Below are 109,781 nucleotides of genomic sequence, written 5' to 3'. Positions count from 1 at the left end.
TGTCCACCCCACTTTGGGGCCTCTGCAACAGTGACCCTAGCCACTTTAGGCCACTTCTACCAGAATCCTGAAGCTGTGGCCTAGTGAGCAGTGTCTCCCCTAGGCCGAGAGCAGAAGAGGAGAGGCAGGACACCAGCCCCAGGAGGGATGACAGCACACAGAGGAGGAAATTGACACACACCAACAGCTGACCAGCAGCCAGGTCACTTTTCATTCGTTTCTTTATGAAATTAAATGTGGCTTTTGGATTAGAGAAGATGCAGCGCAAGAGTGACTCCATGCTTCCAAGTCCTGTGGGCTCTGCACCACGCAGGCCCGGCCATGTGCCCCACAGGGAGGCCGTCCACTCTGGGCCACAGAGTTCAGTCCTTATGGCTTCTCACACTTACTAGGGTAAGGCAATCTTTCTGTGTCATCAACAGTTCTCCAGTATTGGAGAAACAACACGGCCAAGGTCATAACGAACAGGGAGTGGGTGTGTGTGCGCGCACAGCCACCCAGCTACGGGGAACTGTCACTAGCCCGGAACCAGGTACACAGGTGACTGTACGGTTTTGTTCTCAACACACGTCACAAGTAAAGAGGATGTCGGGCAGCCAGCAGTGCCTAGAGGGACCAGGAGGCAGGACATCTATGGGTGGAGATAGCTGCAAGTGCGCTGGGGGCCTGAACAGAAAAATAAGGAGCAGAGGGGCACACACCTGCTTTGGCAGGTGGCTCATGGGCACAGGTTTTGGTCTCCTACCCAGAGGAAACAGGAGTGGAGATGAGATTCCCAAAGACTGTCCAGAGCAGATGAGCCATGTGCACAGCCCGGCCACAGGCTCTGAGCTGCGTCGTGCAGGCTTACCATTGACGGAGGCTCTGCACAGGCCCAGAGTATAGGCAGAGGCTGGTACCCGCACACTAGCCGTGGGAAGGGGCCGGAGGCAGGGCCCAGACTTCATAGCAGCTTGCCGCTGTGCCTGTTCACTTCCAGTTTGTAAAACAGGCAGAGGGCCTGATGGTGTAGGCCTCAGAGAGGAAAGGGAGGGTCCACAAAGTGCTGTCAGGTTGTCTGACGGGTACTGGCTCACTTGCGGAAGGGCGCCAGTCGGCTGATGCTGTGCCAGAAGTTAGACGGCTTCCGCCTGGGCTCTGCTAGCACCAACACCTGCTGCTGGGGCCGGCTGGCAGGCAATGATGGATGCTTGTGGCGGGTCAGGTATCCTGGCCTGCCGACAGCTAGACAGGGAGAGAGACCAGGGGTCATGGGTAGAAGAAGATGAAGGGGCCCGTTTGTGGGTTCAGCTGTAGAGCCTCCATTGGAGTAGTTTGCCACACAGGACTGGTTTCCCAAGGGGCTAACCACAGCACACAGGATCCCAAGTTATCAATAGTTTTTGGCCTGAGGGCTGGCGAGGGCCACTGTCGAAGGCAGGGAATATCTGCCTCTATCTGTGGAGTTGGAGAGATGGCTGGCTCACAGGCAGCTATGACACCTATCAGCAGCCTGGGGAGGTGAGCTCTGTAACTCCTGGAGGTCAGAGAAGTCAAGAACTCACCTATGGCCCTTACCACCTCTGGAAACACAGACCTGTAAAGGGCAGAGTGGACATCTCCAAGGATGCGGGTGGCTAGCTGCCATTGCTTTTGAAGTTAGAGAGGAAAACAGTCAAGGCTGGAACTGCCCAGGGGTTAGGATGGTTGGTTCCCCATTTACCTTTAGGCTTCCCTGTGGCTTGCTGCTTGCTGGCATTCAGCATGGCCTGCTTCCTCTGCAGCTCAGTGATGGAGAAGCCTGGAGGGAGGGTGGATGTGAGACCCTGTCTTGCCTTCTTCAGTGCTCATGTGCCTGCCTCCCTAGTGCTATCCTCCTGGTGTTCCATCCCTGTCACCCTGAGACAGCCTGGCATGACAGAGACTTCCCTCGCCTGCTCAGCCATTCTGTCCTGCCAGCCAAGAGAGAGAACGACGATCTCTAGGCCACTGTTTCATTTCTTATCTTGACCCTGTAACTCCTTTTCCCACTTCTCTAATATCTAGCTTCTTTCTTTCACTCCTTCGGAGGCTCCCAAACCAAAGCATGAAGCTGGTGACCAAGGAATGGGAAAGGCTTCTGTAGTCCCCACCCCATGTTCTCTAGGGCTCCGTGGGAAGGGGCTCCCCAGGTCTCAGCAGATAGGCACATAGGGTGAGGTACTCCCATCACACTCAATGGGGTTGACCACAGAAATGGCCACTTCTACCAGAGGGGTGTGCCAAGAGGTTTGGGCAGCCTCACTTAGCCCTAGGGTGTTGGGTCATTCTCAAGTTGGCCCTGACAACCTGGTATGTGGGCCCCAGTGGCTAGGCAAGGCCCAGGAGGATCTCCCACCTGTCTCCTGGTCCAGCCGCACCTGCTCCCTCTCTCTGGCAAAGGCCTTCAGCCAGCGCTGCTTCTGTTCCGGTTTCCTGGCACATAGTAAGTGGCTGTCTCCCGTGGTGCCACAGTACAGACGGAAGGCATTCTTGACGCTCACATGGAGGTCTCGGTCCTTCCCATCTTCCACATCTACCACCTCCAGGTCATCCATGTCCAGCCGGCCCTTGTAGTACAGCACATCCCGGCGGAGCAGATCCTGCCAGATGCTGCCCTGATCAGCCAGGGAACTGATCCATGCCCAACTCCCATCCCTAAACCACTGACAGGACATGTCTTTGGGGGTACACATGGTATGGTGGGCAGAAAGTCACAGAAACTCCCATGTGGTGTGGGAGAGAGCAGAAAGAACAAGGTTTTGTGTATGGGGCCATTGCACCATGATTTGAAAGAAGCAGAAGCTAGCAGTAGGGAGGCCAGAGAAATCATGAGACACAGAAGCAGAGGCTTGCAGAGGGAGACATAATCTGAGGAGCAGGCAGGGACCAGGTCAGGAAGGGGGGTGTTCTCAACAGCACACTGTTCAAACAGCTAAGGGCCTGACTGGGGCTCCTGGAGGCACCGAATGGCCAAGGTGGAATCTGACAGGCTTTTGGCCTCTAGACAAGAGCCCCACCGCCCTACTCCATGGGACTGGTCTGGCAAGGCAGGGTGGTTTGGATACCTTTTTACAGTAGATGAGCTGGCGGTCAAAGAGAAAGAACATTCTCTGCTGACTCCTGGCTTGAGGCTGTGTAACACGGGTCAGTTCCCCCGAGTGGATGAGTTCCGAGCTCCTGACCAGGAGATCTTCCCCCTGAGTGAACCCCAAGGAGAGCCGTGAGGTAAGTGCAACAAACCAGAGGCTCCACTTCCCGCCTCCGTTGGCGAGTGGGCGCCTTCCTGCTGTCTCCTGAACTGAGTGAGGTAGGTAGGACACGGTAAGAGGAACACTCTTTAAGCCCAAAGGCAGCCTTGCGAGTGCGGAAGTGGGAGGAGAGAGAGGTAGGGTTGACCCACCCTTGTTGAGGACTTCATTGTAGCCACTGGCCTTCTGTGGCTGCCAAGCCCTGGGGATTTGATGTCACCGTGAAGTAAGTACAATGATTTCATAGAGTATGAAACAGTGTTGAATATGCTTGTTGGTTACATTGGAAATATTGTGATCTATTGCATTAAATAAAATACTAAAGTTCATTTTAACTTTTTCATTTTGTGTGGTGTGTTGTGTATCCACGTGTTTACATCTGTGCTTATATGTAGGAGCCTGGTGGGGGAACAAGTCAACATCAGATGTCTTAATGACTTCCCACCTTTAAAAAAAAACACTTTTATTATGTATTTATTGTGGGGAGGGGTGAATGAATGCACACACAGCACAGAGGACCCCTTTCCACCAAATGGGCCCTGGAGACTGGCATGAGTTTGGGCAGCTTTGGCGGCAGGTACCTTTACCGGTGCTAAGCCATCTCACCAAGCCATCTCTACTTTATTTGTCGAGACAAGGGCTTTTCACTGAACTCGTAAAATCAGTTAGGCTGTGTGGCCTGGAAGTCTCAGCAATCCTCTTGTCTCTACCATCTAAGACCAAGAGACAAGTGTATCACCTCACCACATCCAGATATCTCTCTCTCTCTCTCTCTCTCTCTCTATATATATATATATATATATATATATATATATATATATATATATATATATATGTGGGTGCTGGGAATCTAAATTCAGGTCTTCTTGTTTGCATGCAGAGCAAGAAGGCATTTTACTACCTAGAACCCAAACCCACTCTTTTCCTTTTGGAAAATGGCTACTGGAAGTACAGACTTCTGGGCATGGCCCACACTGTCTTTTAAATGCTTTAGAGAAAAATTAGGCTCGGCAGGAGCTGCGGGCAGCCATCCATCTGGGGATAACTGCTTTCCAGTCCTTGGCCAGGCATAGACTCAGATCCAGGCTGCTGCAGTGCTCAGTTCCCCCTACCCAAGGGTTAGGACTCAGTGCGAGCACAGGGCCTAGGATTCTGCTTCATTCCTTCCCTGTGCCTTATTCTGGTTTCCCTTCCGTTCTCATCCCGACAGCTGGCACGGCACAGAACAGCTCCATCTGGGAAGTGAGTAGAGGTGGCAAGGCCTGAGTCCTCCCAGCCCGTGCCTTTAAGGAGCAGGCAAATATAGTTACCAGTTTCACTTGTTGCCTTAGAAGGCAAGTCTCGCAGACATGGGGGTGAGCAACCCAGAAAAAGTGAGCAGCATTCAGTTCTAGTCCCACCATGGGCTCTAAACTCAACTGTTGAAAGGTCTAAAAGTCATCTAAAACTTAGCCGTCCATTCTGTCCTGGGGCAGAGGAACAGGCCAATGTGGCTTAGAAACACAGTTCCTTGGGTTAGGGCTGTCCCTAGGCTGACGGTGGCTGGAAGGCATGTGGTAGTGCACACAGGAAGGATACCATTAGGTGCCAAAGCGGAGGTGCCACAGATGCCCAGTGCAAGAGCACCTGTCTTCCAACAGCTCTAGGGAGTGCAGTAGGTCCCTGCTTCTCTCCCCTTCTGAGCAAGGACAGTTTTCAAGCAGAGACCCCACGGGGGTTTCTCTGGGCACCGGGGCCCTCACCTCCCAGTCCTCGATGGAACTCTGCCACTGAGCAATCTTGTCGATGTTTTCAAGTCTCCGTTTCCGTTCGTTGATGAGCTGGGCCACATTCTTCATGGCGTGCAAGGCAGCCTCGACATTCTTAAAGTCCCTGGGGTAGAACAGAAAGAAGAAGGGTGCAGCAAGCTGGGGAGCAGTGTAGAGTCCCCAGAGGCTGTTGCATGCGTAATCACCCTTAGCGACAGCCCTTACCACTCAAGTACAATAGCCCTACTTTCCTACATAACTTCTTGTATATACTATATATACTTTTATATATATTAATATATATACTACATATATTACTTCCTAATATACTACTGATGTATATACCCTTTCCTATTCCAGTATAGATCAAGGTCTTGCTTTACCTACCCTAAGCTATTTCCAGTGCCTACAGCAGTACCCAGCATTCTGCAAATGGCACCTACACTACACATACTCCGTTTGCTGGCTGAGGGCATTCAGTCTCAGGCAGCTCCCCGTCCCCGCCTTGTGCCCTCTACCTGTGCTGGGGGTGTGTATACTTGAGCAGCTCGGCCAACTGGAGGGGATACTTGCAGATCTTCTGCACTGGGGTCAGCAGGAAGCCATCCAGCGAGATGTCAATCATTCTTTGCAGCAGCCGGCAGGCCTCAAAGAAGTACACGTACTTGCTGAGCTTGGTGAGCCGGGAGAGCTCCACGCAGGCATTGGGGTGGTTGTTGCAGTACTCCGAATAGATCTGGAAGTCTGCTTGCTGGGGGCACAGCTGGAGGTCAGGATGGCTGTCTCCTGTTTCCCCAGGCAACAGGCCACAGCCATAAGGTGAGCGGGTCAGGAGCCTCCGCATCTTATACGGGGGTTTTATCTACTTTGCTGGGTACAAGCTGTATGTAGCCATTCCAGGGATGGGAGAAAAAAAAAAATCTGTGATATGTCTGCCTATCCTTGGAGCCACACTCGGCCTTCTTGGTAGGGCTTTACGAGATGGTCTGATTGTGCCTCTGTTTCTATTTTATTATCTTTTAATGAAATCAGTGGTGCTGATCAGGAAAGAGTATCAAGGCTAAACAGGTGAAGCCTTGGAAATTGGAGAGACTCCCTTAATTTGCTTCAGTAGAGGACAGACAGTCTGCCCAGGAAGGCTAGTAGCTTTTTTATCTGTGAACCTGGTGTGGAAAGTTCTGGGGAAAGAGCAAGTGGCCTGGGATACAGCAAAGGTGCCAAGCACAGAGAAGTAGAGGTGGGATAGGATAGGGGGAGGCCAGGCACTGCAGCCTGTTAAAGCTTAGGGATCCTGTGCAGGATGGGTCCAGGCGCACTCACATGTTCCAGAAAGCAGGCACCTAGCTCGCTCAGGTGTGGCCGCTCTGTGTTGAATTTCTGCTCCAAAGCCTTCACAAACGCCTTTTGGCATCGATAGATGTCCTCGATGTTCCCAAAGATAGTGCGCAGTTGCTCCTCACTGAACATATCCTCCCGCTTGCGGCACTGGCGGACGTAGCCCTAGGGGTGGGGCGGAGCCAAGCTCTCTGGGGACCCACCTGTGTACCCCCACCACAAGCCACGCCCTCTGCACCAGTTCACCACGCCCTATGACCTCGCCCATCCCATTCTAACCTATAGCTCTGCCTCCACTCCTCACCTCGCAGATGTCGCGAAGGTGCTTGATGTAGTCCCGCTCAGTACTGAGGATCTCATTGATGACATTTGTGCGCATCTGGTCCTTGCAGCTCTGGGCCTCTGGGCCGCTGTCATCGGCCTCTCCAGCCCCGGCCCGCGGGGCCTCGTAGTCGTCCGCGGGCTCATCCTGGTTCACGCGCAGCTTTGGACAACAAGGCAAGGCAAATTAGCGCCTGCCATCTTCTGGTCAGTCCCTGAATTCCACTCCAGGTCATCAGACGCTAAGGCCAGTAGCTGCCACAGGACACACAGGTCCAAGGGCATGGCCACAATTTCCCTGCGGCTGCCTCTTAGACACAAGGCCAGGGCAGGAGAGGGTGAGTTTGATGACAGCAGCTACTGTCAAATTCACTCAGTACACTTTGTTCTCAACAGGGGTTGGAGCAAAACACTGGGAATTTCTGAACCAGACCTATTCATCCTAGGGCATCTAGGTATAGGAATTCATGTGCCTAGGTAGAGACCTTGCTATATGGCTAGCCTAGCAATTTATGAAAGGGTAGGGGGTCGGGGCTCTGCACACGAGTGCCTGAGAACCAGGGGGAATTCTCTCCCTCTGCCTGGCCTTTGGGAGTCTGAATCAAGAGTTCTTCTCTGGTGACCAGATGCAGCCTAAGATTGGAACTGGGGTCATTTGTCCTCTCGGGTATGATCTCGATGTCTATGCCTCCTCCCAGGTTTCTACCCCTCAGGGCTGTGTGTATGTTTCACGGTCCCCACACACTCCAACCGACACCATGGTGCTTAGTGACGGATAGGAGGCATTAAAGTGGTGGTATTCTGAAGCATCTCGTTCTTACAACCTTAACCTGCTCTTCTCTTTGGCAAGCAGGGGCTTGGGAGCAGGGGACTGAATGTCTGTGTCACAGTCCCAATCCCCTACCCATCCAGTCTGAGGCACCAAGTAATAGCAAACACGGAGAGGGTGCAGTCCACGTCCCATGCCTGGAGCCATACATACCCGTACAAAGCTGGCAGGGAACCATCCCTCTCCATCTACAACTCGGCCCCACCACCATTCTCTGTTGGTGGCATCCATCACTTCGATGACATCCCCAGCTTTGAAACCCAGCTCCTGGTCATCCATGGTGACATGGTCCCACAGGGCTTCAGCACACACCGCACTGCCATCACTGATGAGCTGGAGAGAGAGACAAGGCCCGTAGGTCCGTGAGGCAGGGCTGCCCTTTCCTCAGTGGCCCCGGAAGGGATCCTGGCCTGCTCTACAGAGAAACGAATTAAGTTTCCCTCTAGGCCAGCAGCTCTTCTGGAGGCAGGGCTGTGCCTAGCACATGCCTAGATTGTCAAAGCTCAGTGAGGGAGTACAATGGCAATGACTGTCGTGTCCCCTTCCCTCCTCCTTCAGCTCGGTTGAGTCTGTGGCTTCAGCTCCGAAGCCCTACGCCAAGATGTTGGGCTAGGGATGGGACATGACAATTGGCAGTGGCTGCTACCTGCTCTCCTAGGCGGCCATTGAAGAGAGGGACTCACTCCGTGTGCAGGTTCTTGTGGGTTTACATGGCCTGTGAAGTCATCCAGCTAACAGTGCTGTATTACCAACGACAAGTGCCCACCATGGCAGCTGGGCCACATGGGTGTGCTTCTTTAACCCTTGCAGAAGGAGCCATACAACACCATCACTTCGTATTGCAGCCCAGGCACTAGCTCCTCAGACCTGAGACCTGGAGGGCCGCTTTAATCATTCCATCTGCCTTCCTTTCCTTCCTAGGTTGGAGATTAAATGGGCGAATCTTGTAGCTACTGCCGAATCAATCACTACATCTGTCTGACAGCTCTATGTACTGGGCTCTTTCTGCCCAGAGGACTGGTGAGGGTCCTCTCCTCACTGTATAGCCTGCCCTTGACCTTCCAGGTGGTCCTCATGGTTGGAACTCTGTCCCCCATCCATTGGCTCCCGTTTTTCTGTTCTGTTTCTGCTTTAAGAATAAATGGCTCTGGTGCCTTAAGGTGTGTGGGATGCATGTGGCCTCCTTCCTGGACAGCCTAAGAACTAGACTGCATATCCCCCAAACAGATCCCCCCACGAGCCAGCCCTTCCCCTAAGCTGTTCTACACCCTGTTCGCTCCCCTATTGGCCTCTCTGGGTGCTTCCATATTGGAATCCTGGAATCAGCCCCAGAAGGTATATTTCCCAGGAAAATGGGTAGCACCTCTACCCCAGAGCCAGACCCTGTCTTAGAGGTCTCTATGCCCAACGCCCACAAAGCTCTGAGTTGCTCCTAAGGACAGTGGACCTCCTCCAACCTCGGACTCGTTCCCTCTGTAGCAATGACTTTCTGCAGATGACTCTGGCTGCCACACACGTGGGATAAGACAGGCGGCCTCAGCAAGGCCACAGGAGGAGCCAGTCTGCTGCAGGCCGGGAGCCAACGCACCTTCTGCGGTAGACTATCATGTGAAGCCTTGAAGGATGTAGGGAAAGAAGAAGTAGAAGCCCGTGAAGAGGGGCCATGGTCCTGACCTGGGCTCGGGAATTTAGGCTACAGTTTAGGGGAGGCAACCTAGATACTCTATATGGCCCAGCTTCCTGCTTAGTATGAACTGGGTGAGGTGTCTCCCTCTGTCCCTGGATTCCCTCAAACAAGCGCTGAGAGGAAGGAAGGAAGGAAGGAAGGAAGGAAGGAAGGAAGGAAGGAAGGAAGGAAGGAAGGAAGGAAGGCAGGCAGGCAGTCAGTCATAGCCTCGCCTTCCTCTCATTCTCCAGTGCTTGTAGACATGTATGGATCCTGTTCTGCTAAGGCAGAGACCAGGGTCCTGGGTGGCATTAGAGCCAAGTCCCACAGTGGCCCTGCCCAGTCATGTGGAAGCCTGTAGGTGTAGGAAAGGTGTTGATCCTCAATTTGTTTCCAAGCACAGAAAGCCCCAGATAGACACACTGATGTGTCTGAGCACATCCTCCAAACTCTTGTGTCTCCCATCAGGATCCCAGTAAACAGAGTCTCCCCGCTTCATGGGCATCACACATGGAAGGCTCTACCAAGCTCAAGCTCCAAAATGAACCATTTCCGTGCCACTGGCAACCCAAAATGTGGCTCCAAGAGGCCAGAAACACTTATAGGGTATCAGAAGTAAATCCCGGCTACAGCTAAGTTCATTTCTCTGCAGAGCGCCCTCCCTGGGCCCCACCAGGTGCACCTGCTCCTTAGTCTGGTATCTGCCTGGCAGTAGGAGGCAGAGGCTGGATGGATCCTTGCCTCTGTGGTGGAAGGATATCCGAAGGCAGGCGGAGCTTGTTCCACTGCCCAGGTTAGCTCAAGACTAAGATAAGCCAAGGGCAGGGGCAGAATTCCTTCCTATTCCTTGAGGGACTGGCCCTAAGGGAGGGTAAAGCCTCCAGGCTGTACCTCAAACTGACCCTTCCATCACATCCTGTAGCACATCACCCTACTACCCTCCTACGTCCTGTATGACTCTCGAGTGGAGTGGTGGTGCCTTCTCACGAAGCTGTCCCTGAGCACCGGAAGTGGTGGGAGGGTGTGTTCAGAGTGGCTGCTGCAAGTCAGCCGGCAGCAGCTCTGCCCTAGGAGACTGACTGGCACTTTTTAAGGCCTAAAATAGCAAAAATGCAGGTATCACGTGCAGAGGAGTCCAGATACCCTCTACCAGCCTCTTGCAGAACCCACACAATACATGCCCTGTTCTCCCATGCACACCCTTTCCAGACATCCTCTGCCAGCAGGATCTTCTGCATCTTCAGTTAGAGAGAGACCCGCCATGTTGTCCCACCCCCACCTTCCCAGCCTCTAGGACAGATGAAAGGCCTTTTGGGCATGTGTGCCACCACGCCCCTCAGCCACCTTCAAGGTGGCATCCTCAGGGAGGAGTGGGAAGGGGGGGGGCATCTCCAGACCGGCCTTGACTGTGAGCACATGAAGCTAATGGGAGTCGTCGTCTCCCCCTCCCCCACGTTCCTGCGGTGACAGCAGCTGGAAGGTGCCACTCACCCTGCGTGGTCCCCCGCGGTGCCGGGTGCGCACAGCTCAGCGGAAGGCCAGTAGGAATATCAGCACGGCATTGATGAGGACCAGCAGCGCCAGCACAGCGGAGACCACCACGCGCTGGGCGCCCGGGGGCAGGTTGCAGCGCAGCAGGGCGCGCAAGGCGCCACCGGGCGTCGTGGGGCCACGCCGGGGCTGCGGGGGCCTGGCCATCACGCCCGGCCAACCTCCGGGCTCCTACCGGCGGGAGATCCCAGCTCAAGGCTGGAGCCCGAGGCGCTGGAAAGGAGGCGGAGCTGCCTGCGCTCACCCTCCTGGCTCCTCCTTCCCACACTGCTCGCTGAATGAGCAGGCAACCCGGGCTCTAGGGGAAGCAGCGCGAAGGTGCGGCAGAGGGGGTGGGCGGGAAGGGGCTTGTTAAAGTCACCTGATTGCTGATTGCTGAGGCTCTGGGTACATTGTGATCTGCCCAGGGCACTTCCCTGAAAGGGATCAAAGACTGATGTCCTACACAACGTTTCTTCCTGGTTTTGGTCCGACCAGGTACACAGATGACCATGGGAATCCTGGAGGGGATGAAACTGGTACTTAAGCTCAGGCAGTCTCTGGCGAGCCAGAATGTGTGGCCAGATCGCTGTGGGGCGGGGTGGGCCTATATGTTTTATCATATAGTCCAGACTAGCTTAAAATTCACTTATATAGATGACTTTGAACTGATCTCCCTACCTCTGCCTCCTCAGAGCTAGGATTGCGTGTATGTACCGCCCATGCTGGGTTTATGTGGTTCTGGGGATTGAACTCAGGTCTTCACGATTGCTAGGCAATCCCTGAGGCAAATCCCCAGAGGGCCAAGGTTTCTTAATACTAATAACATTCACTTCACAGATGAGTAAGTGTGCCTCTGAAACATCAGACAATTGTTACACATTTCACCCAGCAAAACAGGGTGCCAAGAAAGGATTTGAATAGGGTTCTGATCAATCAACCTCAACTACCAGAGCAGGACTGTTCACTTTTAGACATGCAGCTGTCTTCTTCACTGGCAACACTAAACAGAACCCACAACCTCAAATGGGCAGAGGTCTCAGAGTTACCAGCATGTCCCTCTGAAACTGACTGTAGTGTAGACGTATGAACATACAGCAAAGGAAGCATGGTGTTCGTGTGTAGGTGACTATATATTCAGATACCCTAGTACCTGTGACCATCCTACTGAAAGAGCCCAGGGGTGTGTGCAATGTGCATATTTGTGTATCTGTAAGGAGAGACATTTCTGTAGGCATGTGTGTATGTGTGGGTATGTCTGTGGATCTGAAGACACTGTTTTCTGCATGGGAGGTATAGCCTGGACCATCTATTTGGGGGGGGGGTTCTGCCATTTTGAAGAAAGTCTTGTATACCAGGTTTGTTTCCCATTCCTAAAGGGGTTTAGGGAACGTGGTGATTTGAATAAGATGTCTCCAGTAGTCTTGGGACCTGTGAATACTTGATTTCCATTTGATGTCCCTGTTCAGGGAAGCTTAGAAGATGTGGATTTGTTAGGGGAAGTATGTCCCTCAAGGTAGGCTTTGAGAGAGTTTCCTGTCTACAGTTTGAGATGAGAGCTCCTAGCTGTTCTTGCTACCATGTCTGTCACCTACTGCCATGATGGACTCAGCCTCTGGAACCATAAGTCCAAACAGACTTCTATAAGTTGCCTTAGTCATAGTGTTCTATCACAGCAATGGAAAACTAATACAGGGGGACATTAGACATTAGAAGACATCTAAATACCACTGGCACTTCATCCCGAACTTTCCTCTAAGAATGGGGATCTGCTCTCTAATGAAGTAAGGCTGGAAATCTATGACTCATGTTTTATGGTGTGCTGTGGTTTCCACAGTGACTAGTCACCCAGGAGTGAAGGTACCCTCTGCATCCTCAGGCCCCTGAGCACAGCCAGCTGAAGCACCAATGGGGTCTGTGTCACTGAAATAAAACATTCCATTCTTGAAGGAAGTTCTTTGAGATCAGAAAATAAACAAAACTTAGAAGACTCAGTAAGTGCACAACTCACAGTTCTCAAAAAGTTCCTGAAACATACAGGATTCACAAGGCTCCTCCCCAGGGTTATATAAGGAATAACAATTACTGAGAAGAGGACTCTAACTAGTTGGGCTGCCAAAAGTCCTGCAGAGAGCTTGAGGGATGCATCCGGGGAGTCATCACACATGTTGTGCCTTTTAGTCATGGGCAGTCTTTTGAGCCAACTATGCTCCTATGTGTAACCCCAGTAAACTCACTGATCACTATGCTAGACTAGGGCTTCATTGTTTTGTTCTCAGTACTTCATTTGAGGGGAATATATGTTTGGTTGCCTCAGATCCAGGGTAAGGTCACATAGCCACACTCTGCTCACTGGTATGCCAGACCCAGAGAGGCCCAGCTGTGGGCATAAGCTTCACCTCATGATAGGAACAGATTCATCAGGAGCACGAAATAGGACAAAAGGACCTTGCCTTTGGGCCAGGTTGAAAATACCACCCTGCCCAGGGACTCCTAGCTCTTTGAACCCCAAGAGCTCAGTGTATGACTGGGACAACAGCAACAGCTCTTCTCTGTGGGTTGCATGAACCCAAACAATGAAAAAACAAAAAAAGCTTGACTGTAAAGGCTCAGGCCCTCCAAAGGAGTGGTCTCTAGAGTGGTGTGTCAAGGTGGCAAGACTGACAGGAAAGCCAAAGGGAGACTCGGATGTCTGAGGTGGGTGAGGCTGGGTCCCAAGTTCTGTAGTTTACTAGAAATGAGAGGAGCTGCTTTACAAGTATGGCCATCATCTGGAACCAGAGGACAGCTGACTCCATAGTGGGCTAGCCTTGGGTCCTGCAGTACCCTCACATGTCCCACAAAGTGCCAGGGGGAGAGGTGTGGAGCACCTTGGGAGACCCAGTATTCTGGGACAACTCCATGTCCCACTGCTGTGCAGATCTTATCATTGACAGCCCTCTTGTTTACATTTTGAGTTCCGAGGACCATGCCCATGGCTTTCCTCAAGTGTCGGTCTTCTGCCCTCTTGGCTTGGGCGTTGGACAACAGGACCCAGAAGCTGTGTGTACTCATCATCCACTCTAGAGTTTAAGGATCCCAGCAGTTGTGTGTGCTTGTCACAAAGGGAAACTTGGCACCCCAATATTCTCATCTGTGTGGGGAGCAGCAGGAACCCAGGAGGAATCTTCAGCCATGGCCTGCCTGGCCCAGAGGATATGGTGGCCGTGGCCAGGTGAAAAGGTGTTTGCACCTTAGGTCTCCCACCTACCTCTCCCTAGATCCTTGCACATACCAACAGAACTGAAGCCTAGGAGATACGGCCAGGCTGGGTGATAAGGGAGGGATATTTAAAGACTCACAGACAAACACCTTTTACTTTTGCCAGTCAAGGAAAAAATTCCCATTCTGAGGATGGACTCTGGCCAGGTAGCAGGCATTACAGCCAATGGCTGGGCAGGGTAGGAAGCACAAGCATGCCCAGGTCTAAGCCATGGGCATCTGGAGAAGGCTCTAAGCAGGACAATGCTGTAGGAGAGAGATGCTTGCAGGAACCGAGGACAATTAACTGCCTCATTTGCTGATTCATCCTGCAGCAGTTGGGCAGTCCCAAGGCACTGGGAACAAGTATGTGCAAGGAATACAGAAAGAACAAGACCCTATGCCACACCTCCTCATGGTCCTCAGGGTGCCCAGAAAGACAGGCATCACACACCCAGCCCACTCTTGCACAGTCAGCTCTCTGCAGGAAGGACTGTGCCTTCCACACATCTACATGCTACGGTGGGCACAATGCCTGACATACAGCAAGTGCACAGACCATGTGTGACACATATATTCAACATACACGGACCTTTACTATACCAGCAATGCACACATGTGTGAGTACACTCAGCAGCCACTCCTCCAGGACCCCACAATGCAGACTGCTCCTCTGGTCCATATTATCTATTACTCTCATGACTGGAGGGTTCAGATTCCCCTTCTGCTAAAATCTGGAGAAGCCCGGGGGCTGTAGACATGGCTCAGTAGTTATATATGCTTCCTGACCAAGGACCAAGTTAGGTTGCTAACATCTGCCTTTAGTGCCTTATAACCACCTCTAGCTGCCATTCCAGGAGCTCTGATGTTGTCATCAGGCCTTTGCGGGCACCTGCCCTCATGTGTATGCACCCTCACACAGACATGAACACATCGTTAAAATTCCTCTTTAAAGTCTTAAAAGCAGAGGCTGGAGAGATGGCTTAGTGGTTGAGAGCACTGACTGCTCTTCCAGAGGTTCTGAGTTCAATTCCCAGCAACCACATGGTGGCTCACAACCCTCTGTAATGGGATCCGATGCCCTCTTCTGGTGTGTCTAAAGACAGTGTACAGTGGACTCACATACATAGAATGAATACATCTTAACAAAAAGAAGTCGGCAAGTCCTTTTCCTCCCTTTGTGGTGGCTTGAATGTGAATCTAGAACGTTTACAACCTAGAACAAGACACAAGTGAATGAGTGACGGTCGGGTAGTCTAAGCGTCACTGAGAATGACACCTCCTGCTCCAATAATCTCCAGGGATAAAGTTCATGTGACTTCCCAGCAGAGCTTCCTACTGAGCCAGTACAGGCAGACAGTGCCCAGTGGGTGGGAAGAGGCTCCTGAGGAAGGCGAAATAGTTAGCCTATTGTCAGCAATCACCTATGTGCTTAATGAACTTCTGACAAGAGTCTACTTGAGTGATGCCTTCTGCAAGGCCAGAAAGCACTCAATCTTTCCTGACTCTCCAGTTAAAGTCAGAGCCCAGAGAAGCCACCCAGACCCACTATCAGATAGGCTGACTAGCCTCAACTCTGTCCCAGGAATCTAGGAGACACGCTTCATGCCTGGCCTGCCCTTCCTCCTGTCCCATTTAGAGAGCCACTTTTTACCTCTGTATGTTAAGATCTAGAGGTACCGTTGACTCCACTGAGGCCAGCCCAGTGGAGGGTGGACATGGATGAGGAGGCTTCCTCTTCCCTGCACAGCCCATAGAATCACGAGAAAGAGGATCCTCTCATGATGGCTGTCCCCAGAAAGACCCTGAGCCAACAAAGACGTCACTGAGGACCACAATCGGTGCTCACAGAACTCCTCAGGATGCTGCGTGTACTATCCTCAAAGGTCTTTTGCCTGTGGATGCCATCTAGGCTGGCTCGGAGGGCCCTCTGCACGTGCATGACGCCTACACTGCCTCGCTGGATGTGTCTCTCGGGAACTTCCTGCTTCTCGCCTGGCAGCCCTGGCTCTGGGGTTTCCTTAGCCACAGGATCTGTGCACGAAGTCCTTGCCTAGAACTGCAGGAATCAACACCCTCAAGATGTGCCCTGGGAAGGAAATGGGTAGCTACAGGACACAAGAATTCTAGCCATGCAGCATGTTGGCACAGTCAAGGAGCCTCCCCACGGAGGCCCCTGAGACATGGCCTTGTCTGGGTCTTTCACTATGGCCTTAATTATTGCGGTTTACTCAGAACTGGCTACAGCAGGTTATGGCTATGTTTCCGGTCTATCCTCATGCAGTTTCCTGGTCATCCTGCATATCCGAGTGAAGGAAATCAGTGTTCAGTTGTTCACGCCATGCTCTCCGTCCTGACTCTGAGCCCAAGGTGAGGAAGACTGTCTAGTTCTCTGAAGGGAAGCGTGACCATCATATCTCTGGATTCTGCTCACGAAGATGCGAATGTCCCATCAGAAGAGTTCACGAGGGTCCGTTAGAAAGACTGGGGGGATGGGGCTGGAGAGATGGCTCAGTGGTTAAGAGCACTGACTGCTCTTCCAGAGGTCCTGAGTTCAAATCCCAGCAACCACATGGTGGCTCACAACCATCTGTAATGGGATCTGATGCCCTCTTCTGGTGTGTCTGAAGACAGCTACATGTATATAACAAATAAATAAATCTAAAAAAAAAAAAAAAGAAAGACTGGGGGCTGGGAAGAGGCTTTTATGGCATTGCCTGTGCTTAGCATTCCCAAGGCCATGCATTTTATCCCCCTAGATCCCTTCCCCACACATAAACACAGACTTACTTCTTTAATTAGAAATTTTAAGTCATTTGCATGCCCTTTTTCTGCATCTCACAGATTTTTGCATTAGGTGTTGTTGCAGTAAAATTATAATAAAACTTTCTTTTACCCTGCACTAGGTCCAGCACTGTGGTGCCCCATGACATCTGGTAGACATCTTCATCTCAGTCAGCAAAGCCTCTCACCCACATTGCTCCATCCCATATCACACTGCCAATGGCTACTCTCTGAGCCTGGCAGCAATCTCTCTACCCATCCAGTTCCCAAGGCAGGTTCCCACCATGCCAGACACACACATCCCAATTTCATGGAAGGCCCAGTGTATCCAGCCACCACACACTCTCTTGAACTCAATGAAATCGCCACATGAAAGAACACACAACACAATAACCTCTGATCTGATTGATAAGATCTAATTGCCCACCTAGACATACAAAGCCCTGTCCACATCCATCCCTAAGAACACTCATAACAACCTGTAAATGTGCAGAGAGGAATCTTAACATCCGCCTTCATATTCTCTCGGCTGCTCTTCTCTCCCTGCTCCAGTCTTACTAAAACTTCTCCTGCCCATCCTGCCTTCTCGTCCAATGACAGGCCTTGTTCTATCTTGTACCTACCTTCACCTGCATAATGACATTATCCTACAAGGCATAATTCGTGTGTGTGTGTGTGTGTGTGTGTGTGTGTGTGTGTGTGTACAGGTTAGAGGACAATGTCCCATGTGTTTAAGAGCTATCCTTTTTTTTTTTTTTTTAAATAAAGGCTCTCACTGGCCTGGAGCTTGCCTAGTAGGCTAGGCTGAGTAGCCAGTGAGTCTCAGGTAGGTTCCTGTCTCTACGGCCCCAGCACTGAGCTCTGACTGCTCTGCCCAGGCCTTTCACAAGGGTTCCATGTATCAAACGCAGGGCCTCGTGTTTGTAGGAGAAACACGTGACCAACTGGATCATCTCTTGGGCTCTGCATCGAGCGTTGGTGAATGGCTTTTTCAAATCATTATTAGAGAACCCGGGTACGGCTGCATGGTATAGGGGTGCCTCATGTGGGCAAGACCAGGGAGGGCTTCAAACAAAAAAAAATAATATAGGATTAAAAGCTGAAGTGGTTTAAATGTGAAATCCACCCCCATCCCCAATAAGCTTGTATCCTTGGCCGCTGACAATTATTTAGGAAGGTTTTAGGAGCCTCAGGGTGAGAGACATGGTTTTCAGAGGTCGGTAATTAGGGGTGGACTTTCAAGAGATTAGCCAGGCCCTGTGTCCAACCCAGGCCTGTTTTCCCTGGTTGGTGTCATGAGGGAAGCTGCTACTCTGTCAGGATGAGCTCCCTCCAGCCGCCATACTGCACACCCCACCGTGGACTTTATCTTCTGACTCCACAGCACGAATAAGCCCTTCCTCTGTTCAAGGCCACGACAATGAAAGAGTATTACAGAAAATAAATTACTCTCTAGATCTGGGCCTCTGAGAAGAGTCCCACCTGCCAGGAGCCGCACGCACTACTTAGTTTTAGGTATAAAGAAGGCACCACACTCAACACTGCTATCAGAGAGGTCTAAGCCAGGAGAGGAAGATGGAGAGGGTTAGGGGATGTGAGAAAAGAGGTGGACCCCTTTCCCAGGAATCTGCTTGAAAAGTCCCATCAGCAGGGAAGCAACATGCCCATCACAATTAACCACCAACTGCAGCCTGGCTCCCTTCTCAGCTGCAATTTTCCAGGAATCTCACCAGACGCTGCATTTACAGAGAAAGGACGTGTTCGTTCCTAATGCCATGTGCAACCCTAGCGGCTCCTGATTTCACTTTATCGGGGTTATAATTCCATCAGCAGATCTCCAGAGCTACTAAACCCACTTATCAAAAAAGGGAGAAAGGGAAGAGGCAAAAAGGTTTCTTAAGAGATAATTCAAGGGCTGGAGACATGGCTCAGAGGTTAAGAGCACTGACTGCTCTTCCAGAGGTCTTGAGTTCAATTCCCAGCAACCAGATGGTGACTCACAACCATCTTTAATGAGATCTGATGCCCCCTTCTGGGCATCTTTTCTTCATTGGAGCCAGTTGGGCCTGAGTCAAGGTCCCTAAAATGATTAGAGGAACCCCTCAGGCTGCTGAGGATAACAGTGGAACTGTGTCTTTGTCCCCTTCCCATTGACAGGGCTGCTTGTCATCCCCTCACAGATACCACAGCCAATAGAGCATCATCTCCTGTTGAAAACTCTTCAGTCCCATAGCAAGACCTTTGTTCCGTTGCAGCAGGAACGAGGACACAGACTCTCGCACTGACCCAGGACAAGCTTACTATTACGTTCCACCATCTCCCCAGTGAGAAACAGGAGTACATGTGACAGAGTTAAAGCTTCACAGATTCTGTCTTAAGAAACGCTAGTTAGTTGCTGGCTACAGGGGGAGGGAGAGCAGGATAGGAAGAATAATAGCCTCTAGATCATTGTAGCACAGTGGGATGGCCCTGGTGCATTCAATTAAGAATTGCTCAAAAGGCCCGACTAGACAGTGCAGTGCAAACATGAGGACCTGAGTTCGAAACCCCAGCGCCCATGTAAAAAGCCAGACATGGTGCCCCGTGGTGGTGGCACATGACTTTAATCTCAGTCTTCAGGAGACAGAGGCAGGAGAATCTGAGTTTGAGAAGCCAGCCTGGCCTACAGAGTGAGTTCCAGAACAGCCAGGGCCACACAGAGAAATTCTATCTTGAAAAACCAATAAGGAAGGAAGGAAAGAAGGAAGGAGGGAGGGAGAGAGGGAGGGAGGGAGGGAGGGAGGAGGGAGGGAGGAGGAGGGAAGGACAGACGGAAGAAATGCAAACCAGCCAGCCGTGGTGGTCTGTACATATAATCCCAGCACTGGCAGAGACAGATCCCTGGGGATAGCTGTCCAGTCAGCCTAGCCTTCTTGAATACCTCCAGGCCACTGAGAAACCTTGTCTCAAAAAACCAACGGACACACAGTGACTGAGGAACAACGGCTGAGGCTACAATCTGGCCTCCACACGCATGAGCACATATGGTCCTCTGTACAATATGGGTGAGGTTCTGAATGTTTCCAACATAAAAAAGTCATAAATTTCTGAGGTAATGGGTATGGCCATTACCACGATCTGATCATTACATACTGTATAAATTTAGTGAAATGTCATATAGTAAATAAAGTATACACATCATGTGTCAATTAAAAATTATAAGAGGCTGTAACGGAAATCGGTTCTGCCCAGATGGAGTCTCTCCCTAATTTTGTCTGCTTAGCCAGGAAATAGCAAAACCTATAAGTGGCCCACGGTTGCCAGGGCAACGGCAACTACTCTGAGAGAATGTCCACAGAAGAGAAAACAGCTCATCCATTTTCCCTTGCTTCGTGCAGTCTACCCAGAATTTGTCACTTGAAATGAAGTAACAGGCGAGCCCTGGTCTCCTCAGCCAAGCATCTCTCTTCATTAGGACCACAGCCTGGCACTGCCCCTGCTCCTGGACCCACCCAGGAAAGTTCTGCCTTAAACACACGGTGCTATATAAATGCCTTGCTATGGGGTAACAGCCACAGGATGAAGGGTCCTGTGAGCAGCCCAGCTACGCCATGTGCTTTGAACACGACTGCACCTCTGGTTCGTGTGAGCCTGCCGTGCACTCGTGGCCCTCCCTCCACTGGCTGAGCCTCCTCCACACTACCTCATTGATGGCCAGTTGCTCTCCACCTCCTCTAGGGTGGCTGTAGTGGTGGCCTGAGTTGTGAAGGTCTTCATAGAGGTCCTCCTCACTGCCTGTTTCCTCTGCACACACAGCGTCCAGGGTTCCATCGGGCATCCCTGGAAGGAGACAGAGCAGCAGGCACAGAAGGTCAGCTTGGAAGGGGGAGGCGGAGCTGGGCGTGAGGCAAAGGAACTGGGCGATTATAGAAGCAGCATGACTTTCGGGAGAGGAGGAGGAGGTCAGGGGCTATTTAGTCAAGCCATCCTTGCCTAGTGGATGGGACGCTCCAGTCACTGACCTCACTATTGCAAGTCACCCAGCCGGGGGCCAAAACAACCTAACAAACAAGGAGACCCCAGGGCTGGCTGGGGCATATCATCTGAGAAGTCTCTAGCCAAGCTCAGCTAAAAGCCATTTCCCGATGTGTATAAAGGGTTGGAAAAGACCTAAGAAGAAAGGTTAATCTTCGGGCGAGCCTTTGAAATAGCTTATCCGGTTAAGGTGCTTGCTACCCGTCCTGATAACTCAAGTTCAATCCCCGGGATGCATATGGTAAAAGAAGAAAATAAATCCTCTGACCTCTACAGGTATGCCATGGGTAATGAACCTGTGTGTGTGTGTGTGTGTGTGTGTGTGTGTGTGTACGCGCGTGTGCGTGCACATACACAGTATATGACTTTTGAGATTATAATTTAATTACATTGCTCTCTTCCTTTGTCTCTCTCCAACATCTCCCATATATCCTCCCTGCTTTCCTTCAAATTCATGACTCTTTTTACTAATTGTTATTGCATACACAGATTACATATATTTATATCTATCTATCTGTCTACCTATCTATCTATTAATCACTAAGTAAAACCTGTGGAGTTCAGATGAGGTTACTTGTGTGTATGTCTGCAGAGCTGACTGGAACTGGACAACCAGTCTGTATTCTTTTCCCTGGGGAAGATCACCTCGCCCACTCCCCGCTTTCCTCGGTTGGTTGCCTGCCATTTGTTTTAAGGTTGAGGCTCACAGTTCTCTCTGTGCAGTTTGTGTGTCTATTGGTGCCGTCCTCGTCGTCTAGTTCATGCTTAGGCAGCCATGTTGGTGAGACTTTATGGGTGTAGCTTCTGATGTTACTAGGAAACACAGTCTCACAGCAAATTCCCCGATCCTCTGCCCCTTAGAGTCTTTCTGTCCCCTCTTTTGCAATGTTCCCTCCGCCTTGGGTGCAGGAGCAATTGGGACTCTGTATTTTCATTGCTTGTGATTCTACCTATTGATTTCTATTCTGCGCATTTGCTGGACTTGGTTAAGAGCTCGCACTTGGTTCCCAGCATCCATGCTTAGCAGCTCACAATGACCTGGACAAATACCAGTTTGAGGAGGCTCTACCGCCCTCTTCTGGCCTCCGTGGACACTGCACTGAAGTTCACATACAATTAAAGTCCCCACAATTTAAAAGAAATAAAGGATCTAAAACATCACTGATCGTCAGAGAGATGTGTGTCGAATCACAACGATCTCTCCCACATCTCGTCCTTAGAGGGTTGTTCTAAAAGCAACAGTGACAATAAGAGAGTGAAAACCGGTTGAGTATGATGTGGAACCGGAATGGTTCAGTGCTTTAGAAAATAATACACAGGTGCCAAGGAGATAATATCGGGAACTAGGGTGCCTCCTGTTCACGTGGACCCAAGTTCGAACCTTAGGAAAATAAAGGAAACCAGGTATGGAAGCACAGGCTTGGAGAATTAACAGCTGTGGGAAAACCCAAGACAAGTGTGGGAGGAGTCTAAAGGGGCGTGGCCGAAGAGTTTTCAGTATTTGTTTTCTTCCACTGTCCTTGCCTGTGGCAGAGGAGTTAATTATCCTGTTGCAGCCGCTGATGACTCCTTTGCTGATTCAGAACCAGCTTTGCCTGTGCCTCTCCAAGAACCCTCCAGGTTTCTGTGCCAGACTGAAACTGTTGGAAGCACTTCCCCTCCGGGGCCGAGAAACTACCGGGTCCTTCAACTCTCCAATGTGAGACAGCTGTGTCGCTAAACTGGCCATACTGTACACGCTGATTGAATGGATTCTTTATGGTCATCCTCTCCATTCTGTTTCTCTAGAAAACGCCGACTTACACACCTCCTAGGTATATGCCCTCAAGACATGGAATCAGGCTCTGATGGACACTTGTATACCAAAGCCTATGACAGCATTATTCCCGATAACCCTAAAGGGGAAATGACTCAGCTTCACACTGCAGCGGGCTAGGCACATACACAGTGCAGTTCTGTGCAGCCTGAAGAAGAAACGAACTTTCAGACACTGCGGTGAGTGAGATCAGTAACGCACAAAGGAACCCATACTGGATGATTTCACTTCACGTGGTATCTAGATGGGCAAACTCTTCACAGCTCAAAACAAAGAGGAGGCTACCAGGGAGTCAGGGATGGGAAAATAGGGAAGTGTTGCTTAGTGACCACTGAGAGAGGGGCGTGCGTGCGTGCGTGCGTGCGTGCGTGCGTGCGTGCGTGCGTGCGTGCGTGCGTGCTGGAGTCCTCAGAGCCCAGGAGCATCAGATCCTCCAGAGCTGGAGCTACAGGTGGCTGTGAACTGCTCGATGGAATTCAGCTCCTCTGCGTGAGTAGCAAGCGCTCTTAACTCTGGCGGCGTCTCTGGGGCTCCGGCTTCACTTCTGAAGAGATGAGAATGTTTTGGAGATATAGAATAGCGGGTTCTGAAACCCTGAAAATCATCACACTGAACTGAACTGAACACAGTCAAATGCCACCTTGCCTCAACTACACTACCCACGACCTCTGTTCCTGTTGAACCTGCCTGCTTGGTGCCACAATGCCATGTGTGAAGAACCTGGGGAACTGAGTCTCAGCCTTGTAACCTGGGGCTGTAATGTCCCAACTACTTCATAAAGTGACTCCAAGGACTGGAGCAACCACCTGGTTGGTGAGATTCCTACTACACACGCATGAGACCCCAAGTTTGATTCCCAGCACCCTCATGAAAAGCTAGGCAAGAAAAAAAATCAAAGCAGCAAGGGGAGGAGGGAGCCAAAGGAGGGAAGGAAAGAAGGAGGGAGGGAGGGAAGGAAGGAAGCAAGACTTTTGATACCTGGGAATCTTGGGTTAAACAGATTCGGCATGCCAAGCATTAGAAAAAGTTTTGCTCTCTGCTGCAGACTTTGTTGTGACTATGATTTCCCCGCCCTGAATGGCAAGTGCCAGCCTGCAGCATAGTATACCAGAGCCCATGCTTGTGACCCACAGTGAAGTCCGTAGCCTCCCAAATTACAGGCTTTAGCAAACAATATGGTTCTCGGTGACAGCAAACCAGGCCCTGAGACGACATGATGAACATTTCCATTAGTTCAGCCCCATGGCCTGCAGTGTCTCAAAGCACCTTAATTATTTGAATGATAGAGTTTTATGCGTGTGTGTGTGTGTGTGTGTGTGTGTGTGTGTGTGTGTGTGGTGTGCCTGAGGAGAACTTTGGCTGTCATCTTCAGGAATGCTGTCCATTTCCTTTCAAGACAGTCTCACACGGGCCTGAAGCTAAGTATGCTAGGCTAGCTGGCCAGTGGGCCCCTGGGATCGCGACCATCTCTACCTCCTCAGTACCACACACAGCCTTGTTAATGTGGGTGCTGGAGATCTTCATGCTTGCTCTCTCGCCTGCTTCTGTTTGATTTTTCCTAAACTCCATAGATACTTTGGTCCTGTTACCCCTTCACAGGGTACCCACAGTCAAACATGTGTGCACATTCTGTCTCTCAGCCTGCTTCTCTCCTTTCGTATCTCTTCTTTTTCCTGAGGTTCCAATGTAAAACTTGCCTGTCCGAGTCTGGATTACTTCCTGTCATAATGCTCTACAGTTCTACTTATTTTTATGTAAATGCCATGATTTCATTGTCCTTAACAGCTGGGTCTCCCTAAATGGGCCACACTGGCCTTGAACTCCCAACTGCTCCCTTAGCCTTCTTAGTCCCAGCACTACAGGGGCTGGGAGTTTGGCCACCTCTGGACCCTCTTGGGCAGAGTCATACAATCAGGAAACTTCCTAACAGCTCCCTACTGTCCTCTTTCTTTTCCTTCCTTTATACCTTTGCTTTTGCTTCCTTCCCTCCCTCCCTCCCTCCCTCCCTCCTCTTTCCTTCCCTCCTTCCTCCCTCCCCCATTGCTGCTTTAAAAGTGTCTTCCCTCCCTCTCCCTCTCCCCCACTCTTACATAAGAGAGAAACACGCCATCTTTGTCGAGTTCCAGGAGTTACCCTTGACTCCCTTTATCCTCTCAGAGTTCACATCCGCACCAATGAGCAAGTCTGTCAGCCCTCCCTTTAGTTTATTACCCAGAACCTACCTTGTTTTCTCCTCCTCCTGCCACCCTCTAAAGTAGGCCATGCCCCTGTCTAATGCAAAACTGAAAGCCTTCTAGTGGATGTCCTCATTGCACTTCTGTTCCCCTCTGCACACAGGCAGAATGTCTGTAATACGCAACTGGACCATGCCGTCTGAAGGGTCCGTTCATTTGAGAGGTCAAGCGTCTCCCAGGGCAGCCTGTGTTGGTAGGACGAGAGCCCAATGCACCCTCTTCGCCCACTGCATCTGTTTCCCCACCTCTGACTCCAGAGCTTCTGACCATGCTGAGTTAATTAATGTTGACAGAAGCCACAGCAACGGTGACTGTGCATACTATGCTTGCAATGGGGCTGGAGATACCACAGTTGTTAAGGGTGCTTGGGTAGCATACATGAAGCCTTGGGTTTGGTGTCTAGCATCGCATAACCTGGGCATAGTGGCACATGCCTGCGACTCCAGCACTCAGGAAGCAGAGGCAAGGAAGGTCAGAAGTTCAAAGTCATCCTTGGTCCTACAGTGAGTTTGGGCCAGCTTACTCTATTCCTGTTTCAGGAACAACAACAACAACAACAACACCCAGTATCTAATGTTCTCCCAAGGACGGTATTGAGGAATGTGCTTGTGGTTGGGATTCAGGGAATGCAAGCTCTGAGATATTGCCAGAAACATCCATGGTTTCCATAAACTGCATCCTTCTCTGCTGCCTCCCCCCTCACCCAACCCCTTTCCTTATTGGGTTTGACGTTGTCTCTTCAGTGGCCACATCGTCCAAGACAAATAAAGCGATTTGCTCATGGCCATTTTTGCCTCCTTGTCAAAACCGTTCTCATCAGTTTCCTGGACATGGCGTTAACAGTGATGAGACTCAGACACTTCTCCTGCCCAAACTGGGCTTGGCCAGCATGGCGGGCCAGCAAGCTTCAGAGTGTGGAAGTACCAAGACTATCTTCTCCACACTTAGGGGAAAAAACTGAAGGAACGTTTTCATGGACTCCTCTGCCATGAGATTTTTGTTTGACTTCATTTTAGATAAAGAAATTCTGGAGCTGGAATTCCTTCACTGGACCATAGGGGAAGGAGCAGGAGATTGCTACACACCTGGGTCCTAGCTTCAGGTCCATGTGTATCCAACACGCACAAACATCTATTATTCTACAAGTCTCTCCATATCTTGTGTGACTGTGTGCGTGTGCAGAGTATGTACAACTTCATGTGTGCACACACATGCACGTGGAAGCCAGAGGACAGACATTGCTGGGTATCTTCCCAATCATTCTCCATCTCATCTTTGAGGCAGAGTCTCCCACCAACCCTGGAGTAAAGAGAAGTGGCCAACAAGTCCCAGGGATGCCCTAGTTTCTTATGCCCCAGTGGCTTTTGGTTCTGGGAACTGGATTAAGGTCCTCTACCATTTCAAAAATAAATAAGTATCTTAAAGAAACGTAACAGAATCCAGATGTTTTAATGTCTATCATTCAGTGAGTAAGACATAGTCCCAATGTACTGGCCACAGGAAGAACAGGAAAAGAAGATGGTTAGGAAGAAGACCAATTATCAGAGCAGCACTTGAGGAGTGCAGACGTCAGAAACAGAATTGCTGAGCATGGTGGTGCACACCTGTAATACCAACATCGGGGAAGCTGTGGGCAGCCTTAGGCTACGTGGTGAAATAGTGTTTTGTCCCAACTAAGCAGAAACAAAGGGCTGGGGAGATGGCTCATCTGTAAAATGCTTGCTGTTCAATAACGAAGATCCAAGTTTGGATTCCTAGCACCCATGCACAAAGGCAGAAATGTCAGGATATGCCTGAAATCCCAGTCCTGTGGAGGGAGAAACAAGTGGGTCCTCAGAGCCTTCTGGCCAGCAGGACTAGTCACAGCAGTCAGCTCTGGGTTTGACTGGTAGATCCTGCCTCAGAGAATGATAGGGGAGTTATAAGTATGATTCCTGACTCCAACCCTGGGCTTCCACATGCATGTGTGCACAGGCCCATATATACCCATGTATATTCCTGAATTAGGTCAACATGCATACACACACATGTACATGGCACCCACATGAACATGGAAAAAGAAAAATGAGATGGAGAGAAGCAGAGGAAGACATCCATTGTCGATTTCTGGCGTTCATACATGTACACACATGCACTCGTAGGTACACATGAACACACGCATACATGTACATCATACACAAACTACCACACACACACACACACACATACACACATACCTGCATCCCCTCACACATACACACAAAACAAAACCCAGCAGTGCTCAAAAGAAAAAAAAAAAAGCAACCTTCCGGAACACAAAGGAAGAAGAAATGGCAAGGAAACGAAAATCCCAGAGCAGGGAAATCCAGTTTCTGTAATAAAAAGGCTCACAGTATGAGCTCAACAGCAGAGAAATAAGATGAGAAGGAATCAGAGGTGGCCTGGCCCTGAGTGTGTGTGCTAACTCTGTAGGATAACAGTCCCTTGCTCCCATGGCTCTGACGAGGATCTATGTTTGGTCATTGGAAACTGGGGGGGGGGTGTTAAAGGCCAATTTCAGTAAAAATTGCTTGTGAGGGCCTCCTGGACAAACTTGCCAAACACCACTGCCCAGCCCCCGTTCTGTTCTCCCTCACTAAGCCCATTAATTGCATGGCTGCCTGCTTCTAAGAGACTGATGTGAAAGTCATCGGCTGTTGGACATACAACTGTGCTCTGTACTGCATGTGCAGGCTGGGCTGTCATAGAAGGCCTGCCCACCAATGTTTCTACCTTAGCATTGATGTAGCACCTGCTGTTACACAGCAGCTAAGTCCAGGCAGACTGCTCAGAGGTCAGAGGAGGTGATCCTAGTGATCTTAACGCTGGTGTCTCTGGAGAGACAGTGCCAGTGTGACCTCAGAGGCTGATGGGTCAGTGTTCTTTCTACCCAGCCAATGATTCTGACAGTCACTGCTAGACGGTTTTATCCTCCTGCCCTGCAGCAATTCAGCCGAATGCCAAGTCCCATCAATGAGTGTGCATTGAGCATCCTGGCCAGGACTCTGCTTAGCGCTGCAGAAATGATGAGAGGTGGCTGGGGAGAGGGTTCAGTCAGCAAAGAGGCTGCTGTGTAAGCAGGAGGAGCTGATTCTGGGTTCCAGCATCAACCCAAAAGTTAGGCACCCATCCGTAACCCCAGGTGCTGGAGAAGTAGAGACAGGAGGATCCCCAGCTCTTGCTAGTTGGCTAATCTTGCAAAATGGTGGACTCCAGGTTCAGTGAGAAGCATCGCTTCAAAAATAAGTATAAAATAAGTCACAAGCAAGGGCTCCCAGACTCAAGAGCAAAGAGAAGCCAGTATTCAGAGATCGCAATGGGCCAGGAATTTCCCTGTGTGTCACTTGCTATAAAACTGAGGACCAGAATACACACATGAGACAGTATGACCTTGACCTTTGGGTACACGGTGCTGAGTCTGACCGTCCATCACTCCTTGCCCTCCTTGTCATCTGCAGCTGATGCTCGAGGTGGTACCAAATGCTCATTGGCAAGGCTTCACTCATCAGCACCGTTCACTAGAACCCCTGCGTCACTGTGATGCTGCAGGATGGCTGAAAGGAAGGATATTGGCTTGCTGCAACTTGGGTCCCCGGTCCCTAGACTAATGTCTTACACAGAAGCAGGGTGTAAAACTATCTATTTAGCAAACGTAGTAATTAATTAGACGCCCTGTTTATCCATTTAGAGTTCCACAGAGCAGGGGATGGTAGTATACACATATTACTCCGGGGGCCCAGCCTGGATGACACAGGAAGATTATATTAACAAAATCAACAAACAGAATTCCCCAGTGCATCGCGGCAAAGGCCAACACCATGGAGAGCTCCCACAGCCTAAGTGACAAAAATCCAGGAGTGAGGAGGTGCAAACAAGATGACTTTACTGGTGTAACCTGAGCTTTACACGCAGTGCAGTGCCCCAAAGTCTTTTTTTTTTTTTTTTTTTTCCGGAGCTGGGGGCCGAACCCAGGGCCTTGCGCTTCCTAGGCAAGCGCTCTACCACTGAGCTAAATCCCCCACCCCCCCCTTTTTTTTTTTTTTTTTAACGTACTTTAACCATTCACGTTTTTTTTTTAGACAATGAAGCCTTTTGTGTGTTTGGTATGTAGCTCGCCCACTACTGCATTCCAGCCGTCCAGAAGAGACCCTGACTGATAACAGACACTGAACTGAGTCAACAGAGACTAAGCAGAGAAGTGCAGGAGGAACCACACTCCTATGGAGCCATGGTAGAGACTGGAACAGTAAGCATTCCACTGTCCTGTTTTAGGAGAATAAAATGAACGGAACCCTCCAGTCTTCTAACTTTTGAAAGCTAGTATAAAGCTCTTTGTGGCAGATTAATTCAATACTGCTTCCCAGTCTATAAGAAGGGTATATTACTAAGGGAATCTTTTGAAAAGCAAGCTTACACTGCGGTGTTTTCAAATTAGAGCATTTGCCTTTGTATCAGTCCTTCCTTTGTGTGATTTATAGATCCTAAGGTCTAAGGTATTTCCCTTGAGAGTCACCTGGAATTTCAGCAAATTCAATTCTAAACACAAAAAAGCCTACTCAAAGCGAATTGATGCCCTAAAAGGTGCATTAAACAGCACAGTTCCCAGAAGAGAAAATGTAAACAAATCAAAAATGAAAATGGTGGTTAAAAAAAAAACAACAATCTCCTTAAGGTCTGGGGAGACATCTCGGTGAGTAAGGAGCTTGCTGTGCAGGCATGAGGACCTGAATTTGACCTCCAGCCGTGTCAAGGGTGACAAGGTAGCCCACATCTACAATCCCAGCATTTCTATACAAGATGGGAGGTGGGGAAGGGAAGGTGTGGGCCAGCTAGCCTGCTGAATGCAGTGACCAGTAATAAGGGACCGTATTTCAAACAAGGTAGAAGGTGAGAACCCCCAAGGTTGTTCTCTAACTTCCACACACGCATGTATTTACACACGCACAGGCACACGCACACAAGCACATGCGTGCACACACACACATCTGCACAGACACACATGCATACATACATATATGTATATACTGAGCCAAGAAATTCCAGTTGTCTTTTATACTTTTATCTCCTCCCCCCTCTCATAAACACACACACACACACACACACACACACACACACACACACACACACAATCAAAGCAGACAGTATTAGAAATTCCAAAACCATCTAAATAACAATAGAATTCTTATAAATTGGCCAGAACCAACTAGCAGAAATCTAGGCATTTAGTGCTGGATAAAAGGGCAAAACATGATAGGTGCCCACCATAAGCAGGGCTGCACTGTGCAAGGCGGCGGAAGCAGAGACGAGAACATGACACCTTCCTGCCTGTAATAACAGCAGCCTATAATTTAAGTGCTCACTTCTGGAGGCTTGACACAGTGGAGCATGACCTTAGACTTTGGTAGCTCGTGGCCAGCCTGATGAATTATAGAGCAAGTTCTAGGCCAGGCAGGCTTGCGTATCGAGAACCCATCTTTAAAAACCAAAACAAAAAAACCTGCTTATGAAGAACAGCAAGAAAAAAAGCTGACATCAAACACGTGCTTGAGGGGCTGGAGAGAAGGCTCTGGTTAAGAGCACTGACTGCTCCTCCAGAGATCCAGAGTTCAATTCCTACAGCTACCTGGTGGCTCACAGTGATCTAATGCCCTCTCTTCTGCTGTGCCTGAAGGCAGAGGCAGTGTACCCACATATATAAAACAAATAAATCACATTTATAATGTACATTTAAAATATGTGCTCGAGGGCTGTTGACATAGCTCAGTTGGTAGGATGCATGAAGCCCTAGGCTCCATCCCCAACGCTGGGTAACCTGGGTCAGTGGCATGCTCCAGTGATACCAGAACCCAGAGGTAGGGGAAGGAGCATTTGAAGCTCAAGGTCATCCTTCACAAAATGCAATTTTGAGACCAGCCTGGGATACAAGAGACTTTGTCTCAAAATATGCATCTGTGTGCCTGACGTGATGAGGAAGCCATGGAGATTAACAGAACATCAGGGGACAGACTCGGGCAGGGAAGCCAAGTCTGTGTGGCTGGAGTGATAACAATTTTATGAAAATCTTTCTTTACACCAAAGGCTGAACTTATGCTGGGCCTTATAGCTGAGTTATCAATAACACCTCGAGATAATTTAAGACGATGCCTTTAACTTGCTATCTTACTGTTTAAGCTCACCATGCCCTTAAGAGAACAATTTAATGTCTTGGATTTCCCATGCATCCAGCTTTTAGAACCTACATCAGTGCATCACCTTAATCTTAGACTGTGTGTTATTCCACGCCCCGACACAGAGTGCGTGTGCGTTCTGAGAGTCACGTGCTGAAAACAGCTAACAGGCTGGAATCAGTCTCATATGGGTATCACTTGAGAGCATCCGTTTGCAGCACCGTTTGCTTGTCTGAGTGCACAGCTGAGGTCTGTGAAATGGCTTCATGTCTTGTGAAAGCTCTCTTAAGGATTTCTGTAAAGCAGATCTTAGCCCATCTCCCCCATACCATGCTTTCTGTGCAAGTCGATAAAGCAAAGCCCTTTGATAGGGACGGACATAGGGACGGGCAGGTACAGAAACATACAGCAGACATGCTACAGATAGACCAGTAATCACAACATTCAGATCGAAGTCACTGTTAGAGAATTGGAGACATCAAATCTGGGCTGTCTTGGTCACATTGCTCCAAGAGGACGTCCCTGTTTTCATTCCTTAGTGTGTCACTGATGCATCTTAGCATTCTCTGAGGTTATTTCTTAATGTGCTAACCAATGCACATGGCTGCCCCTCCCCAGGAACAGAGAGTGCGGATTGCTGATTATAAACCAGAGGTATGGCAGAGGGGCTGGCCAGACTTGTATCAACAACTCAGCAAGGAGGTTGTAAGGAAAGGAGCTTGATACAAGAGTGCCCCTACTCCGCCCAGGGACAAGCATGGAGCATTTGGCTTTGTTTTGGACTGAAGGATGATCAGTGGGGAGTTTGGTTAATGAAGGACCTGCTTAGCTCTGAGTCCTGGGACACAGAACTAGAGGTACCCTAACCACCAGGTCCCAAGGCTACTTAGCAAAAGCAAATATTATCCAAAGCCAAAGTTACTTTCATAAAGTATTCTGCAATCACTTTGCTCATCCTTTAGTACAGAATGAACAGGGGCATGTGGAGGAAAGGAACCATGACAAAATGAGCAGCTCTGGGATTTACAGGTCCAACAGAGTCCAGGCAACAGAGCGACTAAGTCCTGGCCACAGCAATGGGTTTCATACAAGTACTCTGACCATCTCTCTTCTATAAATCCCTAAGAACAGTTTGCTCCCTCCCTGCTATATCTCCCATTCATCATCTCTGTTCCCATAGACTTTTTTTCTATTTTCATGTCCCATACACATATATGATTTTATATATCTATATGAAGTCCAGGACCCATAAGTGAGAGAATGTATGGTATTTATTTTGTCTGAGTCTGTCTTAATTCACTTAATAGGACAATCTCGTGTTGTACTTATTTTCTTACAATGTAAATCTCATTCTTTACAGCTAAATGAAATTTTATATAAAATATGTCTTTATCCCTCCATTAAAGAATGCCTGTGTGTTCCTAACATAACTAGTGCAATAAAAATGGATGTGCAATGCAAGTATCTTACTGATACACTAGCTGTAAGCCCCTTCAAAACATAGCCAGGCGTGGTATAGCTGGGTTGTGTGAACAAGGATTCCTGGAGAGAAGCTGTGTATGCAAGGCCTGATCAGAACACCAGTGACCTGAAGGGGTTAGAATGTTGCAGGTCCAGAGCCTAATTACAATGTATCTTAGGCCATCTTAAACTAAGTAGCCATTTTTTGCTTACCTTGTATCTAACTCAACACCTTGTGACAAATAAAACCCCTTTGGAATGTATTAACAAAACCCTAGTTTCTACCAATCAGGCGCTAAGAGTGCTGTCTGACAGAATCCAAGGCCTACAGCAGAGCTCTCCCCATCCTGCTATAACCCACCTACCTGGTGTGCCCATTAATGTATATTGAGCAGGGTCATGATTTATGGCTTTCCTTCTTCTGTTACTACAAAAGGCTCATGTAATTGCTACCTTGTTGGAAAACAGTATTTGGGGAACCCTAGAAGCCTATTTCCAGGCCATGTTCGCTCATATTTGTTTCCAGAATAAATCAGATCTTATATTCCTCTGAAGCAAGAGCTATTTCTTTCATCCACATATGGTGGGTCTTATTTTTAGTTTTCTGAGAAAGCTCCATATTGATTGCCATAGTGAACTAAGTCGCTACTCCCAACAGCAACAGTGAGTAACCATGAGCATCTGTTATTACCTGTTTTCCTAACGACTGCCATTCTGATTGGGATGAGTAGGAATTTCAGGGTTTTTTTTCTTCAGATATTATTATTATTATTTTTTTTACGTTCTACCCTGTTTTTTGTTTTTTTTGTTTTGTTTTGTTTTTGTTTTTTGTTTTTTTTTTGGTTTGACTGTTTGTTTTTTGTCTGAGACAGGGTTTCTCTGTGTAGCCCTGGCTACCCTGGAACTCATTCTGTAGACCAGGCTGGCCTCACACTCAGAGATCCACCTGTTGCAGCCTCTCAAGTGTTGGGATTAAAGGCGTGCACCATCCCCACCCAGCTATGTTCTGGCTTTAACATATATTTCCCTGATGAGTAGTGATTCTAGCTTCGAGAGACTTCAAAGCAAGACATATTTTTGTAGAGAATTGAGTCAGCCAGACTGCTCAGTGGTGCAGGGACTTGCCATCAGAACCCGCATGGTAGAAAAAGAAAACACATTCCCAGAAGTTGTCCTCTGGCCCCTGCATGTGTGTTGTGGCATGTGTGTGTCCCCACATAAGTACACAAAATAAATAAACGTTGACTTTCAAAAATTCAGTAAACCAAACCAAGAACTCAATGAATGGTCTTTTTATATTTTTGGTTGTGAGCCTAGCCTTTAACGGCTGAGCCATCTCTCCAGCCCATGAATGGTCTTTTTAAATCACAGGCTTTCACTCTGTAGTCTAGGCTGGCCTCATACTTGCATTGATCCCCTGTCTCAGCCTCTGGATAATGGGATTACAGGTATGAGCTAGCATGCTTAGTAGTCAGTAAATATGTTGATCCACAAAGTGGACCATTTAATAGAGAGGTCAAGTAGGAATATTCAGTGGGAAACAGATAAAGGATGCCAACTACAAAAGAGATGCAACGCTGAGGCCTCTCTGGTTTACTCAGAAGGTGTGACGTTAGTTAAATTGTCAACTGGGCTCAACCTAGAATCTCCTGCGAAGAGAATCACAATAAGGGATTATCTACATTGGGCTGGCTTGAGAGCCTGTCTCAATTGATGTGCGATGACCCAGCCCACAGTGGGCAGCACCATTCCTTAGACAGGACATCCTGAATCATGTAAGAGCATAAAAGAGTATAAAGTATAAAAGAGCAAGTAAGTGAACGTATATGTATTCATTTCTCTCTGTCTTGACTTAGATGAAATGTGACCAAGTATTTTTAAATCCTGCCTTGATTTCCCCATGAAACTGGATTGTTAGCTGAAAATATAAGTTGAAGAAAAAAAAAAACAAAACCCTTATCTCCTTAGCTGCTTTTTTTTTTGTCACAATATTTTACCATACCAGTGATATGAGAACCCAAGATCTACAAGAATTTTAGTCCCAAAAGAGTGGAGGGGACCATGCCAGAAGCAGTGGCTGGGAATTTTCTAATGCCAGTAACATACCAAGCCAGTAACTGGGGAATCCCTACAACTATAAAAAGATAAATTACAACCCACATCTGAGCACGTGATTAACACTAATGAAAATTAAGCAAGACAACATACAACAAGGAGTGTGAAGAGACAGCTTGACTTCCAAAGTTCAGAAATTGAAACAGTAGCTGATTTTTTTAACAGAAACAATGGCAACTTGGAAACAATGTAGCAATATTGCTACAGTCTGGCTCTTGAATGTTCCCCACAGGCCAAGTTTTTAAAAGGGTTGATTCTCAGCCTGTAGTGCTACCAGGATATTGGACTAAGTTGGGGGAAGTTAGGCAACTACGGACATGCCTTGAAGGGGATGTTGGAATCATGGCCTCCCCCCTCTTTCTGGCATCTGTGCCCTGTACTCTTACTCTGACACATATGTTCCAATCAAGATGAGCTGCACTGCCATAAGTTCAAATAAGCAGAGTGCAAGTATAAACCTAACTGGACTAAAAGGACCTTTCTGCTCCTTTAGGTTGTTTACCTCAGATATTTTGTCACAGTAACAGAAAGCTGACCAACACATATTTTATGAAAGTCAACAGGTAAGCTGAGAAAATGAAGGCATTTAGGGAAAAAAATCATTTTCAGGAAAAGACTTGGCGACCTTAGCATGGTCGGATAAACCTTAAAGGAAAACCTTAAAGAAAAAGGCATGTTTATTCTGACTAACTGACAAGGATTACAGATAGGAAGGGCAAGATGGAGGGTGAAACAAAGACCAAGAAAACTACAACTATATGGGGGGAATATAAAGAAACACTGACTTTACAAAGCAATGATATTTTGTTGCATTAAAATACACAGAGGGGTCTGGAGAGATGGCTCAGTACTGAGGACCACCGATTGCCTTTCTGGAGGACTTGGGTTTCATTCCCAACACCCACATGGCAGCCCGCAACTGTTTGTAACTCCAGCTCTAGGGAATTCAATGCCCTCTTCTGGCTTCCTCGAGTACCAGGCACACAAGCGTTGCACATACACCCATGCAGGCAAAACACCTATACACATAAAAAAAAATAGAAATACACAATCAAAATCTGTAACATCAATGGTCTGTGAGTTGGAGGAGAGAGTGTACGCACCGTCTAGGGATGTATTAAAAGTACTTTCTCATATTAGACTTTTATAAAATAGTGCAGGCTTTATGGTTTAATTGGAGTAAAAAATAAATAAATTTCAAAATAAGGTAGAATTTGTGGTGACAGGGTGGTTCCCAGGGCCTTACATGCACTGAGTACATACCTACGACTGAGGTACACCACTGCTCCAGTAAGACAATGTTCTGAATGATCGTTTTAAAGCCTTAAGAATGCCGGCGTGTAGGCTCTAGCGTTTGTTGGAAATGAAGAACAACAGTAAGTTTAGCTGTGCTCGCTAATGTCAGCTTGTTGGAATAAAGAATTCTCAGCACCCTATTATTCCATTATCTTCCAGATCCCAGTCGTCTGGCTAATAAGTACGTTTCGGTGTAATTAGCTCATCATGTCTCTCTCTCTGCTTTCCCTTCTGTCTGCTTTTACTGTCTCCCGAGCAGGCCCTGTAACTGGTGAGGAGAAGATTTGTATTATCTGGCAATTTGTGAAAAAGACATGAATATTCATTATCAGTGTCTCCTTGGTGCAGCCTCATCTCCAACATCAACTAGAATATAATAGTTCTCACCAGCTCTGGGTCATTGCTAAATAAGGTATGTTTCTTGGGTTAATTCCTAGTTTATAGTCTGAGTAGATGTAAGTCTAGACCCAAGGTAAGGCATGGACCCTGACTTCAAACCCTCAGCAGGACGGCAGAGCCCTTGTAGGTTATGAGGAGTCAGGTACCAACATCTTCACCCATAGCACAGCCTTTAGAGGGCTCTAGTCTTTTTGTTTTTAAGATGTATTTATTTATTTTATGTATGTGAGTATACTGTAGCTGTCTTCAGACACACCAGAAGAGGGCATCAGATCCCATTACAGATGGTTGTGAGCCACCATGTGGTTGCTGAGAAATGAACTCAGGACCTATAGAAGTCAGTGCTCTTAACCACTGCGACATCTCTCCAGCCTAAGGGTTCTAGTCTTGAGTAAAGTCTTTAGTTCTGTCTTCAACCTTGAGGTCCCAAATAGAGGACAAAGCTCCAGCTGCCTCTTCCCTATCTGAGATCTGCCTCTCTGGGGCCCTCCGACTATGAATGAAACTGATTTTAGAGAAAAAGAAAAGCAATGTTTCCACCTGTGTTGAACTTGACTCATGTCTTGTCTTGTTTTTATTTCATTTAAGAAATATTCATGATAGCAAATGTGGGAAGGAGTTCTTTAGGATGGGAGGAGGGACATAAATACTGAAGGAGATAGTAAAGTAAAATAATAAGGGTAACTGAAAATCCATAAGGAATTAAACTATTAACTACTTGAAAAACCCACAATATACATAATTCTGTGTATATGTATACATATACATATATAGTGTCAGTGAACTTTTCTCATCTGGGCCGATAACGATCCCTCTAAGAACTAAAGACCTCCTAACAAAAACCTCAGCACCAGACACAAGCAGCCCCCTAAGTTGTCGGCTAAGGCTGTCCAAGAGACCTCCGAAACACACCACCCATCACTATTGCCCTTGGTTGCCCTCCCAAGGTGGAAGGTAAATCCCCATTGTTGAAGACACCAGAAACAGCTCAGAGACTCCTGAGCTGGAACTGGCCTGAAGTGTCCTCCCTAAAGACTAGGTTTCATGGTACCAGCATGCAGGTGAGCTTTCCAAGGAGGGAGGCAGCCAACGGTTCTGCTCGTCTATGATGCCTGTGGACCACATCAGTGACCCACATGGCAGATAGCCCTAAGGACGTGGTAGTGGCACACGTACCTTGGTGGTAACCATCAACTCTCTAGTTGACTTAAGACCCACTCAGGGAAACCATACTTGGTACTGAAAAGCTAACTGTTCAGTGCTAGTAAAAAGTATGGTTACTGGAGGAGAATCTACAACCATTGATTTACTAAACCAGCGTACTCCCTCCCTCCCATCTACCGCCTTTTCCCTATGCTGACAGATAAATGTGGTCTTCAACCCCTCGCCAAGGAAACTTCTCCTTACCACAGAGACCACAACAGAACCGCAGTCAATCGAAATGCAGAGTGGTGGAGTCCAGCCCCAGTACATGCAGGAAACATCCCAGTACCTAAGGCTCAGGATCACTGTGGAAGAGGGGCGGGAAAGACTAGGGAGTTTCCTCGGAGATTGTCTCTTACATCAGAAGCTACATCCACAAAGTCTCGCCAACATGACTGTCCAAATGTGAGCTGAACATGGACAAGAACAGCAGACATGCCAAAATCGGAGAGAAAAGGGCCTTAATTCTACACAAAGAACTAGAGGCGGCTAAGGAGGAGACTGGGAAAAATGGTCTTTCCCAGGGAAGAGCTCAACAATTAGGAAGTCAAAGCAAATGGTTAGCCTTGAAAATATATAAACGAGTAACATTATGGCGACTAAGCAGGTTATATTTAGGGACACGCACACACACACACCCCACACATACACAACACACACACAGTAATCACACCACACACATACACATCACACACACACATCACACACAAGCTACACTATACACCACACATACACACACACCACACATCACACACAGAAACCATACACCCCCCTACCCCCTACATATCACATACATATCACATCACACACAGAAACCACACCATACACACACATATCACAAACACACCACACAGAAACCACATACTGCACACACACCACACACACACCACACACCACACACCGCACACACAGACACATGCACACACAACATACACATACACAACATACACACACACACCACACACAACATACACACACACACACCACACACAACACACACACACATCACACACACACACTACACACACACATCACACACATACATACCAATGCAATAACAATAGGAAAAGACCATGACTTTGAAAGAGCAAAGAGAGTTATATGAAAAGCTTTGGGAGGAGAAAAGGGAATGGAAAAAATGAAATTATAATAGAAAAAACCCCACATTGAATAGCTAACAAAAAGAACTATTGATAGACCATGAAACCATATGAGACGTTGTAAGTAATCTGACATGATTTAAAGTAAAGGATAAATATTGTTCTCTATGCAAACACACCATTTGTTCTAAGGGACTTGAGCACTAATAATCTTGGTGATCTATGGGGCTTTGAGTGTCAGCTCTGTCTTCAGAGTCCCCTCGTACCCTCCCCTCTCCCTCTAACCCATTACTCCTACCTGTGCTGAGAAGGTGTCTCTTGTGGTACATTTTACAGCACATGAGAGTGACCCAGTGGCGGGTGTTAAATGATCTCAGCTCACTGTCCTCCAAAACTGAAAGTTATAATCAATCTCATTATTACCAACAGACAGAACAGTTTAACTGCAGATCCTGGGTGGTAACGAAAATGATTTAACCATCCACTTCAACAAACCAGCCATAGGCTCTTTCTCCATTAAGTCAGACTGAACAGGGACCCCTTTGCATTAACCACCACCCACTACAAGAAGCTTCTCTGACCAAGGGTGAAAGCAGCACACGTTGACAACCATAAACATGCAGAAGGCAGTCTGACTATATGACCTTTAGGGAAACAACATCAATAGGTACCCACCTTGGGCTTATTCTCCAGCCTTGGGTTTTGAGCGTGTTTCAGTACCAGGCAGATTGCTTTTGTTGTTATTCTTTTTTTAAAATGGCTTTATAAACATTTCATTGTTTTTAATGGGAAGGGAGTAAACGTGGGTGTGCATATGCCACAGGATCAGTGTGGAGGTCAGAGGACAGTCTATGGGGATGAGCTTCTTCTTCTATCATGTGGGGCCCAAGGGTCAACCTCAAGTCATCAGGCTTCACGGCAAGATGAGCCCTCCCCTCGTCTCAGCCGGCAGAGGGCTGAAATTACAGGTTTGTGCACTGCACCTCCCAGTTCTTTCTGCCCACACCCAAAAAAGCCTCTCTTTACATACTGCAGGTATCTTTAAATGGCTCGGAAGAAACGCTTTCTTCTTAGCCACAGATTTAAGGAACAGAGAGAGATCGGTGCTGAGCAAAAAGTATTATACATTTTGGATCTAGTCCATTTTCATTAAAGGGAAAAAAACAGGTAATAAAACAAAAGCGCTACGAAGCTTTGTTCAAAGCCTCCACTTCAATTACTGGCATCGGGGATGCGGATCCAAAAGGTTTAAGGTGAAAATATTGATTGGCCATCATAAGTGGATGGCGAGATCCTAGCGTTGAAGGCAACACAAACTTGGCTGCAGGACATAGGGAGCCTGACCTTAAATGAGCAGGGAAACTTCTTCCCTGATGGCCGGCTCCCACAGTGATGGAAGGTGCTATGCAGGCTGCTGGGGGAGAAAGACATTCGTACCCAGTGTTGGATCCTATATGTTACAATCATGACCTATCAGGGCGTGTGTGCCCACTGGTGTAATGGTGGCCAAGACTGTTCATGGTGCTAACCAACTGCTCTCTTGACTGGATCTAAGATTTCCTCCAAAGCAGGAAATTCATGCCTGGTATTGAAAACATAGTCGAACCTAAGGTTGGAGAAGTCTTAGAACCAAGATGAATATCTATGGATGTTATTTTCCTAATTGGTCACGTAGCCCAACTGCTTTCTGGATATTTATATTTATTTATATTCTTAGATTTGTGCTGCTCTCAACCTTGGTCAGAGACGCATTCTGTTATAGTGGGCAGTGGTTAATGAAGAGGTGTTCCTATTCAAGAGGCTGAGAGAAGGAACTACATCGACCTTTCCTCAAAAACTCAGGGGAGATCAAGAGGGCAGAGAGACATGCTGGGAAATGCTGTCCTACAGACACAACATGGCCGCTGCATGGGGTTGCCCACCTAAGAAGAAAGGTTTGTACAAGGCCAAGCCAATTGAGAAGTCCTGAAGGGTCTCCTGAGCTCCCCTCTTAACAGAGGAACTACAGGTTATTGTCACTTGTCAGGGGAGAAGAGTCACTTTTCTTTGGGAGTGGCTAACTTGTAGCCTACTCGTAGGCTGCCTATGCCATGCCCCAGTAGATGACCCTATATATCCATGCACATCTGGACGGCGCTAATGGGATGCAGTGGGTTATAACACACAGAAATAAGTAGACAGGAAATTGAAAGGATCATCCCCTCCAACATGGAATTGGAGGGAGGAAATAGGGGAGTAGATATTATCATGATATATACACATATGCAAATTTCAAAGAGTATTTTATATACATGTATGCGATTTTCAAAGAATATTTTTAAAATGAAAGATATAACCCTTACAAAGCACTTCTCGGAGAATCTGAAATACTCCTACCTCAATTTACCTGGGCTGTATCCAAAGGATACCAGATGCATAAAAATCTTCTCAACTCTATCAAACTCTCGGAGTTCACGGGAAACCCCCACACTCTAGAGCCTGACCTTAGTAACTCGGGGCTGCAGGGTGAGCAAGTTGATAGGGCTTCAGGACTGTCTGAGGACCATAGGGGGCCTCAGAACTGTCTGAGGACCACAGGGACTGCAGAGAGTTTACAGAGAAAGTGGGGCTATTGTGGACCAGCTGACTGCAGGTGATGATTACTGACCCAGCTAACCCCAAAAGATGCTTTTTCCTTTACTTTTCGGAGTCTTCAGTGTTCTCAGAGAGTTTATAAGGAGCACATGCATGGTGTCTACACTTTTGCAATAACAGTGCTGTACGGTGTGGGGGCAGGAAGAAGGACAAATGTGTCTATCACTGCTAAACTGCAGAGATGAGCCCTGGCACACTACAGGACTCAGGCTGCACACCAGTACAACTCCAGAATGAAGGCGCCTTTAAGAGAGCAGGGAGAAGAATCTGGCAGGCTGTACAGTAGGCTTATGCTCATGCAGTTATCCAAGGGCAGCTTTGCCTGAGAGCACTATCTGCAGAGGCTCCTCAGGGTGATCAACAAGGGGGCTCCACAGGAAAAATCAGGGGTTCCTGGTGGCTACTGACCATCAGGGTCCCCTGTCCATAATAAACAGATAGTTCTGCTGTGTCTTTCTATGGAACATTCTTCCACTCATTCCATGAGATTATCACCTGCTATCTATATGCCAGGCATGAAATGGGATACATTATACACAATCACAAGCCTGTGATATCATGTTATAATGCCAATTTCATAGATGAGATGCCCGAGTGCAGAAAATGAGGCCACTGGTCAGATTGTCCCAGTAACGGACATGTCTGGGATCCAAGCCCAGTGTCTCTGTAGTTCCCACGTTCAACCTCTTTCCCACATTGTTCCCTGAGCAAACAAGCTGATTGGCTACAGCAAGACTGGTTCAGCTAGAATGAACCAATACCAAGGCTACATGCAACAGATATGCCACAAGTCACCTACCAGAGGTACAACAAAGGAAAGAGACATAGGTAGAAAAGGAGAGGGAGAGATGGCGCAGTGGTTAAGAGAGCTAGCTGCAAAAAGCATGAGGACCCGAGTTAGCATCCCAGCACCCCTAGGGAATTGTGGACATGGTTACACTTGTGCCTGTAGGGCCAGGGCTGTAGAGGGTGGAGACTGGGGGACTGCTGGAACTTGCTGGCTGCCAGCCTAAGTTCAGCAAGAGAACTTGCCTTAAGGGAACTGGGTAAGAAGTAGTATGACGTAACACCAGACATCCTTCTCTGGTCTCTGTACACATAAGTACACACATCCATATGTATATCACATACCTCTCTCTCTCTCTCTCTCTCTCTCTCTCTCTCTCTCTCTCTCTCTCTCTCTCTCTCTCTCTCATCATTACTACCACCACCAGCAGCAGCAGCAGTTATAATATCCAAGAGAAAATTAGGAGAGCCCTCTGGGTTGAGAGAGAAGTGACAGCACATTTAAGGATTCTGAGCTGCTTTTCAGGGAGACTACTCTGACTCCAAGCCCCACCTCACCCAGCAGTGCAGGTCCCAGGAGTCTCCTGCTGATAGAGACAGGGAAGGGAGGTCCTACAGCCAGCTGAACTATATAAAAGTAACAGCAAGAGAAGTCCCAGGAGGGCAGGGACTTGGAGATAATGAAGCTATTTATTTCCTCTGAGCCTCACATCTCATCTCTGTGAAATCCCATCTTTGGAGGAGATAGCTGCAGTGTGGGATGAAGCAGAGGCATTCACGAAATGACGTAGACCTTAGAGGTGAGCTTCATTCTCCATTTTGTTGATCCCCATATGGGTATTGCTAGAAGGCCCTGGAGCTCTATCCTGAGGTCACCCTAGCAGCCCTTTGCTCTTTTCCTGTGCACAGAACAGCTGTGCTTCCACATCCATGTAGGTCACGTTACTCCTGGCCATGGCCACCCTGTGCTGCTCAGCACAGCCATCTCTCCTATCTTCGAGGCTTTAGCACCACGTCTGGACTTCACATTCTAGCAGACTGCTTCCCCTGTGTGGGTAGCATTTTAAAACGTAACAAGCTGTGCAGCGCAGAGATGCCTTTGGGAGTAGAGTCTGGCAGGCTCACACAGAGCTACAGATGAGTACACACGGAGGGCACCTAGGTCCTCCCCTGGGGTCTGGAGTTGGAAGGAGACATGGCCTGTGTAGGTGGACAGACTTCCACAGCTGGCCTTGTGCACTGTGAGCTTCCTCGGGTGATCTGGGTGACTTGACTGTTTTCCAGAAAAAATGGAGGAGGTAGACAGAGGGAAATGCAGTGTACACACACACACACACACACACACACACACACACGACAGAGATCTAACACATTCATGTGACACAATCATCACACATATGGATACCACAGATACAAACCACCCACTCACACTAAATATGCATATACATGTATGCATACATACATGTACACAGCACATATGCGTGTGCAAGTACATACCACACACACATATACATGTGCATACATATACACACTACACATATGTCCACATACACATTACACATGCACACACCACATACATTGTATAAACCACACACCCACAGCACACAACACATACTAACACACCACACATATATATACTACACATTTTGCATGCACATGCACCATACATGAATGCACATGTATCAAATATAGCACATAGTCACACCACAAACCTATATAATCTTTTAAACAATTATAATAAACACATACATTATTACACACACATGCACACACAACTCATACCTCCACAGACCACATGTACACATATGACTGCTCCAGGGTTCCTAGCTTTCTGGGGCAGGCAATCCTTTTGCTTTCTTCTATTTGGTCTTCCCTGGACAAGCCAGCTCCCTTGCTATGGACGCCGGTGCCCGCTGAGGATGAATGGGCCCTTCTGTTTTATTTTCAGTGTGTCTCACCTTCAATGTGTCAAGCTCTTGGACCTGGAGGGAGTCGTGTGTCTTGTTTGCTGAGCCTTTCTGGAGCGAGGCTTCCTTCATGCCTTTTCTCCCTCGCAGGGAACTATTTGCTGGCTGGGTTTCACGCATCCTTGGGAAGCCTGACAGAGCCTATCAGCTGCCTGCATAACTGTTCCTTCCCCTGAGCTGAGAGCCAGGGACAGAGGAGCAAGAAGGACTCTAGCACAACCCTTCCCCATGTGCTCCCCAGACACATGCACTCTCTTGCCCAAGATTTCTGTGACTAGATGAATCCACAGAGCCTTCCAATGCAGATGAGAAAATTATAGGAGCCGAGCCCTTTAACTTACATTCTCAAAATGCATTGACCCATGGATCCCTTTCCCCACTCAACAGCCCTGCTGTTAAGGCTTGGATTTCCATTAATTTTAGGTTCACCTTTGGCTCCTACTGTGTAAGGCATGGTCTGCAGGGGGTTATTGTTGGCAAGGGATGAAAACTTTAGGAAGAGAAAGAGCCTGGTGGGAGGCCCTTGAATGAATCTTTGAAAGACTGTGTGATCCCCACAACCTGCTGTTTGGTGACAACAGCACTTCTACTTGAGCATCCGCATCATGGTGGGTCACCACTACTAAAGTGTGTGCTAAGGGCATGTCTGTGTTCTAGCTGAGTCCCATAGACTAGGTCTCAGGATCTGAATACACACAAGAGCAGCCATGTTGATGACGGATTAATGTTCCTCTACAGTAGAGCAGCACACCCAGCTCTCATCCAAGTTTGTTTGAAGTGGGGACGGTGAGAACATGGGTTAGCAGACACAGAAACTGTCATGAAGGAGGATATACACTTTATGAACCTAGGCACAGAAGATAAAGGATTGTGCTAAGGACCACATGAGAAGTAGTACTGTTGAGTCAAAAGAACAGTTCCAGATAATGCAACGAAGAGAGAACCTTAGAAAGATACAGTGAGGTGGGGTAGGCAGGTTAATGTGGTCTAAACAGGTCAGTGGGCTCTGAGCTGTAAGGAAGCTCTAGAGGTCTGTTTTGTCACTATAGGGTTATTAGGGGAGGAGGACAGAGCTTAGCCCAAGCAGGCTCTACAGAAGGAGTGGGCTGGGGCACAGGTTGTGAGCTGGTTGATTAGCATGAAGTATGCGCTGTGGTGGTTGTGGTCTCTAAGGATTATCCAGCTCTGGGACGGGCAGCCTCTCCAAGAAGGTAAGGCTTGAAGTTGCTGGAGCCATGAAACACAAGACACTTAGAACCGATGAGCACAGCCAGCTCCTGATGACCTGGAAGAAGAGGATGAAGGCTTTGGAGTTGGCTGAGTTGGTGGATGATGGCTTGGCACATGACGAAGCCTTGGACTTGATCCCCGGTACTCCAGAACACTAGGTGTGGTAGTGCCCATCTAACCCTGGCAACTCAGGAGGTAGAGGTAGAGTCAAAAGTTCAAGGCCATCCTTAGCTATTAGTAAGTTTGAGGCCAGCCTACAAGAGACAGTAAAGAATGGGAAAGAGGAGGAAGAGGGTAGTAGAGAAGAGGAAGGAGAATTAGAAGGGGAAGAGAGAGGAAAGAGGAAGAAAAGGTGGAGGAGGAAGGAGAATTCACCACTGAGGAGGGTCAGTCCTCAGAGACAGTTGTGTCACACATTGTCAACACAACCAAGCAGTGTCAAGAGCCATCTAGGAGAGGCTAAGGCTAGCAGGTGACTTTCCAGGATGTAGCCCACCGCTTTCGCATGATTTAGGATGGGTGAGCTCTGAAAGGCCAGGTCCCAAGAGCCTTCATCTCAGGATTGCTTTCTGTAGCCGATACGACTTTCCTATCACTATTACATCGCCTAAGGATTCCTGGACATCAGCCCACCCTATTGAGTAAATGTCCTGCAGATCAGCATAAAGGTGAACTTTCGTGAATTTAATACTGTTTAGATGAATTAATGATTTTTATAGATTTGATTCAAATAATTTTAGGAAGAATGTTTTAAGAGATGGTTTTAGTTGTTTTGCCAGAAATATATAACAAATTTAGAATCAAGAATAGAATGTGTCCCCTCCTCAGAACAATAAGTAAAGGCTACATTCTAAACAAATACAGTGAGCTCTCATAATTACACTCAAAAGAGAAACAGGCTTGGGACAAATTTGTGATCAAAGCAAAACATTCATTCTAGGTCAGGTTCAAGGATGAGGCCACAGGTGTGTACTGTGATAAATCGAGGCTGTGTGTAACTGTTTCTTTGAACTTACGAGCTTACAGGATGATACAAAGCTTTAAACTTAATGTCAACAGCTTTCTGTAACTCCCCTTTTGTGTAACATTTTATCTAGGAGATATGTGTGTGGTATTTAGGGCTCAGTCACATCCACCAAATGTATATATGTATATGTCTGTTTGTCTATATGTACAAGTGTTGGTTTATATTTATGTAAGCATACATAAATACTTGTGGAGTCAATTGAGACAGTGTCTCTCTGTCTCTCTCTCTCTCTCTCTCTCTCTCTCTCTGTGTGTGTGTGTGTGTGTGTGTGTGCGCGCGCGTGCATATTTGCCTGTGTAAAGGATTTTACTGCTCCCTGGTTCACAGAGAGTTAGTGAGTTGCACCAAACACATTTCACTGAGCCAGAGAAGAAAGAAACCAGTGTTTATCAGCACAAATAGTAAGAGTTACAGAGTTAGAGACCAGTGCTTATTAAAGCGCAAATAGTAAGAAACAAGTGCTTACTAAAGCACAAATAAGATTTTAATACCAGTAATTATCAGTCTTTGTACTTCGGCCGACATTGTGTTCTGCCCAGTAGCATTCTCCTAAAGGCTGGGGCAAGTCCCTGGCAAAGCAAATCTTGCCATTGTCCTCCCCAAGCCTGTTGGTCCCGACTATAGGTCTCAGTGAGCACCTCTGCCCCTCAGACTTCCAACTCAAACCTCAGGAGCTATGAATGGATAGATCTGCTGTTATCCTTGAGGTTCCCTGGCCTCCTTTAGAGGTGGGGAAACTGGGTGCGGCACAGCTGTGATGGACAGTCTTACTACCATCCTGTTTCCCAGCATGCTCTGTATCTAATGGCAGGTTGATGGAGAAGGAGAAAGATGGCTAACTGTGGTTGTGATCTGGGTTGAGGCTCTGGGGATTTGTATGAGAATGGACTGCATCGGTTAATATATTTGAATGTTTGTTTCCCAGGTAGTCTACTGGAGGAGGTGTGTCATTAGGGGTGGGTTTGAGGTCTCAAAAGCATACAACAGACCCAGTCTCTGCCTCTTGCCTGCAGATCAGGATGTAAAATAAACTCTCAGGCACAGCTCTGGCACCTGCCTGCCTGCCTGTCTGCCTGCCTGCCCTGCCATGATGATCTTAGACTAATCCTCTGAAACTAATGCTTTCTTATAGAAGTTGTCTTGGTCATAATGTCTCTTTATAGCCAAGAAAATAACTACAAGAGGGGCACTTCTGAACAGCCATCCTAACACTGATACCCGTCTTAATCAGGGTTTCCCGCACAAACATCATGACCAAGGAACAAGTTGTGGAGGGAAGGGTTTATTCAGCTTATACTTCCACATTGCTGTTCATCACCAAAGGAAGTCAGGACTGGAACTCAAGCAGGGCAGGAAGCAGCAGCTGATGCAGAGGCCATGGAGGGATGTTTCTTACAGGCTTGCTTCCCCTGGGCTTGCTCAGCTTGCTTTCTTATAGAACCCAAGACCACCAGCCCAGGGATGGCACCACCCACAATGAGCTGGGCTCTCCCACCCTTGATCACTAATTGAGAAAATGCCTTACAGCTGGGTCTCATGGAGGCATTTCCTCAAGGGAGGCTCCTTTTAATGTGAACTCCAGCTTGTGTCAAGTTGACACACAAGACCAGCCAGTACACCCTGGGAAGTTCGTCTTAGGCTGTAGCTAGACTTCCTTCTCCCTTCGTGCTCTGGGATTTTTTTATTTTTCATAGATTAACTAACATCTTCTCTACTCTAGTTCTGTTAGGTTTGCTTCCTTGGGAAACCCCAGCCCTAATTTGCCACCACTACCTGGCAATATCAACATATTGTTGAAGTCATTCATTCATTCATTCATTCATTCATTCTGCTTCCTTCCCACATCATGCTTGGCATGTAGACAGAACACTGTCCGACAGGGACTTGCCAAGGCTCAGACCCAGCCAGCTAGGCTTTTACACAGCTCTGCATTCCTGCAGTGGCCTCCTTGCCTGGGACTTTATCATGATGGTCTTTCGTCCTCAGATATCCCTGTAAGGTCACACCTAGAGGCTGGAGAGCGCCTTAAATACCACCACCCTCTTCAGTGCCTGGTGTTTTTCTGCCACTATCCCTTCCCCTGCTCCCACTCCAAACTTTAGGTGCCATAAAACAAAGGCAGGAGAGCCTTTGTTCAGGGAGGCAGGCAGGCAGGTGGCCCTTGTCCAGTGCTGTTCCGTCCTACAGGGAAGAGGGAACAGTGGAAACATTGGCATTTCTGCTACCTTCTGTCTGCACTGCTGCAATGGAGGGTCTGAGGCTAGACCATCGCCAGTCACATACTCTATGGGAATGTTTTAGACTACACAGACCACAAGTCCTATAGTGCCTACAGCTGCAGTGAGGGCTCAGGGGTTGGTCCATTACCAGTGGTGGTAGTTAATACTGTCTGTCAGTTTGAGAAGATTTAGAGTCACCTACAGCATGCTTCTGAGAGATTATCTTGATTACGCTAATTGGGGAAGACCTACCTTAAATTTGGGCAGTGGCCTTCCTTGGGCTGCCCCCCACCACCATGGGTAAAAATGGACAAAACCATCTGAACTTCTGCATTTGTCATGGGACCAGCTCCCTCCTCAAATTCCCAACATCATGAGTCCCACACCACACTGCACTGTATCCTGGGACCAGGAACTGATAAACCCCTTCTTCCTTCCATAGTGTCGGGAGCCATCATGGGACAAGCTAATAACTAGCAGGTGATCTTCCTGAGATGACCGCTTTAGATGAACCTCGACAACAGACCTCCGGTAGGCAAGGTCCATGAGAAAATCATTTTAGGAGAGATTCCTGCTGTTAATATGCTTTCCCTCTTATTATGAAACATATATGGCAACCACTAGGTATTAGCCCACCCTTTGAGCAGATCTCTGCACATCTATGAAGGTGTGCTGTCTTGTAGCGATGCTATACACACAAATAGATGACTTCTGAATTCTTAATGGTGATCCTTAAGAATACTTGAAATTATAGAAGATTTATTAAGCTCTTTTATAGTGGGACTGCTGTTAGGTCATTTCTGACAGTCAAAACTGCAGTGAGAACTCTGCCAGTCCCCCAAATGTCACCAGTGAATTGCTCTTAGATGGTAACCAGACTCAGAGCACATTCCAAGAGGTTGTAAAACAATTAACCAAAGGTCATAAAAAGGGAACTAATGGTTTATTATAGATGCTAGGACAGGAGCTAAAATACTGACTGGGTTTATCTATGCAAAACTTCACTAATAACTTAAGAGTTTTTAACTCTCAGTGAACCTGTGGAGCTGAGACAGGTGATGGACGTTTAGCCAGATCAATACTCCCAATGGATAGGCGTGGAAACATTCCCTGTCGTAAACTTATTCAACTTATGATTTGGATTTGTGTAAACCTGTGATGAACATTTTAACACGAAGAACTTTTTAACACGTATTTTCTGAAAGAGGTAGAAGAGCTGAGGACAAAGAAGACTCAGAAATGAGCTGAGGGGAAAATTTTTTCCCCTGCCCTGCTTAGGATCTTTCTGCTTTACCCCCTTTTTCTTAGAGAGCTTTCATAGGTAATTTTTTTTTTTTACAACTTAGAAATAAACGCTATCATCACTCTTCAAAGTGTCCCCTTTCTTCCTGTAACTTCTGACCAGCAGACTGAAAGTTAGAGTCGCACAATCCGAGGTAGAATGAAGGCCACATTACTTAATCCCCTGCTGTTAGGCTACAGGTGTCAATCACCTAAGCCTTTTACCCTCAGAAAGAGCTAGAACTTTCCAGTACAGTTAGAGAGCTAGAACATCCGGAAACCCTCAGTCTTTAAAGCCACACCAGAGTCCTGCTCTGTGCCGTTCTCCACACTCTCCAGGCCGGGAGGTTCCTGGCACCATAGTTTCTCTCAGCAAAGTATTTTATCACCTCGACAGAAAAGTCACCCGGACAGCCACACACTATAAAGAATGCTTTAGTCACAGTACATAGGCCATAGGTACCATGGTGACCCTGTGAGATTATCATGGAGCTGAAAACCGCTTTTTCCCACAGACGATGTCACCGCCACTGCGATAAGGATCCTAGCTCAATGGGCACTTGCAATTTGCGGTGACCCACTGTGAAGCTCAGTTGTATCGAATTTACCAATATGGCCACATACAATACAGCATGCTGCTGTTTCCCAAGGTTCCCTAATGCCAACTCTTAGCTGTTATCTGGAGTGCCTGCCCTCCCTCCTTCAGCTTATGAAAGTGTTTACAGTAGAGCAGCAGTGCTGTGCGGCAGTAGGGATTAAGGGGGCATTTTCCTCTGATGTACTGGGCACTGAACACGGGGGCTTCGGGCCTGTTAGGCAAGCACCCTACTACTCAGCCATAGCCCTCTTTCTGCCTTTTGCTTTTTGAGTCAAGATCTCACTAAGCTGCCCCGGCTGGTCTCACGCTCATATTGTGGTGAAGGCAGACTGCGGTGTTCTCTCTGCCTCGACTACCTGAATAACCACAATGACAGGGCTGTGGTACCAGCCCTACCGTGACCACAACCCCTTAATTCTGTTGTTTCTTTTTGTCTGGTTTAAATATTTATTTTATTTAAAACATTTTCATGAGGTATAGTTTGAGGTTTGATCATATTCTTCCACTTCCTCCATTGCTCCCAAAACCAATCCACTTAACGTTCCATCCCTCCCCCCTCCCCTCCTTCTCCCCCCTAGTGAGGCAGAGTAAGGCAAACCAATGGTCCAGCTCACGCGGTCTGCTGGGTCATATTTATACTCCTTCTAAACACCACCATCCCTCTCTCCCTCTCCAAAAAGCCCAAATAGGAAAACAAAAAACCAAAACAGGCAAAATAAAAAAGAAAAAGAAAATCAGTTTTTAAAAAAATGTGTGCACACACACACACACACACACACACACACACACACACACACACACACACACACACAAAAAAAAAACTTAAGCCCACAGAGTCTGTTTTGTGTTAGTCAACTGCTCCTGGGCATAGTGCCTGTCCTGGAGTGTGGTTGATACATAGTAACATTCCATTGGAGAAAACGGACTTTCTCCTTCCCAACAGGTATCAAAACATGTTTAATTTTTTTTAAACATATTTAATTTTTAAATAATGCACACCTGTGTATATAGGCATGTTCCCATTGATGCTTGCAGAGGCCAAATGAGGATACAGGATCCTCTGGAGCTCAAGTTATCGGAGGTCGTAAAGCAAGCAGTGTTGGTGCTGGGAACCACACTCTAGTTGTTCATAACCACAGATAGTATTTATAAATGCCAAGCCATGTCTCCCACCCCTTTAACATTGGGTTATTCTGTTTACCACAATGCTAGAAGCATATATTTTTCTTAATAACAGTTCAGCCTCCTCTCGAGCCCACCACCCACTAGAGGTAGTGGGGAAGAACGGATATTAGGATAAGGGGGGAGTGGACCTGCTTAGAAATAGTTCTTTGAGTGGCGATGCCAGTCTTCGTGGTTCTCAGTCCAGTCTAATAGCAAACACCAAACACGAATCAGCAGCTGCAGCCCAGTCCACTCAGCAAACTCTGCACACGCACCAGCAAGGGTAGTTCGATCCAGAAGAAACTGCACCAGCCCAAGTCCACAGAAGCGGCAAGAAGTCGCAGGAAACTCACGAGAAGTTCTTTGGTGAGCCTCTCTATGAAATCACCACAAGTAAGCCCAGCAATGCTATGGAAGGTGGATGAACACCTGCATGTCATCAGCAGAACTAGTGAGGCAGAGTAAGGCAAGCCAACAGGGTCATAGTTAAACGTCACGCCTCCTTTCACCTGTGTCTGCTTCAGCAAAACATCCTTTCCCCTGTGTGTCCCAGCAAGCCTTAACTTGACACAACCGACTTTGCAAAGAAACCAGACGTTTCCACTTTCAGTCTCCACTTCGCCAGCACTAGGACGCCACCCCCAATATTTTTACATGAGATGGAAGGTTTTGAATCAATGGTCTATGTTCACATGCCGAGAAACTGGGAGAGTAGCAAATGAACCCGAAGAAGGAGGGATATGGAAAACAATAAAGGTGAGAAAGAGGTTGGCCCAACTGGGGCTGGGGAGATGGCTGAGCGGGTGAACTGCTCGCTGTACAAGTCTGGGAACTAAGATTCAGATTCCTGACCCTCACATACAAAGCCAGGCACTGCGTACTTGCAGCCACACTGGTCGGAAGAGGAGACAGGTACAAGGTGCCTGGCTTCAGTGAGAAACTCTGTCTCAATAGGGTAGCAAGAGATAGAAGAAACACCTAACATCAACCTCTGGCCTCCATATGTGCTCGCAGAACCATATACACTCAAACACAATCTTCCTACGACACCCCCACAAGAGACAGTGAAATTAGAAACAGAAAATCAACAAAGGAAAAAGGCTGCATTCATATGGAAACATACTGCTGTAGAAGCTTCCTAAAACACACACACACACACACACACACACACACACACACACACAAACTTACCCTATACAGAGGCTCAATACCCTCAAACTAGATACCACGTGCTAGCAAATAAAGACCTCAATACTAGGAATTGGGCTCCATAATTTTTTTAGTTGTTAGCAATGGGGTCCTGTGGTGGTTTGAATAAGAATGTTCCCCTCCCCTCAAAAGCCTATCTATTTGAATAGCTACTCACCAAGAAGTGGCACTACACGAAAGGATTAGACAGATCAGAAGGTGTGGCTTTGTTGGAGTAAGCGTGACCTTGTTGAAGGAGGTGTGTCACTTGGGTGGACTTTGAGATCTTGAAAGCCCATGCCTTGCCCAGGCTCTTTAGCTCAGCCTGAAGATCATGAGGTAGCCCTCAAGTACTTCTCAAGACCATGCCTGCTAGTCCTGCCACCACACTCCCTGCCATGATGATAATGGACCAAGCCTCTGAAACTCTAAGCCAGCCCCAATTAAATGCTTTTCTTTATAAGAGTTGCTGTGGTCATGGTGTCTCGTCACAGTAATAGGGACGCCAAGACAAGCCTCCCAAACACTGCTCTTGGTTACCCTCCAAAACCTGACAGTAAGACTGAAGACTTCACATGCTGGAATTATAATATGGAAGCCAAGCGGGCTCTTCCATGTGGAAGCTTCCACCCTACTGACTAGCTTTCATGCTGTCGAAAGATGTGTCATGATACTGGAGGAGGAAAGCAGTCATCGGTCTCCCCCAGCTGTGAACCTTCTGAGCTATAACAATGACTGGCCCGGCTAGAGATGCCCACTGATGTAATAACGGCATGGACATTGTGTGAGCCACAATGCTTTCTGATTGTACTTAAGGCCCACTCGATGATGAGATGGAACCCATACCTGGCACCATTAATAGAGTCAAGAACCCACAGCTAGGCAAGCCATAGATCCTAGGGGGAGAGCCTACTGTTATCAATGTGCTAAATGGATGGAGAATTAAAATGACTCCTAATGACTGTCTTAGAGTTTTGATGCTGTGAACAGACACCATGACCAAGGCAAGTCTTATAAAGGACAGCATTTAATCAGGGCTGGCTTACAGGTTCAGAGGCGGGAACATGGCAGCATCCAGGCAGACATGGGGCAGGAGGATCTGAGAGTTCTACATCTTCATCTGAAGGCTGCTAACAGAATATTCCCTTCTAGGCAGCTAGGATGAGGGTCTTAAGCCCTCACCCACAGTGACACACCCACTCCAACAGGGCCGCGCCTTCTAACAGTGCCACTCCCCAGGCAGAGCATATACAAACATCACAATGATGTAATACTATACCCTTAGAGCAGTGCATCTCTCAACCCTCATCAGAGGAGCTTCCTGCAGCTGGCAGTTTACACGGAGACCCACATCTGGTCACTGTGTATAAAATCAGAGACTCTGGAGTGTTCAGCCTCAAGTGGGACATTTACACCACATCTCTCCTCCCAAGGCTTAGGAGTCTTTACAGAAGAGTGGGTAGAAAGACTTAAAGAGCCAGACGTGGCAGATGAGTGCAGAGAAACAGTGATTTCTGAACACAGCAGGGAAGTCGGACATATGAATTCACAGCAGCTACGACTCAAGGCAGAAAAAAAAATTCCCAATATGGAAAGGAGGAGACAGAAACCAAGTCCCATCCCTAGCCCACTGGCATTTGAGAGCTGATGAGAGAGGGAAAGTATGTTTTCTGTGACCCCTTGCAGACAGACAACACTCCTGGAGTTTGGTAGAAGTTGCCTGTAGTAAAGGCACTAGAGGGGTAGAGACAGGAGACCCTGCCACAAACACCTCCAGATCCTTCTGCAGCCCTCGGGCAAGGGCCTCTTTGTTCCTGGCTGTGCCCATCCTGTCCTGGGTTCTGGATTCGGGATTCACCCAAAACACAAAAGCACAGATCCTGAGGCCTTCCAAGCACATGACCTGCAGCATCCTTTGGATTTGTGTCCCGAATGGCTGGTGATCTCTCTGAACAGAACAATAGTTCGGGGACAAATTTCTTGTCAAGTGGAAAATGCAGAGGATCCAGTCTGAGTTGCTTCTGTTTGTCTAGAGTGAAAAAAAATCAATGAATGATCTCACACCTACCAGAAAAGAATATCCAGATGGGTGAGTTTTCTGTGCTTACAGTGGGACTGCTGTTGAAGCTTCACTGGAACTACAAGCTTCCTCTGAGTGACTGTAGCTTACACATCTGCAAGTCAGAAAGGCTTCATCCTCTCCTAACTCTAGGTATCGTTGCCACATGTAATGCCGAATCCCTCATGCTGATCCAAGTGGTATGGAGATAAACAAGCACTTGGGCAAAACGAATATTCCTAAAATTACCAGGAATTAAAGATCTTGAACCTCAAAGGATTAAGCAGGGGGAAACAAAACAAAACAAGAACCTGAGAGAATCTTGAAAAAAAAAATAACTTGAAATTTTTAATGAGTTGTGGTCACAGAGATCACTTAAAACGTTGATAAATGAGAGGAGCTTCATTTTCAGTTTAACGAACGCTGCGGTGTCTTGTCCTTTTAAAGAAGCGTGTGTGTGTGTGTGTGTGTGTGTGTGTGTGTGTGTGTGCGTGCGTGTGTATGTGTGTGCATAGTGTATGTGTGTGCGTGCATAGTGTGTGTATGTGTGCATGTGTGTGTGTGTGTGTGTGTGTGTGTGTGTGTGTGTGTGTGTGTGTGTGTGTACATGTGTGTGTATATGGAGGCCCGAGGTTGATGGCGGGTCTCTTCCACATCACTCTTCACCTTTCTCTCCTAGATAGGGTCTCTCACAGAATGTTTCCCAAATGGCTAGACTGTCCAGCAAGCAAAACTTAGGGAGTGTGTGGGATAGTTTTATGTCAACTTGACCCAAGCTAGGCCCACCAAAGAGAAGGGAAGCTCAACTGAGAGAATGCCTCCATAAGACCCCGCTGTAGGAAAACCTGCAGGGCATTTTATTAATTAGTGATTGATGGGGAAGGGTCTATTCCATCGGGCTGGTGGTCCTGGGTTCTATTAGAAAGCAGACTAAGCAAGCCATGGGAAGCACGCAAATAAGCAGCACCCTTCCACAGCCTCTGCATCAGCTCCTGCCTCCAGGTTCCTGCCCTGTTTGAGTTCCTGTCCTGATGAACAGTGCCGTGGAAATTTGAGTCAGACAAACCCTTTCCTCTCCAAGCTGCTCTGGCAGTGGTGTTCACAGTAGCAGTAGAAACCCTAAGTCAGTCTCCACTGTCTCTCCCTGCTTCCAGTGTTGGGGGTACAGGTGGGTGGCACTACACCTGGCTTTTACAGGGGTGCTGGAGATTTGAACTCAGGACCTGAAGTCTGTGCAGCCACCTCTTCTCCGGTTTCTTAGTGATGAACCTACTTCTAGATTTTTAACTCTGTGTGCATATGGCATTCTTAAAGTTATGAAGGAAGGCTTTCTGATGGAATAAGCTAGAATTGATGCTTAAGATTATAAAATGAACATTTACGTCTAATCAACCCTAATCATCCCTCTGTCGAATCTCCCACTGTAAGGTAGGGAGATAACTTGGAAGATGATTCCTGCCAGCTTTCAGCTAAATTAAAGCTCTGTGCTAACTAATGGGTCCTGAACTGATGCCACGGCCATTTCAAAGATAAAATCTGGAGCTGCTAAATACTAACTGTATTTTTTCCCACACACGCTCCACTGTTACAGACAGGTTATGTGTTGAGTTGGTTGATAAATGTCTTTCCTTTCTTTAGTTTGAGATGTAACCGTGACATCTGTAGAAAGATGAGAGCCACAGGTCTCTCTAAAGGGAACTATGTGTTATGTCTTTAGCTGCCTACAGCTTGGAGAGTATTTATTTATTCGCCATTTATTTATTTAGACAGGCTGTCACTGATGCCACCCGGGCTGGTCTTGAACATGCCATCATCTTCTTCAATTCCTAAGTGCTGGGGTTCCGGGTGTCTGCCATCACTGGCAGCTTAAGGAGTTTTAAACTAATGTTTTGAAAAAAAGTGAATAAAATAATTTAACATTATTTGTTTAAATATTTATAAAATAAAATTAAATACCATTTAATTGATAAATATACTTTATTTAATAGATACGATTCTTAGTATTAAATACTGCACTGGCTAAAAATGAGAGCATTTGGCGTTCACTCTGATAAGGCAGATTCTTCTGTTCCTAACAAGCTGTGGTCAGTTGCTGTTACTCTGTCTAACAATTCACACACCGGAAAGTCCGTGTGTCACAGTCATCCCTGGCCTTACGTTATCTTGTTACGCCCTTTATATGATTAAAACAAACAAGCAAAAGTAACCCTAGAAGTCCCCTTCTGAGGAAAGAGCTGAGAACCTTTACAAACGTGTTTATTTAAAGTACTTGGTCGCCAAGTTGGTTAGGTGGGCAGACAGGGGATGTCTTGGTAAGGAACTGTGGTTGCTGTGCGAGCCTAAGATCCAAGTTTGAATCCCCTGAGCACTCACAGAGACACCAGGCGCTGTGCATGAGCCTTACATGGCAGAGACAGGAAGGTCAAGGTGTTTTGTTGGCTGTCAGCCTAGCTATTGGAACACTGAGAAATCCTATCTCAAGGGATTCAGGCAAAGTGCTAGAACAGGATGCCTGATGTTTTCCTCAGCCTCTGCATGTGCAGAGGTGCACAATACTGACATACACAACCACACACACACACACACACACACACACACACACACTTCAGTCAAGCATTCGTCTCTGTCGCTCTTGATTTCATCTCAGTGAGCGTTCAAACACGACAGCTTTTGATAATGACGATGTACTAAACAGAAACCTTTGCACTTCTATCCCTGAGACTTCCCAGAAGACCTATGAAAAGCCATGTAAAGTATTTATTCTTTCACCTAGTACAGAAAACAAACACCGAAGCTTGTGTGGAGTGCTACTACTGGTGGATGGCTTGAGAAGAGACACCAGGAGCTAAGAGGTGCTTAAGTTTTCCTGGGCGGAAGCCATAGGGGTAAAGTGACAGTGATATTTCAGAAACTACAGTCTTGTGTGTTGCCTGGTGACAGGGAGGTGCCTGGCTGTCCCTGAGTGATGTCACTTGCCAGAGCCCTGGTGCTGCTGTGTGTTGCATCAAATAAAGGAATGGTGTCATCAATCCTCATGCCACTGATGTGCAAAATGCTGGTGGGGTCTCAGCTTGGCCTCATTAAGTAGGAATCTAGCTTTGTGTTTGAAAATTATCACCGTATTAGTTATTATAATAGAAAGACTCTGACCAAAGCAACCTAAGGTAGAAAATGTTTTGGGTCTTGTTGTTTGTTTTGTTTGTTTGATTATAGTTCCAGATAGAATTCACCATAGCCACATCCAGGGAAAGGACGACACCAGGGTGAGAAGTTGGCTGACCACACACAGGAGTTGGGGGCTGGGGGAGAAAGGAAGTGGAGTAAGGCTATAAAATCTCAAAGCTCACACCCCCCCCCATGACATACTTCCAGCAAGGTTCCACATCCTAAAAGCTCCAAAACCTTCCCAAGCAAGTTCCGAGGTCAAGAGTTCAAACCTACAAGCGAATGAGGGACTTCTCTGTCCAGCTGCTCCAAAGACTAAGGAGGCCCTTACAGCCCCCTGCCCTCTGTCATACACAGTGCATGGCACAGTTTCGTTGTTGTTGTTGTTGTCTCATCCTGATGCTTCAGCTGCCAGCCTGAATGTTGGTTCTTCGATAAGAAGATGGGCTCAGAGCCGGAAACGACCCTGCCAGATGTGCCCAGGTGCCTACTTCTAACTAAGCCAGGAATTGGAGAGTCCTAGTGGGAAAGCAATGACTACAAGCAGGATGGAGCTGAGTAAGAATTTTTCAAAAACCGGGTTGGGGATTAAAGTCCGTGGCAGGGAGCTTCCCCAGAAAGCCCAAGGCCGTGGGTTCGGCCCCCCACTCCAAAAAAAAAAACAAAAAAAAAAAAAAAAAAAAAAAAAAAGAATTTTCAAAAACCAAATGAGAGGGTTGTGGAGGTTTTGCCCAGTGCATAAGGCATTTGCTGTGTAAGCACGAAGACCTCAGTTCAGCTCCCTGGCCCTCATGCTAAAAACAAACAAACAAACAAAAAACCAAGCACAGCACCATGTGCCATGCAAGGGCAGAAATAAGGAGTTGCTGGAACTTACTCCACCTGCCTAGCTTGAGATTCAGTGAGAGATCTGGTCTCAAAGGAGTAGGAAAGAGAGCAGTAGTCCTCTGGCCCAGGCACGAGTACCTGCACGCAAACCCATCCATACATTTGCACACAAAGAAAACCAATGTGCTTAGGAAGGATGGCCCTGGTTTTTACTGGGAACACTGCTGACATTTTAATGCAGTATTTCTGAATTCAGGAAGAGCTCCTTCCAAAAATGAATGATCTTTAAACCCACCGACAGCCATTTAGACCCTGCTTTTAGAAACTGAAGCCAAACATTTGTATACATTGTTATAAGTGATATTGTCTCCCTACTTTACTTCCCCAGACTGACCCCAGAATTTGAGAACTCTTCTTGGCTATTCTTATTTTCCTGGGAATATAATTACAGGTTTAGTAAGACATCTGTCCTCCCTCAAGAGCCCTCATATCTCTCCAAGAACCTGTATGCAGTTAATGGTAGCTGTGGGAAGGAGAGACATTTTCTTCAGTGGTGTAGCCACTGATAAGATGCTTATATTGTATTAACAGCTCATCATCTATACTCTAGCAAGCAACCTTTCATCAGACCACACACACACACACACACACACACACACACGCACGCATGCATGCACGCACGCACACATGCACGCACAAACATGCACGGCATCAATGTAGAAGGAAGGTTAATTAGGAAGGAGAATGAAGGTAGTAGGAAGTGAAGGGAAGGGTATTAGGATGGATATGCCTAGAACATTGTCTACATGCATGAAAGTATCATAATGAAACCCATTATAACATAAGTAAGATTGATACACAGTAACCAGAGTCTGTTCTCCTTGCTAGGAGGGCAACTATTGAAGGTACTCATTACCCAGCCCAGGCTGCAGCAGCGCCTTTAAGAATGATGTTCTGTTAAAGCAGAGCACCCAAGCAGCTGTAAGCCACTAACGGCAGCCTTTATGGTGGGACACTTACAAAGCCTTCCCGGAAAGGCTGGCCTCTTTCCTGGCTCACAGATCCTCAACTTTGCAGACTAGAAGGGAAAGTCACTCTTTCTAGCAGGCTCAGAAAGCTTAGTATATTTTCGAAACATCAAGAAATAAAGAATTGCGGCCTTGAGTTGGCTCCACTGCTAAAGCTGTCTACTACCAGATCTGAAAACCTGGGTTCCACCCCTGGGTACCACATGGTGGAAGGAGAGAAAAGACCCCCTCGAGTTTGTTCTCTGACTTCCACATGTGTGCCATGGCAAGTGCATAGGGTGCATACACACAAAATAAATAAATATTAAATAAATAAATGTAATATTTTAAAATAAAGTTTAAATGCTCAGAACTTAGATAGCAAACAAAACAAAACAAAACAAAACCAAGTGGAATCCACAGAAATGGATAGATATTACAGTTGGTATCTGGTGAAGAGTTCTTGGCTTGGCTTCCCACCTCCTCAGATGCCTGTAAATGGGAAGTTCTCATATTGTCAAGATTTCGGTTTCTCCTAAATTCTCCTACCAAAAAATTCCACACAAACTACTTCACAGCATAACGAAAATTGTAAACAAAAGGATTTCAAAAGACATAGAAACCCTCAAGTAATTCAAACAGGAGCAAACTGGTGAACCCCGCTCTCAGGGGGCTTTTGTAATAGGTGCCATATTGGCTACTTCTCTGTCGCAGTGACAAAATACAATTAACAAAGCCAACGTAAGGGAGCTCGTCTTGGCCTCTGGTTCCTGAAGGATACATGCCCACAATGGTTGGGAAGGCAGAGCAGCAAAAAGTCGAGAGATGACATCTTAACCACACAGGAATCGGAGAGAGTCAGTAGGAAAGAGATGCAGCTCTCAAAGCCCACCTCAGTGACATACACCCTCCTGCAAGGGTTCAGAGAGCTCTTCACCCGATTCGAACAGCACCACCAACCAGAGACCAAGTGTTCCAATACGAGAGCTATGGGGGAGACTTCCCCTTCAAACCACAACGGGTACAAAAGGAATCAGTGCAGAATGATGGTCTCGCCCTTTCTGATACGGTTTCGATGAAGCGTAGGCGGCCCTCAAATCCTCAGTCCTCTACAGATGTGTGCCACCACACCCAGCTGTGCTGGGATCTCCGTGAGGACAGGAAATGGTTCTATCATCATCTCTAGTGTCTACTGAGTGCCCCAAGCCAAACATTAATACCACCATCATGGATGCATCAGCAAGCAAGGGCCAGGCATGCAGCTGAAGTCTGTAGAACACGGAAGAAGTGTGAGGTCTGTCCTCAGAAGAACTCACACGACGCAAGCCAGGCAAAAGCCCAGGAAGTGAGGCACCCAGCCTGCCCAGCCCTGGATGGAGAATGGTGTTCATCGGATGACACATCCAGGACAGGAATGGAAAAAACTAAGGCTAAGTGACAGCTGAGAGCTCTGGAAGCCACAGGGCTAAGGGTAGGGATGTGGGGTGGTGAGGGGAGGGAGATGGTGGAAATCCCACCCTCTAATCTATAGTCCTTTCTCAGGTATCTCTCTGGAAGTCTCCACAGGAAGACTGGGGACATTTCGGGGTAAAATGTCTATACTAGACATTTAAATTTGTAGAGACAAGTAGGCCCCAAAGTTCCTACCTGTTCTCATTGCTAATGCTGTCTGCACTTGCTCCCTACTTGCAGATCCAGGCCCTAGGGCGGTTCTTACTGCTCTTTCTGGGAACTTTCCAAACCACTTGGCAAAAATATAATTGCACGTGGTGGGTATTTTTTTTTGTTGTTGTTTTTGAGACACAACCTTATGTAACCCAGGTTTGTCTCAAATCTAACCACCCTTTGTTTTTATGGTGCTGGAGTGTGGTGTCAGGCTTCCGTCACGCACATTAGGTGAGCATTTTACCCGCTGAGCCATATCCTGGTCCCAGAGATTACTAAGCTAAGGATTAGCCAGGAACACCTTCCTAGCAATCATCTTCTTAAGAGATAAGTTCAATTCTCAAGCCAAGGCTTTGTTGCAGAGCCAGATGACCGAACAGAAAACGGCATGTTACAAATACCAGCTTCGTGGGAGTGTCCAGCTCAGAAAGACCCCTCTACTCTCAGACATGGGGCTTCACAGAGTTTACTAGAAAAGGTTCATGGTGGCTTGAAAGTGTAATGTCCCTCCAAGGCTCATGCTGTAGACATTCACTCAGTAGCTTGTGGGATGATTCCGAATTGTATAGTCTTTTAGGAGATGGGAAATTGCAGCGGAAGTGGTTCCCTAGGAGTTGGGGAGCCGTGAGGGTTATATCCGGCTACTGTTTGCAGCCAATTGCTTGCTCCCTGGCCTGCTGAGGTGTGAGGAGAGTCAGGCACACGCCACTGCCACGGACTCCAACCAGAACACCCACCCGTCTGACACTATAACCCAAACAAGCCTTTAGGTGGCTTCTATCCAGCATGCTGTAACAGAGGCATCAGAAAGTGCATCAGGCATTTTATTTCAGTCTTAAAATCATTTATAGTTCATTTAAAAATTTCTCTTCTCTTGATACTATAGAAAACCAGCGGGGTTGGGGATTTAGCTCAGTGGTAGAGCGTTTGCCTAGCAAGCGCAAGGCCCTGGGTTCAGTCCTCAGTCCTGGCGGGGGGGGGGGAAGAAAACCAGCAACCAAATGAATGAAGTATTGAAGGAAGTGGGTCAGGCCAATGTTAATTATAGTAGGGGGTAACAAGGATTCATCTGCTTAGTTTTAGAGGGCACTGATAACCAGGTCTTGCCCAAGGTAAACCATGATGCTCCCCACCCTCCCTCCATATAAAAAAAGGAGGAGTCATGAACCTCTACCCAAGGCTAATGGTGATTGAAGGATGTAAGACATTTTTTTTTAGTACTAAAGTCACTAGTAAGGTACCCATAGTCCTGCACACACGATCCTGTAAGCAACCCTAACGAAATGCACACGCACACGCACACGCACACATACTCTTTTGCCTGTCTCCTCCATCCTGATAATGTATTTCTCCTCCTCACCTGACACATAGACACAGACCTGTGACTTGGGGTTCTGTTTTGCTGTAACTGCTAAAATTCCATAACCCTGGAGAACGTGTGAACTGCTAAGGCAGTATTCTAAAGCACTCCGCACCCAACACACACACCACAACACAGCCCATCAACCCGGGCCTGAAACAGCTCAGATATGGCAAGTCACTGGCTTCCTCTGATCCTGTTTAGGGCTTGATCCCTCCCTCCTGCATCCCTCCCTAGCGGTCTCTCTCCGGCTCAGATCGCTTCATCTGAGATGAAAATCCTTAGAGAGTTACTGAAGGGCTTGTTTTCTCAGTTCTCAGCAAGGATGGCACACACCGTAGGCGGGACGAAAATGAATTCATGGAGTTCTGTGGCTGTCTCTGTGATCGGGAGCAGTTCTGCCTAGGAATCTAGAGGAGAAACACTGGCGGTGTCAGATTCTCACACCAATCCACAGCATACAGAGGGACCTTCAAACTTCAGCACCCATCCCTGCTCAGGCAAGGTTTTACCACCACAGCAGGGAACAGGGGGTAGAGGATGGTACTGGAGCAGAAAAGGATGTGACTGGAACCTCCCTCCCCAGTACCTCAGGATGCTGTCCAAGGATGCTCTCTCGTCTGTATATAAGATATTTAATAAACCAATTAGCGTGTGGATCTGAACGTATATATCATGAGAACTGTATAGTAGCTCAGGTTACAAATAAAGCCACAGATAGAAATAGGATTGAAAAATAGTTTTGAAGCTTAGTGTGAGTTTGATAGAATTCATGGTAATTCGGTGTCAGCTGGTAATTAATATATTCTGCATTAGAGTAAAAAATAACAGCAGAGGTATAAGGCTTAGAATAATTGAAATTTTAATTGATGTAGCATATAAGGGAAAGTTAATATATTTGGATTAGTCACAGAGATAAAGATTAGTATTATAAGTAGAACAAAGATTACAAGAACCGAGGATGTAACTATATTTATTACTTTTATTTGGAGTCGCACCAAGGCTTTTGGTTCCTAAGACCAATGGATTACCTCTATGCTATAAAAGTAAGAAAACTGTGTGTTTAAACCTGGGGCCATGAGTTAGCAGTTCTTGCACGCTCTCTTGGCGAATAGGGAGGATTGTTTCCTGTTATTGGATTCACAGCCTAATGGTTTTTGTAAACTATACTTGCATAGTGTTAAGCCTGTAATAGGTTTAGGATCAATAGTTAATAATATGAATTAATATTATAAGTGGAATAATATCAAGAGCTATGAATGCAAGTCTCATGTATGTGAAGATGGTAAATTATTTATATGATTAGTTAGTTTGCCTTGCTGGGTTATAATAATACCTTTCCAGATACCTCAGGGGTCCTATGCCATGTGGGGGGATCTGACATTGGCCGTGGAGGCTCAAACAACCCTGAATAAAATCGCTCTCCAGTCTGTGGTCACATATTGCACTCAGGACAGCTCAGAACCACTCAAGAAGCAGCTCTGTGCTGTGTCTTACCTTGTGCCCCAATCTGGACCTGGAGGTAGATGTCACCATTGCCTCTGAGACTCATCACCCTGCCCCAGTGCCCTGGGTTGGACTTGGGGGGGTGTCTTTGGACCTCAAGTCTGCCTAACACATCCTGCCATCTCTGCTACCCGAATCTGTCTTATTGGTACATACATCCTGGGACAGAAAGAAAAGGGAAGGGGACTGTTTGCTCAGGATTGATTAAAGTCTCTCTGAGAGTTTTATTTCCTCGGCGCTCAAAAAGGTTCTATTTAAGTTCAAAAAGAGGAGAAACCGCTTCTGGGGGAGTGAGTCATCAAGGGATGAGAGTAGAAAACGGAACCTTGTGGCTGAAGACAACAGTTGGGGTATCAGACTTTTCCGAATGTCGTGTGTCTGTTTTGAGAGACAGAGTACAGATGGGAGTTTTGGAATACTAAAAGCTGAAAGTATTTCCTTCCCTTTCCTAAATCTGCTAACGTTCGAATGAGGTTCATGTGCCGCACGCCCCCCACCCCCCATCGCTCTGCTGGAGCAACTTTTATTTTACCCCTCTTCAACATAGCCCTTGCTCCATCCTAGGGGTGGTAAGTGGGGGGGGGGCGGGTAGGACGGGAATGGAGTTGCTGCCCTTGCTCCTGTCTGTCTGTCTTTGATGCACACTCTAGTCTCATCCCTATGCCTGGGTGGGGCCTTCATGGTCCCCTCAATCCTGTCTGTCTGGCTCTGGTGCACACTTCAGTCTCACCCCGACGCCTGGGTGGGGCTGGCAGCATTCTCAGGCTGAGCATTGCAGAGCAAGGAATAACGGGTTCACTCCCTCCCTGATTTCCCAACAGCAGCTATCTTCCTTCACAGCACTCAATGCTGAGCGCCCCAACGCCCGAATATAAAGAAACCAACCCAACGATTAACCAAAGATAGATCGGTGATCACCACCCACGAAGTCGCTCCTGACTGTCTCACTCCAAACTCTTCCTCCCTGTCGGCACCCAGAATTCTGTCCTTCACGTACATCGGGAGCACTAGGGAGCACACAGTACTGGGAGACACCAGAGAATCCATCCCATCTGGAGAAACTTCACTTTTGTTGCAGAGCGCCCAGGTTGGGCGCCTCCATCTAAAACTCAGACCCACATACTCCCCAGTTGGGGGTGAGGGGAGGTGGGGAAGGGCTGCCCACACAGAAAGGGGACAAGAGGCTGCAGACAGTCAAGAAGGGGTCTAGAGGAATCAACTTCCAGTCTCACTTTAAGCACCCTTTGGGTAGCTGCAGCAGAGATGTGGCGAACAAGTAGCCCCTGCTAATTAGCCGATCGGAGAAGGGACAGGTAGGTGGTCGGGCAGCTCTAAGCAAAAGGCGGCAGAAGGGCAAGCCGTGGGGGTAGGGAGGGGGTCAGGAGATAGAAGGGGAAGCAGCGAAGCGCGAGGGGAGGCTGCGGTGAGGCCAAGGGGTGCGGGAGAGCAGGCGGCGCCCTTACCCGCGGAGGCCGAGCGCAGGCTCTCCAGGCTCCGGGAGCGCGACGGGGCGCCGCGCATGCCTGCAGCGCGGCCGCCGCACACTACGCCGCTGCTGTCCGAGTCGGAACCGGGGGACACCCCGGTGCTGCTGCTGCTGCTTGTGCCCAGATCGCCGCTGGTAGGGCCACTGGACTCGCTGGGGCAGCGCGGCGCCCCGGGGCAAGCGGCTCCGAGCTCCAACCACAGGCCGGCGGGGTCGCGGACAGCATCCCCGCCGCACAGCCGTGGCTCCGGGTCCCCCGACATCGCGGGGCTCCTATAAGCGGGCTCCCCGCGGGGCCCCGGGTGCGGGCGCGGGACCCCGTCTGGACGCTGCCGGGCGGCCACCCGGCAGGGCGCGGAGCGCGTGGGCCCCGCTGCGGGTCGCCGGCCGGGCGGCGCGCTCTCGCCCGCGCGCACGCAGACCTGGGGCGCGGACGCGGGCCCCGGGCCGCCCTGGGTCCTCACCGTGGCCGCTGGCATCGGCGCGCGGCCATCAGGGAGGAGAATGCGCCCTGCTGCGGAGCGGGCGGGCGAGCGCGAGGGAGGCTCGCTCCTCAAAGGCTGTGACAGTCATTTCCCCCACCCCCAAAGTGCAATCAAAGGGCCCTCCAGCAAACGACACCTGGGACACCCCACACACACACACCGCAGCCACCCACGCTGGCCTGATGACGAGCTCGCCTGGGCGCGCCCTCGTGCACAGGTGAGCGGTGACCGCGGCCCTCTTGACCGCAGTGGTGCCACGAACGAACGGGCCCTATAAAATAGTGTCACAGTTCACGCCAAATAGTTTGACCACACGTGAGCAAAGTTCAGCAACAAACAAAAAAACATGGATGATGGCAGGTGACAAGGAGTCAAGGGTCACTTGTCCTTTCTGAGAAGGATGTCAGTTGCATATGTGGATTCTTGGAATATGCCTGAAGGATGGTTATAACGAATTACAAAATCAGAAGCAAGATGATGGGGACACCTGGTCTGGCCTGGAGGCTGAGAAGTGTGAGGGGAGGTCCTGATGGAAGCTGACCCTCTCTTCCCTTTCCCTCCTCCCACGCCCTCCTAGCAACAGCACTCTCTGTTCTTGCAGTTCCACTCCAGAGTGCCGCAGCCATTTCAGATGAGAACGACACTGGGCAAGGCAGAAGAGCATGCTCTCGTGTCCTTGCATCCCGAGAGCTTATTTCTTGAGGCCACTGTCATCCCTAATTGGCATGTGCTCTTTGCTCCGAACCACCAGGAACCTTCTATGTTCATAGATTCCGGCTCCTATGCCCTAGACACTCCCTCCAGGGTTTTAAGTTAATTGTCAGCTCTGAACAATTACTGGTGTCGGATTTCATTTGATGGACATTGGAGGGTGTCTTAGCCATGCCCTTAGTCTATTTTACTCATTTTAGGGGTGTGGGGAGAGTTCACACACTTCCTGGTCCCTTCATATCCAGCTCCCATCTTTCAGACCCTGTTTTCCTCCTTTCCTTAACTGGAGAACAGCTGTCTCCTTTTCCTGCTTCCCCGATTCAGTCTGTCTGCACAGAGGGCCACCATCTGTAGTTCTCCTAGGTTGTCCTCTGAGGAAATATACAAAAAGGGTTCTCTGCCACCAGCGTGAGCCACACTCCCTCCATGCTGCCCTCCCTGTCTGCACGTGCATGCAGGTCTACCTCCCGAGTGTCAGTCGAGGCTGGTTGTTTCCCTTGTGTGTGGAAGGCAGCTTCCAGAGAGAGTCCTGCTTCCCACAGAGCCGCCAGAGGGAGCCTGAGAATGTAGATCACGTCTCCTGCATCACTTTTCCCCAAGGCTTCCTTCTACACCCCAGATGACCCCTAAAACCTCCATAGAACATGGCTGAACTGGTTTCTGTACCACCTCTGCCCCAACCCCATCCTCACCATTCCTGTCCTGACTCTGTTCCAGCCACGGTGGATAACCTACTTGTTGTCTTGCCTCTCTCTGGGTTTCTGCACATCCTGGCCCTGGCTTGCACTGCTCTCTACAGTCTATGGTATTGGTTCCTCAACCATCCCATATGTGATATGGTTCCTCAGCAAGATGATGTTGGTTTCCTTCCAGAACTTGCTTCCACTGATTGGTTGGCCATTCCCCGCTTATCCCTTTTCTGAGCTGAGCACATGACGTCTCACCTAGTCGTGTTCCTAGAGTGTGCACAGCACTGGCCACAGGCTGTGTGTTCTGTGAGTATCTGTGGAGGGATGAATGGCATCTGGAGCTGGGCAAATGCTCAGCTGGGTAGGAAAAGGAGATCTTTGCTCTTTCAGGCCACAACTCTGAGGAGAGAGAAGTGTACTCTGGGGCTTACGGTGACACATGTCAGGTGGCAGTAACTTGAGCAGTCTAGCCTGTGCAAGCCAGTGGACACCACACACCTACAGGGAGCCCAGTTCCATTTCAGATCTCCCCCAGACTTTAGGGAACTTCAATCAGGTGGCCAGCCTCAGCTGTCCCTTGGGGAAGGTTGGAGGTCCCTGGAAGCAAAAGCCCCAGCATGGGGAAGAATCTCTGTTTCTTTCCTAAGAACACAACAATAATGACCATCTGTGTGCAAGGCTTCTTAGGAAAGGGATTGTAAGGTTTGCCCCACCGTGAGGGAGATTCTACAAGCCCACTGTGGCTGTTTGATTAATGTCCTCATCCGGTGGTACTTTCTGGGAGGTTATGGAACCTTTAGGAGGCAGAGCCTTGTCAGAGGACATAGGTCACTGTGGCGTGCCTTTGAAAGTCTGGGAAGTCTCCAGATCTTTTTTTGCTCTCTAATTCCTGTACCCTGCTGTCAACCTCTGCATTCTTCTGCTACCCAGAATCAGAGCAGCCGTGGATTGAAATCTCTGAAACTTTAAGTTAAAAATAAACCATCTCCTCCTTTAGTTGCTATGCCAGGTAATTCCTGAGAGTTCGAAGAGCTCTTGACATGTCAAGCGTACAGGCTTCATTTCTGATAGTATTAAGATGGATGGGAAGGGCTGGAGAGATATCTCAGTGGTTAAGAGCACTGACTGCTCTTCCAGAGGTCCTGAGTTCAATTCATATATATGCAACCACATGGTGGCTTATAACCATCTGTAATGGGATCCAGTGCCCTCTTCTGGTGTGTCTGAAGACAGCTACAGTGTACTTGTATAAATAAAATAAATAAACCTTTAAAAAATGGATGGGAGATTCCCTTGCCATCACATAGTAGGCCTATAAATTTTTCAATGAGGTATGTAGGTAGCATGTATATCTTAATGCATGGAATGCATTCATGTTTGTATATATCTGTCTGAAGTAACAGTGACATCATGTATCAGAAAGGTCAGAACAGAAAAGTTAGTATGATTTGATGAGGTGAAAGGTCATGATGAACCAGTGGCTCCATGTGGAAACAGAAGGGGTCAGAACCTGTCTGAGCCTACAGATCCATGTCTGTCTGATCTCTCTCACCGTTAGCCCGGTGTGTCAGTTTCTGTGACAGAGCTGGACAGAAAGAAGCTCAACAAAGACCAATCTGGATTTCAATCTAAATTGTCTCTTCCTGGCTTTACTTAGCTTAGCTTTCTGGACAGCGAGTAGGGCTATTTTCTAACTGTTTCTGCAGGATGTCTGTGGGGCTGCATGGGGTGATATGATTGACGGCTTGGCAGGATTTAAAATCAGCATGAAAACCTGATTCTGGGCATGCCTATGAGAGGCTTTGTAGACGAGGCTAATAGACTGGGAAGACCCTGTCTAAATGTAGATGACACCATTCCATGAACTAGGCTAAACAGGAGAAAGCAACCTGAGCACCAGCCATCACCACTCTCAGTTGCTGCTGTGAATGCATTATAACCAACTGTCTCACCCTCCTGCCGCCATGCCTCCCCCACCATGATGGACAGCACTCTTGAACTGTGACCAAGCAATCACTTCCTTGAATTGTTCATTGCCGGGCATTTTGCCACAGCATTAAAAGAGTAACTGATCTTAAATGTGGGACACCTGAAACAATGTCTGACATGCAATAAACATATATTAGGCATGCTCCACGGAATGTCTACAATATTACCCAATAAGTACTATAATTACCTGAATGCTACAATTAAACCTAAATGTGAGTAAGCCAAGGTTATGTTCCCCGGGAGCAGTGGAATTGGCCCAGGGTTTCCCATCCTTACCTGGACCACTGTGGAACTATCATTTCCATTATTTTTCCCCTTTGAATATTCCCAGATGTTGGAATATCATCGCCACCACAGACAGTGTTACCATGAACCTACTGTGTACAGCAGAAGGCACAGCTGCTGGAGTTATGACGAGAAGTTTAGACAAGATGTGACATAAGCATTGTCGTCCAATTTATCTCCTCTGAGAACCTCACTGACAGGTTGTAAAAAGAGGCGAGACTAGAGTCAACAGCAGGGCCACCAGTAAGAGTAACCACCATGACACCAGAATAAAAGTTATAAACGCATCGATAGCCTCTGGGGCAGTGGTCCGGAAATAAAAATAGAGAAAATGAATTCAAGAATGGCAGTTGGCAGCTCAGCGAGGAAGGTGGAGCCTATGGGATCTGTACCCAAACTGTTCTACCATTGCCCTTCACAACTCAGTGAGGCTCAGCCTGCAGCCCCCTCTCCACCTAGCTTCAAAAGCCAGAGGTCCTCTAGGAGCAAGATGCCAGCATTTGGGGTTGGGGATTTAGCTCAGCGGTAGAGTGCTTGCCTAGCAAGCGCAAGGCCCTGGGTTCGGTTCCCAGCTCCGGAAAAAAAAAAAAGAAAAAAGATGCCAGCATTTCTTAGGCTCCTGCAGCTTCCCACAGTTGAGTCCTGGGACAGCAAGTAAGCACTGGGATTTCTGCTTTGACCCATAGAGAATACTCGCAGGGCTACTGAGTTCCATGGTGGAAAGGCAAACTCCAAGGACTTCAACCAGTGCTACTCCTGCCCTAGGGGAAAAGCTACGTTTCTTCCCAAAGGAACCGATCGCATTTGTAACCGAGCATGGAGATGTTTAAGCCTAAAGGTGCCTTCAAAAACAGTAGCCTAAAAACTAACACCCCCCCCCACCCCGGGAAACTGGATAGGGAACTGGATAAAGACAGCTGAAGTGGTCTGCCTGGAGTCAAACATTGAATCCTGACCCCAGAATGCATTCTTTCAAACAAACCAGAACTTGATTGGCTTGCTTAAATTTAAATAATATTTAAATAACATTTAAAAAGTTCCGCTGGGAACAATGGGGGGGGCAATCAGCTACCACTTAGGACAGTTTAATAATCAATGGGCTATGAAAAGAGAGGGAGAAACCCCGGTAAAGCCACTGTCATCTGATAAATGTGACCATGTGAGAGTTGCACTTTCCAGGCCTGTCAGAAATGTCCTGCTGTGGGAAGGGAAAGAAAAGTCCCTAAAACAATCACCTAGTTTATTAAGCAAGGAACTGACAATATCGAGTCCAGTCAGAGAGCAGTGCAACCAAAAGTAAAGCGAGGGAAGGAACAGGAAGGTGAAAGAACACCCAGACCACCGATGCTGCCTGTAAGAGCAGCCAATTACCATTTGTTAGGGAAAAACAAAGCAACAGTAACAGCAACAAACAAAAGGAAACAGCCAGGCCCAGAGAACCAAAAGAAACCATTATCAAAGAAGACAATGTTGTCTCACTTGATGCTCAAACAGAAAGACAATGTTGCCTCACTCACACAAACATAGTGTTAACAGAACCACACGCCAGTTCTGGAGTTAAGCACAAAAGCAGCAGTAAATTCACAAGAGGGCTCAATGGCAGGTCTGACTTGTGAGGAAGTTCCACTGGCTGTCAGGAAGAACATGTACAAGGCAGATGTCGGAGGGAATATCCTGTGGGTGTCTTTTTTAAGTCATTTGATTTATGGCACAGATTAATTCTGAAGGTCCTTGGCTGACTTTCTTGTCTGGATGGCCCATTGATGTTAGGTGGGTAAGGGGACTGTATCTGGCTCTCGTGGTCCATTTGTGTGTAATGGTGTTTGTTTTACGAAACTGACTGCACCCGTGTGTGCAGGTAGTGTACAGCTGTGTTCAGATACGTACAGCGTCGTGATTGATTGACTCCTTTTGTAACGTGTGATGATGACCTTCATCTCTTCTGACTACTTTTGGTTTGATTCCTGCTACGTCAGATATAAGTACAGGTATGCACGCTCATTTTATGTAATATTGCTCTTAAGCCAAGAGGCCAGTGCTAGGGAAGGAAGAGCAAATGGAAGTTTCACCTACTAAGGCTGAGATGACATAGTCGAGAACATGCTACTGTACAAGCTGGAGGACCTGAGTTCATTCCCCAGCACATACCTGGGTGTCATGGCATGTGTTTGAAATCTCAGAACTAGGGAGGCACTGACTGATAAATCCCTGGGGCTTACTGGCCAGCCAGCCTTAAGTGGTGACTTCTAGATCCAGTGAGGGACCCAGGCTCTAAATACAAGGCATCCAGTAGACAAGAAATGATACTTGAGGTTGACCTCCACACATATGGGCTCTCGTATCCACATCCACATGCATAAGCATGCACACACACACTGACACAATCACACAGACACAGGCACATATGCACATACAAGCACACAGACACATGTTCGTGCACACACACACATGAAGATTTTGGAGAGATAACTGTGAGAAAGAGTAGCCTTTCTCTTCAGATAATCCATCCTCCAAGATGGCCCTGACATGTGAACTCACCTTCTTACAAATGCAAAGCGTCATAATCTGCAGTTATTTCAGACCATGGTTTGATTCGGCGGCAGATAAATTCGTGCAGAATAAAAAAAAAAAATTAAGCTTCTGTGATGTGGGCCCCTGTCTTGAGCACACTCCGAAATCGTAATTGACCAGCCTGGAGAAGTGGCTCAGCGGTTAGGAACACCGGATGCTCTTCCGGAGGACCCTGATTGGATTCTAAGCATCCGCATGACATCTCACAACTGTCATTAACTCCAGTCTGAGGGGATCCGACACCCTCTTCTGGCTCCCAACAGCACCAGACACACACGTTGTGCTCGGACATACATGCAGGCAAAAAAGCCATACCCATAGACATAAACAAATTAATTAAAAATAGCCAATTCTCACCCAACCCAGATTGTAGCCAGCTCTGTGAAGCATCTCTCTGCACCAGCCCTGCCCCAGATACGGTTAGGGAAGAAGCTGGCCCTGGCTCATTTAGAGCCCTCTGCCCTTCGGGCATGATTCAGCCCTTTTGTAGGTGAGATGTATGATGTATGATGTTTACTGTAATTCTGGGAAAGGAACCAAGAGGCTGCTGTGTATAAAACTCAAGGAAAGGAGGTACCCATGGCTAGATCGGAGACAGCAAAGTACCTGGGTGCTTTCTCTACAAATGTTTACTGCAGACTACGTATCAACCACCCTGCATGGAATCCCCTTCCTCTGAGACCTACCTGTAAGAAGGGAGCTTCACTCTTCCACAGAGGCATGAGCTCCCCCATACCCCTGCCATGATGACTTTTCCTGATTTAATAACTCTTCTGGTAAATATCTTACTCAGAAGAACAGTTCTCCTCAGTGTCCCTCTTGAGGCCAAACCCGAGGCCTTTCCTAGCCAGGCCTGAGGACTCAGTCACAGCCTCTGCCCAATGCTGACCCTGCCCCTTCTTTGGGTACCAGGTGGTCCTTGATAGTTGAAGGTATGAGACCATTGTCAGAGCCTCTCACCTTTGGCTGCTTTTCCCTGACAAGCGGATGTAGCTATCACCACACCCGCACCCCCGTCCTTGACAGCACCCCCAGGAATATGGCAAGAGAAAGACGCAGAGCTCACCAGTGTTGGGCATGGGCTCTGGCCAGCCTGTGTGGTCCAGTCCCATTGGGGCACTCTGGGAGAGCAGGTGGCTTCTTCTAGGGAGGTGGAGACTCTGGAGAGGTGACCGTTGTCTTCCTCCAGCACTGGGGTAAGAGGCAAGAGGCAGAAGGCAAATGAAGAGACAGACCACGGGCTATTCCTACCAATTCCTAACTCAGCCAGCTGCCCATGAGCAGAGTCTACAACCAAAACGCACACTATTCTTAGAGGGACTGTTTATACCGAAACCCATGAGGGAGGTGACTAATGGAGTCTGCAGTGTGTGAGGACAGATCTGCATCTCTGACGAGACAGATTGCCTTCATCTCTGTGGAGTAAGGACCATAGAGGTGGCTGCATTTACCACCCCCGTCACTCTGACAGCCTTGCATTTCCTCGGAAGCAAACACTGATAATTTTACTGAATGCATATTCTACGGGGGACACGATTAATACAATGTAACTGGAGAGATGGTTCGCCTGCAAACCTGGTCTGACATAAGGAAGATCCAGTCATGGCCAACAACACAGAAATATGTGGTCTGACCTTAACTGGGTCAGTTACCAGAACAAGACCAGAGTCCCCCAGGATAATGCTCGTGACATTGACCATCGATTAGACAGGATCTAGAAACACCTTGGAGACAAATCTCTGGGCGTTTCTGTGAAAGCTTGTCTAGATTGGGGTCATCGAATTGGGAAGAATCAGCCTAAATATAGGTAGTGCCAGCCTCTGATTTGGGGCCCCATTCTGAATAAGAAGGAGAAAGCAAACTAAACATATATCTCTCCGATTCCTTGCTGTGAGCATAACACGACCTTAAACTCCCGCTGCCATCCATCCCCTCTGTAAGGAACTTCTCCTCAGACCTAAGCTGAAACAAATTCTTCTCTCTCAAGTTGCTTTTATCAGGCATCGGGGCACAGCTGTTCTAGAGAATAACAAAAAGCTCGGTGCCAAGCACTGTCAAGACATGAATGGCTGACACCATGGAAATCAGTGTACCTGTTCCTCGGGAAGCTAGGAATAGATCTACCTCAGGCTCCAGATACGCCACTCTCGGGCGTCTACCCAAAGGGCTCCACGTCCTACCACAGAGACCCTTGCTCATCCATGTCCATGGCTGCTCTATGCGTAACAGGCAGAAGTTAGAAACAGCCTGGATGTCTGTCACTGTTTAAAGAAAATGTAGTTCATTCACGCAATGGAATATTATTCCACTGTTCAAAAAACAACCATGAAATTCTCGTGCAAATGGATGGAACTTGAAAAATCATCCCAAGTGAGGAAACCCAGACCCCCCCCTCAAATGAATATATTTGGACTTTTTTTCTAATTATGGTTTCTGATTTTGAGTTTTTATGGCGTGTGTGTGTATGTATTATGCTTTTCTTAGTTTTTAGTTTGTTCCTTTTGTTTTATCCTTATTCATTTTATAATTATTATTATTATTAATTATAATTATTATTTACATGTTATCTTAGGAGAGAGAAATACCACATGGAGTCAGAAGGGTGGGGAGGATCTGAGGATGATAAGGGAGGAGAAACCGTGATCAGGATATATTTATATTGTAAAGTAACTTTAATTTCAATAAGAAGTAAAAGGAGCGTGCGCGTGCTCGAGCAGAAGTAATGGCTAAAACCTTCCCAGGTGGGATAAAGCCATTGGCACACAAACACGATGACATCCAGAAACGTTCAAATAGGAAGGCCTCAGTCAGTTCCAAGGGTCACTGTAAACTAACGACTTTCACGATTTACTGATTTAGGATTTAATGTTTATGTACGTGTGCACGTGGGTGCCTGAGTAATCCCGAAGAGGTCTTCGGATGTCCTAGAACTGAGTAACAGATGTTGTTAGGGTCCTTGCAAAAGCAGAGTTGTTTGTTTGGGTGAACCAGAGGCACCTTCACATGAGTGAACGCAAAGCCGAATTTCCACTTCCCAGGTACAAGATGACGTCCCTTCAAGCTCCATCTGCTGAAGTTCTGAGGCACCCTGCGGCTGGGGAGAGCAGAGCTGACAGGGAGACTAGGTCGGCAGAGCGGAGCCATCTTGGATGAATCCACATCCCTCTGAGAAGAGGCTCAGAGGATAACACCATGAGGATCCAGCTACCCACAGCACAGAAGAGGACTCTCCTGGGAGCCCAGCTACTCAGATGGGCAAGACCTTGCTGTCTGTGGGAGGGAGGGGAAAGCTCCTGGTGTAGCCTCAGGCTGCTCGCATATGTTGCAGTGAGAATAGACTGGGCTTCAAGGGGAGAGCTAAAATAGCCGAATCTAGAGCACCGAAGAAAGCCTGTAGTCGGGTAGGAGGTAACCAAGCTAAATGGAGGAGAGGAGGGATGAGGTTCTGAGCCAGTGACATGAGGCTAGCTGCCCCCACTGAAGCCCTTGAGGAACACATGTAAGGTGCGACTGTCCTTTCTTCATTTTCCGGTCTCTTCTGGTACTGCTGGCCAATCTAGAACTCTATGAAGAAAAGACTGGCCTAAAACCCACAGAAATCCACCATCCTCTGCCTCCCAAGTGCTGGGATTAAAGGTATGTGCCACTATGCCTAGTTGAAAAAAAAAACACCCCACAATTCTTCAGACATTATATAAATGGAGATTTCAGGGGAAGGGATGGGATGCTTATCTGGGGCCATGCAGGGCCATAGCCATGGTCATGGAGTTCAAGTCAGCACAGCAGTGAGGTAGTGACTGGGAGAAGACTTGTCCAGAGCAGGGGTCTTAATAACCTGGATTTAATGAAGTGCATTTGCATTTTGAAATGACCCATGTTTGCTAAGAAGCAGGTGGTAAATATGCAATGGATTATGGTTCTTCATTTTCTTAGTTCTGAAGAATGAGACTAACAGTCTGGTTTTCTTTTTCCTCTCTCTCTCTCTCTCTCTCTCTCTCTCTCTCTCTGTGTGTGTGTGTGTGTGTGTACCAGTGATTGAACATAGGACCTCCTGCATCCTAGACAAAGGCTCTACCACCAAGCTATAACCCCAGCCTTATTTTTACTTTGTATTTTGAGACAGAGTTTCACTAAGTTGCCAAGGCTGGCCTTGCAGACACCCTGAAGCCCAGGCTAGCCTTAATCCATCAATCCTCCTGCCTTAGCCTTCTGTGTCACGGGGACTACAAACAACTTGATTTCCCCATTCCTCCGGCTTCTTCCTAAAATCCAGACTCATAAGGACATCAATCCTGAAGACGCAAACTGACTGCGGAGAGAAGAGCTCAGACAAAGAGAGCAAGACCTGAGAGGAAGACGGTGTGCATCCAAACCTAGACTAGCATGACATCTCTATGTAAAACATGGCTGGCACATGGAGGGGATCACACAACGGTTTGGCAGTATGTCCTCTTCCCACATGCACTTTGGGTTAAGGAGGGCAGCCTTAACATGAGGCAATGGGAATAAGATATTATAAAATGTTAAACGAGTACAAATGAGTCAAGGATTTGGGAGGCCAGGGAGGCCAGGGATCCCCTCCCTCCCTCTTTTCCTTCTCCACTCGTCTTTTCCTACCCAGTCTGCATGGCAGCCTAGAACTGAGTGGATAGTCAGTACAAGAAAACTTACACACCCCTTCCCCTGGCATGCACAGCCATAAACCTGCCCACCATGACAGTGCACACTGGGGGTCTGTGAGGCAAAAGGGTGGAGGGAGACTGCAGCATCTTGCTCTCTTGAGTGGTTCTTTCCCCGGCTCTCCCTGCCACTAACGAATGAGTGGCATTCAGTGAGATCCAGGCTAAACTGGTAATGACTAGATCAAAGATGATAGCAACCAAATCAGTGAGATCCGGGCTAAACTGGTAATGACTAGATCAAAGATGCTGGCAACCAAATCAGTGAGATCCGGGCTAAACTGGTAGTGACTAGATCAAAGACGCTGGCAACCAAAGCCACCTTGTCTTGCATTTCTTCATCAGTCGGCACAAACTCGAGCTGGGCAAGTGAGCCCTCCGAAGATTCCCCTGTCTTCCTTCCCTGAGCCCTCTCCCCAGCCTCCACTGCAGAGAATCCGCTGCCACAGGTGAGCAGTCATGAAAAACCTTCAAGCCCTCTTCTCCCTCTCCTTTTTTTCCCTTGCTCCCTAACCATACACTAGCATCTGATTATGTCTGAAGCAGCCTCCACACGGGCATGGCTGAACCTGTTTCCCGTGCCCACCCACACTGCTGCTGGTGCAACCTTGTAGCAGCTAGGATCTAACTGTGGGTCCAGGAAAGAGGGTGGAGTCAAGAAACTTCCTTGGCTGTTTTCTTCAGCCCCACCCCTACCTTAGGAAGACTATATATGTGAGATACAAATATATGTATATATATGAAGACTATATATGTATAATTGAGCATATGCATATATGAATACTATATATACATATATGTGCATATATATGAAGACTATATGCATATATTTATATATATGAAGACACACACACATATGATTCTGATACTTTGGTGTATGACCTTCAAACCCCATACTTTCTCTCTCCTATGCGTTTTCTAGTTTTACAGAATGGAGGCTTGGCCATCAGGCTCTCCTCACTTTTACTTTGATGACAAACAGTGTCGCTATAGCAGGGATAGGATTTTTTGAGTCAGAGGTATCTTATACACGTTCCATTCTGTTTTAGAATCCAGAGAATCTAAATGATCCTCCAGTACTGAGAAGAGTGAGAGGAACTAGAACCCAAATACTTTGACTCCTAAACCAGCGCTCTTCCTGTTATCCCAGAACACTCAAAAGCAGCGTGCTGGGAGGCAGAAGGCAACCGTTTTTGTATGTTTGTTTGTTTTTTCATGAATAACGTCCATTAAGCCTCACATCCCTCCGTAACCAGGACAAACCATTAGAGGTAGTTGGCAAAGGAGGCTATGGCAGCGGGCACTGTTAGCAAGCAAGTCCTCCCTCCTTTTTTTTTTCTCCATTTCTTTTTCTGGAAAAAAAATGTTTTCCTAATCCCTCATGACGTAAACATAAGGCACAGTGGCCCAAGAATCAACACACCCAGAGGCAGAGAACGCATCTCCACCATTTCAGTCTCGGAGGAGGAGAGGGCTCAGGGTCGCCTGCGAGCTCGCTGGGGGCGAGGGAAGACTTTCTCTGGGGCAGAATCTATGGGGTGGGAATGGGCCACCAGTCACCAGGTTCTTCTCTGGTCCTGTATTTGGTAACTGCTCTTCCTCCATGGCTTCCGCCATGATGCAGTCTCCCTGAGTCAAGGCACATTTACCCTTTGTGAGGTTTCTTCAGGAGGGAGTCCAAACCTCCAGGCTTTTGTCCTAGGCTTGGATATGTGGCCTGTAGCTCTCTCAGGGAGGATACCTTCTTTCTCTATGAGGCCTGCTTCTCCTTGCTACTCTCCTCCGCAGGGTTCCCTTATTATTTCGAGGGCATGCAGGTGTCTGGAGTTAAGGGTCCAGGAAGTCAGCGGAGAAGGGATAAGCTTAGCTGCTGCCTCCACTCTTGTCACCATGGTTGCTCTGTCCCTGTTGTCTTTCCTCAAAGTCTTGCTTCGACTGCAAATAATTTCAACAGACCAGGATATCTTCTAACAAGACTGTTTCTCCCAGGAGACCATCCCAGACCACCCCAGAGACAAGGAGCGGAATGATGTCGTCACCAAGAACGGCTTCTTTTTTAGGAGATGTGAAGAACAAAGACTGCCCAGTAAGATTATCAGCACACAGACACCGGCAAGGTCGGAGGGGAGTGACCCCTGCCAAGAGACTAATATCGAGCAGACAGTCAAGGTCAATGACTAATGAAGTCAGAGTCAGAGATGGACAGAGTCAGGTTCCAACCAGCCCTAACTGGGTGGATAGCTTAGGGGCATAATCTTGATTGTCCCCCTGGTTGGGTATGTAGGTTCTCTGTTTGCTTGACTCATGAGAATTAACTGATCTCAAAGTTTCTGCCTTGGCCTTATAAAGGGCTTTAGGCAAGGAAGTTCAGAGGTCATTTCCAACTCCCTTCTCAGGAGTTCCTCTCACTTTTGCTTCAGACTCAACTCTGCTCAATTTTCACTTTCTGTGACTGTCCTGGATAGAGCCTGCTTCCGTCTAGCACACATACTCGCTGGTTTTGTGTGTCAACTTGACACAAGCTAGAGACATCAGAGAGGAAAGAGCCTCCGTTGAGGAAATGCCCCCATGGGATCCAGTTATGAAGCATTTCTTTAAGGTGGAGGGCCCAGCTCATGGTAGGTGGTGCTGTCCCTGCGCTGGTGGTCCCAGATTCTATAAGAAAGCAGGCTGAGCAAGCCATGGGGAGCAAGGCAGTAAGCAGCATCCCTCCGTGGCCTCTGCATCAGCTCCTGCCTCCAGGTTCCTGCCCTGCTGGAGTTCCTGTCCTGACTTCCTCCAGTGTCACAGTGATGGACTGTGATCTGGAAATGAGAGCTGAATTAACCCTGTCCTCCCCATTTTCTTTTCCTTGAAGTGGTAGAAAACTACCTAAGACAGCATACTCCCATGAGAATCCACATCCTGAAATCTCCATTGGTGTGAGGCAGGGGACTTAAAAGGTCAGCCTTTGATAACCTAGAGTATTCAGCTTCCTGGATCTTAAGGTCACACACAACTGTGTGCTATGAAAAGACCCCTTAATACTAAAAGACCTGGTCTTACTGATGCTCTGATTTTGGATTTTCAGCCTCCAGATATGTCTGTCTGCTGTGGTTTGTATAAGGATGCACCCCCCCCACCACAGGTTCAGATATTTGGATGCTAAATCCCCAGTTGGACTGTTGGGAAGGATGGCAAAGTGTGGCCTTGATGGAGGTGGGCACACGTCAGCCCCCTTCCTCCCTCTGCTTTGCCTGCTGCCTGTGGGTCAGTATCTAAACTTCTCTGCTACTGTTCTCCAGTGCAGTGCCTGCCAGCTTCCTGCCATCATGACCATGGACTAACCCTCGGAAAGCAGAAACACGTCCCCAGTTAAATGCTTTTTAATAAGAGCTGCCTTGCTCATGGTGTCTCTTCACAGCAAAAGATACTGTTTTGGGGAAGCCACACATTACTAGGGTGCCATTGTGAAGCCTGATGACATTGTGATGACACCATGATGATATCGTGATGACGTCATGATGACATCAGACCCTGTCTTCTTTATCTCACCAAATGATGTCATTCATCTTCTCAGCTGACACATACACAGGACATATCCAAGGACACATTAGACTCGTCCTAGCACTCCAGTCATCAATCATAATCAAGTACTAAAGGACAGTCATCAAATTCCAGATGGAGATCTTTTAAATACATCTGTGCTCTTCTCTGAGAGAAGCTGTATCATGTGGTGGTTAAAGAGTGGACTGGGAAGCCAGACTTCCTTGGTCCAAAAACTGTCAGTGTCTTTTATTACTAGTGTTAAACAGCCATTTCCCCCACTGAAGAATTCCTGCCTGGAGTGACTTCAGAATGTTCGGGAATATGAACAAGTTCTCATTAATTGTGAGAGCATTCCTGCAATGTGCGGCTCCTTCTGTTTTCTTGTGTGTGTGTGTGTGTGTGTGCTGTGTGTCTGTGTGTCTATGTGTACACACTGTGTCTCTGTGTGTGTGTCTCTGTCTGTGTACACTGTGTGTGTGTCTGTGTACACATTGTGTCTCTGTGTGTGTATGTGTGTGTTTGCTGTGTATCTGTATTGTATGCGTACACAGTTTCTCTGTGTGTAGGTGTACATACTGTCTCTCTCTGTGTGTACACTGTGTCTGTGTCTGTGTATGTCTACATACTGTGTGTCTGTGTACACATTGTGTCTGTGTGTATACGTGTGAACTCTGTGCGTCTGTGTCTACGTGTATGTGTGTATGTGTGTACATTTATGTGCACATTTGCACAGGTGCACATACACATGTACACGTGTGTGGAAGCCTGAGGTTGACAATCCTTTCTCCCTTTGGCACTTTATTTGTTGAGATAACATTGCTCTACTGATCCTACAGCTCACAAACTGGCTCAACTAGCTGGCCAGAAACCTTTTGAGATCTGTCTGCCTCTACATCCCAGCTCTGCCGTCACAGCCGTGTGTGGCCACGCCTGACTTTTAATGTGGGTACGCTTTACCCACTGAATTATCTCCCCAGCCCATCTCTCAGTAAGCTATCTAAAAGCGAAGTTAGTAAGTGAGCTACAATCGAGTGGAACAGGTTTCTGTCCATCTGTAGACGGGCCCTGACTTAAGATGTTCCACTTCAGAATGGTGTGAAAGGAACGTGTACAATTAGCGGAAATAGCCTTTGACTTTTGAATCTGGGTCTTTCCTTGGGCTGGTGCTAGGCAGTACAGCGCCCTCTGGTGGTCACAGGAGAACAGACGCCCCAGCAGTACTCCGTGCTCTGCACATGTGCATTAGTTGGTATGAGGTATGAGGTGTGAGGGGTTACATCCTGATAACCCCATCTAAGCCAAGAATCGCCAGCATTCCCAAAGTCCCTGACATCTTCCTGACTGTTCTGGTCTCCATCTTGGTTATCATGTTTCCAGTGGTGGGCTAGAAGGTCAAAATCAGTGAATACAGAGCTGCTGCTTTGAGCAGGGGAAGAGGTAGGGCCCAGTGATTTTCTGCTTATACTTTGAGGAGGGTATGCTGGGCCTTGTGAATATCAAGCACTCGCCACTGTGAGCTACAGTATCCCCAATCCTGGCAACAGCTTTGTAGTTAAGATGCTACTTGTCGTATCTGGGTTTGCCTGTAAACATCCCTCATAAGCAAACTGAAATCATCAACACCAAAGACTAAATTTTCTACATAACTGTTGTCTCATTCAATTATTACCTGGGTGTTTAGTTTAAAATTTTGTCTATATTTTCAGTTTTTACCTATTCTTTCACTCACATAACAGAGTGGAAACCTTAATGTAAAAATGCACCAATCACTCTGGGAGTCTGAAAACCAGGTATTTGGTTTCTTTTCTCTCACATATTTTGCTTTGTGCTTTCCCCTAAAACAAGTTTTAAAGTGAGGCTGGAGAGATGGATCAGTGGTTAAGTACACACAATGCTCTTGCAGAGGTCCTGAGTTCAAATCCTAGTACCTACCTCAGGTGGTCCCCGGACATCTATAACTCCAGCTTCATGGACATGACACCCATTTCTGAACTACAAGGGTACCTGCAAAATATACACACACACACCACGTACACACACACCACATACACATACATACTACATACACACACACCACATACACACACACACCACACACACATACACACACACACACACACACCACACACACACACACACCACATACACACACACACACACACACACACACATACCACACACACACACATACACACACACACACACACACACACACACACACCACATACACACACACACCACACACACCACACATACACACACAGCACAAATACACATACCACACACATACACACACACACCACATATACACACACCACACACACCACACACACACACACACACACACACTCTTACACACACACTACAATACACACTCCTTTACAACATTTTAAAACATGTGTATAGAAGTTATTCTTGGCTGCTTCTGTGTGACGTAACGTGATATCAGGGGTTCTGTCAGTGCTGAAGGTGGAACCCTTGTATATACTGGGCAAGTGCTCTGCCACCGAGGTTCTTCCCCAGTCTTGTGTTTCCTGGAAGTGATTCCCTGTTAGCACAGCCAGGCCTCAAACTTATAGCCCTCCTGCTCAGTCTCCTGCATGCTGGTTCAAACCGTCACACCCAGGGTGATGTCATTTTGAACAGAGTATAAGATAGTTAAATCGAGCTAATTAACTCATCTATCGCCTCGAATATTTGACTTTTTATGGGAAGAATATTGGGATTTATTTTCTCAGTGACTAAATTGTACAGAATCGAGGCTGGCCAGATGGCTCATGTGAAGGCACCTGCTGCTGGGCCAGAGAGAACTGAGTCCTGCAAGTTGTCACCTGACCTCCGCGTGCATACATTCGAGCGTGCCTGAACACACTAAATAAGGAAAAGTAGAAAAAATTTAAAAGCAATGCACAGCTCTCAATTATTCACTATACTGAGCAAGAGCTATAAAAATAAAATGTAGGGGTTGGGGATTTAGCTCAGTGGTAGAGCGCTTGCCTAGTGAGCGCAAAGCCCTGGGTTCGGTCCCCAGCTCTGAAAAAAAAAAAAGAAAAGAATAAAGAAAAAAAAATAAAATGTATTCTTCCCATGTAACAGGTGCTGGCCCTTTGATTATTCTCTCTCCAGTCTCTCCAGCCCCTGCCTTGCTGGTGACATCATATTCTAGTCTCGTCCTCTATGACTTCAGAGTGTGGGGAGAGTATGACATCATGTCTGTGAGAACACGTGTCCTTTGTCCTTTGTGTCTGACCTATGCTACGTCTCATCCTGTTCTCCGACACAGATCCTTAGTTCAAAGGACACAAACTGCTTTCTTTTTAAGGGACAATATTCCATCGAGTAAATGAACCACGTCTTCTGTATCTGTTCATGTGCTGACGGACATTCAATTTCCATATCGTGGCTTCTGTGAATAACAGTGCTGTGGTGAATGACGGTCTCCAAAGGTCTCCTCGAGGCACTAAGTTCGAGCCTTTGTGTAAATATTAAGAAGTGGGGGAGGGGGCTGGCCTGTATGATGTAATTCTATTTTCACAATGGCTGCCCTAATACAGATTTTCACTAACTGTGGAAGTTACGTTTTCTTCACAGCTTCACCAGCACCTGTCCCCATTCAACAGCAGCAAAACAGAACAGAAAACAAGGTCTGCTGAGGAGACCCCGAGACCATGCAGCTCCCAGGGCTAGGAAGAAGAAGATGACCGTGTGGTCAAAGCATTAACCTAAGCTTTCCTAAAAACTAATCAACTATCTGATCCAGGGACGCTCCTGTTGAGGACACAGCCCAAAGAATGGAAAACTTACACTCAGGTGAAGACTTGCATACTTTTCCTAGAAATAACGTTAACATTAGCCAAAAATTGGATCCAGTTCTGATGTGCGTTGATGAATGTCTACGCATAATAAAACATTCAGCGTGGAGAGGCTGGAAGCCCTGAGAGGCGCTAAGACCGGGAAGAACCCTGGGATCGTTACATTAATGAAAGAAGTCAGACACAGGCGCGTACCATACAGTTCCATGACCTATCCACGAGTGGTGTCAAATGCTGGCCATTGGGTGGGGGTGGGTCACAGAAGAGGAACGGGAAGAGTGTTCTGGAGACTCTGGGGCAAGCCTATAGCTTGGTCTAGAATGTCCCTCAGATGTTTGTGTGTTAAAAGGTTTGGTCCTCAGCTCGGAAAGAATGGAAACCAAGAAGGCTTTATGTAGCGAGGGGGGTTACAAAGGGAATATGGAACCCCCATCCTCTCTTCTAGCTCTTCCCTGTTTACTGTCAGGAGTTAACAGAGTTGACTCTGCTGTGCACGGCCACCATGATGTACTGAGCTACCACAAACCCAAAGCAACAGAGACTGAGATTTCTGAGACAACAAGAAAATAAACCTCTCTTCTGTATTTTGTGTGCATGTTTGCATTTATGTGTGTGTGCATGTGTTTGTGATGTGTGTGTGTGACTATGTGTGTGTGAATGCTTGTGATGTGTGTGTGTGCATGTGCGTGTGTGTATGAGAGAGGAGGGGGAGGGGAAGGAGAGGAGGAGGGGAAGGGAGAGAGAGAGAGAGACTCTAAATAGCCAATGTGGCGAGGCTGCCGCCTGGTCAGTGAGCTCCCGGGGATCCACCCGTTTCTGCTTCCACACAGCTGGAGCCCAAACATGTCACCAAGCCTATTTTATTTTTTAAATGTGACTTCAGGGGATTAAACTCAGGTCCATAAGTGCTTTACTCTCTGAGCTACCTCCCCAGTCCCCAAACCTTTTGTCTTTACCTATTGATTTATATCAGGCATTTATGAGGCTAACTAACCCATAGGATCATAGTGATGAACTTCTGGGACTCAGGTGACCAAGATTGTGCAGGACAGAGTCAGGGAATGTCGAGCAACCAGGCCACGTCTGAGGATGCCTGGCCCGTGGTCAGCTTACCTGAACTGGGTCCACGGGCGCTAACCCTGTGCTCATCTGTCTTCTAAGCAGCATCTGCTTCTCCAGCTTCCTTCTCTGAGTCTTTTCGATCCATAGGTCGTCGAAGCTGACGTGGGAGCGCTGAGGGGCCCTCCTGAACTGTAAAGGCGCCTCTCTGGGGACTTGCTCTGCGGAGATGGAGGGGAGGGTCCATGTCACGACTTCAGCGGCAGACACTGGCCTCTGAGTAGGCTCTGCGCCAGTGTTCTGATCGTGGGAACAATCGAGCTTCTCCTCTGGCGGGCTTTCCTGGGTGCTCTAGAGGGCAGAGGAGACGACATCAGAGACCGGAGCAAGAGTAAATCAGTCGGTGGTGCTTCTCCTCCCCCAGAGTCTTTCAAATACAACACTTTACTTTGTTTTATTTTCTTCCAACTGAAGATTACAAGGAGATACCTCATTCGCAGTCATTTTGTGAAGCATTACCATTAGACATAAAATAAATCTCATTTCCGTCATAATATCTACTATAAGACCATTTGATCAAGGACCGAATCTGTTAAAGTACCTAAGGAACTTGGCACCACCATTGGAAATATTTGTGGATGTGCTGGTGTGGATGTGCACATGCACGTGGAGGCCAGAAGTCAACTTCAGGGGTCGTTCCTTAGACTCGGTCACCTCATTTTCTGGAATAGGGTTGATCGTTAGCACCTGGGGCTCACCGAGCCTGGCTGGACAGCAAGTCCCACTTCTCCAGTGTTGAGAGGGCAAGTTCATGTCACTATGCCTAGCTTTTTGATATGGGTTCTGGAGACTGAATTCACGTCCTCATGATGGTGACGAGACACTTCCCTGACTGAGCCGTTTCTGCATCCAGAGCTCTCACTTAAGAAGGAACCAAAGCAGAGCACGTGGAGGCATAGCTCTCACCGCCCCACCACTCTCACTGTCTTGGTTCAGGGACAGCACTAAGGCATCACTACTATTTCAAAATGAATCCTGTCAAGAGCAGCAGAATAGCTGGAATTTGTGTTCATGTCTCCACCGCCCTGTTCTGTGAAACCAACTCTCTGGGAGAAGAAACCTTCTTATTCCCGTGTTCACAAAAACTCACCCACTAAAAAGCAGCTCAGTCAAAAACTCCAAGATAATCATAGTTCCTTTACATGGGGGTTTATGAATCTCCCAGAAGCCATAGCTTGCCAAATAAAAAGCCAAGTATTAGGTGAGAGACACCTTTCCTCAAGTTGTTGGAGGTGTCCCGCAGACCCCCAAACAATATGGGCTATCAACATGGCTCCTTGTTGCCCAATGGGAATTGACACTAATAAAAATATATCTGGAATTACATAGAAATTTAAAACCCCTTCAGCTATGAAACTAAGGGCCTGGAGAGATGCTTAACACTTGCCGCTCTTGAAGAGGCACAGTTTGGTCGCCAGCACCCAACTAGGTGGCTCTCACAACTGCCTTTAACCTCAGCTCTAGGGAACCCAACAATGTCTTCTGGACTACACACACACACACACACACACACACACACACACACACACACACACACAATTTTAACATGTAAAAGCCCTACAATTAATTCCAATTAACTTTCTCAACTCCAGCTACTGCTGGATGCCAGGAGCATGGTATTTGACGATGTCATCTCTACTGTCGCTATCAATTCTTTCACTTGGGAACCTCACAGGGGGACTCTCTATTCCTCCTGGGACTCTGGATGGGGAACCCCAGCAGGCTACCTTAAGGAATGTCCTCAGTTGATTTCAGCTGGATGTTTCAAGTTCCTGATTAGATGATGTTACGTATGTATGTATATGTATACACACACATATAACATATATGTGTAATATATAATAAATATAAGTATATGCTTACAAATAACTGATGTTATTTGTAAAAACCTGTGTGAAATACAGAGACACTTATTTATGTTTGATTGTGAAGCAAACATTACGCTGATGGAGCTCTCGTACATGAAGAAATGATTTCCGACAGTTAGATTGTAATCAAGGAAGTCTGAAGGGATTTAAATGACGTGGTTTCTCCATTTCACTTCACTTGGTGAAATGCCTATTCTAGAAGACCAGTAGATGCTAGGGTGTATGCATACAACATGATACCTAGTTGCTACCACTTAAAAATCAAATATATGACATATACATTAAATTAAACTCTTAAAAAAATTCAAGGAGTCCATTGGCCTCCAGAAGAGATCAGACAAGCAACACACACACACACACACAAACACACACACACACACAAAGTAAATTGAGACATAAGCTATAGTCCACGAATAATTATTCTGTGTGTGGTATATGCATATGTGCTATAAGTGTGTGTACTTCCGCCAACAAGGCCACACCTCCCAATCCTTCTAATCCTTCTCAAACAATTTCACTCCCCAGTGACTAAGCATTCAAACATATGGGCCTACAGAGGCCTGTCATAGCTATACATGCAAAAATCCTTTAAACACTACCTAATTTGATTCATCAGTGTATCAGGAATTATACACCACAACTAAATGGAATGCCGTCAGTACTTAAAGGGAAGGTCAATGTTTGAAAACTAAGAATTGTATACATTTTAATAGGTCAAAGAAAAATCCTATGAATGTATCAGTTGATTGAGGAAAACTAACAAAGCAAAATACCTACTCAGGTTTGATACAAAGAAACTCTGAACGGAAACTCTGAAGAGAGCAGTGGGCCCTCAGGATGAAGAGTATCTACCGAGTCCTACATGGAGCACCCCTGGTCTTGAAAAATCAGTCACTTTTCTTCCATGACTACAACCAACCTTGCCCACACCACTGTGCTTAACACAGCATTGACCCTTCTAGCCACCGAAATAAAGCAAGAAAAAGAAATAGAAGGGGGAAAAAAAGAATCCGACTCTTTGGCAGATGACGTGAGGTACAAGTTGAAACACACAGATCAGTTACATTTCTACACATCAGCAATTAATACACGCATAACCCAAAATTAAGACACAATGGCATTTACAACCACTTCGGAATTATGAGACGCTTATGTGTAAATCAAACTACAATTTCCTAGAACCGAAAGCTATAAAACACTGAAATAGCATCGAATTAAAACTGGACAAATGAAGACACTTTTTCATAAGTTATTCAGCACAGTAAAGACTCCAGTTACATCCCAGTTCACACGCCGCTCAATTCTGCTCCCATCAAAGTCTGAGCAAAGCCATTTGCAGGTGAAAGTTAAGAGTCTTCTAAAGTTGGTGTGGAAACACAAAGGAAATAAAATAAAATAATTCTGGGAGAGAGAAAGTTCGAGCAATCCCTTCACTAGGTCTTAAGACATTACTCAGTGACGGTCACGAAGGTCCTGTGGGACCAAGCACGGGATAGACTCAGATTGAAGACATGTGAGTACCCCCTAAGGGATATTCAGGACCTGTAACTAATGCGTCAAGCAATTCGGTGCTGCAGCAACTGACAACACAGAGGCAGAGAAATGAACGTCTTCCTAAAGCTCACACCTTAACACATTTTTCTCAAAGTACAGAAATCATCAGTCTGATGGCTCCTCACGAAACTAAAAACAGCCCTACCCTATGGTTTGACTCGAAAGACTCCAAGCCAACATATCCCAGAGACACCTGCACATCAATGCTTATTGAAACACTGTTCTCAAAGCTAAATTAAGGACCAAACTCTGTGACCATCGACAGAGGAATGGATAAAGAAAATGCGGCTTGCATGCATAGTGAAATTAAACTAAACCCAGACAACTGTTACATACTTTCTCTCACCCGTGGGGCCCTGATTTTATAGAGGTTTATAAAATCACCTATGAACGGATGACAGGAAAGTGGGGGTGAAACTGGGTAGAGGACAGAGGGATGGATGGGACAGAAACAAGGGAGGGTAATCAGCAGGGTGTGGATGATGTCATAGGCTCAAAGTACATTGCATTGTGGGAACACAATTGAAGGAATGATGTTCGGTGAACAATGCCCTGGGGAATTGTAAGGTTCCCCGTCTCTGCCTTCTAAGGCAGGAATTTCAAGTGGGCCACCATGCCAGTTTGGCATGGCCATGGAGTCTGAGGATCCAAACTCTAGTCTTTATGCTTGTCCTTTATCTTGGCAGCCATCTCCCTGGCAACTTCTCAGAACCTAAACGCATACTTGTTTATGAAATGAAAATGTGTGTATCCACCATGGTGCTGTGCGTAAATGTTCACAGGAGTTCCACTTGTGATACTTCAAATCTGAAAGCTGTCCAAATGTCTCTTAACAGATGAGTGGTTAAAGATAGAACATTACTTAGCTAAACTCGTATGTATGGCTGCCTGCCAGAGGAAAGCATCGGACAGAAGAGGGAATCAGATCCCATTACAGATGGCTGTGAGCCACCATGTGGTTGCTGGGATTTGAACTCAGGACCTCTGGAAGAGCAGCCAGTGCTCTTAACCACTGAGCCATCTCTCCAGCTCATTACTTAGCTATAAAAAGGGGTTACTGATACACGGAACAACTTAAGCAGGTCTCAAAGGACTCATGCTGAGTAAAAAGCCAATCTCAAAATATATTTTTGAAGTTTAACCATCGACTCGGCTTGGAAGTCAAACAGGGCTGGGAGGATATGAGTAGAAAGGAATTTAGCTCAAAGGCAAGGAATGTGTGTGTCTTGCTTATGATGGTCATTGCGTGTCCTTACACTTGATAGTCATTATATTACAGCTCCGTCCATGATATAAAACAGAAGCCGTGTAGCTACACATTGATCATCCCTCATAGGAAAGCAAACAGACCTAACACACGAAACCCCAAATTAGAAAATCCTGTACCTGACCTTAGGAGGTCTTAAGACAAAGGAGCTGTAAAGACACTGTTTTTTTGTTTTGTTTTGTTTTGTTTTTAAATGAGACAGGATTTCTGTGTAGGCATGGCTTGTCCTGGAACTTGCTCTGTAGACCAGGCTGGCCTTGAACTCAGAGAGATGCACCTTTCTCTGCCTTCCTAGTCCTGGGATTAAAGACATGCGCTACCACTGCCCAAAAGACACTAATGAATGACTTCCAGCCTATGTGTGCCAGCCACGATGCCAGTGAGTTCTGTGGCTTAGATTCACTTTATTCGTATTTATGTGTGTGCACACTCAGGTCCACGCAGGCTCCACTGGAGGGCAGCAGAGGGCTTTGGAGCCCCTAGAGTTATGGGTGGTTGTGAACCTCCTGTGGTGTCCTGAGAACTGAGCATTAGTCCTGTGCAAGAGCAGCAAGTGCTCTTAACCTCTGAGACATCACGCCAGGCCAGCCTTGCATTTAAGCGTAGGTGCCATCCCCAAATTGTCTCGCATATGTAGAACTGCAAGGCTAACTGAAACTGGACATACTTTCTGTGTGTTTTTACTGTTGAGTTTTGAGCCTTATTTGTATAGTGACAGTTCTGTCGTTGGACATGCGAGTTGCAAATGGGGGTTTAAACTCCTCCTTGGGAGAGTGGTGTTGCCGGGGTCATCGTGCATTTACATACATGCTTTCGACATTCTAAGAACCCCTGACCACCCTCCAGATACCCTGTCCTTCCGTGTGTGTGTGTGTGTGTGTGTGTGTGTGTGTGTGTGTGTAAGCTTTATGATGTCAAATTGTATTCTGTATTTGAGATTTGTGAAGTAAATTTTCCTATGGTGTCTTTTAGTACTTGACTATTTTTTTTTTTTCAATTTTACCTTAAATCTGATACAAAGGTTGTTAAGGATGTAGTTCTGTTGGTAAAGTACCTGCCCAGAGTGCATGAAGCCCTGGGTTCAATGCTTGGCATCCCACAAAATTGGGCACAGTTGTTCGTGCCTGTCACCTTAACACTTGGGAGGTGTGGGCAGGAGGATCAGGAGCTCAAGGCCAGACTGACCTCTATAAGACCAGCAGCAAACCACTGAATTGAGAATAGGACCCCCGTTGAAGGAATCAGAGAAAGAACACGAAGAGCTTGAAGGGGCTCGAGACCCCATATGTACAACAATTCCAAGCAACCAGAGCTTCCAGGGACTAAGCCAGTACCTAAAGACTATACATGGACTGACCCCTGGGCTCCAACCTCATAGGTAGCAATGAATAGCCTAGTAAGAGCACCAGTGGAAGGAAGCCCTGGGTCCTGCTAAGACTGAACCCCAGTGAACTAGATTGTTGGGGGGAGGCGGCAAGGGGGGAGGATGGGGAGGAACACCCATAAAGAAGGGGAGGGGAGGGATGTTTGCCGGAAACCGGAAAGGGAATAACACTCGAAATGTATATAGAAATACTCAAGTTAATAAAAAAAAAAATCTAGAGGGTGGGGAGATAGTTTAGTGACTCGAGGCACTTACAGCCATGCCTGACCACTTGAATTCAATTCACTGGACATTGTGAATTCAGAGAGCTAATTGCCATTTGTTCTGAAGCAGCCCTGACACAGGAACACTTAGTCAATTAATTAAAAATATTATAGCAACACTGACTCAAGAGAACATCCCTCCACTTGTCTTCAGAGAAAACGAGAGTTGTTGCCACCAACACCTCACTTACCTCATTCCCAGGAAGGTCCCTAAGGAAGGGCACTGTGCCCAGGCCATGGTGACACTGACACGTGCTCCTGTCTTCCTTCTGGTCGTTCTGGTTTAGTGTTTGCAGAGAGAGTAAGAGGCTCGCCCTGGCCTTGGATGCCTTAGGCCGTTCGGGGACTTCTGAACATCTGTTGGTGTCCCTGTCACTTCTGAGAGAGACCATGGAAACTGCACTAGTCCTGCCTGCAAGGCAGAGATCCACCCTCTGTGCCCCAGCCATGGGACTCCTGGGCTTGGGGCTTGTGGGTCTGCAGGGCATGCCTTGACTCTCATAGCTCAAATGGCAGGCAGAGCTGCAGGGGAGTGTATAACTGATGTCAATCTGCGCTGCTCCGGGGCTGGTGGCAGAGGTCAGCCAGGAGGGCTTTGGGAAGACCCCAGAAGAGAGGTGCGTACTGCTTTCCGGGGTAGCAGTGTGTTTTATGGTCGGTTCGCTTTTCCTCCGGTGTTCCGGAGAAACCACACGACTGGAGGACAGAGTTGCAGGAGAGTTTAGGGGTGTCCAGGACTCCCCAAAGACATGGCTGTCGATGCCAACTGTCCACTCCTCACAGTGGCCTCTGGTGGCTGGTGGGGAAGAGCAGAGGAGTTGGGGAAAATCTGGTCCTGGAACCCCACTCACTAAAGAGGGTCGTTTGGAGCCTTCCGCGTTTTTGCTTCTCAGAAACGCGCGCCAGGAGCCCTGGGTTCGCCTGCGCTTCTCTTTTTCGCCTTTGACAGAGCCCGGGCTCGTTTTCTCTATAACTTTGGCCTCAAAAAAGTTGGTAAAGGTCTTATGGGCTAAGGCCAGCCTTGCCCTGATCCTGCTTTCTGTTGTTTTCAATCTCTTGACGGTGCAGCTGTCTGGAGAGGGTCCTTCACTGCTGAGGTCCCCAGATGTCCCTACTCCTGAAAGGGGGACCTCTACCTCACCGGCCTGTGCACGGGAGATTTCTGCATGCTCCGTGTCCTCTGGGCCACGCCCTCCTTGTTTGCGTTCCGAGCTGGGCAACTCCTGGTTTTGCTCGGTGTGGACACACTCACACCCTCCGCTCAATCTTTTCCCAAGCAGCGCGTCCTCCAGTGAGTCCTCTGAGCTCACTGTATCTTCCGAAGCAGTCCTAGAGACCGGCACTCTCACTCCCTCTATGCCTCGGGCCAGCAGCTGAGGAGCCCCACCACCCGGCTCTGCTCCTGGACATCCAGGCAGTTCGCACTCATTGCCACACTGTGGCATTTCTGAGGCTCTGGGAAACCCATAAGCCGTGGAGCCTGTCCCCTTCTCCTCTGGAAAGCCACCACACTGTGATTCTAGAGGACAGTGACCCTTCCTTGTCGAGGTCTGCCTACCTTCCTGCCTTACTGCTATCATAATGAATTTGCAGCTGTGCCTAGAGGCCCCGTGGGCTTTCGGAGTCTGTGGCTGGCCAGAAGTGAAAGGGTCCGGGTCATCCCCAGGCCCCTGTGCGCACTCACTTCCAGGGTTGCAGTAAGTTACTTCCACTGTTGGGAAATCCAAACGACTTTGCAAGGCATTCCCCCTGCCTGGGACGTCTAGAACCACTCCCTCTTCCGCTGCTTCTGAAGAGTTAATTACCCTTGCGTTCAGGGCTGTCTCTGGGGCACAGGCTCTCTCCGTCTCTTCCCAGGAACCCAGGAGCCTTTTGTTGCATACAGGCACCTGGCCAGTGCAGCAGCCTTGTGGGAAGGAGGAGGCCCTATCGGGCGGCTTTCTCTCCTCCTTGAGGGCACCCTTTGATGGGGAGCTCTCTGTCTGGCTTCCTGCTTTGGCGGAGATGTTTAGCGCGCACTTTTGTTTACCGATAACATCGTCAGGGTGGACACCTTTGGGTACCTCAAGTCTGCCTTCTGGGCTATGCCCTGGCTTGCATTTAGCCAGGCTGGGCACTTCCTCTTGGCTGTCAAGCTTCAGCAATTCTGAAGTAAGGTGGGAGGGGTCTGGGTACGACCTAGAAGCCTGTTCTACCTGGTTTTCCAGTGGAAGACCTACACAGGGTGTGTCCGGAGATGTCCTCTTAAAGCTACAATCACTCAGCCTGCGCTCACCCTGCAAGGGAGGGGCCCTGCTTTGAGACGTAGGCAGTGAATAAGACGGCTGGGTGGGCCCAGGGGGAAAGGCAGTATGAATGCTTGGGCGATCAGGTTCTATTTCCGTCCCTTCCCACAGGTAACGCCGATTTGTGCCTTTCTGTTTCACAGGCTCTTTAGGATGACCTAAAGGAAGTGATGCTACAGAATGAGCCTTGACTAGGGTCTTTACCTGCGGGCAGAGGTACCTTTGAGGTGTCTTGGCATCAGCACCAAGATTTTCTGGGGTGCTATGATGACACTTGGTGTCTAAGAGACAAGGCGTGCCTATTCGTGGTTGGCAGGCTATGTCTAGGAAGGAATGAACCCAGAGTAAGCCCGAATCCACTGTGGGCCTTGGAGTGGGTGCTTTCTTTGTTCTGATCCCCAGTGGGAAGTCATTGTCCTGCGGGTCTACAGGAGGTCTCTTCGCTGCCTCAGTCCTGCTGTGGATCTGTGGCCAGCTCTGACCTAGTTCACAGTGTTGTCGAAAGCAGGGCCAGACCACAGGGGCATCCGGAGAGTCCTCAGACCTGGTCTTTTGCAGGTGGGGACTGCTGTTGCTCCTGGCATGCTGTGAGAAGCTCACTGTTGCTAACACAGACTCCTGGACCAAGCTAGTCACACAGCTGCAGGGGGATGCTCCCTTCCGTTTCCCAGCGGCGGCAGCTGTCCGTGTGTGCACTGTACTTTGCTGAGGACCTTCCTTTAAGTCCGAGAGTAGATCCAGCTCTTCCTCTGTAAGTGTAACTGTTGAGTCCTCAGGGCATCCCCAGTCTGCTTCTCTTTCGGCACGGGGGCCACACGGAGAGAGGCCAACTCCACCAGTGAGGTCACCTGGGAGGGACTCTGCATCAGAGGCGCTTTCAAAGGGATCTGTTTTTGTGTCCGATAGACTTTCGCTCTTCTGTGACAGTGTCTCCAAGTCCTCAGGGTTTGTTTCTTGACGCCATTCCTGTCCCTCCAGGTCTTCAGAGTGTGGGTGGAGCTGGTTGTCCTCACTCTCACGCTCACCTGGAGAGGGTACACCTGGCTCTGGCGTCTAGAAGAACAAGAGAAGAATCAGAGGAAAGTCGCCAGGACCTCAGCAAGCACGTTTATACCATTATGCATGCCCTTATAGGAAGAACGTGTCCTTTGTCACTTCCCAGATAGCCCCGGGAAGGAGGCAAAGGATAAAGAGCGTTAACATGGAAAACAAGCACAGAGGGCTGAGACCATGGCTCAATGTGCAGAGTATGCCACGAAAGTCTGACAGCCCTAGTGTGCATCTCTGGAGCGGAAATAAAAGCCAGGTGCAGTAGCTCACATCTGTAATCCGGGCACCTCCTACGACAAGGTGGGAGGCAGAGACAGGGGCATAGCTAGAGGCTCAGAGACTAGCTAACTAGGTGTGGGCAGCAATAAATAAGGGAGACCTGATCTCGAGGTAGAACCCAGGGTTGTCAAGAAGTCCTCTGACTTCTACATGCATACTCTGGAACATACACATACCCTACCACCACCATGAACACACAAATACTCACACATGAACAATCACTGTACACGCATGCACATGAACATACAAATACAAATACGACTCATACGCACATGAACACACAAATACAAACATGAACACACACCGCACATACATACCCACATATATCCCTCCACACACATATGCATACACACTCATACACATACACACACATACTCATGCATATAGACACTCACACAAACACACACAAACCCAAACATACAAATGCATAGACATATATACAGCACACACATACATACACACATATATCCCTCCACACACATATGCATACACACTCATACACATACACACACACACACTCATGCATATAGACACTCACACAAACACACACAAACCCAAACCCAAACATACAAATGCATAGACATATATACAGCACACACATACATACACATCCATGCAGACATGCACACAGCTATACGCACACATGCACATAAAGATGAAAAAGGGAAAAGCAAGGAAGCCAAACTCAAACTATGGGGAGAAAATGTCATACAAGTTAAAACAAAGTCATCAAAAGGCAGAGCAGGCCATGTGTGCAAGAGCAGTTTAAGTCCACACAAGCGTGCCATGAGTCACAGCGAGAAGCATCCTTCTGTGTGAGGTATCCAGCAAGAAGAGACAGATTACTACTTGTCTGCCCTGGGTTCTGTCTGTTCTTGTGCAGCCCAGGAGTTTACCATAAATACTCTTACATTCAGAATTGTCTTGTGCTCCCATAGCTGGAGGCGGGAGAGAAAACAAAAGAAGTCCTGAGAATTACCAAGACTGCAGACACGGGATGTTAGTTATGATCAAGGCAGCTTTGAGAGCAGGGAGGAGGAGAACGGGGCAGAAACGCTGCAGAGTTTTCTTTTCTAATTTTCTGTCTGTCTGTCTGTCTCATGTGTGCACATGTGTGTTGTATGTGAGTATGCGAGTGTGCAAGTGTGACTCTCTGTAGGTGTGCTCCTGTGTATCACATCTGGGATCCACACGTGAATGTCACTGCTTGGTTTTTTGTTTGGAACAAGAGTCTCTCATTGGCCTATGGCTTCACCACATAGGCCGAGCCAGTTGGCTTGGCCTGGGAGGTCTAGAACTACTCCATCTCTTTGCCCAACACACTTGGCTTTTGTGTGATTCTGGAGAATCAAGCCAAGGCCCCTGTGTTTACAAAGGAAGCGCTTTGTCAACTAAACCATCCTCCCAGCCCTCTAGCTATAATTCTTTTTAAAGACAAAGTTTCATTATACAGCCTTGGCTAGCTTGCATCTCACTCTGTAGATCAGGCTAGCGTCTAGCACAGAGTTCCACCTGCCTCTGTCTCCAGTGAGTGCTGAGATGAGCCATGTGCCACCATGCCCCGCTTACACATTGTTTAATCCACTGTCTCACGCATGTTCCCATGCATCCATTTAAAGGGTACAGATCTGAGTTATGAAAAAGGTACCCATCTGCAAAAAATCTACTTATATTTCCCCTTAAAGGTCCCTGTCCTTTCCAGCCAATGCTCTCCCCCTCCCGGTCCTTCCCAAGTTAGGGATCTGATTTCCATTAGCCTTGATTTATCTGCCCTGGAGTTTTCCATAGGCAGTTCTGCAATATGTCTTTTGGGAGTCTGGGTTCTTCCCTTTGGTGTGAGACCAATCCAACATGTAGCATGCAGGCTGCATATGTCCCGTGATAGCTTTGAACACAGTCTAACACAAAACTATAGACTTACTTAAAGCATGAGGCATGCGTGTGCACACGTGTGTGTATGTGCGTGTGCGTGTGTGTGATTGTGCATGTGCATGTGTGTGGTGTGTGTTTGTATGTGCGTGCACACACACGTGTGTGGTGTGTGTGCACATGTGTGTGTTTAAGTGCAACTGGACTACATGGTTCTCAAGCATAAATGTTGTAGATGGCACCGTGTAGTGAATCTCTCATGCTATCCCTGCTGGTTAGCATGTCTCAGTGCACGCAGTAGCCTCAACTGTGAGGTTACATTGTACTTAGCATTCAGCTACAAAGTGCCCGCACTCCAGGCTAAGGGCATAGCCACCTGTTCCTGAATCTAGTAGAGACTCCTCAAATTTTGTACCCTTCCCAAGCATGGTTTCCCCAGGGTGTGTGTGTGGGATGTGTGTATGTGGTGTATGTGTATGTAGTGTGGTGTGTGTATAAGTGTGTGTGCATGCATGTGCGCGTGCGTGCGTTATACATATGTGCATGATACAGCTGTAGAGTTCCGAGGACAGCCTTGGGAGATCATTCTTCAGGTGTCATCTATGTTTTGCTTGAGACAAGGTCTTTCATTGGCCTGAAACTTTGCCAGTGAATAGTGAGTTTGGTGGTCCACCTATTTTCACTGCCCATGTCATTACTGCTGGGGTTGCAGGAGAACACTTTAGCCAGGCTTTTAACATGGGTTCTGGGGACCTGAGGTCAGGTCCTCACTGCTCCAAGCGGGTGCTATGACAACTGAGCCATCTCCCCAGCCCCCCAGGAGTTGATGTAAGAGATTTCTTAAAGTAAAATTGCTTTTAATTCTCCATAAATGGGAGAAGGAAACTAAGAAAGAACAAGACTGATGGTGTGCATTGTTCCTAACGGAGGTAGAAAACCAAGAAGCACGCGCACACACCTTTAGATGTGTGGCAGGGCAGGGAGGAGCTTCGGGTAGGAAAGGGGACATGAAGAGTGATGTTGGGGGGGGGGTGATATGGAAATGACTTGGTGGGTAGGGTGCTTGCTGAGAAAGCTGGGGGATCAATGCCATCCCCAAGGGAGAGGCTGCAGCCAAGGCAGGCCTTCATGGCTGGTGAACCCTATCTTGCCTTCCAGGTATTAAGGGAGGAGATTTGGTCGAATCCCAAGGAATATAAAAGCCTCTAGGGAGGAAACTATCTAAGATTACCATAATATCCATATTAAAACACCGACGTAGTCTGTGCTAGGTAGTGGAACACCTTAAAGGGAATGGACACTGAAAAACCAGGAGCATTTTAAAATCTGTTGGTTTGGGTGAAGCAATTAATCCAGTTGGCCCCCCATATGTGTTGGTAAAAATCAACCTCAGACTGAAAGTATGTGTGCCTGTGCGTGTGCATGTGTATGTGTGTGTGTGTGCGTGTGCGTGTGTGTGTATGTGTGTGTGCACACTCACCTGTGGAGGTCATCCTTAGATGACTTTCCTTCAGCATCTTCCACCGTTTTCTGACAAAAGCTCTCTGATTGACCTTAAGATGGCTGCTAGAGCCAGTCTGGCCATTCAGTATGTGCCTGTTTTGGCCTTGCTGTTCCTGGGATTATAAATGCACTCGACCATGCCTGACTCCTTACAAGGTATTGGACTCAGATTCAGGCTGTGATGCTTAAACGGCAACACTTTATCAAGCAAGCGATCTCCCCAGATCCTGAAAACACATTTTTAAGACAATCCCTCCTGGGGCTGGGAGATGAGCATTAGGACCCACGTGTGGGTGCCTAGGCCTCACCTAAATGAGACCGAGCTTCATCAAGAGACCTTGTCTCAAGGGAGAACAGGATGTCACAGAAGCAGAGTGAGTGGTTGCCAGAGTCAGGCTCCAGGCCTTTCTGTCTCCCCCTCAGCTTTGCAGCTACCCCCCCCTCTTCACAAGCCTCCAATCTCACCACATCTCTGCTCAACTCTTCCATATAGAGTCGACACTTAATCTCCACACCTCCTCAGCTGCCACTTCCTCTTTTAAGAAATGTTAGTATTTCCGGGCACAGTGTGCCCTCTAAACACAGTTTCAGCTGTATATGCAGGTATCAATCAGGTGCTTGGGGTTTAGACTTACAACCTCACACTTGAGCAGCAAGCACTCGTACGCGCTACGCCGTTCCCCCCAATCCATACAATCCAGTAGGTTTAACATGAGGTATTTTAACGAACTCAACAATTGTAACTTTTCCTCTAATTCCCACGATGGTTTCGCATTTGACCCAAGGTTTATTAGAAAAATATTTTAATAGTCTTCTCTTTGTTGGTGGTGGTTTCCGACTCCTATTGTTACGCTACGGTCTGAGGTGCTGCCTGTAGGATGCATATATTCTGAAATTTGTCGGAACTGGTTCCACCGCATGGTGCGAGGCCCGATTTCATAAGGACCACGGGTGTTTGAACGGAGTATGACTCGTGCAGCAGCTCGCTACACTGCTTACTGAGCACTCCTTAGAGGAAGCCCGTTGGCAATGTTTAAATCCCCACAGACCTTATTGGTTTCCCTCTGAAGCATGCTGACTTGTCTGCTGCCTCGTTCAGCCCTGTGATTATGCAAGTGCATACTCCAGCCTTACCTTAGTGAATCAGGGACCGGGTCAGCACTGTCAAACCCTCCTAGGACTCTACTCTCTAGTAGGAGTTTATTGTCCTAACAGTGGCTTTCCCTTTAAAGACCACATCCCCATACAGCAGTTTGCTTTCTACTTCCCCTGAGCATGGATTTTTGTTTTGTTTTGTTTTGTTTTTGTTTTGTTTTGTTTTTTGTTTTTTTCCAGATCCAAACAGTAGGTTTCAAAAATTCGACCCGTTCCTGCTCTCTGAACTCTGTGTATTTATGTCCTAGGAACAGGGGCTGGACGCTCAACGATGATGGGATAAAAGGCTATGTCTCACGGGGTGCTGTCTTTTACCTCAGGTCTGGGGGCTTTGCTGCAGGGAGTGTTTGTCAGCCATCTTTGAAGAATCCCAGGTTTCTGCTCTGCTTGCTGGGGTAATGACCCTTATATTGCCAAGTCATCGGCTTCTGGTTCTTCCTGGCATCTTCTCTCTCTTCCTCTCACTCTGTGTGTGTGTGTGTGTGTGTGTGTGTGTGTGTGTGTGTGTGTAGTGTGCTATATTTGGTGTGTTTATATTTGGATGCATGTGCACATGTCTCTGCACATGTGTGAGGGTGTGCATGCATCTGTAGGTGCGAAGGCCAGGCGAAGACAGAGGCATTTTCCCCTTTTATGTCTCCACTTCTGTTTCGTTCTGTTTTGTTTTGAATCCCTGGCTGTCCTGTCACCGTGAAGACCAGACTGCCTTAGGACTCAGTGAGATCCTCCTACCTCTGACTCCCCGGTGCTGGGTTAAAGGCGAGTACCCAGCTACCCGCCCCCTTTTTCTGAGATAAGGTCTGTCACTAAACCTGGAGCTCACGCCTTTGGTCACCAGTGGGACGTGAGCTGCGGAGATCCTCCTGTTCTGTCTCCCCTGCACGGGGGGTGCAGACAAGGGCCTCCCCACCCAGTTTTTGAGACAGACGTTAGGGATTTGAACTTAAGTCTCTCACTTGCACTTTACAGACTGAGCCTCCTCTCCTCCGCCCTCCTTCCTCTCAATATTAACTATTGATACGTTGCTGGTAATGAGGAAATCACACTGACTGTAAAATTACACCGACTGAGTGTGGGAAAAAAAACCCACTTGTGAAGTTCCTGAAAGTTAATTAATTCTTTCTGTAATTGTTACCCTTTGTCCCCTGCCCTTGAACGCCTCCAATGGCCACCCCCGGAAGGTCTCTGCTCTCTGCCACCACAGATCAGTTTGTATTTTATAGAAATGTTGTCTTCCAGTCCCCACTCTTTTCTACACACTAACTTGAGATGCATCCCTCTTGTGACATTGCTCAGGGCTCTGTCCCCTTGACTGCCACCGAGGGTTGCACAGTGTGCAGACAGTCTTTCCGTGATTTATTCCTGCGCTCGCCTGCTGACAGTATCTAGGCCGATCACGTAGGTTTGCGCTTTTCAAACAAAGCTGCACGCAACAAGGTTTGTGCACCCGTCCTCTTATGGCCATAGGTTTGTATTTCTTTTGCACGCGCACTGGGGGGCGTGTTGGGATGGTGTTCTGTGTTACGCGTATATGTTTGACCTCTTTAGCTTTTTAACATTATATTTGCTTATCTGTTTTGTGTGTGCACGAGTGTGTTGGGGGAGGGAGGTGCCCACGTGGAGGTCAGAGGACAACCGGTGGCAGTTTTCTTTTTCCACTTTGTGGGTTCCTGGGATCGAACCCAGGCCATAAGGCTCAGAGGCAGGCACATTTATACACCGAGCCATTTAGTTGGCCCCACGTCTGATTTCTTAAGACGCTACAAGCAGCTTCCCGGTCCATTTAAAGCTGTTGATTAAATAAAAACGGCATAGCCAGTTGCTGGGGGGATTAGGGGTGGGCGGGTTTTGAGTTACCTGGTTGGGGGTTCCGAGAAAGAGGCACTGCAGACAGAGAGGAGGAAGCTGCCATGAGAGGAGATGGACCAGAAAGAAGCCAGGGGAAACAGCAAGAGTTTAGGGTACACCGCTGGGAAGGTACCCAGCCTAGCAATTAGAAAAGTAGATTAGCCACCCCCCCCGCCCCCACAGTAATTGTCAAAGCCAAATAAAATAACCATAATCCGAGTCTCCTTCATTCGTAAGCCAGACGGGGATACCTTAAACCGGCTCACTTACACTGTGACCTTACCTTTCATGGCGAAGAGGCCTTTGCAGAAGTGACTAAAGGACCTGGGGGGAGGCGGGGAAGCTAACCTGTAATGTCTCCGTGGGTCGTGATGAGGGAAAACAGGCAGGAGCCCAGGCAGGTGCGGCAGCGAGAACAGAGGCTGGGTGTTCACGGAAGGGCCTTGAGCCAAAGAACATGGGTGGGAACATTCCTAGCAGCCGATGTTTCAACCCCACAGCAACCAGAAAGAAGGGAACAGCCCTGCCTACACAGTCCCCAGAAAGACACTTGTTGGCCTTTCTGACCTGCAGAACTGAACAATAATGAGCTGATGTCGTCTTAAGCAACTATGTAGAAATTTGTTAGTATCACAATAGGAAATTGACAGGTAGAGCAGCCTTGTGGGGTATGGGTGTGGGGGTGGGGGGTGGGGGTTAAGTTCTTGCTATGCAGCCCAGGCTACCCTTTAACTCTTGACCCTCCTGCTGTCTTGGCTTTCCAAGTACCATGCCTGAGCCTTCCCCAGTGAGCTGTCTGTCCCTGCCAGGTAGTCATGGAGTTACAGGTGTGTGCAGTCGTGCCTGACTTTTTAGGTAGGTGCTGGGATTTGAACTGAAGTCCCACGCTGGCACAGCAAGTACTTTTTCCAGTTAAAAAAAAAAAAAAGGAGATTCCTGTAAAAGTAAAGACTAGCAGGGCAAAATTTACAATGTTTGTTCTGTGAAAGACAGTGTGGGGGAAGATGGGAGGACAAACTAAAGACTGGGAAGAAATTATACAAATGTCTGTGTGATGGTGTTCTAGAGCTACAATATATAAAGAGCATCCAGAGCTCAATAGCAAAAAATAAATAAAAACTCAGAGAGGTATGAATTACCATTTTACCAAATGGGAATAAGCTCATGGAAAGACAGTCAACTTTGTTTGCCATTAGGTAAATTCGAATTAAAACCTCACCACAACACATCTGCCAGAATGACTGAAATTAAAAAAAAAAAAATTAAAGTGACATCATCAAAGGCTGGTGGGAAGGAGAGGGAACAGGCTGCTCACACAGCTCTCTGTGGAAGGTGCAGCAATGACTCTGTCTTCCTTTTCTCTGCCTCTCTTCCTGCACCTCCAATGACAACAGCAGGCCTTGGGGCGCAGGCGCACACCAACTCCAAGCCGGTATGGAGGAACGGGATCCCGTTTCTGAGAATCAGGAGGCAGTCAGATATGCCAACTTGTATTGTTTGACTTAGGAAGAGGAGGTGCTGGGAGGTTAGCTCTGTACTTAAAATGCACAGGAGGACCTGAGTTCACTCCCCAGAGCCCATGTGCCAAAGCTGGGCATAATGGTAACTACCCCAGTAGTGAGGAGGCAGAGCCCAGAGGATCTCTGGACTCCCTGACCAGCTTGCCTTCTTGGCAAGTTCTTGGCCAACTGTGGTCCTCTTTCAAAAAACAAGATTGGTGGTTCCTGGAGAACAGCATCCAAGGTTGACCCCTGACGTCCATCGGCACAAACACGTCTAACAGTAAACAACCAAGAGACCCTTCACTAAGTCAGGCGGGAAGGGGAGGACCAAGGCCTCCCTCCACGTGTGTGTTATAGCATGCATTTGCCCTCATACACCACACGCATGCACATGCACACACGCATGCATACACGCACACAACACATATGCACGCATGCACACACATGTACACGCGCACACACACATGCATACACGCACACAACACATATGCACGCATGCACGCACATGTACATGCACACACACACACACACATGTACGCACACACACACAACACACGCACGCACACACGCAACAGTGGCCAGTAGAATCCAATGCTGTTGACGAGCCGTTCATTCTGACTCATTTCATTTGTCCATCTAGAGCTGTAGGGAGGTCACCCACCTACAGATGTGAGATGGCTCACAGCCACCCTCAGTCACCACACCCGGTGTGAGCCATGAGTCAGTGGTCTAGGCCTAGGCATGGCCAGCATGTTAAAATGCTGATACCAGGGCATCTCCACATGTGTATTCTCCACTGTTCTCAATGGCTTCGCTCTCGAGGGATGCCTTCACCACCTAAAGAATCTGCACTGCAGTTGGCGGTGCAAATCCTGTCAATTCTGAAGATTTTCATCGGATATAGACTGTTTTCTCTTTCAGCCATTGGGAAGTACCCACTTTTGTTCTTGCCTCTTCTTTCTTCTCTTAGGAGAGAAATTGCTATCACTCAACTGCTGAGGGAGCTTTGTTAGAATAAAAAGGAGCTGAGCTGGAAGGGGTGGAGGCGATCTGAGTGTGTGTGGGGTGTGCATGTGTGTGCATGTGTGTGTGTGTGTGTGTGTGTGTGTGTGCATGTGGGGTGTGTGTGTCCGTGTGTGTGTGGGGGGGAGTGTGCATGTGTGTGCATGCGTGTGTGTGTGTGTGTGTGTGGAGTGTGTGTGTCCGTGTGTGTGAGTGTGTGTGTGTGTGCATGTGGTGTGTGTGTGTGTGTGTGTGTGTGTGTGTGTGTGTGTGTGTGTGTGCGCGCGTGTGTGTGCGTGTGCACGCGTGCCTATAAAATCATTTTCCTTGGATGTCAGCACTTTCCCTGTCTTTAGACAGGAGGAGGCTCAGCCCTCCTTTGGACCTTGGTGATCACAGACAAGAGTCAAGAGTGCCCACCACTCCCTTCTCCACTCCTACTTCTCATCACTGTGTGAATGAAGGAAGAGGGAGGGTTAGGGCATAGTGGTGACTCACGGTGAGTGTTAAACCTCACACTGACTCCTCCTCTCATGAACCCTTATTGTGACTGGCAGAGGGCAAGCTCAGTTTCTCTGTCCTTGCTGACACTCCCCATGCAAAGCAATCAGAGCTTCCACCCAACTGAACAGGGGTAGGACCCTGACCCTCCCACAGGGGAATGCCCTAAGAGAAGTGTACAGGGGCATTGTTTGTTTCCTCAGGGTAGGTGGAGTGTCAGCGAGGCTCTTGGTCCCGCTGAGGCCATGGAAGGAGGGGGGCATGGCTGCATTTGCTATTTGGCTGGCAGCTAGGAGGCAATGGGCTTTCCTGATTCTCCGTGGACTGATTTTGTGGGTCATTTTTATAGGCTGCTTTGTGGAGTATTTTTGTGGGCTACTTCGTGGACTGTTTTGAGGGGTATGGTTAGAACTTCTCTAACATGTGGGATCCCATGAGGAAACCAAGGGATGAGTGACTTAAGTCCTGAGGTCTCCAAGCAGCTGCCACCTTCTTCCCCCTCAGGGTGTTTCCTGCCTGTGTGCTGTGTTATGCCTACAGTTTGTTGCTGTAAAGGAGACAGATGTTGGAGGAACAAGAGTTGCTCCATCTTAAGTAAAATCAAAAGGTTTTAAAAATGTCTCTAAGGAATGTTTTTAAATGGAAATGTGTGCTGGCTACTAGTTAGTGAGTTTTATGTCCAGTTGACACAAGCCAGAGTTATCTGGGAAGAGGAAGCCTCAGTGGAGAAATGCCTTCCTCAGATTGGCTTGTGAGAAAGCTTGTACTGCAGTCTCTTGATTAATTATTGATGTGGGAAGGTCCATCTCACCGTAGGTGAGGCCATCCCTGGACTGGTGGTCCTGGGTTCTATAAGAAAGCAGGCCAAGCAAGCCATGAGGAGCAAGCCAGTGAGCAGCACCCCTCCATGGCCTCTGCATCAGCTCCTGCCCCCAGGTTCCTGCCTTTAGTTTCTGCCCTGACTTCCCTCAATGAAGGACTATGATCCTTCCCCCCAAAAGTTGCTTTTGGTCATTTTATTACAGCAACAGAAGCCTAAAATGAAAATTTTATGAAGTTAACATTTTTCTTACGAAGATGTTGAATATACTTTTAAAATATGCTCTTCATATCTGGCTCATAGAAAATGCTAAAGAAAATCTTTATGTATGTATGCGTACAAGAGACAAATGTTACACTTTTTCAAGTTGAAACTTATGCATATATTACACGTTATTGTTCAAAATAGACTCAGAGATACTTGTTAGATCAATAAATAAATACTCCCACAGATCCCCAGTGCCCCAAGGATGGTAACTACAGTTTCATATGCTTCTGCAATTCTCAACAACTGTCGTGCCAGAAGGATTCTAAAACCATTTCTGGTGCCAGATGACGTGGCTTCCTCTCCTACGCGGCAAGATTTGTTGATCTGTTCCAGGCAAGAAATGGTTCTTTTCCTGCCTCAGTTCTTAACTGAATCAATTCACCAAGCAGGAAATGCATTGCTAATACGGATTATGTCCAAAAAACAAAACAAAACTACTTTAACTATACCATATATATTCCATTTCTTTCCAGATCACCCATGAGGAGTATAAATAAGGGGCTGAGGAAATGCATCAGTTATTAAAGTGCCTGTCATGCAAGACGATGCCTCAGCACCCAGCGGTGTATAAATCCCAGGTGTGGTTGCATGCACCTGCAAACCAGTGCTGGGCAGAAATGGCCAGGTGGATTCTGGGGCCACTTTACTAATCACCTGAAGTCAGCAGGGAGAGGAAAGGGGAAGGAGGGGGGGAGGGGAAGGGGGGAGAGAGAAGGGGGGTGGAATCTGGGAGGGAGAAGGAGAAGTAGAGGGAGACTAAGACAGGGAGGGGGAGGGGAAGGGGGAGGAGAATGTTGGTGCTCAGTTCCCTCCTTTTTTATTCATTCTGAGGTCCTGGTCTGTGGAATGGTGCGGTCCACAGCTAGGGTGGGCCTTCCCACTTTAGTTAATCTAGAAACACCCTTTCTAAAGCATCCCCTTTAATGCTTGTCTCTCTAGTCATTCTGGATCCTGTAAAATTGACACTCGAAATTGTCAGAAGCCGTCTAGGAAAGGCTATGGCAAGCAAGCGAGTTTTCTGGAGATGGCCCACCATTTTGCATAAGTGTGATGGGTGAGCTTTGAGATGCAAGGTCCTCAGAAACTTTGTCCCTGAATTGCTTCTCTCTGCTGATATGCCTTTCCTGCCACTATGACATAGCCTAATGATTCCTGGGCATCAGCCCACCTTATTGGGCTTATCTCCTGCAGAATCGATTTGAAGATGGAGTTTCATGCAGTAACGCTTTGTAGAGGAATGGATGATTTCATAATTTCTGATAATGATTTTATAGAATCCCTAAATTGATACAAATAATCTCAAGCCCCCTATAGAATAAAAGCTGCAAATAGAGCTCTTTAAACCTTCATGTGTCATGGGTTAATTGCAGTAGGAAAACAGAAAACAGGCTTAGAACAAATTTATGATCAAGCAAAACGTTCCTTCTAGGTTAGGAATGAGGCCACTATCTGGTAACTAAAGGTCATAAACTGGGAATGGTGCAAGGACAGAAAACAAATGATGGACTAGTCTGTCTATACAAGACTTCAATAATAAGACACAAGGCAGATGACTTGTCTCTTGACAAAGCCGTGCCAACTTGTGACATAAAAACTATTGCTTTAAACTTATAATGAACTTGTAGAGCCACAAAATACATAATAAATGCTTAGTCAGGTACTAGTCTTAATGGGAAGACACATAAACTATCTGCTGTAAACTCCTTAAGCCTTACCGCCTTAGGACATGAACTATTGCCTTAAACTTGCTGTGAACTTAAGGAACGTAAAACTGCCTTAAAAGCCATGTGATCAATTATCCTGAGAAGGCACAAAAACTAAGGACAACAGTAAAGTGGAGTGTAGCCCTTTTCTGCTTTATCCAGTGTGGGTGTATACATGTGTGTGCCTTTCTTTCTCTCTCTCTCTCTCTTTCCTTCTTTCTTTCTTTCTCTCTCTCTCCTTCCTTCCTTCCTTCCTTCCTTCCTTCCTTTCTTCCTTCCTTCCTTCCTTTTCTCTCTGGCTCAGGAGGGAACTCCAAGCCTCTTGCCTGGCCAGTGAGTCAAACACAAAGAGCCTAAGTCTCTTAAGTTTCTTTTCTAATTCCCCTTCAGCAGAAATTAATTACCAGAAACCATCAGCCCCTGAATAGCAAGAAAGAGAGTTATATTGCCAGAAGCCATCAGCTTTTGGCCCCAGTACAGTAACAGACAGTTAAAGGCCAGATGTCATCAACCCCTGGGCTGCCTATCAGCACACACCTCAATACCTGAATGTCAGTCAGACAGGACCCCAGCACAATATTAACCAACACACCCATGAATATAATTGTTACTTGGCAAAAACAGAAACAAAACAAAACAAAACCCTGACTATGTAGATGTAGTTAAGGAAATGATTCGTCTGGTCTTGAGATCTAATAAACATCTTGAGTAACAGGATGGGCTGTAGCCACGGTGACCTCCGGCGTCTGGCTATCTTGCTATAGCATACCACGGTGCTCCAGGCAAAACCCTACTCTACTCTCAAACAAACAGACCAAGTATGGAGTCTACCAGCACTGCAGTTTTGCACACAGCCATTGCCACTTGAGCCAGATAAGGTGGTCAGAGCTTTGTCACGCTTGCAAACCTCTAACTTGTGTTGCATCTGGCTGCCTTTGAGCACGTGATTAGCTTGCCCCATCCAGTAAATAAGGCTTAAGCCTTATCTCAAGGACAGGTGATTAGTAACCTCAATTAGACCTGCAAGACCCTCTTGTCATCTAGTATATCCTACTCCCAGGCATATTGGGAATGAGATTCCTGGGTATAACAGCCGGCAGCCATGACACTGCTGTTGCCCATAAGACCAACCAGGGGGTCAAAGAGAAACACTAACAGGCAGTTTTAACAGCGTGCTGGTGAGGTCTGTGTCAGTGTAGCTGGTTCTTAAAAGAATCATCCAGGAGATGGAGAGGATATGTCTAGGTAAGCCCGTGAGGGCATTTTTCTGAGAAGATTAAATGAAGCAGTAGACTCGACAAGATCTAGAGTAACCCAGGAGATGGACCACTGGGGCATGCCGTGCAGGAGTTTCTACACTCGGTTAATTGAGGGGAGATGACCTGTCTTCGCTGTGAGCCAGGCTAGCCTGTGGGCTGTAAGCTTGCACTGAGTAAAATGGAGAAACGGGCTGAGCAGCAGAAGTCATCTCCTGCCTCCTGACTGTAGATGCAATGTGACCAGCTGTCCCCTGCTGCCTGTGCTGCCCCTGCTACCCCAACTCTGCATCCACATAAACCCTTCCTTGAGTTGCACCTCTCCGATGTCCTGTCACAACAGAAAAATATCCCACGCACGGGCGTAATACCAGATGTCTGCTGTGCACATCTGTGTTACCGTCACATCTACTGATAGAACCAGAACTGCTAATGGGCAGTTAGAACGAAGTACAGCTAGATAAGAGGAAAGGCGTGGTGCTGGGCAGTCCCGGTAGTGTTTTAGGGTACCACAGTCCTTCCCAGGGAGCCCTCCTGCTCCTTAGTCCTGAGGAGGGTGTAGCTCCAGCCTAGAGTGTCTTCTTTGCCTGTCACCTCCCTGTCCTGCCCACTGCCTTAGTCCCATGGAGACCAATGGGTCCGATTTATGACCTGTAATTCGTTATCCAACCACGATACTTAACACTGTTCCTCTCCGTCTTTGACCATCAGCTTAGCAGCTGGATCAGTGTTCTGCCCATGCAGCCCTCGCCCCAGCCTGAAGCCATGCCCCTTCCTTTGACTGAAGACACAGTCAGTGTCCTGTGTTAAGTGTGTGCCTAGCCCTGAGCTCAGCACTAGGAG

The 109,781-nt window shown here is 47.6% G+C and overlaps 1 protein-coding gene across 2 annotated transcripts; it reads right to left on the bottom strand.

Moving 5' to 3' along the window:
* Nucleotides 1-645: 645 nt before the first annotated feature.
* Arhgef4 (Rho guanine nucleotide exchange factor 4) lies at nucleotides 646-92,392 on the bottom strand. 2 transcript variants are annotated; one of them, XM_032900910.1, is made up of 13 exons: nucleotides 92,090-92,392; nucleotides 85,557-85,853; nucleotides 73,491-73,615; nucleotides 20,384-20,520; nucleotides 7,635-7,814; nucleotides 6,636-6,815; nucleotides 6,317-6,496; nucleotides 5,515-5,747; nucleotides 4,991-5,120; nucleotides 3,066-3,197; nucleotides 2,357-2,600; nucleotides 1,703-1,780; nucleotides 646-1,224 (listed from the first exon to the last, which is right to left on the bottom strand). In XM_032900910.1, exons 3-13 carry the CDS (start codon nucleotides 73,534-73,536, stop codon nucleotides 1,073-1,075), a joined length of 1,692 nt encoding a protein of 563 aa, XP_032756801.1. In that variant the 5' UTR covers nucleotides 73,537-73,615; nucleotides 85,557-85,853; nucleotides 92,090-92,392; the 3' UTR covers nucleotides 646-1,072. The 2 variants fall into 2 exon arrangements, with proteins under 2 accessions (XP_032756801.1, XP_032756802.1); XM_032900911.1 differs by lacking the exons at nucleotides 20,384-20,520; nucleotides 73,491-73,615; nucleotides 85,557-85,853; nucleotides 92,090-92,392 and adding an exon at nucleotides 10,639-10,952.
* Between the last annotated feature and the right edge of the window lie 17,389 nt (nucleotides 92,393-109,781).

This window comes from Rattus rattus, chromosome 4 (assembly GCF_011064425.1).
Source record: "Rattus rattus isolate New Zealand chromosome 4, Rrattus_CSIRO_v1, whole genome shotgun sequence".
NCBI classification, from domain to species: Eukaryota; Metazoa; Chordata; class Mammalia; order Rodentia; family Muridae; genus Rattus; species Rattus rattus.
Note: the sequence above shows the minus strand (reverse complement) of the source record. Positions and strands in the feature narration are given on the sequence as shown.

Excerpts from the sequence above, each read along its gene's own strand:
- Arhgef4 (XM_032900910.1), bottom strand. The coding sequence starts at position 73,536 with ATGGGACTGGACCACACAGGCTGGCCAGAGCCCATGCCCAACACTG. Across the intron at positions 3,198-4,990 it reads GTTCCATCGAGGACTGGGAG|GGGGAAGATCTCCTGGTCAG; the intron begins GTGAGGGCCCCG and ends GGGTTCACTCAG. Across the intron at positions 1,225-1,702 it reads AGCCACAGGGAAGCCTAAAG|CTGTCGGCAGGCCAGGATAC; the intron begins GTAAATGGGGAA and ends CTCCCTGTCTAG.